The following is a 142,260-nucleotide window of genomic DNA, read 5'->3' as shown; positions in this document are numbered from 1 at the left end:
ATTGTGGCCCTTCAGATGTTGCTGAACTGCAAGTCCTATCAGCTCCAGCAAGCAGGGATGTTGGGAGTTTGGAAATATTGGATGGATTTGGAGGATAGGGGACATTGCACCCCATCCTCTGATGATGAGGCCTCCCAGAACCACACAGACTCCTCCTACCCTGGGTTTCTCCTTCCCTCTGCAGTTTTAAAGCAGGGAAAAGCAACCAGGCCCTCTTCCCTTTTCCACACCCCACACAAATGAGAGGTGACCCTGTTCTCTGTGCCTACCAGTGGGGAGGGGAGTGGTGGCAACCACAAATTGTGGCTAGTTAGCCGAGTCAAACTTTATAACCCTGGAACAAAAGTAAGCCTGTGGGATGTTAGATGGGTTTGGAGCATAGGATAGGATATTCTTCATTATTTATCCTTCCTCATGCTCACTTGTGTGAGTTTATCGTCTGGTTAGAAGAGTTTAAAATTACCATCCCTTTGTGGTATAAAATGTGGAAACTTCTGGGACAATGTTGCTTAACCTTAGTAATTATCCAGGGTGTTCTAGCTGACTGGACCTTCCCCCTTTTATCCCCATAAACGAAAGAATAACACAGAAGTCTGTCATGTAGGAATAATAATATTGTTTACTTTCATAATGTCTCAGACTCAATTCAGCAGTAAGCAGCAGTGAAATAAGACAGGCAGAATATATTTTTTCAATTACAAAATGAACGGTTGAGATAAAAAAAAAAGGAATCTGTTCAGGAAAGCACAGAGAAGCATCCTCTCTTTAGTTACATGGTGAAGGAAAAAAACAACCTGAACTTTTGGGAGGGAGTAAATAGTAAGGATTATTTTCCTTTTGTTACTTTCCCCCGCTTAGGAAAGCAGGGGATATGACTTCACAGAATGCCCTATCTCCATGTGTCTTAACCCTTTGTTTGTCTAGCAACACATGAATTTTTATTTTGACTGCAATGCTATTTACCACAGACTCCTCATACCTGCTCACAGTAAAATATGCTCCTGTTCTGGAAAGCAATGCCATGGGGTGGTGATGGCCACCATGAGCAGCAGAAGGGAGGGATGCAAGGTGATGCAAACATGGCCTGCAAACAGCCAGGACAGCCATGGAGTTTGTGCAGGTTCTGTTCTCAGAAACTGACAAGTTTACATAACCTTGTTTAAGAGTGAGCCTGAGCTATAGGTGCTGACAGCAGTAGGCATAGGGTTATCCCACTCTCTGCACTGACTTGGCATCCCTTGGTTTCCTTGGAGATGCTTTCAAAACCTCTCTTTCCAAACAATGGATTTTGTAGTTCTGAACTGCCTGATTCAGAGGCACCAGTGTGTTAGTTATCTGCCATTGTGCTGGACTTGGATTTCTAGATTTTGTTTTAAAAGGGAGGTCGGGCAGAGTTGACTCTTCCTGCAGTTCTCATTCTTTCATCATTCCCCCCCTTCCCTCGAGGATTGGGATGGGACAGAAATTTCTTAGCGGCTTGTCCCTCTAAGGAACTGAACTGTTGGACAAAGAGGAGAAACAAAAAGTCAGAATGCTGGTCTTTGCTTGGCAGCAATGGGCAAAGACACTGGGGGTGTTGTGCTTATTTGCATGTTCGTTCGGGGGGGGGGGGATATAGGTAGGAAATGTAGATTTCCTGGATGCCATGATCCAAGTTTGGGGCTAGTACTCTTTGGTGAGAGAACCCCAGCAGAGATTTTAAAAACATAAATTATGCAGCAAAGTAAAGGTTGTAGACCTTTAACATATGCCCTTGTGAGTTCCAAAACTTCTCTCTTTCCCTAGCTTCTCACACATTTGAAAAGCTAAAAATGGTTTACTTACACACTCTCTAAAGTCACATTCATGTGCTTTTCCATAAGGTCCAGGAGACTTGGCTTAGTTACTAAATGGTAAAAGCTCCTAAATTAATCAAGAGTGGCTTGTAAGAGCCATGCAGTCTAAGCTGCAACAACCAGCTCAGATCTCCTCACATGTTGAGCTTCCCCGATAGACAGTTTACTCTATGGTCTTAACCCCTTCATGCAATAATTAGACTTAATCATGTTATATGAGGTTGGTTATCTCACATTGCGCATGTGTGTGTGCGCGCACACCCACACCCACACACCATTGGCCACCACAAGACTTCATACATTCAGGAAGAGAGCAGCCACTCACTCACTCACATCCTTGCCATGATGGGTATCTGCTGCTGGGTGTCCTTTGTGGCATTCATGGAAGCAAGCCTCCTCTCCCCACCTAGGCCTGTGTGCCATTGTAGGTGGGATTCCTTAGAGAGAGAAAAATGGGAATGGACAGAAGAGAGCTGCACACAGCAAATTCCCAAATGATACTAGCACCTTCTTTACTGTCTCTGAGAGGAGCTGTCCAAGGTGACCAGAGTCTCTCGCTTCCCCTGGAAGCCCCAGCCCAATTTTGAGTAGAATGTGGAATTTCTCTCCTTATAAGAAAAATGTTGGTCTTGAAAATGGTTTTGTTTTTGTTTTGAATCAATATGCATCAAGCAATTCTCAGGGAAATCCTGGTGCTCTTCAGTTTCCCTTTTGTTGGGTCTTAAAATGTTCAGCTTGTCAAGTCTTGTGTGATATATTGTGGTGCAACTATTGAAAGTTTTCTTTGAAAATTTGAAAGGCCATTTTATTTTATTATTATTTTCTTTTTATACAAAATAGTATCAAGTCTTTAAAAAATCGTATCACTGTGAAAATCAGGACAAGGATGCTATTTTCTCCCCCCACCCCGTGTCAGTTTCCCCCCATTTTCCCCTGCTACTCAGAGTGGCCACAGAGCTTTGTGCAGCCCTGTCAAGCCTTGGCTTAACACCAGCCAAGGGCTCGTACTGGAGCATCAAAGCTGGGTAATTCTATAATCAGCATACATTTACCCAACTGCAGAGTAGCCATAATAACCACGTCCTGTCCCACAGGACAAGCACAAAGAAAGGCCTTCATTTTGCATAATTTACTGGTGTGACAGTAACTAGACTCGCCCTCTCCTTGCTACACTTATCTTTTCTTCCATGGCACTTTCCTTTCGGGTTCACATTGTCCTGCCAGAACTGCATGCTTGAACTGTGTTTTTAAAGAGACTCTAATCTTGAACCCACACCTCTCGATGTGCTGAACTTAATCAGATGTAGAGAGCAAAAAGGAATGTCAAGGAAGAGCATCTTGAAGCAGCAGGTTTAGCTGAGTTAAAAGAGCCTTAAAGTAGTTGTCCTTGGGAATGGCATAAATTCATAACTGATTTATTTTCAAAAGTGCACAGCTGATGCAGGCAGGGTGTGCGCCTGCCCAAGGCAATGACTGAGTAGGACAAAAGCTTGAGAGACCTCACCTGGACCTCTCATGGGAAGTTTTGGGTCTTAAAATATCTGGAAATAATGTTTGCCACAAACTCAGACTGGTGGCTTGCAGATAGATCAGCGTCTCCTTCATCCTGTGCAGAAAGCTCCATAGATGAAAGGTGTTCTCTACACCTGCAGTGGATTAGGATGCACAGGTGTTAATCAGAGACACACTGGCACATTCTTTCAAGTGGTGGGAGTCCTGCTTCTCATCCACACTGCAATCATTATTTTCACCCTGAAATGTGCATCCACAATCTGGCACAAAATAGAATGGATTAGAATTTAGGACTGGTGCCAGCATACTTATTCTCCCTCTCTCTCTGATTGTAGAATGATTCATTTGGAGGGAGGCACATAGGATATGCATTCTATTTTAATATACCATCTAGATCAGGGTGGTCCAAAATGTGGCCATTGAGGGCTTTTTTTGGTGGCCCTCAGCAACATTTGACCCCTTCCCCCTCAGCCCTCCCACTGTCTTCCCAAAGTCAGGTAAGCGAGGTGAGGTCCTGGGCTTTGGGAAGGAGGCATGAAGGCTCTGACAGAGTCCTCCTCCTTTCTTCCAGAGCCTACTTAGCAATTTCCCAGTTTTGGGAAGAATAGAGCGCCATGCCTCCTCCCTAAAGCCCAGCACCTAAATTAGCCAGTTTTGGGAAGGCTTGTGGGTGTGCGTGTCAAATTTTGACTTCATTCCCCCCTGCCACACAAGGAGATGTGTGGCCTGCAGGTTCTGTGTTGAAGTATTTTTCATACCAGTTGGTATGAAAAGTTGGACCGCCCTGATCTAGATGGATATTGCTCCCCATCCCCAAAGGAGGCTACTGGCTTCCAACTAAGTCCCGGTGAAAAGTCTATTTCATGAAAATACCGGGGAAATAGAGAACCAGTCCTTGGGGGAAAGTCTTCCTCTGTAGAAATGGGCTGTCCAGCCCAGCAAGGCTGGTTTGCATATACAAAACCCAATAAATATCATCCCATAAAAGCAACCCACCTTCAGAAACCTCATGGGAACAAAGAAACTGTAATGCAAAATGTAATCTCTGGGGAGAAGGCATTACATAAAGGAGTCTTAGATCACCGGCAACTTGCCTGGAGGGTTGACAAGCAACAGGTTCTGCTTGGATGCAGATGGACATCCTTGTGATCTGTTCTAAGGCAGGATATGTGAATTCCTGAGCCTCTTCACTCTCTTAGCCATGTTACTGCCACCTACAGATCTGACTGCCATCCATTTCCTTTGATGTCTGCTTAATGTATCACCCTTCTAAATTATTGCGCAAACATATGAGATAAACAACCAAAGGCATTCAGGAAATCTCATTAGGCATCACAGTGCATAAGCTGAAATGGCAAATGTGATCCTCAGGTTGGAGTTTTGCTTTACTTCAGAGGCCCAGTGAGTCAGCTGCTCAGCATCCAGTGTGGAGCTTAAAGTGTGGCGGGGGGACGGACGAAAAGCCCCAGTCTCTTCTGTCCCTTTGATACATCATCCCAGGGTACATTTTTGGGGCAGCTCCTGAGAGTGACAAGGAGAGGTTGGAGTCACTGAGAATGCTAAGCCTGAGGTGCCCCCTAAAGCCTTGCATATCTTCTTTTGTAACAGCAGTTCCTGGATTGTGCTTTGCTTTGGGGGGGGGGGGAGAGGACAGCTACTCAGATGATCCAGTTGGGTAGGATTGGCAAATGCTCTTTGGGGTTCTGGCTTTTTGAGAGCGATCCAGCAAAGACAGCAGCTCAGGCATCTGCTGCCTGGCCTGGCTTTCTTGGAGCAGTTTCTTTGCCTATCATGAAAGAGAGAGAAGTGGGAAGAGATGGAATGCTCCAGCCTGACTTCCATTTCTGCAGAGAGATTACTTCAGTAATCCACTTGACTTCCCTATGTTTGCTGCCCAATCAGTTCTCTGGCTGATGAAGGTGATCAGGCTATCTTTGTAAGAAGCATAAGAGGGAATGGAATGGAATGGAATGGAATGACAGGGAGGGGTATGATTGATGATATGGTCAGAAAAACAAGAAGACTTAGAAGAGCAGAGAGGGAGATGAGGATGACATAGAGTGAAGAAAGACAAAAAGGAAGCTGAGGTAACACCACAACACTTGGGTCATTCCAACATAAAGCAAGCCAAGCCTGAGGAGGAGCCATGGGTTGGTGTGCAGAGTGAGGAGGAGGTTCTCTGCTTCCTGCTACTTAACCTATTCCTGATCCACAAGAGGACCTCTCCTCTTATTCCTTATTCCTGTTATGAAGCTGTCAAGTCATTAAGAGAACTCTGGTTTACTCACATGAAGATGGGGTGTATATGTAAGAGGCCCATGAAAGAGAGCTCTGAGTGTAGAACGTGCCATAAATTTCAAGCCACTTCTTCATAAAAACAGCTAAAATTGAAGTTAAAGAGAGGGAGGGAGGACAGCTTATTTATAAGATGGCAAGAATTAGAAGTGAGGCTCTATTGTGATGTGGAAGCAACAGAAGGGCAGAGCGGTGATGAAGGGGCAAGGGGCAAGAAAGAGGGCCAGGAATAGACTGTAGATCAAATGAAAAAGACAAAAAACAAGGGAGTCTAAAGAAAGGCATATGTAAATGTTGGAATCCTGGCAGCTAAGACTCAAGTTTGAGGCAAGTACTCTTTGGTGAGAGAACTCCAGCAGAGATTTAGCATTTCAAAACATGCAGCAAAGAAAACCATGGAAATATAGGCTGTAAAACCTTTTAAATGTGCTAATCCTGTGAACCCCCAAATCCTCCCCTTTTAAAAGTTTCAAAAGTCAGTTTTATGTGCTTTTCCATACAGCAGTCAGGAAAAGATGCACAGGCAGTAAAACATTGCATGGGCAGACTGATCTGAAGCAAAAGAGGCTGGTAAATGACATGTTCTGGAGCAACCAGCTCAGACCTGGCAGTTTGCGGCCAGATTTCGCAGACAAGGATTGCTGGGGGAGACTGAAGAGAGTGAGCTTGTGTCTTCTGGAGCCTGAGGGGGTTTGTGGTTGATTGCTCTGTGGGGACACAGGATCTGACTGGGAGGAGTTACAGCTGAGAGAAAGCCAGGCTGTGGGAGGAATTAGCAACCAGCAGCAGTCAAACTTAGCTCAGTGCAGATCCTGGGAGCTTGTGACCAGAGCTTGCGACCAGACCTCGCAAACAGGTCTGATATTCTCATGAGGTAAAATGTGTGTTGAACAAGGTAACTGTTAGGTGGATTTATAGCTGTTGACTAAATGAACCCAAAGAGTACTCATTAATGGTTCCTTGGCATCCTGGAAAAATGGGACAAGTGGGGTGCTGCAGGGTTCTGTCCTGGGCCCGTTGATGTTCAATGTCTTTATAAACAAATGGTATGAAGGAGTTGAGGGGATGCTCATCAAATTCGCAAATGACACCAAACTGGGAGGGGTAGCTATTGCCATAGAAGACAGAATCAGAAATCAAAATGACCTTAACAGATTGGAGAACTGGGTGCAAGCTAACAAAATGAATTTCAATAGGGATAATTGTAAGGTTATGCACTTAGGCAGGAAGAACCAGATGCACAGATATAGGATGGGGGACATCTGGCTTACTAGCAGTACATGTGAAAAAGATCTAGGGGTCTTGGTGGACCACAAGCTTAACATGAGTCAACAGTGTGATGCAGCAGCAAATAAAGCTGATGTAATACTAGGCTGCATCAACACAAGTATAGTGTCCAGATCAAGGAAAATAATAGTATCACTCTATTTTGCCTTAGTCAAACTACACTTGGAATACTGTGTCCAATTCTGGGCACCACAATTTAAGAAGGATGTTGACAAGCTGGAACGTGTGCAGTGGAGAGCAACCAAGATGATCTGGAAACTAAGCCTTATGAGGAGTGCTTGAAGGAGTTGGGTATGTTTAGCCTGGAAAAGAGGAGACTGAGAGGAGCTATGATAGCCATCTTCAAATATCTTAAGGGCTGTCACATGGAGGAGGTGGCATACTTAGCTTGAATGGCCACCTGTCATGGGTGCTTTAGCTGAGATTCCTGCATTGCAGGGGGTTGGACTAGATGAGCCTTGGGGTCCCTTCCAACTCTAAGATTATATGATTCTATGACCTCTAGAACTGAATTCCAGAGAGAGAGAGAGAGAGAGAGAGAGAGAGAGAGAGAGAGAGAGAGAGAGAGAGAGAGAGAGCGCAACAGACTTGGTTAACTATTTCTTCGCAGGGTGAATGAAAATGTCATTGGTTAAGCCTGGCAGGACAGCTCACTCTATGGTTTTAACCCCTTCATGCACTAATTTGACTGGTTATATGAAGCTGGTTAGCCTACAGTAAAGAGTAGTCCACCTTCCAAAGCAAGTAAATTGTTGCTGGGGGCGTCAGTCATAGCACCAGGCCACCTATACCCACTCAGCATAAAGACAAATAGTCCATGTTGAGGTGGCCTTTCTAGTGGCTGCTGCCTCTAAGGTAACAAAGATGTCTTAATTTTTGCCTCTGGCCTGGGGTGCTGGCAACAGCAGCAGCAACATTCATGAAAGCTTATACACCCGCTCTGTGAATGTGAAGCTAAATGGTGACAGGTGGTGTTCTGGAAGGAGGCCATGACTTGGTATGATATTGATAACTGCAAGGTATAAATATTTAATGTTTGACCTTGTTATTTCTCAGGCAGCCAAATGCTACCAGCTGGCTTGGGGGTGGTGCAGGCAGGGGGAAAGAAAGTGCTTTGTCTTTGTGGCTGGGGAAATGTCAGGCTTTTTGGAATGCTTTCCCTGTGTGTTTGTGTAGTAAATCTGAAATTAGAATGGAGCAATGAGAGCACAGGGCCCTACTTTTGGCAGCAGGAAAAGCAGAGGAGAAAAGAACCATATTTGCAGTCATGGTTCAATAGCGGTTTGCTTCCTGGGCCGATGAAATGGTGGGGTAGAGTTGGGTGGGGCAGCTGGCTCCCCGTCAAGAAAATCTGGTGGCTGGGAGGGTCACCCTTTCCACTGATGCTGCCCTTTTACAAGTACCAGGCACAAGCCCTCTGGTAGTCCTAGCTAGGAACACAACCATGACTTTAAAAAACAACAAACCAACGCACAGCAGAAATCCTAGCAGGTGAAAATTGCTGCCTAAGTATTCTACACTTCACATCTAAGAAGGGTAGGAAGTGGTTGTCTGGTCATAAAAAGGGTAGTCTCCCATTCCTCAAGCCTTCAAAATCTTACCTGGGCTGGTGGTTCAGAAACTTCAGCTGGTGCAGAATTCAGCAGTCAGGTTGCTCACTGGGGCAAGGCAGTTTGAGCATATAACGCCCATTCTGGCCCGACTGCACTGGCTGCCAATTAGTTTCCAGGCTCAATTCAAAGTTCTGGTTTTGACCTGTAAGGCCTTAAATGGCTCAGGACCACAATGCCTCCAGGACTGCCTCTCCCCATATGAACCAACACAGACCCTGTGACCATCATCTGAGGTCCTTCTTTGTGTGCCCCCTCCACAAGGTATCCAGAGGGCAGTAAGATGAGAGAGGGCCTTCTCTGCAGTGGCTCCCCGTTTGGGGAATGCTCTCCCCAGGGAGGCTTGCCTGGCATCCTCATTGCCTATCATTAGACACAGGGTAAACAAATGTTTCTCTAGAACTAGCTCTTCAGCTGATTTAACAACTTATGGCCTTTTAAATGTGTTAGTCAGAGGGGAGTTATTGATTTGGTTTGGTTTCAATTCCATTTCTGTATTTTGTGTTCTTCTCTTGTATTTTTATGTTGTGAACCACCCTATGATTGTTGGATGAAGGGTGGTATACAGACTTAGCAAACTCATCCCATAAAGTGCTACATTACAAGAAAATTCTGGAAACCAGTCTGATTTCTGAATTATTCTTACCCCAGCCTGTGTTCATCCCATACTTGTGGCATCCTCTGATTCAGGTGCAAGTGTGGTGAGTCCGTGGGGCAGTTCATAAAGATCATGTCTCATGGGGGGAAGCAGTGGGCTGGGCTAGACAACCTTCTTCAAATGTAGCCTTGTTTCTGTGTTCCTTTCTTTCTCTGATCAGAAGCTTTTCATGCTAGGATTCTCAGAGGATCTGCGTCTCACACCCCAAAATCCATGTCAAGTTTCTTCTCATCATGGGCTGAGGTTCATATCCTTCCTCTTTGGTTGTGTGCAGGGCCATCTTACCCATAGGCACTAGAGGTGCGGGGCACCCAGGCGCTGGGCTCTCAGGGGTGCCAGGCTGAGAGTCTGGGGCCCAAGAGTTGAGTCCAGGGAAGAGCTCATCCGCCGGGCTCTCAGGAGTGCCAGGCCGAGAGTCCAGGGCCCGAGAGTTGTGTCCAGGGAAGAGCCTGCCCGTCAGTCAGAGCACCACAGTGGGTTCTTCTTCTGTGGGCGGCTCTGCACTGCAAGTTTGGGGGTGACCAAGCCAGCGAGACGCTGAGGCGGCCAGCTGGCTCTGCCCTCCTGCGCGCCTGGTACTGGGCAACCCGGGGGAGGCACTGGGCGGATCTTTGCACCCCGGTGCCACATACGCTTAAGACAGCCCTGGTTGTGTGCTATGGAACACCCACCCACAGGAGGCAGGGATGGCCACCAACTTGGATGGCTGTAAAAGAGGATAAGAAGAATTCATGGAGGATGAGGCTATTAGTGGTTACTAGCTGTGCTCTGCCTTTCCAGTCTGAGGCAGTAATCCTTCTTACTACCAGTTGCTGGAAACTTCAGGAGGGGAGAGTTGTGTTGCAATCAGGCAGGGGCATTGTATTTCACCCCTTGCCATTACCTGGGAAGCAGAGGAGCTTCCCACTCAACCACCGTCAGAGAAGCAGCACTAGCAGCAGCAAAATTTCTGGTGAGTTCTTGCAATCATATTGTAGAGTTAGAAGGACCCATGAGTGTCATCAAGCCCAACTCCCTACAATACAGGAATCTTTTGCCCAACATGGGGCTCAAACCCACAACCCTGAGATTAAAAGTCTCAGCTATCCCAGAGTTGTTGCAAGATCTCACAATATTTTGGTGAGATCTTGCCAGAAACCAGTGTCGCTACCAGTGCTGCTTCTCCACTGGTGGGAGGGACACCATTTATTCAGCTTCTGCTGCCCAAAGTGGCTGCTTCACCCATACCTCATGGGCTGGCTGGCTCTGTGCTCGTGTCCTGCTTGCAGATTTCCTATTGGCTGCTCATTGTGAGAACAGGATGCTGGACTAGATGGGGTCCCCTTTGGCCTGTTCCAACAGGCTTACTTTATGTTTTTATATTCTAATCATCCTTGGAAGGCTCCCCTTGCAACATTCAGCTTCCTCCCTTTTATCATGTTCTGCTCCCATGATTCTGACCCGGCCAGCAATTTATGGAGCCCATAAAACTGATGGTGGGATGTATGCCTGGATGGAGCAGGCTCTGTTATTCTTCCTAGGGAGCATTTGATCTTCAGAACCCTGCCACCTTGAAATCAGTATTCTCCCTCAATAAGAATCTGCTTTTGGACCTGTCTTTGTCACTCTTTCCACCTCTTCTTAGGTTTTCTCTCACACTAATAATAATAATAATAATAATAATAATAATAATAATAATGGAAAATTTCAGTGCACTGACTGTGGGTTATATCTAGCATAACTCCTTCTTAGTGAAGGTGCATTCAAATCAATGGACTTTATTTAGCTATTCCCATCTACAGAGTAGTGGGTCTACTCTGAGTAGGAGTTAGTTGGATTCTCGCAGTGTACTAGATTCTCACAGGTAGTCCTACCTTTTTTCTTTTATATGGAAGACAGGTGGTGTAACCTTGGACAATGCCAGCTTAAAAATAAAATAAATCCCTAAGTGAGCATGGAAGGTTACAAATTCAAAGTGCAGAGTCTGATCTTGTGAAAACCAGTTTTTAAAAAGAATATGTTAAGCGTCAGAAACAGATCAGGCCTTGGAGGTTGTGCTCAACCAAGGCTCTTACCTGAGCTAGCCAGTGGCAACTTACTCCTCGTCCTCACACTCTGTGACTCAAATTTTTCAAGAAAAGGGGGCAGAATCCAAGGGAGCGAGAAGGTATTGCAGGAGTGGACATTAGTAATATGGCACCTTGAGCAAGGACAAAATCCTCCCTCCCCATTTCTTATTTTCACAATAATTCCTTTTGGCGCAGTTGCTTTTTTATGGATCTTCTCAGTAGGTCCCTATATAAATATAGGCATTATTATTATTATTATTATTATTATTATTATTATTATTATTATTATTATCATCCTCAGCTCGGCACCATATGCAGGGGAAACTGCCTGCACTGGCCTAAATCTGGCGCTGAGATCTTGGCATGCTGAATGCAACCCATGGGCCTTAAGCAACCCCCACCCCACCCTTGTATCCAGTGTAGTACAGTGGTACCTCGGTTTATGAACACAATTTGTTCCAGAAGTCTGTTCATAAACTGAAGCGTTCATAAACTGAAGCGAACTTTCCCATTGAAAGTAATGGAAAGTGAATTAATCCGTTCCAGACGGTCCGCGGAGTAAGCGTTCATAAACTGAAGCAAACTTTCCCATTGAAAGTAATAGAAAGTGGATTAATCCGTTCCAGACGGGTCCGCGGAGTACTCAACCTGAAGCGTACTTAACCCGAAGCATGGGTGTAATTGGTTCTGGAAGTCTGTTCATAAACTGAAGCGTTCATAAACTGAAGCAAACTTTCCCATTGAAAGTAATGAAAAATGAATTAATCCGTTCCAGATGGGTCCGCGGCGTTCATAAACCGAAAATTAATAAACCGAGGTGTTCATAAACCGAGGTTCCACTGTATACTGGTGTTGGCAGTCCTTTAGCACAGCCTTCAGAGGAGGAATTATTGGGGAAAGAGGGGCCACCATTGCAGGCTCATCAGAGGCAATGCACAGTGCAGCCCTTTGCCAGCTGGTGAGCTGCTGTTCTGAAGGTGCCCAGCAAGGGAAACACCAAGGCAATCCATATCAACATGGCAGCCAGGACATCCTGGAGGTCCCGATGCAACTCTGCCTTATGTTGCACCTGCTCCCTTCTGGCCTCCTCTTGTTTCCTCTCTCATCTTATGGGACTGTCTTTCCTCAGCTAAGAGAGAGAAACGAGCCAGCAGCAGTTGAATGCATGACAATCCTCTGACAACTCCTCAGACCGCATCTGTAAATAATTTGTGACTAGGAAAAAAAAAGATATATTTCCTTTATTTTGTTGTATTTTCTTTACTGAACTGGCTGTTAGCTGCCATCTTAAGGGATGTACTCATGAAAACTGTGATTTCTTTCTCTCCTGTCTGAGATTGGTGTTCTGAGCACTTTTGGTGCCCACATTTAAATGCCTGTTTGTATTTATGAATTGTATTTTTCAGCATTTGCTGTTGACTTGTACAGTTGGTTTTAACTGGCAGGATTTGCAGTCTTGCATCCCCCCTCCCCACCAGCTACTAGCTTTTTCAATAAGTTAAAGCAATTAAAATGTAAAAAATAAAAATAAAAAGACTACTGCTGCTAATGATGACAACCCAATGGAATGCTTGAGGTGAATCAGAAAAGGTGGATGAAGATCTTTCCAACTGGAGCCTTCTTCTCCTCACCCTCTGCTCTCCAAAGAACACGTGACTTCAAAGGATCGTGCAGCCCCTCCTTTGCCCAAAAACATCACTCTGGCACTCACTCCACACACACTCAAAACCCAACTGAAGCAAACAAATAAAATTCATATTTTAACAGAAAACCGGCCTGTTGCTTTCTTTCTTGGACTGTACAGTACAGAATTTAAGAGTGAGTTCGCCTGGTAAGGAAGAGGGGTTGGACAAGGCAGCCAGAGCTGGAAGGACCTAATCCTTAGCAGGAAATAAATGTTGCCATTCCCAGCGGGCAGTAGCCCCCCAAAGAAATGAAAGCCAGCTGAAACCCTTGTGGTATTTTCTCCAGCCATTGTGGCATTGAGAAGTGGAAGCAGCATTTTAAAACGAGCATAGCTTACCTCTCTGGCTGGTTGTGGGAAGGGTGGGGGCCCATTTACTTGGCAAGGATAAAGGGCCATGCTCAATCCCCAATGGCAACGGGGGGGATGGGAACACCCCCAGCTCCATATTGAGAACAGCTCAGTGGTGTCTCCTGCATGAATGTGTTGATGTTCAGGTCTCTACTTGGATTCCTGCTTCTTATCTGCCCATAACATTTCTTGGGTGTTTGGCATGAGGAATGAGCTCCATCAGGGCCTCTAAGGAGCCAGCGCCAGGGACAAGTCCCCCTGTGACTCAGTTTCAAGGTGGAACAGAGGAAGCTGCCTCAGTCAGACCACAGGTCCATCTAGCTCAGTACTGTCTACACCAGTGTTTCCCAAACTTGGGTCTGCAGCTGTTTTTGGACTGTAACTCCCATTATCCCTAGCTAGCAGGACCAGTGATCAGGGATGATGGGAATTGTAGTCCAAGAAAACACACATGGAGACCCAAATTTGGTAAACACTGGTCTACAATTACCAGTAGTGGCTCTCCAGGGTTTCAGGCAGGGTTTCTCTCACCCCTGCCAGGAGATTCTAGGAGGTGAGTTTCTTCATGTAAAGCAGGTGCTCTGTCACCTGAGCCATGGCACCATTCCTTTCCATGGAGATTACATGCAGACAAATTCAATTAGTCTCTGCTCACTGCTGGAGGTGTCAGGTCACAGCTAAGATTCTGGGGCACAGAAGTCATACCTGATCCCCATTTTTTAGAACATTAAGTACAGCTTTTCCTAGAAGAGTCTCCGGTCTTAAAGGAAAAACGCAGACGTACCTCATTAGACAGCGATCAGAAGTAAAAAGAAATATATGGTTTGGGGGGGAGAGATTTCCCCACCTTCAATTTCTTGCTTATTGATGTCATTGAAACTTTTAAAGAGATCTTATAATTGGGAAAGTTCCATAGCTCAGCGGTAGATCGTATGGTATCTCTAGGTAGAATTGAGGAAGATTCTTGTCCCTGCAGAGATGGTGCTGTTCAGTGTAAAATAGACAATACTTGATGGATCAATGGTCTGGCTGAATACAAGTCAGCTTCCTATATTTCCTAAGCATTAAAACAAATATGGTTTTTTTTGGGGAACAGCACTTTGGAGAAATTACTTGCTCCTTCTTTTGTATCCAGTTAAATAAATTTGGGAGTATGTAGTTAGTACATACAGAAGGACAATTCTCTTATAAACCACACACACACACACACACACACACACACACACACACGTCTGTCTAGGACAGCAGAGCTGCATGGAGGATAAAGCCATCTGTGGCCACTAGTCATGATGGCTATGCTCTACTTTTGCAATTGGCAGTAGTCATGCTTCTGAATACCAGTTGCTGGAAACCAAAGGAGAAGAGTGTTGCTCTTGTGCTCAGGTCCTGCTTGCTGGTTTCCCATTGGGACATCTGGTTGGTCACTGTGAATACAGGGTGCTGGGACTAGATGGGCACCCTTTGACCTGACCCAGGAGGCTCTTTTTATGGAGAATGGGCATTATCTCTGTTTGTTTAACCTGCAATTAGCCACCTGAACGTGACTTTTGACACAACTAAATTGGCACATCAGCAAGTGGTTCAAGCTGGTGGATCCATGCAGAAGATAGTGTTGTATCACCTTTCAGTAGCTTTTATAGCAAGGTAGTAGCTACGGGCTGAATTGCTGAGCAGATGGGGGAAAATCATGGGTCTTTACCAAACTACAAACCCAAGCTGCCTCCACCCAGCCCTGATGTTGCTTGGGTGATGGGCTCAATGCTGTCCCATTTATCCTGGCAGCTGGTTGGGTTGTGCACAAGACCAAAATGCCTGGCATTTACTCTATTGTCATGTGTTGCTTTATATAACCAACCAACTAGGTTAACACAAAACTTTTAACATCATTAAAAATGAGATAAAAATCAATGACTTTTCCTATAAGGCACCAGACATATTTTTATGTTGCAGATCACACACAGCTTCCTGTCCTTTACCTTATACTTTGGAACTCATCACCTTCAGATGTCATCCTTGCCAAGAGTATAAATGAATCAGTTCACAAAAGGCAAGAGTGGGCGCCTGAGGTTATTCATTAATGAGAGTGGCAGGTGCAATGCATGAAAACTAACCAGGCAGTCGTGCCTATGAAATGAAACACTTGAATTCACACACATGCAGTTTTAAATTTTCTGAAAATGCAAATTTTGGAAGACAAGGCCAGCTTATTCAGTCTCAGCAGTGAAATTCAGGTGAGTGAGACCCAGATTTGGGGGTTGAAGCCCAACAGAGTGCCTAACATTTTGCAAATGCAGTCATTGTGAGGCAGTTAAATCACCCACCCACATTCCACTCCAGGAACTTCTTCCAGCTAGCAAGGAGGTCCCAGAAGCAATGAGCCCCAACCAGCCCCAACCAGAGTTCAGTTCATGTATGAAGTTAGTAGAAATAGGGCAAGTGATGGGTCACAACACACTGTTTTGTGTGTGTTGTGTAGATCTTCTGTTAAGTGAGGCCTACATGGTGCTGGATCCATTTTCATATAAACTTTAGGGGTAATGTTACTGACAGCCTTTCTGATGTTGTGAGGTTAAGCATATTTCTACGTTTGCTTGATTATTGCCTTGCTCCATCTTCCTGACCTGCCACTTTCATCCACTCTATTCATGGCTGCTCTGTGGGGACAAAGCCTGCTCTTTGGTTAAGCTGAAGCCACTTGGTGATGTCATTTAAACATTGTTTGATCTGACTTGGTTTGTTGCCATGGTAACTTCCTTGGCAGGAAGGTGAAGCAGGAAGAGCACAGGTCAATGTCTGAAAGGACGCCACCCTTTCACCCTTCCGCAATGAGTAGAATTTCAAGAGCCTCTTCGCTGTTTCTGGTGGAGGAAAATGCTTCCTTTTATCGGGAGGAACAGATTGGAAGTGGGATCTGATTTTTGTGCTCAAGGGATCCAGAAAGCACTTCACAGTACTGCAAATGGAGTGAAGTGGGCACTTGCTGTGTGGACTCCTCAGCCCACATGAACAGCAGCCCCAAACAATAGTGTGCTTCAAATACCCTGACATCCGGAACAAAACAACTCTCTAGCTGGCAACTTAACTAAAGAGCTTTTTGTCATTTTTCATTCCTGAATGTTAATTTAAAGATGGTACAGCATGTCCTCTTTGTTATTCATTTTGAATATTTACACCCCAACACTGAAGCCAAGGTGGTGTTTACAATGCATAGTGTGATAAAATAGGCAAAATCTGAAAACCAAAATGGGCAAATATTTGGTGCAACTCTAGTGATGGCAATTCAACAAAAAGGGGAAATTACTGAAGAACCTTGTTCAGGAAATACCTAAAGAACATTCACTTGGGGATTAAGTAGAGAGTGGAGGAGGCAAGCCCCACAAAGCCAGTGTGAAATTACAGCACACCTTAGCCCTTGAAGAGGAAGTTTTCCCCCCACAAGAGGGGTAAATTTGTCACTTCTACTTCTTTTAGGTGTTAAGAGAGTTTCCTTTCAGGAATTCAGACTTCAGATTGCAAAGAGCTCATGCCCCAGGTAGTGGTTAAGACACCCACCCACACCCCTTTGAGGAGTTGAAGGATGACTGATGGCATGACAGCCTCCTGGAGTGTCAGCCCAGAAGCAGAGACAGTGTTATATTTAGAAGGGACGAGGGGATGGGCAAGGGAAGGATGCCTCTTGAAAGGGGATGTTGGGGGGGGGGAGCAAACAGCACTGTAGCTGTTGTTTTGACTAGGAAGCTGCAGGGAAGATGAGAAGGAATTCTGGAAAATGTGGAAGTTCCCTCTCTGTGTGTGTGTTCCCATGCCCTCCATCCCACAAGCCGGGTTATTGGAGACAAACTTCTGAACAGCAGCCAACTTTATGAGCTTGTTCCTATTCCAGGGGCAGGGCAGAATAGGAATTGCCTGCCAGGCCCCTCTCTCTCCTTAAATACCAGCACTCCAGAGGCCTGGCTCAACAGTGGAACAAATTGATCACCTCGGTGTGGCACCAGTACTTTGCTAATTGCAAGGCTGTGATGAACCCCTCTGTGTATTGGCCAGGCCAAGTCAGGAGGCTCCGATAAATGTGCTGCTTGCATCCCACAACATCCCTTCCCCCTTGGAGCAGAGAGTGGCATCCTTCCAGTCTCACAGGCACCTGGAGAGACATGCAAGGTGGAGAGCAAGCCATTTGCTCAGAGAGGGAGACCCAGAACGTTTAAGAGCATAAAAAGAGGCTGCTGGAGTAGGTCAATAGTTCCGTCCTGTTCTCACAGTGGCCTACCAGATGCTTCTTCTAGGAAACCCTCAAGCTGGATTAAAGCACGAGAGCACTCTTCCCTCCAGTGGCTTCCAGCAACTGCTGCCTCCAACTATGATTTCATGACCAGGTGAGGATTTTGTGGGATAACCAGCCTCATATAACCAACATGCTTAAGTCTAATTAATTTATGAAGGGGTTAATGTCATAGAGTGTCCTGCCAGCTTAGCTAAGTTACTCCCCCTCATCTTGGGAGGAAGATAATCAAGCCTATTGTTCTCCTTCATTCAACCTGAGAAGCTGAGTGTGAAAAGAGGTCTGAGCTGGCTGCTCCAAGCTCCAAGCCATTCTGGTATTTATATAACAATAATTTAGAAACCTTCACCACTGTACCTAAGGTAAGTTGAACTGCCTGTGTTTTCTGACTGACGTATGGAAAAACACATGAAACTGATCTCTGAAGAACTTGTAAGTAAACCATTTTTCACTTACCCAACATGGCCTTTTTCTATGCTAGGGGAAGATGGAAGTTTTTGGAACTCACAAGGGCATATTTTAAAAGTCTAACAACCTATATTTCAATGCTTTACTTTGCTGCATGTTTTGTGACTTTAAACATCTGCGGGAGCTCTGACCAAAGAGTACTTGCTCCAAACCTGGATCTTGCCATCCAGGGAGTTCTACTTTTTATACCTATCATATTTTTTCCTAGTCAGCCAACATATTTGAGCCTGGCATTTCTCACCCTACAAGCTGAGGGATGTTGCACACAAAGGCTGAGTGTGAAAAGTCTGGAGGGGAGTGAAAAGCGGGGATGCCAGACTCAAGGAGTCTCCACCACCACAAGCAAGTGGCTCCCCATAGCTTTGACATATTTACTAATCTCACTCATCTATACTTCTCCTCCTGTGCTGGAAATGGCAAATTCCTTTGAAACAGTCCCAGGGTCAGGACTTCGTCACCAAAAGCCCTTCCCTTGGAGAATTAGTCCCCTCCCCACACTCTTGGCTGCCTTCTTTGGACTAGTGGGGACCTGATGGTCCAGTTGGCTTGCTCCAATCAGCTGGGCTGCCAGCACACCCCCTCCCTGACCTCAAGGGCTCTCATCCTTCAGTGACAGCAAACCACTCCTTCATGAATGAAGTTGCCCGTTCCCCCTCCCCAGCCCCTTGACAAGCTAAGGAGGGAAGGCAGAGCACCACTGAGGAGTAGGAGCACCTCCGAAAGAGCTTCCTTTAGCACATGTTGTTTTTAGTAAAAGCAGTTCTCTGCCCTCTTCCCCATTCTGCTTGCACCCAATCCCTTGTTTTTTCCCTGGGGGTAAGGGGGGGGGCCCTCCCCCTGCTTCCCACAGGTTGGCAGTTCCATAGTAGGAGGGTGTGTGCATTTGTGGGTGGGGGGTATGGATTAGAAGTGAGTAACAACGTTGGGAAGCCAATGGAAATGCCACTTATATTTAGCATCTAGAGGAAGTTTCTGCATCAGATTATGACACCGTTAAGTAGGTCAGAGCAAAGACACACAGTCGCGGAGGCAGCACTAGAGTCCCCTTCAAAGACGCCCGTCCCTCACTTGCTATTCCTGTCACTTCCCGCCTCCTGAAAGCCCTGTTCCTTTTGTCGGCCTCAGAGTCCCTCCAGCCCAGAGCTTCCCACAACACTCCTTGGCCCTCAAGGGCTTCATTAGAGACACCCCAGTTTCTCTCCTTTCCCCAGGGCCTGGAAGCAGGCACCTCCACTATTATTATTACTATTAATTATTACTATTAATCACCATTACCATTCTCTTCTGAGGGAGATGTGCAGTAGTGGTGGGGTGGGGAAGACAAAGGGGAATGGCCATAGCTTAGAGGTAGAGGATCTGTCTTGCAAGCAAAAGATCCCAGCTTCAATCCCTGGCTTGACAAGATCCCCCTGCCAGATATCCCCAACAGCTTCTGCCAGTCAATGTAGACAATGCTGAGTTAGATAGAGCAATGATCAGACTCAGTATAAGGCAACTTCCTATGATCCATTCATCTTCAGGTTTCAAGTAGAAATGCTGGACAGGTAGGGGACCTTCCCTGCAAAGGAGGAGGAGGTGGCAGCTGCTGGCAGGAGGACCACAACAGCCTCCTTTTCTACAAAATGATTTGGCAGGTGCTGCTTCAGCTTGGGGAAGCACGACACAGAACTCGCCCACCCTGGAGCTGGAAAGGGATGTGCTGCAGGCAAAACAGGGTGCCAGGAACCTGCTGGTTGCATGTCTGAGTGAGCAATGGACGAATTCCAGAGCTGAAGCAGACGACTGGTGAGCTGAAGGTGGCAGCATCAGCCTCTTGACAGCTGCAGGAGGGAGGGACACTGGCGGGTATCTCCTGTGAAGATGGCAGAAGAACAACTTACTGCACATGGGTTTATGTGCTCCCCCTTCCCAAATTTGTGGGAGCCTTTCATGAGGTCAGATGGATTGAGGAAGGGGGGCTCTAGAGATTTATAGGCCACTGTCCAGAGAGTCACATTAGAGTGACACCATTATGCAGGCAACTAAAATGTCAGAAAAAGACATGGCAAAGAAAGCAAAAGTGAGTTTGTGGGGGTAATCTGGCAAGTGCTGATTCAGCTTGGGGAAGCACAACAGTTGCAATGAGCTCTATGCCTATTGATGAAGCTGTCTCTGTCTGAATCTAATATGGACCGAGGGAGTCTTGAGGACTTGAAAGCTGGCACACAGTCTTGTGACAGGTTGGTTGCTCACATAAAAGTATTGCCGTAGTGCAGAATTATTAAATTTTATTTGTAGGACAACACACGTGCCTCTTGCTTTCTGTTCAAAGGCAGTTGCATGCCATGTGCTGTTAAGAGCATCTGACTATGAGAACATAAGCACAGCCTGCTAGAACAAGATGAAGGGGCCCATCTAATCTAGCATCCTGTTCTCACAGTGGCAAACCAGATGCCCTCCAAGGAAGCCTGTTAGCAGGACATGAGTGTGAAAGCAAACTGGTATTCAAAGGTATACTGCTTCTGACAGTGGAAGCAGAGCATAGCTATCAAGGCTGGTAGCCATTGGTACGGTACTCTCCTCCTCCATGTATTTGTGTAACTTCTTTTAAAGCCAAGTTGGTGGCATCACTGCCTCCTAGAGGAGTGAGTTCTGTACTTTCACTCTGCACTGCATGAAGAAGTGATGTATTTTATCTGTCCTGAATCTTCCAACATTGAGCTTCACTGGATGCCCATGAGTTCTAGTGTTGGAGGAGGGGGGAACTGTTGTGGCTGCCTTGAGAAGGCGGCCAGCGACTTGAGGCAGAGATATGTGCTGTGTTGTGGATGTGTGGGGGTTATTTGCTTGCATAGCTCCCAGCCCAGCAAAAGAACCAGGAAGTGGAAGCTCGATTATCTCAGTTGCTGGATCTGAGGCAGCCTTGCTGGTTTTTGCACCAGCCCACACACAGCTATGTCATTAAACAGGTTTGCAAAGGTGCAGTAACAGACACACACTTCAGGCTACTTCTGCCAGCTGACACCAGACTCCACACCTCTAAAGATGCATTCTTTAGATATTTGTTTTCTCCCCCCCCTTCTTGTCCATTGCTGAAAATTTCAATAAACAAACTTTTTGTTAAAAGAAAATATGCTGCTTCTTTTCTCATCTCTCTTTGGCAATTCTGCTACCCATGTTCCAACTGACTGGCGCCCTCCATGCTGCAATTCTGGGAGTTTGGAGCATCATTCGCTCAGCAGGTTACACCAAGGTCCAAAGGGCTGGCTGCTATTTCGCTTTGCATAACTGATAGAGCGTCATTACCACAGCCGTCATGTCTGTGTAAAAAGTGCCCTAATACTCCAGCTTCCCTTATTCCAGTCTGCCGTCAATTGCAAAGAATTGGGGGGGGGGCTGTCAGTTTCCAGCCCATTTCCTTGGAAAGTCCACAAAGTGTGTGTCAGGTTGTGGAAGAATCAGAGGGTTCTTGACATAATGCCTGCCTCTACAAGTCTCTGGGCAGGCCAGGATCCATGAGTCTGGGGGAAGCAGGCAGGCTCAAGTGGCAGCTATCACCACTAGGCAGGTCAGGAATCAGAGTCCATTTGCAAACACAGAAGGCAGGCCCACTCAGCTGTGCTGCAAAGTCTTCCACTTGTCAGATACTGTTAATTTTCCCAATGGTTCCCTTCTTGAAGCTGTCACTGCTATGAAAGAAGTGGGAGGAAGGAGAAGGGGCATGGGCACCACCTGGTCAGGGCTGCATTTGTTAAAGGAATTGTGAGTCCAGAAAGCTTGGGGCAATATCACTAGAGCTGAAGCCACACAATAACACCAAGCTCCTTCCCTGTTGCACAGACAGGCTCAGCATTGCTTCCTTTGGACTCAGGACAGCCCTTCTACTGCATGGGAAAAGAGAAGAATTGTGGTGGAGGTGGCAGCAAACTCTTCCCCATGCCAAGCAATATTGCAGAGGATGCCATCCTGCACCAATGCCAAGGGGAATTGCTGTGGAACAGTCTCCCCATGAGTCATGTTCTGCAATGCCAAAGTTCTATACTAACTGTTCCAGGAAGGCAGGAAGAGTAATTCCCTTCAGTGAGCAAGAGCGGGAGCCTTTTTAGACTAACCTTCAGGTGTAGGAACTGTGAGATGGGCTTTAGTAGGTAGGAGAGGATATATTATTTACAATTTATTCCTCCAGTCTCCCATGTTTGAGGGTTTATACAAAGTTTTAAAATCCCATCCATGGCAGCAAAAATAGAAGCTTTGGGAAATTAGCTTGCAAAGCCTTCTGTTTTGAGCAATTGCAGCTTAGGAATTAAGCTGGTTTCGCCTTGGTTTCCCCACATAAAAAAGAATCAGGCAACGACGTGTAAAGTAAGCTTTAAAAAATATTGTTTACTTACTTAACAGTCTTGCATTGGTTCACAGCAAAGGTAGCAGTAAAACTATGCAGGTAAAATACTTATATTTACAGATTTACAGAATAACCACTATCAGGATTGTGCCTGAGCTAGATCAAGCATAGCCATGTGTGCATTCCTTGCTGGTTGAAGGAGAGAGAGAGAGAGAGAGAGAGAGAGAGAGAGAGAGAGAGAGGAGAAGAGTTTATATCTCTTGTTTCTTCCTGCCATTGGAAACGGGGGAATGACACCACACAGAGCTCTTTTTCCACCAATTACATTCCTATGGTCTGCCTACCTAGACTTACTCATCAACAAGAATACACATTTGTTGAATTTGACTGTAGTCTTCCACAGCACATACATGCATGTCCAGCTTACAGGCTTCTCTTTGGGGTTTCTGGTTGACCAGTGTAAGAAGATGCTCAACAAATCCTTTGTACAGTGTAAGAAGATGCTTAGTGCAAATCCTTTGTACTAATCCAGATGCATGGCTCTTCTTATGTTTTTAACTTCTCTGTGCTATCAAAGAGCAGCCCACTTACAAGGTTGCCAAGATGGGCTAGGTGCTCCGGGGATGTTGTCCAGAACTTAGACTGAACTTAGAGGAAGCGCTGTTTTGTCAGGGTTCATGCTAGGTGGTGGCTGAGCATTGGCCAAATTGATACCTCAACAAGGTAGGGCCTTTTCCTCCACACTCCACACAGAGCTCCACACTGAGAGCATCTATCCCTGACCAACCCTGTCCAGGCACTAGTGGACCTAGTAACAGAAGAGATTCAGAGTAGAGTCAACTCGTATGACACTAGCGTGAGAACTGGAGCTGAGACAATGATGCTTTTGACACAGAAGTGTGTTTCAAGTGAAATAATTATCATTACATAATAATGCATTATCTATAGCTTGCCGTCCTGTTAAATATAAAGTAGTGAGCCATAGAGGCCCCATTTGCCTGTTCTGAGGGGGACCCTGTTTGCCTGCTCCTGAGAGGGTTCTCTGCAAGGTTCTCCTTTACGTCCCTTTCATTCTCATTGTTTCTGCTTTTCATATTGCTGGGGCTTCCTGAGGCCTCCTTCCTTCCTCTCCTTGGAAGGGTTTTCCTCTTTGTGGTGCATCTCCCCTTCATCTCTTCTAAGCATCTCAGGCTGTGGGATATCAACCCTCATATAACTAACATGCCTGAGTCTAATTAGTGCATGAAGGGGTTAACACTACAGAGAAAGCTGTTCTGCCAGGTTTAGCTAGGTCACTTCCATCACCTTGGGAGGAAGGTAATCAAGCCTATTGTTCCCCTTCAGTCTACAACAAAAGCTCAACATGTGATGAGGTGTTGAGATGGTTGCTGCAGCTCAGACTGCATGGCTCTTACAAGCCGTTGTTTTGTTCCTATACAATAATTTAGGAACTTTCACCACTGTTAACTAAGCCAAGCTTTACTGCCTGTTTAATGTTTCTGGAGAGTTTGTAAGTAAATTGTTTTTAACTTACCATGCATGTGGTCCTTTTACTATGCTAGGGGAAGAGGGAAACTTTGATAGGAACTCACAAGGGCATATTTTAAAGATCTAACAGCATATATTTTTCACACTTGATCTTGCTGGATATTTTGTGATTTTAAATATCTGCAGGAGCTCTGACCAAAGAGTACTTGCTCCAAACTTGTTTTTTGCCATCCAGAGAGTTCTCTGTTATATGTTGAGTTTTTCTTTGCCATAAACAGATTTATCCTGGGTCTAACAGTGACAAACAAGATTAGGAAACAGTAGAGAAGACACCCAAGTGACACAGCAATTTGCAGTTGTTTGTGTGTCAAAAAGAGAGTGTGTATGTGTGATCATTTGTGCAAGGAGGTACACCACTACCGTGTTTCTCATATTATAAGACATGTCTTATATTTATTTTTTCCTCAAAAAAACACACTATGGCTTATTTTCAAGGGATGTCTTATTTTTTTCTTCCTCCTCCTGCCACAGCCAGCATTGCTGCTGTGCCTATCACTATGTCTTATTTTCGGGGTATGGCTTATATTTCTTGAATGCTTAAAAATCCTGCTATGGCTTATTTTATGGGTATGTCTTAAAATATGAGAAACAGGGTATTTGCATTCTGAGCATTAGGGTATGTGGGATTTTGGTGTAAACCACAATTTGCAGTACTAGCATTCCTATGTTTCAAAACCAAACTGAAATTCAGCAGAGAAGGAAGGACACACGCACACGCACACACACACACACACACACACACACACACAGAGAGAGAGAGAGAGAGAGAGAGAGAGAGAGAGAGAGAGAGAGAGAAATTAGCAAATCTGCACCACAAATAATAGGGTGTTGGCCCTAGTAATAACTCCTAGATATGCTGGGAAGAAACACTCAAACACCAATTTCTCAGCCACACCACAGGGAATTTCAAAGCCACCAGAGGATACATTTATTGACAACAGTGAAGGGAATGAGTTTTTAGGTGGAGCTCCATGTATGCTTTTGTTTAATCTCGCATGATGTCATCTGTTTCCTTATCTCTTTTCCACTTTGCCTGCTCTACTGGGAAATGGTTTTCTACACTGGGAGCAGGCCCTCTTGAAGAACAGAGGTGCTCAGATATATGGGAGAGTGTAGAGAGAGTAGGAGGGAAGCTACTTCTTCCTTCCCCTTTCCATCTCTTCTGAATTTCCATCTTGTCACAACTGCTCAACCTGCACTTCTAAAACACTTTTTGTTCCCTCTGTCAGCCCATGGAGCAAAACCAAGCTCCTGGAAGCCAAATGAATCCTTCCTGCTTCATCCATGCAGCATCACTGGCTCTAATGATGCTGGAAGCAGAGACCAGCTGGAGGGCTGATCAATGATGTGCAAGACAGGACAGAGCATCTGCTCTGTGCTGGTTCTTCCCAGCTGGCTTGTCTGGTGTGGGACAACTGCCCTTGAAGAGGGACCATAGGACAGGAGAGATGCTTACATCATTGAGCATATTGCTCCACCCAGAGTCATCATCACCTCAGTGCGGCTGGGCTTCTCAAAGGCCCACAGGCCAGGTTACCCTTCAGTGAGTAGGGGCAGCAGTGCCACAACATGCCTTCCAATGATCACACAACAGAACTGGGCTGTAGGCTGGCACCCTTTGGAATAAATAGGGCAGAAAGCTGAGAGACCAAACAAGCCAAAGTCACTGACCAGCAAAGCCAATCAATCCTGGTTTCCCACTCTCCTCCTTCTCCTCCTCCTCCCCCTCTTTCCTGCCAAATTCTACAAGGGGCAACAGTGAGCTTAAGGAAGCTGACAGGCAGCACTATCTCCTGCACTGGCTGGAAGTAAGAAAGCAGGCAGGTGAAGGCTGGCTAATACCAGGTGGTGACTGGTGCCCCAATAGATCTGCCTCCACTGGGGTTACATTTGCCAAAAGACAAACAATGCAGAACCCTAATTTCACATGTTCATTGCCCAGTAAGAATGAGCCCATTGAGGAGAAGCACTGAGGGCAAGTTTGAGGGAGGGCACAGAGAGCAGGGGGCAATGGTTGAAAAAGTTCATTTTGTTTGGGGCTTAGATCCTTGAGCTCCTCAAATAGAAGACTGTGACCTAAACACAGAAAAGACAGTCCTTAACAACAAACCACTTGGCCAGGAAGGAATGGGAGATTCAACCTTCCTGCACCAAGGACTGGAACTATTAGTGTGAATCTGTGCAGCATGACTGTCAACTGCCACTTGTACTGCAAAACTCAGCAGCGCAACAACTGTCCACATGAGGCCATTGCCAGGCCACCATGAGCTGCCTTCTCAAACTTCTTATCTCTGCTGTGGCCCCAGTCTACCTCTTGAGGAAAAGGCCTGCGTTTTCCTCCCTCTCTCATAACACTAGAACTCATGGGCATCCAATGCAAATGAATTTGGGAAGACTGGGGATGGATGAAAGGAAGTACTTCTTCGTGCAGCACATAAGCTATGAAATTCTCTCCCATGAGAGGCAGTGATGGCCACCAAATCTGATGGATTTAAAACAGTATTGGAAAATTTTATGTAGTGGCTCTTCTCTGCCTCCATGAACTGTTGTTGGAAAGCACAAGTCTCTGCTTCTTTGAGGAAGACCTTCTTGTAAAAGATGAGTTGTACCTTACAGCAGTTGGCAAGAATGTGCTTGCTAAGAGTCTTGTGAACCTGATCAGGAGAGCTTTAAACTAAATCCTAAGGGGGAGGGAGGCAACACTACAGATGACAGGAGAACACCTGGTACTGGGGCTAGTAGCTTCATTGATGCACAGGAAACTGAGGTGGTACTCCAGAAACTTGCTAAATGGCAGGGAACTACAAGAAGGAAGCAGGTGGAGAGAATGACTCATGGTATCACTGTCTCCACACAAATGCAGAGTATGGGAAACAAGGAAGACAAATCAGAGTTTTTAATGCAGGATGGCAAATATGACCTAGTAGGCATTACTGAAACCTGGTGGGGTGAAACTAAGGAATAGAATGTAGAAATGCAGGTGTATTAGAGGGAATAGACTAAACAGGAAGGGAGGAGTAGTAGTAGCATTCTGCTTGTAAAGTGACCCCATGACCTGGAGCGCAGAAGGCATATTGAGAGTATATGGGTAAAAATTGTAGGAGAAGGAAACAACGGTGACCTTACAGTGGGTGTTTGCCATTGATCGCCAAGCCAGACTTGGGTAACGCCTTCCTAGAGCTGATTACCAAAGGTTCAAAAAGGAGAGATATACAGTAGTTGCAATGGGAGACTTTAACTACCTAGACATCTGTTGAGACTCAAATTCTGCCATGAATGTAAGGTCCAACAAATTCCTCCATAGCCTCACTGAAATTTCATTTCCCAGAAGGTGGAAGAAGCAACAAAGAGATCATCTGTCTTGGACCTGGTCCTCACCAAAAGAGAAGAACTGATCACCAAAATGGAAGTACTAAAAAAAAACTTGGGAGGAAGTCATTGTTTTCTCCTGGGTTTCACTATATAGAGGCGAAAGAAAGCTGAGTGTAGTCAGGCATGCACTCTGGGCTTTAAGAAGGCTGGTTTCCAAAAGCTGAAGGAACTACCAGGTGAAATCCCATGTCAGAAATACTCAAAAGAGAAGGGAGTCCAAGATGGATGGGAGTTTCTTAGAGGTGAAATACTGAAGGCACAAATGCAGACAATTCTAACAAGAAAGATAAGTGGGAGGCATCTAAAGAAAATGGTGGGGCTGCATAAGGAGCTTAGATATGAGCTGAGATTTAAGAAGGGCATGTATAATAAATTGAAGAAAGAGGAAATCACAAAGGGAGAGTATGCACGAATAGCCAACAGCTGCAGGGTGAATGTCACTCAGGCCAAAGCTCAGAATGAGCTCAGGCTTGCAAGACAGGTTAAAAAGAATAAAAAAAGGTTTCTTCAGCTATGTTTGAAGCAAGAGGAAGAACAAGCAAGTAGTACATCCTCTGTGTGGAGAAGGTAGAAAAATGCTATTGGGTGGCACAGAGAATGCAGAGCTGCTGAACACATACTTTGCCTCTGTCTACATCCAAAAGGAAAGCAGTGCCCAACCTAGTGATAACAGAATAAACAATGCCAGGAAGTAGCTGCAGCCAAAGATAGGAAAAGAGGTGGTAAGGGAACACCTAGTTACTTTAAATGAATTCAAATCTCCAGGGTCTGATGAGCTGAAGCCAAGGAGCTTGTGGATGTAATCTTGGAGCTTTTGTCTATAATCCTTGAGAATTCTTGGAGAACAGGTGAAGTCCCTGCAAACTGGAGGTGGGCAAATGTTGTCTCCATCTTCAATGGGGTGGGGAGAGAAGACCCATATAACTACTGTCCAGTGAGCTTGACAATGATAACAGGAAAGGTCCTAATTAAACAGATAATTAAACAATCAATCTGTGAGCACATACAAAAGGATGCTGTGATTACGAAGACCCAGCATGAGTTGCTCAAAAACAAGTCATGCCAGGCAAATCTCTTTCTTTTTGATAGAGTTACAAGCTTGGAAGATCTGGGGAATTCTGTGAATGTAGTGTATCTAGATATTCTTGTAGAAAAGTTGGTAAAATGTCGGCTGGACGAGGTAACTGTTAGGTGGATTTGTAGCTGGTTGAGAAAACAAGCTTGCACCATCTTCCTTTGGACAGTGCTTTATATATATTTGAAAATGGCTATCGTATCTCCTCTCAGAAGAAGCCCACAATCACAAGAGTGCTCTGCTCTTACTCTGCAGTTCCCAACAACTCATAGCTGCCAAGTTTTCCCTTTTCTCACGAGGAAGCCTATTAAGCATAAGGGGAAATCCCTTTTAAAAAGGGATAACTTGGCAGCTATGCAACAACTACTGTAGTGGGGGGGGGGAGCATTATTGCCTCTGACTGTGGAAACAAAGTATAACCATCATGGCTGGTAGCCACTTGTGGTATGATATTCCTCAAAGTAGTTAGAAATTTGTGAGAACCTCATGACTTGACAGTAGCCCAACCAATTGCAAGAAGAGTGCCTGAAGGAATTTTGATGGAGTTCAAAGAGTTCCATGTGCCCCAGACGGCAAGCTGAGACCAACTAGGAACCAGTCTTTAGTGTTGCAGCTCCAGTTATGTGGAATAAGCATGTGCAGGCCATGATGCTCAGGGGCACTTTAGGGCTTGTGCAGCAATGTTCTCCTGACCAACCACTTACAATGCTTGGTGACCCCAGCCCTGCTTTTTTCCTTTACTTACTGCATTTCTATCCCAAGATAGCCTACATGGCTTTCCCCCCCTTAATTTAATCCCCACAACAACTCTGTGAGGCAGGTTAGGCTGAGATGTAGTAACTAGCCTTCAAGGTCATCTGGTAAAGTTAATGGTCGAGTGGGGATTTCAACCCTGGTCTCTCAGGTTCTACTCTTCATTTAATCCCCCACAGCAACCCTGTGGTTTAGGTTTGGCTGTGAAGGAGAGACTGCCCTAAGGTAAGCCTCATGGCCCAGTGGGAGTGCCCTTTCCTTATGGGAGCCAGAGTGGTGTAGTGGTTAAGAGCGGTGGACTTGTAATCTGGTGAACCGGGTTCGCTTCCCTGCTCCTCCACATGCAGCTGCTGGGTGACCTTGGGCTAGTCTGTTACGGAAATTATGGGGGGAGGGGCATATCTTTGAAGCTGAAGGGACCCCAGCAGGTAATAGCTGGGTGATTTGAGAGATCGCTGGACAAATGCTTCCCTCCGGAATTGCCAGGTGAAAGACTATGTAAACCAGGACCTCATTGTTCTTCTCCTGGGGAGGTGCTCAAGAAGTTCCTCCTGGCACTTATCACATTTTTTCCATACAAGTCACACTTCTCTGAAGTCTCTCAGCCTCACTCACCTCACAGAGTGTTTGTTGCGGGAGAGGAAGGGAAAGGAGATTGTTAGCTGCTTTGAGACTCCTTAAGAGAAGTGAAAGGTAGGATATCAAGTCTTCTTCTTCTTCTTCTTCTTCTTCTTCTTCTTCTTCTTCTTCTTCTTCTTCTTCTTCTTCTTCTTCTTCTTCTTCTTCTTCTTCTTCTTCTTCTTCTTCTTCTTCTTCTTCTTCTTCTTCTTCTTCCCTTTCCATTTAAAGAGTTTCCTATGCAATTAGCATTTTTGAGGGTGCTAAAGCAAGGGCCCAGCAAGAAGCCGGTCACTGGTCTGATGCCTCAAGTGAGTTGCCTGGACAGCAGTGGAGGCGGCAAATGGGCTCGTAAATAAGTTTATATTCCCTCCTACAAACCTGGTAGGGGTTTTGAGTTCTTCAGGGGTCCTGTCTCATGGTCCTGTCATTCTCACAGGTCCACTGAATGGGAGAGGCCTTCTCAGTGGTAGCTGCTCACAGGCAAATTTGGAATTCCCTATCTAGAGAAGTTAGACTGGCTCCCTCCTTGCTCTCCTTCTAATAGCAGGTGAAGACCTTCCAGCATTTCCCGCGCAGCCCCTTCTAGCTTCCTTCCCCCGGGAGTAGCCCTCGGGCATATCGAGGGACACTGCCTTTGGGGGCCTGGGGACGCTGCTCTTCGCAAATGTCGCCGGCTCCTTCCTCCACCCAAGACCAGCAGATGGGGCGTTAGGACCCAGTAGGATGGGAGCATCTCTCCTGCACGCCCGCCAGCCCGGCCCGGTTGCGTCTCACGCACACACTTCGCTTGCTGGGCCAAAACAGCGGAGGGCGGCCAGGCGGCGCGATGCTAAACTTTTACCCTTCTCTCCCGAAGGATAAGGGGGAGCCAGGAGTCGGTAGCCCAAGCAAGAGAGCGAGGAGAGGGCTGGGCTGAGAGGCGGTGGACGCGTCGATCTCGCCCGACGGGCGGCAGTGCCTTGTCGCGCTTCGGCGGAGGGTTGACACGACTCCCCTACTCTCGCGCCGTCCGGGCTTGGGGTTCGGATCGGATTGAGCTCGGCTGTGCTCGTTGCTGCCAGCACGTCCAGGCACCCTCCTGGGGGAATGCCGGCCCCTTCGCTGCCGCCGCCGCCACTTCTCCACCGATTCCTTCTTCCTTGCTCGCTGGTAGCGGCGGCGGCAGCCACAAGTGTTTGCGCTCCCGGAGCCCAGATCGTGTAGTCCCGCGTCCCGTCTCCGCAGAGGCCGTCCCCACGGCGGACCAGGAGGACGGGTTTCCTGCCGACGCCGACGCCTTTCTCGTCCGGTGGTCCGGCTGCCTGCCTGCCTCCCCGTAGGTGGAGGAGCACCTCCGGGCGCCTGCGGCAGGGCTCGGGCAGCGCCCTCCTGAGGATGTGCGCTGGGAAAGTTCTCCTGATGTGCCTGGTCCTCGGTCCAGTCTCCCGAACGAGGTGAGCAAGCGCCCTGCCTACGGCTCCAGCATGCCCCAAACCCTCTCTGGGACCTACGACCACGGACACGTCGCCACCGCCGTCGCGCTCTGGCATACCCCCACCCCAACAACTTGTTTGAGAATGCTACACTTGTTCCTTGCATGCTGACTGAGGAGCGCGGGAGATCTCTGGGGACCTTTTAGTCTGAGCGCAGGCACTCCCAGTCGTGTCCAGCGGAGAACGGTGGAAAGGGAACTGCCTGCTTGGCCTCACCCCTTCCGCCTGTAAAATGGGGATGTGTGTGTGGAGGGGGGATTCCAGGCTCTTTGCAAGCGTTTGGTGGAGCACATCAGGTCCCCTGGCTGGGAGGCTTCTTTGACCTTCTTTAAGCCTCGTTAGGATGGTTCAACCAAGAGGGAGAGAGAGGGAGCTGCTGGGATAGATTTGGAAGGTGGGATAAGATATACAGTATTATTTATTAACTATCTTTCCTTTCATTCACTTGAGTGAGATTCACATCTAGTTTAGCAGAGTTAAAAATATACCATCCTTCACAGCCTTGACAAGGAAACTAGGAACTAAGCTGTGTAGCTTTCTATAGTTATCCAGGATGGCTTGGGCAGACTGGATCTCCTTTATTTATTCCTCTAAATAAAATAACAACACAGGAGTCTGTAATGTAAGAACATAAAAATATTGTTTTCTTACATAGTTGCAGACTCGAATCAAGTAGAAAACAGCAGTGAAATAAGTCAGGCAAAGTACACTCCTAGATTACAAAATACATGATTTTAGGAGCACACAGAGCCTGCATCCTATCCCTACAGCTGCATGATGAGAAAGAGGGTGTTCTCTGAGCAGGAAGGAGGTAATAAGAATTATATTCCTACTGTTACCTTTCCTGCCCCTCCAAGCAGAGGGTGTGACCTCACGGAGTGACCTCTAGGAATTTACAGAGGATGCCTTGTGTCTTCAGCCTTTGTTCATCCAGCAAACAAGGAATTGTACATTTTGACTGGAGCATCATTTCTCCACAACCCCCTTCTCAGGCATATATAACAATTTCATGCACATTTTATTAACCACCCTGAGTCCCATCTTGACTTGAAGATTCTGGAAACTGTCTCTCAGTAGAGGTTTGGTGAGAAGATCAGCGGTTATTTATTTTGTCTGGCAATAAGCCAGTTCTACAAGTACATCTTCAATTGCCTCACGCACAAGGTGATAAATTTCCCCAATATGCTTGGTTCTTGAGTGAAAATTCTCACTCCATGACAGCTTCAGACAACTCTGGTTGTCCTCTGTCAGTCAAAAGGTCTTCTCCTGCACTAACCTAAAGTCTTTGGTCAGTTAATCGAGCCAGGCTAACTCTCTGCACACCTCTGTAGCAGGCAGCTGCATGTTCAGACCGTGGAAGACAAACCTACACCATTCTGTTTACAACTGCCCGAAGAAATGGGAGCCTTTGCAAACATAAGAAAAAATAAACACCTGTGGATTTAAACTCTTTAGTATCCCCAGCCTAGTCAATGTCCATTTAACCCAGGAGTTCAGGGTGACTGTCAGCTGGCAACTTAAGTTTATAGTTCAGTGGGTGCTCCTAGTTTTCTGCTCAGAATTCCCACTGTGTTGCCAATATTTGGCCTAGTGATGGTGGTCAGGTACAAAAGTTTTCCTTTTGCTGACCTGTAGTGATTCTTGTCAGACAATATTGTTATAAGAATTTTGAGGTCATATCTATATATATATAATAATTGTTCATAAAACATGTACATGAATGTACAGTACAGGCACATGTCTGAAGCAGCACAGGAAGACAGGCCTTTCTGACACCATTTTGACTCTCTCTCTCTGACCAGGTGTTCCTCTGCAAGGAAGAAGAAGGGAGGGGGGAACCTTCTCATTGTCTCAGGAATTAAAGTGATAACCCTGGCATCCTGATACCTGAGTGCCAGACAAAAGGGTGTGATTAACTTGGCTGGGAAACAGGGAAATGTAAATATCTCTCAATTTTGTTGATTAGGTTTTGGGGGCAGGGGGCAGGGTCCAGACTGCTCAGATTACTGCCACCAGACCTCCCCGTTCATGATGTACCTATGATGAATCTAGGGAGAGCGGTCTTGGGCTACACCCCTTCTGTGACATATGGATGATGCTTCTGGGGGGTGGGCTGAAACCAATTTCAAATTTCTTTTTAAGGGCAAGACATCTTTGTTTGGGGCCCTTCCTTGTTCTCCTGCGTGAGAGGAAGGACCCTGTTGCAACAGCGAAATAAAAGTGCCTTGCTTCGTACGTCCTGGTTTGGTCTCTGTTATTTGGTGGGCAGGAGACGCTTAAATTCGTCTGTTTGCCTGGATCCTTGGGCTCTCCCCGGGTCAGGATCCATTTCTCTGGGTTCATAGGAACCAGCTTAAATTTTACTTCAATTGTCTTGCGTGTTCTTGGCTCTTTAAAAAGTCAGTGTTCATAGGTGTTGCAACTGGGTGTGCTTCTTGCACCTCCAGATTGTCAAGCAGGTCAGTGACATTCTGCTTTTGACTTAGAATAAATTATTAATCTTCTTCTCTATTTGAAAACCTAAATAGTAGTGAGCTTCTTCCTAATTTTTTAACCTCTACATCCTTGCTTATATGCTTTACAACTTGTGTGTAGTCCTGGTCATTTTCAGTTGCAATAAAAAGATCATCGGCAAATGCCAAAACATAATGTCCATAATGTCCAAAATAGTCCATTTATGCATTTAGTGTACAAATATTTTTCTGTGTAGCCTTGTTTGTACTGTACTCTAGTTGTATGAGCATGCTATGTAACTTTTTATTCCATGCTCTAGAAGCTTGCTTGAGGCCATAGATCCCCTTCTGAAGTTTACACACTATATGTGCTTCATTTGGTTAGATAAAAACTTTGGGTTACTTCATGTAAATCTCGTCGTCTGAGATTTTGCCGTGCAAAAATGCTGCTTTAATGTCTATGTGTCTCACTTCCATTTCCTTAGAAGCTACTATCTTAAAAGCATTCTAATGGTAGTGTATTTTACAACAGGAACAAATGTTCCATCATAGTCTTCTTCGTATTTCTGAGAGGAGCCACAGGTTACCAACCTCACTTTATAGCACTGAATTGTCTGCACCCTGCTTTACCTTGATCACCCACTTACTTCCAATCCCCTTCTTCTGAGGAGGAAGCTTGGTGAGAGACCAGATTTTGTTCTGGTGCAGTGCATCTATTTTTTCCTGTGCAGGATCCCTCCAGAGGCAAGCTTCAGTGTCTAGTATCCCTTCTATCTCTTCCCTGGTGAAAAGGTTCTAAGGGTTGCACCAACCTCACAATGTAGGACAGTCTTAGTGGCAGAACACCTCTGCTTGATCTGGCTGAGTGTCTGACCTCTGGTTCTGGAATTGCCTCAGTTTCCTTATCACTTTCTTCAAATTCAGGCATCTCCTCCATCAGACTGTTCCTCATCACCTCTGCTGCTACTGCTGGTAGTCTAGTCCACTGTGTCTTCTTCCTGTTCACCTCCTGTACAAGGGTGCTGTTACAGCAGACTGCAGATCTGGACTGTTATATTAGTTGTGGGAAGTGTTTCATCCTCTGGTTGCTCAGAGAAATTTACAACAGTTTCTCTTTTGTCAGCTTTGCTGTGCTCATCAAAATAAACTGCATGTCTTGAGCTGACATTTCCTGTCTTTAAGCCCATAATTCTGTAGCATTCTCCCCCAGAAGCGTAACTAAGCAGAATTCGTTTTTTCTGTTCTGGAGTCCAGCTTGTGCCTATTCTCTTTGAATCTGTAGCTATGGACAATGCTGCCAAAAACATGTATGTGTAACAAGTTGGGTGTGAAAGTTCAAAAGATGTGTATGTAGTTCCCTTAGTTGGTAGTCTATTTTGGAGATATTCCACAGTGTCTGCTACATCTTGCCACTTCCACACTATATCTTTCTCTCTGCAGCTGCACTCTGTTGTGGGGTGGAGGGAACACTCCTCTTCCAGAAGGCATTTGAACCATACTCTTTGCCATTGAGGGTTTTCTGAAACAATACACTGAAACCTTTTCTGCCCAAAGTGGACACATTCATCATGTTGCAGTTCAGTTCTGGAACATACAGGACTCATTGCAAGGGGGTTGTCTTTCACTTCATTTGCCACTTAGTATGCCTGAACCTATAGACTCATAGAATTGTAGCGTTGGAAGGGATCCAGAGCATTATCTAGCCCAACCCCCTGCAATGCAGGAATCTCAACTAAAACATCCAGGAGTCCAAATGGCCATCCAATCTCTGTGTAGAAACCTTCAAGGAAGAAGAGCCCACTGCCTTTCAAGGGAGTTTGTTGTACTATCTTAACAGCTCTTACTGTTAGAAATCTCTTCCTGGTGTTTAGTCAGAATCTCCTTTCTTGTAAGTCATTGGTTCAGCTGGTACCCTCCAGAGCAGGGGAAAACAAGCTTGCTCTATCTTCCATGTGGCAGCCCTTTGGATTTTTGAAGATGGCAATCATATCTCATACCAATCTCTTATTTTCTAAGCTAAACATGGCCAACTCCTGTTAACTGTTTAATATATATTGGAACGGAAAATAAATATATAATGTGCCTGCATTATACTGTGAAACATGACTGTATTTTTCCATTGAAGCTGAAGAGAGCCTAACTGGTTAATCATTAAGTGGGACTGTATCTTTGTGGCCCAGTCACAAGATGTTTAACTCTCATGAAAAAGAATTGTGTTACAGGTCTACGCATGTGCTAATCTGTAGACATGCATCTTAGATGGGGGTGCTCTTTTGTTTATCAAGCTACAGAAGAGAACGGATGTGTTGATTCTGTTTCCAGTAAACAGCCTCAGGATAATGGAGGCTGGAATGGAGAAGAGTCAGAGCTTTGATTTTTAACTCAGCATGAAAGATATTTGTGATGTAAGACATTACGCCTTATGATGGGAACAGTATAAGAAATCATGCATCTAACTGAATGTAACTTTTAGTGTTATGTTTTGAGTTAAAGTTCTGTAAGTAAAGCTTCTGAACCATATTTTTGAAAGGTTGGTCCCAGGTGCAGTTATCCAGTGATGGGGGACAGACAGGTGTAGAAAAACTCTCCTCTGGATGATGTTCTAACAGGTTCTGGGACAGAGCCCTCTGATGAGGCCCAGCTCAATCTACATCCTGGATATCTGCTGCCATTTTTTTGGCAGTTGTCTCTAAATCCTGAATAGACCCATTAGTGCTCCCTTTTAGTAGGTTTGTGCAGCCGCAACCCCCAAGTCAAGGGGAGGCATTTGCCAAGGGCCAGGTCCTAACCCCCACCCCCCCACCCCTGCACAGAGCCCACTGCCAGTCCCTGGAGCCCTCAGCTGTCACACTCCTCCTCCTATTCCTTTTTTACCTTAAAACAACACCAACACCTGGTTTTGATTTTGAAACTAAACCAAAAGCTGAGCTTTCAACTTGGACTGAAAGGTATCTTAAGCCTTTAGTTTACATCAGATCATCAGATGATTAATTAATTAATTTCTTTTACAGATCACTTCCTATGAAACACCTTGAAGCAATTTAGCAATGAAAACACATATAAAACAATTTCATATATATATATATATATATATATATATATATATATATATATATGGATTTCAAATCCAACACAGAAACGGTCTGGGATAATTAATTTGTTAGTTATGTCAGGTGATTAATTGACTAGTTTGAAGAAATCCTCCCCCAAATTTCAGTGCATACACTATTTAGAAGACAGCGTGACTATGATGGATATTCTACCAGGAGGAAGGGGAGACCCAGTCCTTGCTTAGAAAATCATTTGAAACTGGAGCTGAGGTGTATATTGTTGTGTTGGCAACAATGCTATCAGCAGATCAACCACCCTCTCACAGGACTTCTTTGAAAATGTGATGGGAAATCCACAGCAGGTTTTAAGTGAGGAAACAGTTTATCCATGCAAATTACTACATGCTGTTAGAGGGCACTTTGAGAGGAGAGTGAAGATGGTAAACTGAGACCTTTGATCACTTCCTTGCTGCCAAGCCTCCTTGTCACAAATAATGCCCTTCTCCTACATCCCTCTTATGCCAGAATGCCGGCAGGAGGCCAGTGATTGATCCCTCTCATGAACAGATGGAGCTGCCTTCAGTCCATCCTAGGCTTCCCACACGTCAGGAAAATTCTTGACGTGTCCTGGGTTTGGGGTGTAAAAATGGGCATCAGGGGGAAAATTTGCCAAAGCAGCAAAACGTCAGGGGAAACCCAGATGTATGGCAACATGGGAAAAGCAGTGGAAATAGTTCCAAAACCTTAAAATTACAATGGGGGGGAAGCGGAGCTCAATAATTTGGGTTTGTTCCCAAAAAATGCTCAACAGTTTTGGGGTCTGTCAATTTTGCAGGTGTCAGGAATTTTACTTTTTGAAATATGGTAACTCTTGTCCATCCAGCCAAACACTCTTTGGTCTGACAGGCTGCAGGCTGTGAGATCCATGGAATTGTGACCTCCTTCATGCAAAGCATGTCAATAAACTATGGTCCTCTTCCTTTGCAAACATACCAAGGAGCAACCAAACTATGGCAGGCTAGAGATGGCTTCAGAATCAGCTGTCACATGGGGGTGGTGGTTTGGGGGAAACCCCATGTCAAAATCAGGCCAATGAAAGAGGATCCTATCCAACTTTTATATTCTTCTTTTTCCTTGCCCTGCAAAAGCAATTTTGTGAGTGGTGCCCAAAACGATACCCTCTCAGAATTCCATATGTGCGAGCAGGCCCCAAAGTTGGAGGGGCCCTTGCACGGGAATATAAGCATAACCCTTCTGAGTCAGCCAAGGTATTCTGCCACAATTGGTGTTCAGTAGCAGGCTGTTCTGCTACATGGGGGGGGGGGGTTTGGTGGCTGCCCTGATAATTGAAGTTAGGATGTTCACCTCTCAGTTTTAAAATCATCTGTATGACAGGCCATCCCAATATCTCAGCAATGGACCGTGTCTGTGAATTATGAATATGTTTTCCTTCCATCTGCTCTCTGCTGACAACCATTTCAAGGGTAGAGGCCAAGATTTGTTGCTCTAGTAGCAAGGAAGAGTCTTGTAACACCTTAAAACTAACAAATCTTATCCCACAAACTTGTGTCTAAACCTCAAAAGCTTCTGTCACAATGGCTCTACTCTGCCTCCACAGTCGGAGGCTATAGATGTTTCAGATTACCAGCTGCTAGAAGCTACAGGAGGGGAAAGTCACTGTTGTACTTGGGTCCTACTGGTGGGTTTCCCATTACGGGCATCTTACAGTCATACCTCCATTTAAGTACGCCTTGATTTGAGTATTTTCAGTTTAAGTACTCCACGGACATGTCTGGAACGGATTAATCCACTTTCCATTACTTTCAATGGGAAAGTTCGCTTCAGGTTAAGTACGCTTCAGGCTAAGTACGGACTTCCGGAACCAATTACACGCATACCTCGGGTTAAGTACGCTTCAGGTTGAGTACTCCGCGGACCCGTCTGGAACAGATTAATCCACTTTCCATTACTTTCAATGGGAAAGTTCGCTTCAGGTTAAGTACGCTTCAGGTTAAGTACTCCATGGACCATCTGGAACAGATTAATCCACTTTCCATTACTTTCAATGGGAAAGTTCACTTCAGGTTAAGTATGCTTCAGGTTAAGTACAAACTTCCAGAACCAATTGTGTTTGTAAACCGAGGTACCACTGTATTGGTTCTTCTTACTGGCAACAAGTTTCATCAGAGGTCCTCAAGTGATTACTGCTTTGAGAGAATCTCCTCCACTCCTCACAGTTTTATCAATCAACTATCAGGTCACCTTGTCCTCTGCCACCATTTCCCCAAGCTAATACCCCCTTTCCAATCCCAACTCTACTGTATGCCTTCCCGCATACAGGGGCAGATGAAGGGAGGTGGTGCGGGCAGCCCACCCCAGGTGTCATCACTGAGGGGGGTGACATTCGGCACGCTGCCTGCCCGCGACTCCCAAGCCTACCCCAAGCAATTGGGGGAAGGGGCAGAGCTGCGCAGCCTTGCTGGCAGCCTTCCCACCTTGTCTTGACACCCCTTGCAAATGAAAGGTGACCCTGTTCTCTGTACCTACCAGGGGGAAAGAGACTGGTGGCAACCACAAATTATGGGTGGCTGAACAAAAGTAAGCCTTTGGGATGTTGGATGGATTTGGAGTGTAGGGTGGGATGTTCTTATTTATCCCTCCTCTTACTTGTGTGAGCTTAATATCTAGTAAGCAGAGTTTAAAATTGCCATTTCTTTGCATTATAAAATGTGGAAACTCCTGAGACAAAGGGTTGCTTAACCTTATTAGTAATTATCCAGGATGCTTTGGCAGATTGTATCTTCCCTTTTTTACCCATCTAGACAAAATAAACACAGAGAAGTCTGTAGTGCAAGAATAATTTTTTTGTTTACTTACATAAAGCTTCAGATTTGATTGAGCAGTAAGCAGCAGTAAGAAACAAGACAGGCAGAATCTACTTGAACATTACAAAATACTGTATATGGTTGACTATAAGGATTCTTCTTCTTTTGGTTACCTTTCCCTGTGAAGATAAGCAGGGGATGTGACCTCACAGAGCGCCCTCTCTACGAATATACAGGGGAGCCCCATGTGCCTTTGCATATCAACACATAAAATTTTATTTTGGCCTAACCATTTCCCACATGGACTGCCAATCAGAGTTGATGAGCTTACACAGCTCCTCAGAAGTGTCTGTCCCAGAAAAGCAGCACCATTCAGAACTGGAGACTAATCTCTGAATCTGCCAATCTGGTGCGTTTTTGTTGCCCCGTTCTGAGCTGTCTACAGTAGCTGAGCTCTGGGTGCTCTTTCTTTAACCAAGTGTGCTTGGCCTCTGCTGACATGGCTTGATTTTGGGATAATGTCAAGCATCACCCAAGGAGGGAATGTCAAAACCCATCTTTCTCTTCTGAATCTGATAATTAATATGGCTGACACATCCCTGGCCAGGAAGCAAAGCTGTCCCATAGCTTGCCTGCCCCTCACAGCCCATCATGCACACCCACCATAAAATGTGTGTGTGTGTGTGTGTGTGCGTGTGTGCACGCACACATGTGCGCACGCTCTCTCTCTCTCTCTCTCTCTCTCACACACACACACACACATGCAGGATGATAGTGCGTCTCTCCCACCTGAGCTGCCTTTCCGTGAATTGCCTGGTCAAGAGAGGTGCCTGTTTTGACAAGCAGGTTTTACAGTATGTCAGGCATGAATACCTTTTCCTCTTGATTCTGTCTGAGCAAGACAAGAGCTGGGCTGTACCTTTCACAAGTTGCCAGATTGAATTGCTGTGTCTTGACACAACATCTCCTCCAGCCTGCTCAGCTCTTGATTGCAAAATGTTTGCTGCGTGTGACATTTCCATTAACAGGCAGAAGGCATGTCCCCTGCACCTCCCTAATTGCTTGGTGCCTGCAGGAGTCTTGCCATCACTTATTACACCTGGGAGATGGAAGAGCTTCCCCTGCTTATTACTGGGAAGTGGAAGCTGGGAGGGGAGATTGTAAACTTCTCACTAAAATTGAATCAATAAGCAGGCAGAGGAAGGGGCATCTGGAGGCACACGTCTTTAAATCCAGTGCCTTATTGTATTATGGTGTGTGTGTGTGTGTGCGCGCGCGTGTGTGCTGGGGCACATCACAGCGGCCAAGTTACCCAGTGGCACAAATTGAAATGATCTCTCAGTTTTCCTGCCTGGGATTCAAAAGAGCATAAGAACATAAGATGAGCCCTGATGTATCAGGCCATCTAGTCCAGCATCCTGTTCTTGCAGTGGCCAAGCAGATGCTCAAAATGGAAGCCCACAAGTAGGACCTGAGCAAAAGAGCACACTCCCTTCCTGTGGTTTCCAGCAGCTGCCGTTCAAAAGCATTACTGCCTGTAGAGGAAGAACATAGTTATTGTGGCAAGTAGCCATGGATAGCTTTCTCCATGAATTTGTCTAATCCTCTTTTAAGAACATCCAAGTTGGTGGCCATGACTATCTCCTGTGGAAGGGAGTTCCATAGTTTAACTGTGCTGCATAAAAAGACTTCATGTTATCTGTCCTGAATCTTCCAACATTCAGCTTCATTTGACGCCCACAAATTCTAGTGTTTCTGAGGGGGGGGGGGTAGTTTTCTCTGTCCACTTTCTCCATGCCATGCATAATTTTATAAACTTCTATCACGTTGCCTCTCACTTGCCTTTTCTCTAAATTAAAAAGCCCCAAATGCTGCAACCTTTTCACATAGGGGAGTTGCTCCATCTAATTGATCATTTTGGTTGCCCTTTTCTGAAACTTTTCCAGCTCTTCAATCTCCTTTTTGAGATGAGGTAGCCAGAACTGTACAGATTTAGTGTAGCAGAGCACCTGCCACTCAAGCCTGCAGTTCTTTACAGCCCTGGCTCTTTGAAGCGTTCACTTTTGTCAGGAGTTATCTCTGCATGAGCATGTCATGTGTGGGGAATACTGCAGTCAAACATAACTATGCATGAGTGCTAGTTAGTGCGATAAGGGGTTAAAACCATAGAGTTGGATTCCTAGACTCAGCTAGGTCACAAATGCTTTCTCTAATGGGTGAGGAAGTGGAGCATTCACTTCCTCTTACCACCCTTTTCTCCATGTATCCTATGAGGCAGGACATGTCTAAGCTTCACTCCAAGCTTAGACCATGTGTTTGAAACTACCAGTATCTTTCTGTACTCCCCCCCCCCCAAGTATTCTGCCTGTGTTCTTCTTGCTGCTGTTTGGATAAACGCATTAATCTGACCTTTTGAACAAGCTACTCTCTTTCTACCTCTCTTGCAATGAAAAGACCACGCACTGTTAAGCAAAGCATTTTAAATGTACTTAACAGTGTGTGGTCTGTTCATTGCAGAAGAGATAGAAAGAGGGGAGCTCTTTATGCTGCCAAACAGGATAAGGGGTCTAACAACCTATTTTCCCACGTTATACTGCTGCTAAACTTTTGTGAGTTTGAACTCTGGTACTGGGTGCTCTCTCTTACTACCGTGTTTCCCCCTTTTTAAGTCGTAGCCATAATATAAGACATAGCAGGATTTCTAAGCAGTTGCGCGATATAAGCCATAACCCGAAAATAAGACATAGTGATAGACCCTTCCCCCCTCCCGCCAGCCAACTCTCCCCCATAAAAATCTCTCCCCATTTTACTGTCGCTCCAAAGACACGTATTTCTTTTAAAAGCTTGTAAAAATGCACCGTAGAGCCGTTCCTGCAGCCTCGTGATTCCCCCTCCTGTTTCTGTAAGCATTTTTTAAAATACCTGTAAAAGGATTCCAAAATATTTTTTTTTAGCTAGGCTGTGTGAGCTCTGCTTGCTTGGTGAAGAGGAGAAAAGTGGCATTTGCGGTGGGGAGAAGATGAAAGCACGAGGGAAAAAAGAGGGGCGATTGAAGACGCTGCCTTCCCCTTTAGGGAGAGACTCTGTGTGCGCGTCTCTCTCCCCCCCCCCGCCTCTCTCTCTCTCTCTCTCACACACACAGCCCACCTCTCGCTTCCCCCCACCTTTCCCCCTTTTAATAGCCTTTTAAAAAGTGAGGATTCTTTTTTCTTTCCATTGCTTGTCTGTAGAGCTTCCCCTTTAAGGATTTGTACCGGTACCGGGATCGCTGCCGGTGGCGCAGTCCTTGCCTTGGGGATTAAGGACTTTCCCCTTCTCGCTGTTTAGGAGCTGCTAAACACTGCCCTACACCCTACACAAAAGTTAACATTTTGTGGGTAAGAGAAACACGGACGGGTTGTTAGGACCAGCAGATTATCTCACCCCGCTTTCTGCTGGCTCAATTGCTACTTAATTGCTACCATTTACCATCTTAATTGCTGCTCAGCTGGCTTCTTTGTTTTGTACAGTATCTCAGCCGGTAGCCTCTTTGCTATCAGTGCTACAAAGTGCTACATTGTTGGAACTTTCGCTCTTAAGTCTTGGGCAGTTGGCTGGCTGGTAGAGATCCTTATTTGCTTTAGTATAGGCTACTGCTACGACTGCATCACACAGATAGATTCCATTATACTGTACTGGTTTAAATTTAAGAAGCTCCAGTGTAGCAGATTGCTATTAAGTGAGTCCCCACCTGGGAGGGGAGAGAGAGAGAGCAGCCCTTCGGAGGAGCTCCTTTCCTCCCTCACGAACATCCCAGGGCCGGGGAGAGAGGGCTGGGCCAGCGATGCACACACCTCCCTTCCCTCAGACTCCCTCTCATGGAGCTTGGTGGTGGCTGTTGCCCATCATTTTCTTTCAGTCAAGAGTCCTGCCCCGCAGGGAGACAGGGAGCAAGAGGGGCACTGCTCCTGATGTAATAAAAATACCGGTAAGACATTCCCTGAAAATAAGCCACCCAGTGTTTTTTTGAGGAAAAAAAGTGATAAGACGGTGTCTTAAAATGTGGGAAAGACGGTAGAAAGTGAGTTTAGCCCCACATGTTGAATCCAGGCACCCAGCCGATTCTTTTGTTATTTACCCCACACACATGGGTCCCAGGAATTTGTATATTTATTTCCCCACAAGTTAGACTCTGCTTCAGTGACTTGAACAGCAATTATTCAAATGAGCCCTATGATTCCTTACCCTGAGACTAAGACTAAGCATGGGGAACTGTAGCAGTTACACACTGCTTCTTGCTTTACCCCCTGCTGGTCATTTTCACCCTTACTGCTCCTGCTTTCCCCTGTGCTGAATTTTGATTGTACAGTATGCTCCTTGGGGCACGGAGTTCTCCTCTTGTGCTATGTAAAGTACCAGGATAGTCCTATATTGATTTGTACTGCAGGAGAAGAAGCTGCAGTGCTATAGCACATCACCTTGTATTGAGGTTCACGTATGGCTGTTGTGTTATATAAGTCCTCTCCAAAATGTTGTGATGGTGTTGGTGGGCGGGGGGCAACAAAGCACACAGAAGTGTCCCCTGCTGTACCCATCTGCCCCTGAGTAGCTCCTTTGACTGCCAGCAACTCTCCAGGGTCTCAGATATGCTTTTCCCATTGCCTGCTCCTCCATGGATTTCCTGTTTCCCTTGCAGGGCAGAGAGCACAGAGGAATATGACTACGATTACCTCAGCAACACCAACAAAACCTGGGTCCTGACCCCCAAAGCCCAGGAGACAGATGCCACACAGATCCTCAACTCCCTCCTCCAGAACTATGACAACAAGCTGCGCCCTGATATCAGCAGTAAGTCTTCCTCCTCCCAAGGGAGACCTCAGCTGGAAGGCACCCTTGACTGAGGGGTGCAGGTTGCAAAGAATGGGGGAGTACATGGAACATGACTGATTGCTGGCATTGATGTTTTGTACACTGAGCACCAGGTTCCCAAGTCCAGCAGCACTGGGGTGTAGAGGCAGAGGGCAAAAGTGGTAGAGGGTGGGCGATGAGAGCAAAAGGGGTGCATTCTCAGTCTCAGTCTACCACTTGCTTACTTACAGCCAGTCTGGGTGGGCAGGCGGGTGTACACTGGGTGCCAGCTTAATCTGGCCACTTTTACGTTTGAGGAAAAGCAGCCGTAGAGGGGGCCCAGGCCAGTTTTCTACTGGAAAATTTTCCCTACACAACTGCTAGATAGGGGACAATTTTCAGCAGAAAAACTAGTACATGCTCCTGATCCAGATCGAAAACACTTTCTGAATCAGAGCTCCACACCTGCTGCTTCTGCTTCTTTTTTTATTGTGGCTACTTAAAAAAAATGTTAGCCACAAGTTGCATTAGTTTGCTCCTTAGGCTGCCCTTCCAAGAGAGCCCAGAAACTAGAGAGTTCTCTGGGATCAGCAGAGCAGCAGAGCAGATTGTATTCTGCATTGGGGTCTTAAATGTTTCTGGGTTCAATTTGAGGCACTGGCTTCGGCTGCTTAAGCTGCAAGGAACTGCCCACTTCCAAAGGAACCTTCTCAAGAACTTCTCTTAAGGGTGCTTTGCTCTGGGTCAGGGGCAGCCCGAGGTGTTTTGGCACCAGCAGCAAACTGTCCCACTGTTGACCTCATGATGGGCAGCTGTTAGGCTCTGCAAGGGCTTCCCCTCAAGGAGCAGTCCTTGCAAAGCTTGCCACCCCACCGGCAAGGTGGGGAGATTCAAGAAGAGCTTTTCCTTAAAGAGAAGTTTTTGCTTAATCTCCTCCTTTCCTGCTCAGCAGTGAGGTTTTGTAAGAGCTTCTTAAGGAAAGCCTCACCCAGGAGTGGCATGAAACAGGAAGTGTGTTGCGCTTCAGCAGCAGAGAACTTCCCGCTTGTGCTCAGGGTGGGTGCATGCATGGGCATGCAGAGGGTGCACCAGGGGGCAGGGCCATGGGCAGGGCATGCTACCAGAGTGAGCCTTGCCCACTGCTGCAAAGCAGGGTGCACTTATGGTGCCCCACAAGCCCAGTGTCACTTTGCAAGACTCACAAAAACGTGCTGTGATCAGGTGTGCACCCTGGGCCCTGCGAACACAGCACTGCTTTTACGAGTGTTGCTGGCCTCACAGGGAGGGCGCCATGACTTGTTATGTCATTCTCATGGTGCCCTCCAGCTGGAGAGTGCTGAGTACACCAACAGCTCACAATGGGGCAGGGCACGTGATGCATCCCTCCAACTATGCCTGGGGTGACAGACCCCTCAGACCCCCCACACTACGCCACTGTTGCACTGCCTGCCCTATCGCCTCTACTATGAGATGTTGGAGGAAATTTGTGCCAGTGCTACTTCTCCAGTGGCAGCAGAAGCAGGTGGGGCAGGTGGGGTGCCCATGAAAGTACCACCTTGGGATCTTTTGCCATCTGAGGTGGTTGCAAGACAGAGCTGTTCCGCCTGGCCTTTGGGTTGGACTTAGTCTGAGCCCTGTGTTTTCCTCCCTCATGGCTTGGATTTATAGACTACTTAAAATGAGGCTGCATTTTAAATTTTAATGTTGTATTTTAATCTGTCTTTTAATTAATTGCTCTTTATGTTTTATTGTAATTTTATGGGTGTGAGCCACCCTGAGCCCGGTTTTGACTGGGGAGGGTGGGGTATAAATAAAAATTTATTATTATTATTATTATTATTATTATTAGGCCAACCTTGCTCTGGGCACAGGTATAGCAGGTGTGGACTCTTTGACTGTGGGTGGCACCCAAATTATGGAACAGCCTCCCAACCTGAGAGATGCCCCAGGCCCCTTCATGGCTCACTTTTAAGTAGGCACAGAAAACTGATTTGTGTTCCTGGGCATTTGTTTTTTTTAAAGTTTTAATTATTGTGTTTCTATTACTGCTGTTAAGTTTGCTGTCTGCACATTTTCACTGCATTTTATTGGATTGCATTGTTGTATTGTTTTCAGAGCCACTTTTGGGTGCACTTTTGGGAACACATAAATCACTGAGCTCACCTATCCTTGTGGCTGCCCTTGGCATATACCCATGGCTGACCTGTCCTCTCTTTTGTGGTCTCTTTTACAGTCAAGCCCACCTTCATTGATGTGGACATCTACGTAAACAGCATTGGGCCTGTCTCTGTGATCCACATGGTGAGTGTTGAACCCTTTGGGAGAACAGTGGAAACTGGAAGAAATTTGGAGTGGGGGGATATGTGTATAAGAGGGTTGGGGAGGGGAAAGGAGAGAAGGAGCATCACTGGAAAGAAAGTGACTTGTGGGCATCCAGTGGAGCTCAATGTTAGAAGATTCAGGATAGATTAAAAAAATAAAATCCTACATACAGTGCATTGTTCAACTATGGAACTTGCTTCCACAGGAGGCAATGATTGCAACCAACTTGCATGGCTTTAACAGAATTTCCTCCAAATTAATGGAGGAGGTGAAGAATATCAGTGGCTCCTATCCAAAATGGTATGCTGTGCCTCCATGGTTGGAGGCTGTGATGCTTCAGAATCCTAGTTTCTGGAAACCACAGAAGGGAAGGGTGCTCTTGTGCTTGAATCCTCCTTGAGGGTTTCCCACTGAGACATCTAGTGGGCCACTGTGATAACAGGATGCTTGGTTAGGTGGGACACTGGCCTGATCCAGCAGGGCTATTCTTATGTTGTTATCTTCTTATCTCACCTGTATACTCACCAGAGAATATGCACACGGAGACTACCCCCAACCCACCCACCGCCAAGATGTTAGGGACTTAGTGCTGCCAGAATTACTAGCTGCAAAGTCCCTCTGAAGCCCATGCCCTGTCCTCTTTCTTACATGGTCGGCTGAGACTACGAATCTTCCAGCCCCATAGAACCATTCCTCCCCCTGCACCCTTGGCCTTATCGTTGCTCAGCCTTCCACTGAAGCAGGCTGAGCTAATCCCTTTTTCATTGCCAATTGCTTATTCAAAGGGGTGAAGAGACCCTTTCCCTGTTAAACCACTGAACATGTGTTTTCAGTAAGCCATCAGCATTTCCTCGGCAAATAATAAGAACCTTTTTAAAGCTATAATGCCGAGCTTCTTTGCTGAAGCTGCTGCCATGCATACTAAGAAAGGAGAGGTAGGGCGCTCTGCTAGGGGAGCAGCTTTCATTTGTGAAAAGCTTGCTCACAGGAAGGAACGAAGGCTGCAAAAACTCTGCCTTTGAACTAACAAATTTTAAGAGGCTCTTTTTATATTCTGTAAAGTGCTGTAAGGCTTCAGGACCAAAGACAGCACTCTATTCTTAAGACAGCAGAAAAATGTAAATATTAAATTCTTTCATGACAAATTTGATAACCACGAGGAGGAGGAAGAGTAGAAGCTCCGGCTGGCTGCTGCTGCTGAGGGTAATGCTATACCTAGATAAGCACAAGAGCCCTCCTGTGGTTTCCAGCAACTGGTTTGCAGAAGCTTTCCTTCCTCTGACTATGGAAGCAGAACATAGTCATTATGCCTAGTAGGCATCAATAGCCCTCTCCTCCACAAATTTGACCAGTTGTCTTTAAATGACATCCAGGTTGGTGGCCATCACTGCCACTTGAGGGGACAAGTTCCAAAATTTAACTAAAATGTCCTTCCTTTTATCTGTTCTGAATCCCAACACTCAGCTTCGTAGGATGTCCATGAGCTCCAGGAGAGAGGGAGAAAAACTTTTCTGTATACACTTTCTTTATACCATGCATAATTTTTTAAACAATCACGCCACCTTTTCATTGCCTTTTCTTTAAACTAAAAAGCCCCAAACGCTGCAATCTTCCCTCACGGGGGGGGGGGGTCATTCCATCATCTTACTGGACCATTTTGCTTGCCCTTTTCTGAATGTTTTCCAAGTCCTTTTGGAGGTGAGGTGACCAGAACTTCACACACTATAATAAATGGGGTTGCACCATAGATTTCAATAATGGCATTATGATACTGGCACTTTTATATTCAATCCTTTTCTAATGACCCCTAGACCAGAGAAGGGGAAGGGACACTACAGCCCATCTTCTTCTTGTGGGATGGGTTTGGTAGGTAGGAGAGAATATATTAATTACAATTATCCTTCCAGCCCCCCATAATGTGTGAGAGACTTAAACATTTAGAATATTTGGTTTAGCATTTGCACTTAGAAGCTGAGTGGGGCAGATCTTTAGATTACCACCGCTTGACAGAAAACTACGGCAGAAGCTTAGGAAAGGTTGAAACACCTCGTTATATTTAGCAAGCTGACTCCCCTTCTATAATTACCACGATTGGTGTGTGTGTGTTTTAAAAAATCAAATCACAGACTGTAAAGTAAGTTAAAAATAGAGTTTACTTACTTAAAGTATTGCACACATTTCCAGCAAACAACAGCAACAAAAGCAATGCAGGTAAAAATACTTGTAGGTTACAAAATACATAGCTGACTTCTAAAATGGAATCTGCACTCAGTGAGAGCATAGACATTTATCCATCTCCATTTAAGACATGGTACAGAAAAACAAAGAGAGAGTATGCAACAGAAAGGATAAGGGATTATATCTCTCATTTCTTCCTGCCACTGGAAACAGGGGGAATGACATCCCATAGACCTCTCTGTCCACCAATTGCATTCCTGTTGTCTGAGTCTGCCTGCCTAGAAATTTTCGTTCTGTGGTCATTAGCCCCTAGACTTACTAATTACAAGAATATGTATTGTTAGATTTTGACTGCAAATCTCCTACACTTCTTGCCTGTTGGAGGGCAGAACCCCAGCTCAGCTGCAGCCCTCCCCAACTTTGAGTGGAAGTGTGCTAAACTACTGTGAATAGGGGAAGGTCAGTGAGCAGGTGGCCCAGCAGTGGTGGTGACACTCAAATCCCATAATTATGCCTCCAGCTTCTTCCTATCAAAAGTCTTGTCTTCTTAACTACAGACAGGTTGTGTTATCTTGAGCAGAACTTGGCTGATGTCATGCTCAAGTTCTCTCCTGGTCCCTTAGGTGAGGACTTTTAGTCATATGAGCTGAGCATATGCATCTAGGTCATTGTGATCTTCTGCTAATAGTGTCAGGCTGCACCTGCTTGGGAGGTGGTGTTGCCACAGGAGGTGCTACAGGAGTGTACCTGGCCTCACTGCATGTGGTCTGGGGGGGGGGTTGTAAAAAAGGTCCATGGGGAGGAGCCGGTAGAGGGTGCCCTGACCTTCCTGGAAAGGCGCTCTGTCCCCTTACAGGCCCACCCCAATGGGCGGTTGAGGAACAGAGGCCAAAAGAGGAAAGTTCATCAAGGGTAAGCCACATTTGACCCCAAGGCTAAGACTTGATGCCTGTTGACTCTTTGCACCTGGGTTACTTAAAGGTCACTTTAACTGCAATGTGCATTAGAACTGGTGGAAAAAGCCTGTTGATGAGCAATTCTGCATTATGTGTTGTTGTTGTTTAGTCGTGTCCGACTCTTCGTGAACCCATGGACCATAGCACGCCAGGCACTCCTGTCTTGCACTGCCTCCCGCAGTTTGGTCAAACTCATGTTCGTAGCTTCGAGAACACTGTCCAACCATCTTGTCCTCTGTCGTCCCCTTCTCCTTGTGCCCTCCATCTTTCCCAACATCAGGGTCTTTTCCAAGGATTCTTCTCTTCTCATGAGGTGGCCAAAGTATTGGAGCCTCAGCTTCACGATCTGTCCTTCCAGGGAGCACTCAGGGCTGATTTCCTTAAGAATGGATAGGTTTGATCTTCTAGCAGTCCATGGGACTCTCAAGAGTCTCCTCCAGCACCATAATTCAAAAGCATCAATTCTTCGGCGATCAGCCTTCTTTATGGTCCAGCTCTCACTTCCATACATCACTACTGGGAAAACCATAGCTTTAACTATACGGACCTTTGTCGGCAAGGTGATGTCTCTGCTTTTTAAGATGCTGTCTAGGTTTGTCATTGCTTTTCTCCCAAGAAGCAGGCGTCTTTTAATTTCGTGAATCTGTTTATTTAATTTATATCTAGCCCTTCTTCTCAAATTCCCCCAGTAGGTTGCGGGCAGGGGCCCTAGGATAGTTTGATTGTTCAGCCTTTCTCAGAGAGCCTGTGGCAGATGTTTCTTCCAAGCCATATAGCAGCCATTACTGGGGCAGGAGCAGGGTCTGATCAGGTAAAAGAAAGAGAATAGGAAGAGCAGCTGACATGTTTGCCCTGCAACCTTTCTGAAGAAAAGGGAGGCAAGTGAGGGCAACAGATGAGCCATTTGGGGGGGGGGATCTCATCTGAGCCAGGCCAGGCTCCAAAATAATTCCGATTCTCCACCAGAAAAATGTCGTTTTGCTTCCATGTCACCAACCAGTTGGTCTAGTGCAGGCACTATTTCTTGACACTGAACTCCGATGACATTGTTCTGAGCTTCTCTTCCTGTTGCTGTTTTCTACACCTGATCTGTAGAGGCACTTTCCTCACTTAAGGAATGCAGTCATAATACCAGCCTAGCCAGTGTGTACTGGTGCAGTTCCACTGAGGCTTGGCAGGGTTACTGTGCCTTTAAGTGAAAGTTTCCTTTTTGAGCAGCTATTTAGTTGCTTCTGGTTCTCTCACCTTCCCGAGTGACCAATAATTATGGTTTCGCCAGTCTGTCAGTATTTTGAGGGAAGGATTCAAGGGCACACCATAACTTTTTTGATTGGCATGTTACAGTCGATTAAAGCACTCTTGTCACCATAGCACAACAAATCTACTTTTAAAAAAATCATTTTTTACAGTTTGGAAAATTATGGGGAAATCGTGGGGTGAACAACTCATTGACAGGAATATGTGTAAACCCACCACAAGCAAATCAGGATGAATTTAGGATGATTGTTCATCATTACCAACCTGTAATGAAATCAGAATGAATAGCCAATAAAACTGGATATAGTCTAACTACCACATAAACTTTGCTCAAGCAAATCAGGATGAAGGCTGAATTGGCAGGCCATCTGGTGGAATCCTTGGTCAGTTCCTGATCCTTAGGAGCAAGAAAGGAGAATTTAATTGCTGGTTTCTTCTTTGAAACAAGAGCAATTGCAAATAAAATAACAGGAAGTTGTTCTAGCTGGAGTGAGGAAACCAGTAATTATCTGAAAGCCAAAACTGACTAATTAACTTTCAGCCCAGGAATCACATGGCTAGAAAGGAACAGGAACTAACTAGGTACATTAAAGGGAAGGAGCAAAGAGGAAACTGCTTATCAAAGGGACAGTGAAACAGGACCATAGCAGAATGGGACTTAAGCCCCACAGAAGCATATAAGATCTTACCCATAGAGACAGGCCGTGCTGAGTTTGATGGAGCAAATAGCACTATATCTATGTGTGAATTTGCATTTTAATTCCACTTCCAGCTGAAAGTACTAGCGCAGTACTTCAGCAGCATTCAAGAGCTGTGTGGGCAGCCACATCAAAGCCAAACAAAGGCTGCTCCAGTCACTATGTTTCCAGGGGGTTAAATTCTGATTTATTGCACAGAGCCCCCTTCCATAAAAGTGAGAGTGGAACATACATGGGAGGACAGTTTTGATTGTTTATGGGGAGGGGAGCAGAAAAGAAGCTGCCCCTGAACCAAATCAGCAACATATCCTGCCTGTGTGTTTTGACTGGGTTTTGTTTAGTAATGTGTTTTAGATTTCTTGAGTGCATCTGGACAGGCTTGGGCATCCAGTTGAATTAAATGACAAAACACATGAAATATTCACTAAACTATTGGGATGTTGCCTATGTCTTTAACTTGTGTCCCAGTGAAGCTTACAAGTTGCAAGGAGGTGGCCTTTGTTCTGGGCTGTGTTGCTTCATTGCTTCCATTCTCTCTGTGTGTGTCCTCTACCTGCAGGAAATATTCCCAGCATGTCCTTGAACTGAACTCTCAGAGCTCATAGCAGGGGAAGGGAATCCTGAGCTATATGCTCTAGACTGCACTTCCAGAAGCCCCCTACCTTGCAAAATCTAAGGCGATTCTCTTGCTCTCCAACTGCCCTTGTGGGGCAGTCCTGTGCATCAGCCTCCAGTTCCTCAGATGACCAAGAAATTTGCTTTTTGGAAAAGTGCCTTGCGACTGAGCCAGAAACAGCAATGACACCTCATCTCTGATCCTGTATAGTCTGTGCCAGCCTCAAGGTTCTTGGCAGGAGCACTTGGGTTCTGGTCCCTCCATACAGATGTATTCTTCTGTCATGAGGTAGACTGTCATGTGACATTTAGCAACTATGAGGACCTTTTACCCATCCCAGCATGAGACTGAGAGGATTTGTTTAGCAACTGCCCACCAGCCCACTAGAAGGAACCCAACCCAACCAGGCAAGGTTTATCTTCCTCATTTGCTCTAGAGGGCAGCAAATCTGCAGCACCACCATGGGTCAATCAAGTAAATGAATAAAAATACTTACTGGTAACTAACTGACCGATTGTGTTGCAAAGAACTCAGTTCTGCCTCCACCAAGATAAAGCCTGCCCCCCCCCCATGCCCATGAGCACCACTTCGGGGTATGGGAGGTGAGGAACAGTGGGATAGAATAGGACTTTCAGCCATTTGGTTCTCCTTCACAGGAAGGTCAAAAGTTTGCACAAGGGTGGTAAGAACAGGAGGGTCAATAGTTCGATAGAAAGGGTTTTACTTTTACAAAGGAGAGCAAAGTGCTCAGCCCAGGATGGAACCTGGCAATTAAGGAGGATGGTACTCTCCTTTTGGTTGATTGAAAGATTGTCAGGGGAAGGGAGCGAAAATGTTGTATGTCAAACTAGAAAATAGGGTGTTTACAAAGACAGTCAATGGAACGGAACAAAAGAAGTAAAGCAATGTGGGACAGCTGCATTGCTGTTGAAGAAAGAAGCCAGGAAAAGGTTGAAAAGAGACCCAGAAGCCAAAATGGGGTGTTTTGCCTTGGTTGGAGAACTACTCCGGTCCAGGTCTAGTTTTATCTCTGTTTATTTGTACTAGGGCTGGCCTACCCATGAGGCAAGCTGAAGCAACTACTGTACCTCAGGCAGCAGAAACCCCCAAGTGGGTACCGCCACATGTCACCTGCTCCCCCCCACCCTCATTTCCAGGGATGTGGTGCTGGCATGGTCACCAATTTCCGGCAGGATTTTGTGAGATCTTGCAGAAATCTCATGAGATCTCCCCGGAACCTGCTGACGCTGCTGCCACTTCATACCGCCATCCCACCACCTAGGTAATGGGTGCTTCAGGGGGGGAGGCAGTGTGTGGTGCAAGGGTGGCAATATGTTTTGCTCCTGTGGTGAACTTCTCAAACTGTAACATTAGGTTTCTCTTTTTAAAAGCATCTTGTCCAAAACAGTTGCCCAGGCACACTGAGTTGCCCCCCCCAACATTGCAAGGGCTCATCGCGCGTATATGATGTTGCACATGTGCCTCTCCTCCCCCCCCCAACCCAGCCAGGCCAACTTGGCCTGCCACCTGCCACCTCCTGACCTCCAGCTGCCTTACCTTCACTGCATCCCTGGCAGAAGACATGCCAGCACGAAGATGCTTTCAACTGGTGCGGCCCTTGGGGAGCTTGCCAGAGCACACAGGACACGCCAGGGCGAAGATGCTTCCCGCTGGCATGTCCTTTGAGAATAACAGTGGAATGGGGGGGGGAACTAGGGCCCTCCTTGAAAATATTGGGGGGTCCTGCCCCCCACAACTCTGCATAGATGGCACCAATTTGTTGCCTTATTCAAACCTTCTAGCACTTCAGAAGGAGTGGGAGCTGGTTTGACTGGCTTCCTTCTTGCCTAACCCTAACCTGTCCCTTCTACAGCCCCCCTTTTTTGATGTCACAGGGACAGACTTGCCCTCCCTCTGCTGGCTTACACTGCTAGTGAGCTGCTACTGCTAGTGAGCTGCTGCACCTTTCAAGGCTGTCTGCATAGGTTTTCCCCTGTATTTTGGAACATCTCTCAGTCCGGATAATGCAGATTTAGGACCACCATGTCACCCTACCTGTACACTACAACTAATGTGTGCTTCAGAGGACCTGCTACCAGTAAGACCAATAGTTTAATATGTAGGAGAGATGGGGTCTTCTTGAGAGGAGCCCAACAGTTATGGAGCCCTCTTCTGAATGGCTTGCCCTTGGCCCCTTCAGTGCAAAGGACCTTGGAAACTCATCTCTTCATTGCTTCCTTTCCTTAAGGGTGTTATTCTGAGCAAGTAATTGTATAGCCAATGGAACCTTTTATCCTTCCTTTATGTGCATCACTTTGTGAGAGTCTGGTCCTGAAAAGCCACTTATCATAGAATTGTAGAGTTGGAAAGGACCCCCAAGAGTCATCTAGTCCAACCCCCTGCAATACAAATGCTAAGAATGATATCCACCAAATGTCACCCTTCAGGATGAAGAGCTGCAGGTCTCAGTTTCAGGCAGGCTGTGGATGTTCTTTTGTGCCTCTCACAGGAATACACCATTGACATATTCTTCGCCCAGACTTGGTACGACCGGCGCCTTCGCTTCAACAGCACCCTCAAAGCCCTCACCCTCAACACCAATATGGTGAGCCGGATTTGGATCCCAGACACCTTTTTCAGGAACTCTAAGAGGGCTGACTCCCACTGGATCACCACCCCCAACCAGCTGCTCCGGATCTGGAATGATGGGAAAGTCCTCTATACGCTCAGGTAAACCCCTGGCTCCCAGGCAGTCATTCAACAGGGATGAAAGAGTCAGGGGAGAGAAGGGCAGAAAAAATAAGCAAATTCAGAAAGGATTGGGGAGGGGTCACACCACAAGTGGTTTTGTGGTTGTCTCTCCCTGGCTTTCACCTACAAAGAGACCATCCAACTGGCCTCTTCATGCAGAATGGATCCAATTCCATTTGCTTTCAGACTGGATCACAGAGGGAAGGAGACATCCAGCCTTAGAATGAAATAAATGGAACATGAAAGGGACTAGATGTGGGTTTGGTGGCCTCAGGTAGCTGCTGACGCACCCTTTGGGGGGGATGCTAAAATGCTCCAGAGAAGCTCCAGAAGTATTGATGTTCATACAAGGTTAGTTGTGCTTCTGCAGCAGCTATCAAACCAGTATTCCCCATCCCCTTCTCCTCTCCAGGTTGACCATTGAAGCTGAATGCCTCCTCCAGCTGCAGAACTTCCCAATGGATACCCACTCCTGCCCTCTGGTCTTCTCCAGCTGTGAGTACCGGTTGCATAGATGTCATGACAGGGTCATGGGACTGAAGGGTAGGGCAAAAAGATGCTAAACCTGCCCCACAAAAGAGGCTGTGCATGGATCTAGAACACTCCAAATATTGTTGTTGCAGAGCTTGCATGCCACCTCCAATCTCTGCTGAGCAGTGCTCAATAATCCAGGGCATTCCATGTGCTCATCCAGGGTTGGGTTTCCATTGAGAATCAAGACACACTGGAGGCTGTTGTGTCTAAGAAATGGGGGTCCCAGAAGACCACAAGCTTAACATGAGTCAACAGTGTGATACAGCAGCAAAAAAAGTCAATGTTATTCTAGGCAACATCAACAGAAGTCTAGTGTCCAGGTCAAGGGACATGACAGCACCACTCTATTCTGCCTAGGTTAGACCACACCTGGAATACTGTGTCCAGTTCTGGGTGCCATAATTTAAGAAGGATGTTGACAAGCTAGAATGTATGCTGAGGAGGGTGACCAAGATGATCAAGGGTCTGGAAACCAAGCCTTATGTGGAGTGGTTAAGGGAGCTGTGTATATTTAGCTTGGATAAGAGGAGACAGAGAGAAGATATGATAGCCATCTTCAAATATTTAAAGAGCTGCTACATGGAAGATGAAATAAGGTTGTTTTCTCCTACTCAGGAGGGTAGGACCCAAACCAATGCATTCAAGTTACAAGAAAGGATTTTCCAATTAACCATCAGGAAGAACTTTCTGACAGCAAGAACGGACTCCCTTGGGAGGTGGTGAACTCTCCTTCCTTGGAGGTTTTAAGCAGAGGTTTTAAGCAGAGGTTAGATGACCATCTGTCATGGATGCTTTAGTTGAGATTCCTGCATTGCAGGGGGCAGGACTAGATGACCCTTGCGGTCCCTTCCAACTCTACCATTCTATGATTAGGTTGCGCCTTTTGGCCTGACCCAGCAGGCTCTTCTTATGTTCTTCTTCAGATCCCTGTAAATTCTGTGTGGGCGCAATCCTCACAGCAGCCTCCCTCCCTCGCAGTGGCTCACGGAGTCCTTTTCTTTGTAGATTGAGGCAATGACAGCTTGCTCTCTCTCTTCTCTGTCTCTCTCACAGAGGCCATAATGTGCTTCCAAACATACAAAGCCCCTTTCAGCCCATAGACTCAGATTCTGATTTAGTGGTTCTGAGTATGGATGGGAGCCAAAGAGGATGCCATCATGCTGCCCATTCCTTCCCTCCCTCCCTGCCTTTTCAATGGGACAGTCTCCTTCCAAACCCCCTCCCGCTCCTGCTCCCCACCTTCAGCCTGTTCATTTGTTTGCTTTCTGGCTGGTGCTGCTGCTGTTTCCTGGACTTCACCAGCCCTTCAGCCTGCCACCGCCTGTCATGTCACTGCCACAGATCCTGTGCACAGCCTCCTCCCTCTCCCTGTTGCCCACCCACGTGGCTCTGAGCAGTCCCTCCCAGCCTGTCCCCATCTCCTCTGCATCTTAGCTAATTAACAGTACACGCCACGCATGCCTGGCAATTAATTATAAACATAGTTTAGCTATGCTACGAGGTATCTCCCACCGCCCCGGGAGGATTTATCATATATAGGCATCAAGATCGCTGCTTCGAAACAGTTTTGACGTTTCAATTTGCAGAGAAAACCAGGATGCTAGAGACAGCTGCAGCTGGCAGCTCGCTGGAGTCCCCATTTCTGCTCTGCCTGCCTCCTCTGCCACATCCTCACTTCCTAAACACAGGGAGATGCAGGGAGTACCGGGAAGGGGGGAGGGGAGGGTTTCACATGCAGAAACTCTACAGATGGGCCCCAGTGGTGGCCCTCTGCAAACCCCACCTCATAGCTTCTCATGTGGCCCTGATGCGTGACTGGAACCTTATAGAAACTCATTTCCACTCCGATAGTGAGACTGCTGGGGGAGGGGATGTTCTTTCTGCCTGTGGAGGGACTCAGAAATTGAGAGTCTTCCCTAAATACATCTGTGCTCCTGCTGTGTGGAAGCTCCATTCCCCTTCAGATTTAGACCCGTGTGTGAGGGGGGAGGGATCGGTCAGGGAGTCACCTGCAAAAGATGAGCAGTAAGAAAACTGTGTCTGAATCAATCCCCAAATCAGCCTTCACCCAGGAATTACAAGTGGAGTGGTGATGGATGCTGTTTTATAAGAACCTGCGCTGTCAAGTCCCCTGAGGCCATCCAGAATAAGACTAGTGGCCTGTTCAGGTTAGAGGGCATAGAGGGCACACATGGGTCACAACACATTTCCAAAAATGTGCTAGAATTAGCACAGAAATAGATTGGCTTGCAAAGTCTTTGCTCTGTCACAGCCAGCAGGGTGTCAGCTTAGACTAGCACTACTGGAAAGTTTTGCATGGCCACTGCTGATCAAACAGGGTCCCAAGTCCCAGCTGCTGTCGTGTCCTTTCATTCCAAGCCAAAGGGTCAGCTAAACACCTGTCTCTGGCCAGTGATGTTCCAGAAAGGGCAAACACGGCTTCAAAGCCATCTCTCTCTCTCTCCTTCTCCCTCCCTCCCACCTTCTCTTCCTTGAGAGAAAGACCACAACACGCCAACATTCCTCTTTCCGAGCAGCCCTTGCATCTCTGTCATATTTCTGGTAGTAAACAAGTATAAAATCCCAGCAGCATAAGACCTGTTTGGATCTTACCAGGTGCTGAGAGGATGATGGGGAAGGCCTCCTGGTCAGAGGATATATGGCAGGCACCCCCAAACTACGGCCCCCCAGATGTTTTGGCCTACAACTCCCATCATCCCTAGCTAACAGGACCAGTGGTCAGGGAAGATGGGAATTGTAGTCCAAAACATCTGGAGAGCTGCAGTTTGGGGAGGCCTGATATATGGGCTCGACCCTTTGCATCTCTTGCTTGCCTGACAAGTGTGAACAGGTCATGAGTCCCTTCAAGCTGAGGGGGGTAGGGTGTCATGGCTGAGGGGCAGATTGCATGTCTTGCCCACAGGCTGTGTCCCAGTTGAGGGACCTTGGGTAGCAGCATGGCTGGTAGTTATTATTCTCCAGCAGTCGGAGGAGACAAAGCTGAGCCAGGCACCCAAAGCATTTGCAGCCTGAGGGAAGGGGCTTGTGCCCCAGTCCCTGGGCAGAGGGAGGGCTGTAGTTCCATTAAAAATTAAAAAAAGGACAACACTGATTGAGGAAATAAATCAAAGTGCTCTGCAGGATCCTGCCCGTTTCAAATGTGGGGAGCTAACAGCCACTGTGTCGTCCTGCTGCTTTATCTCCAAGCCCTTTTGGGATTGGCAGCTTCCATCCTCCTCAACCACAACCATTGTTGTTCCTGGGGGGCTTCGAGAGGTTGCTAGTGGTTGGATAGGAAGCTAAGGAGACATGAAAAGATGGTCCCACACTCACACATGACGGTGCCACATGCTTAGCTTGAACCCTGGTCTTCCAGGTCCTAGTCCAATACCCTAACCAGTACGCCACCACTTATGCTGCCTCCTCAGAAGCAAAGGTGAAAATAAGGTGCCTGGGCTAGTTAGGGGCATGGGCGCCTCCCCATACCACTCTCCAAATGCCCCGGTGGGGGCACCCTGAGGAGGAGCAACTGGGACATTTTTCAAGGATATCTGCCCAGGGAGGAATGGTAAAGAGGAAACCACCACCCAAAGCAGCAGTGGGAGAGGTGTGTGCATGTGTGCATGCTTGGCTCTGTGGTTCAGCACCTGCTTGGCATGCAGAAGGTCCTGGGTTCAATCCCTGGCAGCATCACCACTGAGGAACACCTGGGATGCCATGAGCTGCTGAGGGGAGCCTCTCTCTGTGCTTGGTGGACAAACAGCCTGAATCAGAACATAAGGCACTTTCTTACATTTGTATACTGCATTTCCCTCATCAAGGGTGGGGGCTCCCAGGTGGTCTCCCAGGTGGTCTCCCATACAAAACATTGACCAGGCTACTTGCAGGCTGCATAAGGCAGAATCTTAGGATCCCCATGGTCCCAATTTCCTCAGTCAATGTCCACAAACTTTATTTATCATAAGTTCAACAGGGAAGTTTATTATTTTTTAAAAGGCTCACTTAGCCACCCTAAGAGAAATACAGTGGTGCCTCGCAAGATGAATTTAATTCGTTTTGCGAAAAATTCGTCTAGCAAATCCCATAGGAATGCATTGGAATTTTTATTTTATTTTATTTTTGCCCATAGGAACGCATTAATTGAATTTCAATGCGTTCCTATGGGAAACCGCGATTTGCTAGACGAATTTTTCACAAAATGAATTCGTCTTGCGAGGCAACCTCCGATCGCAAAACCCATTCGTCTAGCGAAAAATTCGTCTAGCAGGGCATTCGTCTAGCGAGGTAGCACTGTACAAGATAAAACATTACCCAGCAAAGTGATTTATTTATTTTTATTATCTTATCAATATTTATCTTATTTATTTACCTATCTCATAAAACCTATATACCATGTGAATTGAAAGAAAAACCTCAACGTAGTTTACAAAAAGAATAAAACAATTATCCAAAAAAAAAACACAACAGTTGAAAACAGCCGTTTAAATGTTCAGATAATAATTAAAATATGTAATAAGCTAAAAATAGATTAAAATGTATGTAAACATGTGTAGGCTTTTCTAAAAAAAAACATTTCTAACAGGTGCTTAAAAGGGTATAGGGAAGGCAACTGCTTGGTGTCAATAGGCAGGGAGTTCCAAAGTGTGGGTTCTGCCACACTAAAAAATTGATTCTTCCCAAATGCAGAATGGGTATTGTGTGGCACCTGTACCATGGCCAGTTCTACAGATCAAAGTGGGTTGAGTTGTATAAAAATGTATATAAATATTGAATTAATGCAGCAATAATTTAAGATGTGGGGCTGAACAGTTTGCTAAGTTACTATTTAGCAAATGGATGCACACAGTCAAAATCATTAAAAAAATTGTACAGAGGTATAATGAAAGATTTGTAATCAGTCTAATAACAATATAAAATATTATGAAATTATTAGCAGTCAAAAAGCACGGGGGGCCCAATGAAAGGACGTCTGAGAGTAACAGCCATACTTTTAAGAGAGGCAGTCTGATCACATTCAGGACCACAAACAGCTTCTGACAAAGGCTGAGTCTTTGAGCTATTTTTAATTTGGCAAAATCTACACTGCCAACATGGGCTGCCACGCGTCTGGATTTCTCTGAACATTTCAACAATTCTCACCAGGTCACTGTTTACAAGGGCCGAATACCAACTGTGTCCGGGAAATTCCAGACATATGACAACCTTTGATCTACCTAATTTGCCTCTTGTTAGGAAGGGAGGTTGCCAGCTCCCACCAGGCAACTCATGGCCTCCTGACCCCCTCTGTTGCCCTGAAAATAATGTGAAGCAAAAAAGGAAACAATCTATCTCAGTATTGTCTACACTGACTAGTAGCAATGGTACTCCAGGGTTTCAAGAAAGGAGTCCTTTGCAACCCTACCTGGAGATGCTGCTGTGGATTGAACCTGGGACCTTCTGCATGAAAGAGAGGTGTTCTACCAGTGAGCTACATGGATGCTTCCCTGGTGAGGAGATGCAATCAGGAACCTTCCACAGATGGGCAGGTTGGTTAAAGAGAGTCCTTGCACATCTTCCTTGGATAGCAGTTCTTCTGAGCCAGCCCAGTGGGCACTTCACATATCTCCTGGGGGACAGAATGCAAAGCCCCTTTGATTAAGTTGCCCCAACAGGAGGGAGGAGCTGTGAGGTGGTTTGCAAGAGAATCCACCTTACATGGGCCTTGACCTTCCTGCCTGTGTCTGCTCTGCTCCTTCCAGATGGCTACCCACGAGAGGAGATCATCTACCGCTGGAGAAAGTACTCTATTGAAGTCTCTGACCAGCGAACTTGGAGGCTCTACCAGTTTGACTTCACAGGTCTGAGGAACACATCTGAGGTGCTCAGGACAGGTGCTGGTAAGACATTTGTCCCACAGGAGTTAGGCACATTGTAGGAGGTGGCTTTTTCACATGAAAAACAAGTGAATAGTTTGGAGACAGGAGGGCTGGGAGGGCAGGAGAAGGCGGGAGTGGAGGGTGTAGAGGCAGCCTCTCTCTGTGCCCCCCCCAGTTCTCTGACTGAGAGCCCCACAGAAGCTGTAGCTGCTTCCTTTTCTTTCCCCTGCTCCCAAAAGCAGGCACCAGGCTGTCCTTAGGGCACCACCACACCTTCCTTCAGAGCTTCCCCTCCACTCAGGCACAGGACCTCTTTGGGTTCTCTGGAGTTCTGTTTAATACGTCCAGTGCCCTGGAAGCCCCCTTGCAGTTCCTGAGCACATTACTGAGCACATTCAAAACTCCTACAAGCGAAATTGGAAAAGGAAATATTTATGCTAAAATCATGCATTGATTAATCCATACTCTTAATCCATTTATGATTGGCAGACTGCAAATGGGGATTTTTATTGCTTGGAGAAAGAAGGTTTTAATTGGAGCCATTCTCTCTGGCAGGCCTAAAAGAGAAGCGTTCCTTCTTCCTGGAAGATGGCTGCCTTAATCATGCATTTTCCCAGCTAGTTGAATTTGGTTGCTGGAGGCTGACCTCCGTGACTGAAAATTTTAAGAATGTCTCCAGTGTTGTCCAATATGTTGTAATATTTGGCTAAAAGAAACCAAGGTTATTCAGTTAATAAACTGAATTTTTTTTCTCCAAGGGGCAATTATCCACCTGGCCTTCCTTTCACAAAGCAATCAAGTACCCCTCCTCATATATGCACATATATGGCACATTGTAAGCACACATAGATCATCACACAGACCAGACTGTAGGGGGGGGGCAGGACTGAACTCTGGTCTTCCTCCTGGTCTCTTATTCTGGACCCTCATGTCAGCCACACCCAGAGTTCTCACAGACATGTTTCCTACAAAGTGGTGAGCAAAAGGATTTAGGAGCCAAGGAGGAAAATGGAGCAGGTGCAGCTCCAGTGGTGAAGGTAGTTCCAGACATTGTTGAGCATTGCTGCAGAAGCACAGCCTCCCCCTTGGGAAGGGACTATGTCTGGCAGAACACCTGCTTGGCATGCAGAAGATCCCAGTTTCAGTCTCATGCTTGGCATCTCCAGGTAGTGCTAAGAAACATTCACTGCCTGAAATCCTGAGGGGCCATTGCTGCCAGTAAGCATAGATCAGGCATGGGCAAACTTGGCCCTCCAGATGTTTTGGGACTACAACTCCCACCATCCCTAGCTAACAGGACCAGTGGGTCAGAGATGATGGGAATTGTAGCCCCAAAACATATTGAGGGCCAAGTTTGCCCATGCCTGGCATAGACAATACTAAGCTGGATGGACCAAGGGTCAGATTAGGTATTGGGCCATTTCCTGTGTTACGTCAACTGAAAATACAATTATCAGACCATGTGTGGTGTCTTTAGATGGCCTCTCAAGCCGGAAGCCGTGACTTCTGCAGCAGCCCAGCATAAAATCAAGGCATGCAGAGGTGGCAATGTGATTTGCAGAGTGGCCTGTTCTTCTGACCTGCCCGCCTCTCTGTGGCCTTCTCTAGGGGAGTACATAGTCATGACCGTCTCCTTTGACCTGAGCAGGCGGATGGGGTACTTTGCCATCCAGACCTACATCCCTTGTATCCTGACGGTGGTCCTTTCCTGGGTCTCCTTCTGGATCAAGAGAGACTCTACACCAGCCAGAACATCTCTGGGTAAGGAAGGCATTGCCCTCAGCTCTGGTTAACGCCTGCAGCACCAAAGTACAGTGGTTATCCCATCTCGGTGGGATGACTAAACCAGGCAGCATGGAGTGATGGAGCAAGAAGGGTAGTTCACTCAAAACTGAGAGGGAGGAAATTAAGCAAGCTGGAGGGAAGCTGAGGGAATTAGAGTGACTCTTGTGAGGAGGGGAAGACCCTTGCAGGGGAGGGCTGTGGCCCAAAGGCAAAGAGGTCCAACACCACTGGTGTTGTTGGCAGTTGTCTGTCTCAAGAGACAATGAATCATAGAATCATAGAGTTGGAAGAGACTGCAAGGGCCATCCAGTCCAACCCCCTGCCAAGCAGGAAACACCATCAAAGCATTCTTGACGTATGCCTGTCAAGCCTCTGCTTAAAGACCTCCAAAGAAGGAGACTCCACCACACTCCTTGGTAGCAAATTCACTGCCTAACAGCTCTTACTGTCAGGAAGTTCTTCCTAATGTTTAGGTGGAATCTTCTTTCTTGTAGTTTGAACCCATTGCTCCGTGTCCGCTTCTCTGGAGCAGCAGAAAACAACCTTCCTCCCTCCTCTATATGACATCCTTTTATATATTTGAACATGGCTATCATATCACCCCTTAACCTTCTCTTCTCCAGGCTAAACATACCCAGCTCCCTAAGCCGTTCCTCATAAGGCATCGTTTCCAGGCCTTTGACCATTTTGGTTGCCCTCTTCTGGACACGTTCCAGCTTGTCAGTATCCTTCTTGAACTGTGGTGCCCAGAACTGGACACAGTACTCCAGGTGAGGTCTGACCAGAGCAGAATACAGTGGAATATATCGTTAGGGGTGAAACTGCTGTGTTAGCAGCACCTCACCGGTGGTCCAAAGGAAAGGAAAGCTATATGTTTGGCACCAACTCAGCCACAGGAGTTGCCTGAAGGAGGCATACAAGGCGCAATACAACTGCCTTAGGGAATCCACTCCTGATTTGTGTATGTTTTACTCCTTAGCCTTTTCTTCTTCCAAATATGACCCACAAGGTAGCAGGTATGGATTGTTCATCAGGGTTTACTCTTGAAGCCTTTCTCATGAATGAGTATAGCTGCAAGGCAGTGGAGGTATAGAATCAAAGTTTTCCTTTTCTTAGATGGGCTACCTTCCCAGGTTGATGAGCCCCATCTGCTCCTCACTTCTACAGCATGTGCAGAAACTGCCTTCTTCAACTGCCAGTTGAAACCATTTTCCATGGTGTGCCCATTGTCACATTCTGACAGCTTCTAGGAGCCACAGTTGAGAGCTGAGTGCAGGGTGGGAACCAAAGGTGGACAAATGTCCCCAAAAGGAGCATAACTACCCCTCTCCTAAAACCCCACACATTCCATAAACTCAAGTGTAAATATGTATAATTAAACCATATTTCTTAAAGAGACTTCAACCTCCACTGTGTCTTGATTCTCAACAGAAACACATCTCTGGGTGAGCACCTGGAACCCCCTGGGATCTCATGCAGTGCTTGGCAGAGATTGGGGTTGCGTGCAACCTTTGCAACAATAATAATCTACTTGGTGATTGCGGGTGATGTTCCAGTTCCATGCACACCCTCTTTTGTGGGGCAGGTTTAGGGTACTTGGGGATCTTCTTGACCCAGCCCCAGGTCCTGTCATGGCATCTATGCAACTGGTAGTCACAGCTGGAGAAGACTAGGGGACAAGTTCTGGAGCTGGAGGTGAGGGATCTTTGAACAAAGGCAGAGCTCGTGGCTCCAGGCAGGCTATTTTTCCTACCAGAGAGTTGGTTCTTCCCCTGCCTCTGCACCCTTGTCTCTCTGCACTCCCTCCTGCCCTGCAACATGCCAAATTATTGTTCTGTGCATGATAGGATCTCTGGACGCCCCCTCCTTTGCCCACCAGGGGGGGAAATGCCAAGTTTCTTGTTCCTTGGGAGGAACAAACCCATCTCCACCGACAATTTCAACCATGGCCTAAAGCAGCTCCTTGTCTCAATCTCATTAGAATTCTCTGCATCCTGAGTCTTGTTTGGCTTTTAAGACAATTAAGGATGCTTTTCAAACATGGTATTTTAATGGCAAATATTTTGGGTGGGTGGGTGGGGGTGGGGGCCTAAATTAAACATAATCTAAAATGGGTGTGGATGGTGGGGGGGGAAGAGAATTAGGAAGAATATATATTTGATTTTATTAGTAGTAGCATTGAAAAACAAATCCATGAGGATTTCATACACCTCCACAGCAACTGTGCTGACCCCCCTTCCAGCCCCGTCCCCAGAAGCCTGTGAAGCCAAGCCCCAATGCCCACGGTCTCCCATGGCTCACTCACTCCACTTTGTGGCCATAGGCATGTTAGATCAGGCATCCCCAAACTTCAGCCCTCCAGATGTTTTGGACTACAATTCCCATCATCCCTGACCATTGGTCCTCTTAGCTAGGGATCATGGGAGTTGTAGGCCAAAACATCTGGAGGGCCGCAGTTTGGGGGTGCCTGTGTTAGATATAGTGCCAAAGGAAGATCTCTGATCTGACCCTTGTGTAGAAATAATTTTTCTTCAGCTCAAGAAATATTTTTTAAAGCTTTACTTGCAGAGCATGGTATTAAATATTACAAAGTAACAAAAAGATACATTGCAAAAAAAAACAAGCACTGAGTTTCATTCTTACAAACCTTGATCACGCTAATCCTAGGGTGAGGTTTTAAACGCCTTTACTAAAATGCAGTAAAGGTGGCAGGGACGCAGGTGGCGCTGTGGGTTAAACCACAGAGCCTAGGGCTTGCTGATCAGAAGGTCGGCGGTTTGAATCCCTGCGACGGGGTGAGCTCCCGTTGCTCAGTCCCAGCTCCTCCCAACCTAGCAGTTTGAAAGCACGTCAAAGTGCAAGTAGATAAATAGGGACCACTACAGCAGGAAGGTAAACGGCGTTTCCGTGTGCTGCTCTGGTTCGCCAGAAGCGGCTTTGTCATGCTGGCCACATGACCTGGAAGCTGTACGCCGGCTCCCTCGGCCAATAATGTGAGATGAGCGCGCAACCCCAGAGTCAGTCACGACTGGACCTAATGGTCAGGGGTCCCATTACCTTTACCTTTACTAAAATGTAGCTTTCTGCTAAAGTCAACATACTGTGTTTCTATTCTTTCCTGCATGCTGGTAGCAGCCTACCTGCATCTTTGTGTTGCAGTGGCCTCATTTACATATATACAGGTGGCAACCATTTTGGGGGGGTGTTCTGTTCCTGGCCCCCACGCACGTTGGTGGAGTGCTTATAAGCATTACACCCTGTTCCTCTCCCGTTCTGCCCTCTTGCAGGTCCAAAAGGCAATTGCGCATCAGTTGGATGTGCCTAAAATGGCCACCACTTGTACACATACAGGGAAGTACTCAAATTACAGCTTGTCTGTTGAGTGGCAAACCTAATACAGTGGAACCTCATGTTACATGCCGTCCTCCTTACGAATGCTTCAGGTAACCCAGAAGTAGATGCCCCTTGTTGCGAACTTTTTCCTGGGATGTGAGCAGAAGTTGCGCGCCAGTGCCGCGGCAGCAGCAGGAGGCCCCATTAGTGAAAGCGCGCCTTAGGTTAAGAATGGTTTTGGGTTAAGAACAGACCTCCAGAACAAATTAAGTTTGTAAATGGAGGTACCACTGTATTCCTGATCTAGTCACAAGGCTTAGTCACTAGGTAGCCCACCACACCAAGTGGAAAAATTACTAGCTATATGCCTAGAGCTTCTTTTACAACAACTTGAATACAATGCAATTAAATACAACATTTTATATGCAATTAAACTTATACCTTCAACAAGGCGTCCAGCAACTTCACCCAGGTGTTCTCCTATTCCCAGGAATCACCACCGTGCTCACCATGACTACCTTGAGCACCATCTCCCGCAAGCACCTGCCCCGGGTCTCGTACATCACTGCCATGGACCTCTTTGTCTCAGTGTGCTTCATCTTCGTCTTTGCAGCCCTCATGGAGTATGCCACCCTCAACTACCTGGCAGGAAACAAGAAGCCAACACAGCATAGCAGCAGGAAGCCCAGACTGGTGAGATGGATGGTGAGGTGACACTGCCTGGCAGAGCTTGGTGCCTCACCCAGGGTCCCTCCAAAGGATCCAGGCAAGGGAAGGTGCCAGCAGAGGGAGGACTCTGATGAGGGACCCCTCCAGGGTGGCATTTTGCTGCAGCCGGTATGTTTTCTGCAACATGCTCTTGATGCAATAAATAGCACATAATGGTGGATTTATTCTGCCTTATCAGTAGCTCTGTGGTACTACCCTGATGCTACCACGTTATTGCTGTCCAGAGGGAAAAGCCAGAGAAAAATAAACCAGAGCATTTTGTAGTATAACAGAGTTATGAGGTTTCAAGCAGCAAATTAAGGGAGATGTGATGACTGGAAGTGAAGCATTGTGACTGCCCTGAAGCTTTTTGCAGCTGCAAATAGTATTCTATTGTGCTCTTGATGTTTTTGGGGTGTGCAACCACCCCAATGGCATCAACAGCACAAAGTCATCAGGAATTTGCATTAAAAATGATGTGGGGTGAGGTGGGGGGCTCCTCACTCCAGATGATCCTTTGGGGACTGCAAATCTTGTCCCAGAAAGCAGTTGGGCTAATTGGGTGGGGAGGGCATCAAGCTGGTCTGTTCCCCCTCTGAAAGTTGTGCCAGAGGGATAGAGAAAAGGACATCCCTGAGCTGTGCCTGCTGGCACCTTCCAAGCCAGCACTTGATTGCCAGTTCTAGAAGGTTGAGCAGGAGGGGGGGAGCCCCTGTGCCCCTTCTCTGCTTCTCTCATTTGCTCCTTCTCCTTCTCCAGGCAGCCAGTCATGCCCACCTGGTGATGCCCTCCTACACTGCCATCAACATCAACAGCCTGGTGCACTGGCCCCCTGAAGTCGAGGGCAACAGTGAAGAGGTGGAGAGCGAAGACCTGGAGCCCCCCTGCTTGGAAGGGAAGGAGTGTCAGAGGTTCTTCTGCTGCATTGAGGACTGTCAGAAGGGCACCTGGCGGGAGGGCAGAATCCGCATCCACATTTCCCGTCTGGACTCCTACTCCCGGGTTTTCTTCCCCACAGCCTTCCTGCTGTTCAACATTGTGTACTGGATTGCTTATCTCTATCTCTGAGTTGTCTCCATTAAAAGGTCTGCACAAAAGGAGGACTTTGAAGTTCGCCTCTCCTTTCCTCCTCACTTGCCAAAGCTAGGATTGCAGGGTGCAGCTGCCAGCCAAGAGGAGGGACTGCCCCCCCTCCAGTCTGAAGAAAGAGTTGCTGCCCCTGGAGACTGTAAGGCTTCCCTCTTGACCCATGTTGGCTAGGACAAATAGGGGTTTGGGGTTGCTGCAGTGGCCAGGGAGGCTTTCTATGTAGACCTGACACATTTAAAATGCTTTTGTCTGTAATATTCAGTTGAGAAAAAGCATTGGTGTCCCCTCACTCACCCTACTGCATATCCTCTGAATTCCATCACCACTCCCCCCCCTGTAGTTTATTACAATGGCTGTTCTCTGTCTCCATGGCCAGAGGCTGAACAGCTCTAAATTCCAGTTGCTGAAAATCACAAAGGCGAGAGGGCTCTGGTGCTCAGGTCCTGCTGGCAAGCTCCTTCCCTTTTGAGAAATCTGGCTGGCTACTGTGAGAAGAGGATACTACCCTAAGGTGGGCCATTGGCTTGATCCCCTAGGGATCATCTTATGTGTGGGATGTTTAAAAGGTTGTCAAACCAACAATTCATGTTTTGCTAGAGAGGCACATAATAGGAGCTGAAGCTCACAGAGTTTTCCTGTAATCTTGCTAGAGAGAACTCTGTGAGAGATGCTCCCACTGTGCCCTGACAGGGGGAGGGTGTAGCTGTATATATTCTCCTGCCTGCCTTGGCAGACTCTCCTTATTCTCTGTCATCTCTTTCTGCTGTGTCAGCAATGTGAGAACATCTGCCAAGTCTGAGCCATTTTAAGCTAGACACCATTTTAAGCTAGACTTAAGTATGTCTTTGTAACTGAATTACCATTTAAAGCCTGCCTGAACAAAGCTGCTGTATCTGTTACACTTCAACAAGTATTCTCAGTGAGTAAATGTTATTTTTACCTTTTACAAGACTGTTTGTGTGATTATTGTTTTAAGAGGGAGTAAAGGGGGAAACTCCAGGAAAATCCAGTCTGCCTTAAAGCATCCTGGATTAGTTGAATGAAAAGGCTAAAATTAGCCTAAGAGACCATTTTAAGCTGCAATGGGATAACACTGCTGAACTCACAAACATGAGGGAGGAGGGATAATATCTAATAAATATATCATCTCCTAGCATCTATTCACATCCCAATATTATGTTCTTGTTTATTGTTGTTGATTAGTCGTTTAGTCATGTCCAACTCTTCATGACCCCATGGACCAGAGCAGGGCCGTCTTAAGCATATGTAGCGCCCCGGCGCCATGGTGTGAAAATCCCTCCGGCGGCCCCCCCCCCGTCTCCCAGTGCTTGTTGTGTGGCTGCCGCAGGCGCCGCAGCGCGGCGCCCACCTGGCGGCCCGGCGCCCAGCGCCACCCAGCCTTGCCGTAGGGCCGGCCCTGGACCAGAGCACGCCAGGCACTCCTGTCTTCCACTGCCTCCCGCATATGTTCTTATAGGTAGCTGGAAATGTAACGTGCTGGATGCAAGCAGCCAGCTTTCCCATCAAAGTTGGTGCTTTCAGCAACAGCCATTTCACACAAATCTGCTAAACAGAATGAGGGGAGGTGGTGGGAGGGGACCTTTCTACTTCATCCCCCACTCCCCTTGCAGGTCAAATAAATGGACATGGGGCAGTCAATGCAGCCCTCACCAGAACTGGAAAATGCATGGCTCAGTGAAAAGCACAGAGCATCTCCCTGAAGAACAGGATCCTGAACTGGTGTAAGCCACAGGGAAGGCAGTTGCCCCTGCTGTCAGCCTCACAATCTGTTTCCATTTGCTCAAAGCCTCATCCCATTAATATTTACTCATGATGTAAATTGCAAATAAATGTTTTAAAGAGAACATACTTTACGAGTGAGTGCTACATTAAAGGGCTGTCTCTGGGAGCGATCATGTGGGATGTGGAAAAGACGCTGACAGGGATAGCCAGGCCCTCTTCTCAGAGAGAAAATCCAGGCAGACTGGGAGATGGGCTCTGACATTGTGGAATATGATCCGAATAATGATGTGTCATGTTCAATTCAGTCACAAAACGAGCCTCACAGGGACTCTGGGGAAGCGGGAGGGTGAACCTCCCTACCCTGCAGCAAGCCCAACAATTGGAGAAGGAGCTCCTGGTGGTGAGACCAAGCCAGGATTCAGCTGCAAGGCAGGAGCTACTTGGCCTGTGTGGCTGCATCGAGGACTAGCAGGATGGGGGGGGGGAGACACCTGTCCTTGGCCTCTAGCTTTGGGAAGGGAGGATTGGTCAATGGCCCTGCGTGGGGGTTTCCCCTCTCCTGCCACATACATAGTGCTGCCCCCTGGACAGGTACTGTTGGCTCTGAGGTTACCCGCAGGCACCTGCTGCCCATGTAGGCCAAGCCAGGATCTCCTGGCCTGGGGAGGGTGGGTTTTGGTGCAAACTGCCTCCCTCTCAATCTCTCTTTGCAAACAAACCCAGGCTTCATGTGCAAAGAATTGATTCACAGGCCTGTTGCCATGTGGATGGTTGACATAAAGAGCACGGTGACAGATAGGTGTTGCCATAGCAGGTATTAGGGAAGAGGGAGGTGGAACCCCCCCCCGGGCTTTCCTAACATATGACAGAAAGCTACCTCCATGCAGGTCAGAACAGTTTTTTCACTGAGCCCAATATTGCCTGTTGTGGTCACAGGGGAGGCTAAACCCATCAGTGGTGGTGCTTGAGCTATGAAGTTGTTGCTAGGGAATGTTTCTGTGTCACAGGTGGGCTGAAGGTGGGCAGCACTGCGTTGATGCTGCTTTTCACAGCACCTCTGAGTTGGAAGGATTCCCAGAGGTCATTTAGTTCAGTTCCCACAGTGTGTAGCTCAGCAGGCCTCTGCTTGAAGATGGATTAAGGAAGGCCCTCCCTCCAGCAAAGGTAAAAGGTAAAGGACCCCTTGGATGGCTTAGTCCAGCCAAAGGTGATTATCCGATGCGGCACTCATCTCACTTTTCAGCCCTCTTTCTGGTGGAAGCACATTCTCTCTCACACACCTGCCTGTAAACATTTGTCCATGCTCAGTATTCATGGGGAAATGGCCATGGTTAGGGTTGGAGGACAGCAGCAAGTTGTTTTTTTTGTAACTTGTACCTGTCTTCCCACATGCACAAACATGCACCCAACCACAATATTTCAATAAGGGCTTATCCATACTTCCTCTCACCCCACTGCTTTCTCCCGAGGAAAATGGCTCTTTAGCACTCAGTTAGAACAAATGGATTGTCTCTGTATTGACCTTTGCTCTGATTTAGCACTAAAGAGTGGGGTTCCCCCAGCAAAGCAGTGGGGCAAGGGGGAAACCACTCAGACTCATGCCTAGAAAGCACAGAAACTGCTCAGACCCATGATTTCTAGGGATAGGACAAGGGGAATGAGCCTGAAGATGGTTCCATCAGCTTTTTAATCTTTTAGCAGGTTGAACACAAAATCCCTGCTAAAGTGCTGAGCAGCAGGTCTTGCATGCCTTCGAAAGGGCCTACAAGAACTCCCTGGCATGGGCCTGAGAATGTCTGTGCTTTGAGGTGTGTGTGTGTGTGTGTGTGAGAGAGAGAGAGAGAGAGAGAGAGAGCTGTTGAAGCACAGAATGAGAAGGCCAAAATGAATCCAAAATGGGGGAGGGTAATGCAAGGGGAAGCAACCAAAGTAAACTGAATAACTAAAGGGAAATGTGATGCAAACATGAAGTGATGTGAGCAGAATAAGCATTTGTGCTTTATTTCAAGGTGGGGCTGCTGGGAGGACCCTCAATGTTCCCAGTAGAATAAAATGCAGCTCAATGTGTAGAGTGGGAGGGTAGGGGGAAGAGACTTTGAGGCAGAATATAAGGGAGAGGAAATCATGTCAAATTGTGTCTGTCTTTTTATCCTCAGATAATTAAATTTAGGAATATTCTGAACTAGCTGTGGTTGATACACAAGGTGACCTAAATTAGGGGTTGGTTCAGTTGCTGCCAGCACCTTCGTGAAAACTCAGCTGGAGATGTTCTTTGCAATGTCTTTGTTGCCTTTAAGGAAAAGAGAACATCATTAGCATGAGGTGTGAATGTTGGGGGCTCACAGACCAGGCAGCTCTGCAATGTTGGGAAACCTGGGGTGGGGGGTGTCCCATTCCTGCTATTCTGGGATCCTCCTGATGCGCCACAAGAGAGGATGCATGGGTTTGATCTGACAGGAAATCAACTGGGGAAGGAGGTGAGCCAATGTAAATTAATGATTGTCAATAAGAACAAATACAGAGCCCTCTGCTCGATCAGGCCAATGGCTCAACTGGTCCTGCTCTCACAATGACCAACCAGTTCCCCATAATAGGAAACCAGCAAGCGGGACCTAGGCACAAGAGCGAGCCCTCTCCCCTCCTGCAGGTTCCAGCAACTGATATTCAGTAGCACTGCTGCCTCTGAATGTGGAGGCAAAGCATTGCCTGCATGGCTAGTAGCCATTGATAAACCTCTCCTGATAGATCAAATCCTCTTTTGAAGCCATCATTGCCTCCTGTGTTAATGGGCTCCATAGTCATGCATGAAGAATGACTGTCTTTTGTCTGTCCTGAACCTTCCATCCTTCAGCGTCATGTGGAGCCACTTGCTTTGTGTGTGTGACTCAGGGCTCATCCACATTTCCACTTGCCCTGCAACCATAGCTGCCAAGTTTTCGCTTTTCTCACGAGGAAGCCTATTCAGCATAAGGGAAAATCCCTGTAAAAAAGGGATAACTTGGCAGCTATGTCTGCAACCTGCCCCTGGGAAGACCTACTGTTTACCTCTGAATTGAAACAAATGTTAATTGGGTTTTCTCCAGATTGACTTTTGCTTCAATTTAGTGTGGTTTTTCAGGGGGGGGGGAGGCAGAGAAGAGGAAAAACCACTCAAGCCCATGCTTTCTAGGCAGAAAAAAGCAGAAGTATGTACAAGCTCTCAGTGTGGCTCTAGGGCTACTCCAAGTAATTTGTGACATTGAAATGTCTGTGTAAAACGGTAAAGGTAAAGGACCCCAGGATGGTTAAGTCCAGTCAAAGGCAACTATGGGGTGTGGTGTTCATCTCACTTCAGACCAAGGGCGCTGGTATTTGTCCACAGACAGCTTTCCGGGTCATGTGGCCAGCATGACTAAACCGCTTCTGGCACAATGGAACACCATGACAGAAACACAATTTTCCTTACCTACCTATTTATCTACTTGCGCAGGTATGCTTTCGAACCTGCTAGGTTGGCAGGAGCAGGGACAGAGCAATGGGAGCTCACACCATCGTGCAGATTTGAACTGCTGACCTTCTGATCAGCAAGCCCAAGAGGCTCAGTGGTTTAGACCACAGCACCACCCGCTACTGTATTTATATCAACAAGAATGCACAGACTTTGATGAGACTTCTGGGAGAGAGGAATGGTGATTCACTTGTCTCTCTGTTAGCTCCTGCTGACAGAAGATAATTAGATGGTGATTGGTCATAGTCAGACATATAGTCTAGCTATCAAATCACTCTGGAGATAAGGGAGATCTGGAAGTTAACCCCAGAACACCTGGATCAAAGCCATTTTTCTGCTGTCTGCTCCTCACGTCTTAGGAGAAGTCAGGACGAGCTGGCAAGCTGAGGAGTTGTCATCGTACCCAAACGCCATGTATAGGTAAGGAAAAACGGTGCCCTTTCTTTGAAAAACATCTATGGGATATGAAAAGTGTAATGAGACACACACACCCCATCTCCTGGGGGAAATTGACAGTTTGTAAATCTGTAAATACCACCTTCTTCCATTGAGAAAAACAGAAAGGAAACTAAATAAAAAAATTCCTTCAGTAGCACCTTAAAGACCAACTAAGTTTATATTTTGGTATGAGCTTTCGTGTGCATGCACACTTCTTCAGAAAGGAAACTGATTGTTATAGTGCCTAAAACAGAGTGAAAAGCCTGATTTATGGTTGACAAGAAAGATTTAACAGACAGGAGGAACCCCTGTATATGAAAAATCTTTAATCCTTTTTCTGTTGCCTGCCACTATAGAACTGGAAAAAACAACAACTGCAATTACAGTGGCCATCATTAGCCATAGGAAAGAAATATGCTTTGAGATAAGACACAGTTGCAGCTGTGGTTTTAATGCAGAAATATTAAGGTAGTTTCTAATAATATCCAGAACATGAAAGTATCCAGTATGGTAAAGATACTTTTGGATCTCCCAGAGACTGTTGGTATTGTTCAATAGCTGATGACTGAACAATTAAAAATGATCAGATCAATGTTTGATGAAGAAATTGAACCAGAGAGATATGATATGGGAAATGGAAATGGAAATAGGATACACTCAGAGGCTCTAGACCAAACTGATGAAAGTTGACAGGTGATGGTGCTAAAATAGAAATGACTTCCGGACAAGGACTTGGAGGAAAAGGAGAATATAAAGTCACAAATGGAATATTAATTGGATGAGGTACTGATGGAGTTGAGAGGGAAGAAAGCTTGGGGAAAACTTCAGTCTTGGCTTTTCTTCAGTTCTAACAAAGTATTCTGCATATGATCTAGGACAAATTCAGAGAATGATATTATTAAGGTTATGGTACTTTGTCTGGGAAAAAATGGAAAAACGAAAATGGAAGGTCCTAGAGAAGGTCAGGATACTATCGTAAACCCAACAAAAGATGGAAATTCAACAGGAAATGGAATTGAACATTGAACTGGACATGAACTAGTGGATATACTGTATAATGATGAAAAAATATGGAATATTAGTTTAATGTGTGATCAAAGTGGTGAGACTTTAAGATGGATATGGATGGAAGAATTTATTATCATTCAATATGGAGTAATGGTGGTGGGAATTAATGGAGGGAAAGTTACAAGGGGGGAAAAGTTAACATTTATCAATAATAACAGGGAACCTTTCTTGGAGTTTTCATGAGAAAAAGAAATAAATGATTCTGAGACACATTGACTTAAAAAAAAATATTGTTTAACAGAAAGTGGAGAAGATGGATGTTAGCATGGACTGAATGTTTTAAATAATTATATTTTCTTTTTTATGTAATTGGTAGTTGGGAAATTGGAAGTTTTCTTATTCTATTTTCCCCCCTTTTATCTTTTTTATTTTATTATTCTTCCTTCCTTCCTTCCTTCCTTCCTTCCTTCCCTCTTTCTTTCTTTCTTTCTTTCTTTCTTTCTTTCTTTCTTTCTTTCTTTCTTTCTTGTCCAAAGTTAAGGGCCTTTAGTAAGTCCAGAGATTGTATGCTCATGAGTGTGGTTGATGGTTGATGCACTATCCTGGATGAGAGACAGGAAAGGGTTGGTCTCCCAGGCCCAGGGCCAGAGGCTGGGAGAAGAAAGGAAAAGTTCCAGGTGACAGCTGGGAGGAGCTACTGTTCTCTTTGGTGATAAGAGCCAAGAATTACTTTTAAGAGAGGACTCTGCATTTTACTTATTCAATGTGTATTTTTTCTAGTTGTAATTTCCCTGTATTATGGGAAAATCTTAAAATAAAATTCAAAACAGACAAAACAAAAAACAAGGAGATTCCGACTAAATATCAGGAAGAACTTTCTGACAGCAAGAGCTGCGTGACAGTGGAACAAACTCCCTTGGTGGACTCTCCTTCATTGGAAGGTTTTAAGCAGAGGTTGGATGGCCATCTGTCATGCATACTTTAGTGGAGATTCCTGCATTGCAGGGGGCTGGACCAGATGACCCTCAGGATGCCTTCCAACTCTACAGTTCTATGATTCTATGGAAAAAAGAATGAAGATGATTCAGACATAAATGATGAATAAAAGATGATGCTGTGAGTGCCCTGTCCCAACTCTGAACTTTGGCAATTGCTTGTGCCATATCCAGACCTTGTTTTCTGCGCAGGAAGACACGTGTGGCAGTTGCTGCTCTGTCCCTTCCTCCTCCCCAATTTGTCTGGGGGGCTTGCGTGTTTAATTCACAAAAGCCAAATCAAAGCTCTGTTGGAGGCTTTGAAGTTGTTGTGAAACGGACGCAGCCCAGTCTGAACTGGCTCTGTTGGTGCCAGATCAGAGCCCTTCACACTGATTTATTCATAAGTCTGTTTGATGGCGCTGTCAACATTGTGGTGCCAAAGAATATCAGAGGCCCAGATTAGTTTTACCCTCACAGCAGCTCTGGGAAATTAGCCGCAGTTGTACCACACAGTGGTGTATTGAGGGCTAGACCTTGGGGCCAACGCTTGCAGTCCACAACCCCAGATGGTCCCCATACCGCCCCCCACCCCACCCCAACAGAGCATTGGAGGATAGTGGGAAACAGGACCTGTATCAGCACCCACCCAATGTGGGCATTCTGGGGCCCGCTGGGGCTTCCTTATTATAGATGCTGGTCAGTCATTGCTACAGATGACGAATGGACCAATGGATTAGATAGAATCTTTTTTCTCCAACAAAACAGTGTCATGCTCTTATTTAACTGCATTTACAATGTAAAACTGCACATGTTCAGAGTATTCCTTCATTTTTCTTGAGGGCTGGCAAACATTTTTGCCTATATTTTGCTCTAACAAATCAGGAATGTGTAAGTGGTTGTAACAAGTGGAATGGCATGCAGGGAGAGGGGGGGGTAAATGTTAATTGTGTGCTTTGCAGCTGGAATAATAATAATATAGGAGATAATTCAAAGGAGAGAGGGCTGTGAGTCCATGGAATCCAGGGTCTACAATTTCCTGGGTATACTGCTGTCCTCACCCCAAGGAAACTAGAAATTATGCGGGGGGGGGGAAGGCTTGTTGGCCAAGGCCGCTGTGGACACCCAACTTCTTCTGAATGCCACTGAGTGTGTTATCTAAATCTGGATGTGATTTGGGGACACCAGGCACCTGATGAGTGCCAAGTGGGGCAGAATAATTGCACCCCTTCTGTCTTCTTCCATAGGCTGGATCTGCTGATGCTTCTTCCAAATGCATTTACCTTCTCCTCTTTCTGCAGCATCACCTTTCCTGAGCACGAAGTGTGATGCTGATGCTTCAAAAAAGCAAGATGGTTCTGATCAGCTAAGCGGATTTCAGGACCTCTGTTTTTGTTAAAAGCACTTTCCAGAACCCCCCACCCTGTCACTCATCAGTCTGAAGCCTCTGGGACCGATTCCCTGCTCAGAAAGAATGAGCTCCAAGACTTGGGCTCATCCACACTTAGCTTTTCCCCCATGCTATTGGCATAGGTCTGTGCTTTAAAGCTCTGTGTCTGAGTCCTCCCTGCCCCCCGCCCCCTCCCCCGGGTCACATTCCCCTGGAAAACCTGCTCTTTAATGCTGAATTGTAACAAACAGCAATTCAGGTTTTCCTTGGAGTGCCATTTCCTCTGATTCAGTGGTAATTAGTGGGTTTTCGCAGGGAAAGCTACAGAAGAAGAAGAAGAAGAAGAAGAAGGAGGAGGAGGAGGAGGAGGAGGAGGAGGAGGAGGAGGAGGAGGAGGAGGAGAAGGAGAAGGAGAAGGAGAAGGAGAAGGAGAAGGAGAAGGAGAAGGAGAAGGAGAAGGAGAAGGAGAAGAATTGCTCAGACACAGATTGTACAAACAGGGCACAAAAGGAAGTCTGGATGAACCCTTTGAAACAGGTGGCCAAGTATCAATCCTTCCAGGCATTCTTGGCCATCTTGACATGTAACTCTACCTCTTGAGCAGCCTTGAGAAGAACAACTGGGCAGCAGAAGTGATCGACTCCAGACAGATCTATCACTCTACTCCAAGGCTACCTTCTGAGTAAGTAATAAGGTCTTGGTAGAGAGGAATCACTTGCAAGACTTTGTGAAAACTGGTGATCAGGTTCCATCCCTACTGCAAGACTGCCACCGCCACCAACCATCTGTGCATTACACCCATGGCTACTAGCTGTGATGATGACTATGCTCTACCTCCATGGTTGCAAGCATTAATACTTATGTACACCAGCTTCTGGAAACTGCAAGAGGGGAGAGTATTGTTGTTGTGCTCTGGTCTTGTTTGTGGGCATCTGGATGTCCACTACAAGAACATCATGCTGGACCAGATGAGCCCTGTTGGGCCTGATCCAGCAGGACTCTTCCTATATTCTTATCTGCTTAGGGCTGGACATTATACCACTGGGGCTGGAAGCCTGGAACAGGCCTAGAATTACATTTTTTAAAGTCCTTTGTCTTACACACAAACATGCACACTGCCCCCCACAAAAAATATGTGGCTAATGGATCAAGGCCCAGGAGCTACGGTCTGCTGCAGGCTTGCTGGTATCTCTCTGGCACAGTTGGCAGCCACCTCCTCACTGTTTTTCCAAAGGCGAAGAAAGATCTCAGCAGCATACCAGGATATGGTGAAAGAGGTTGGAGGGGGGAGGAAAAGGAAAGGGGAGTGAGATGAGGCTAACGTTTGTGGACAGCTGGCCTAGAAATTGCTGAAGGCTCATGGGGAAGAAGGGAGAGAGGAAGCAAATGCCAGAAAGCAAGAGGAGCAGAGCCCAAGAGGAGGATTTTCCTTGCTGCAGCTGGCAGCCCCCTTTCCTTATGCCGCCTTTATCAGACCTGGTACCAGGTGGTTGCAAAGGGGCACATGACCTGTCCCTTGTCCTTGCTGAGTGTTGGGCAGGTTTGGGCATTAGCAGAATCCTCACCCTGCAGAAGGAAAATGCAGCCTAGCATGTAGAGGGACGCCCCAGAGTCTGTGTCACTCTGAGCACTCCAGCTCAATGATTTGGCCTCTAGGGACCATTCAATGAATATTTTATCAGAACCACTTAGAGGTCTTTCTCAATAAAATAGGATATAAATCTTGCCAAATAAATATCATAAAATAAATAAATCTGCAGGGCACTAACCTTAGTGGGCCACAGAGAGCAGAGGATTCATGAATAGGGAGCTGAGAAAGTTGAGGAGGCACCTCATGAAATTAGAATAATAGAATTGCAGAGTTAGAAGGAATTCCAAGGATCATCTAGTCCAACCCCTTTACTGCAGGATTTATCTCCATCCATCCCATTGGTGAAAGTGCAGGAATGTTTTGGATTATAGAATCATTCAGCTGCCCTTTGTCATCCCTCCTCCACTTACGGTTACAGTCTAAGTGGGGGCAGTATTTCAGGAGAGAGGACCCTCTCTGTGCCCTTCACCATCTAATTTTAATTGCTGGAATAAAGCTGTTATATTAACTTTAACTGGTCTAAGCCCACTGTGTAAGAAATAAAACTGAAGCACTAGCCCCCAGGTCCTAGTGAGAAAAACAGAAGATGTTGGGGAGAATACATGAGAGAGGAGGTGTGTGTGTGTGTGTTTCATTTGCATCTGAATAGACAAAATCTCATTGCTACCAAGTAGTGATTTATTACATCAGCAATATGTTCTACACATGAATAATTAATTGCCGTCTGTGATGATGGTTTTATTGTCCAGACAGCTTTTCCTGGCTTGCTTCTGGGTGTGAAGCAGAGACTCTGCGCTGCATCCTGCTCTTACACTGGAACTGATTATTGCCCAACCACCAGCACTCCAAGGGAGTAAGGCCTCCTTTCACTGCTTACCGCCCCCTTCTTCCTAGGCTCATTGAACATGCCAATGCCTTATGTGGGAGGAGGAGAAGTGTTTTGCAAACCACCTCTATGATGTCCACATGCTGGAAGCAAAGTCATGTCTGCTGTTCAGATCCTGCCTGTGCATCTTGCTTCCAATCCACACCATCCCATGGCCCATCACTAAACCCCTTGCAGCACCTGCATTAGAGGAGACTGAGAGAAAACTTGACAACTATTTTCACATATTGGAAGGACTGCCACATGGAAAATTGAGCAAGCTTTTCTCCCTCGAACCAACAGAATCAAGTTACAAGTGGAACAGACTCCCTCAGAAGGTAGTGAACTCTCCTTCCTTGGAGGTTGTTAAGCAGAAGTTGTATAGCCATCTGCCATAGCTGCTTTAGCTGAGATTCCAGGATTGTAGCGGGTTGGACTAGATGACCCTTGATGTTCCTTCCAGCTCTACAATTCTACCTCAGCATGAGTTGGGTTGTGGTGGTAGTTGGGATGGTAGAAGGGGCATCCTTTGTCCAGCAGGAAAGCATCACTGGGCTTGGTCCTAAATTGCAACAGGTGCCCACAAGGGTTGCAGCAGATAAATCACAGTGTGGTGGTGACATTTGCTAACCATTCTGTGGCCTTCCTCCTGTGGTTCTGGATCTGGAGAAAATAAAGGAGGGAGAGCAAACTGCATCCCAGTGGAAGCAGACATGGAAAACCAAAGGCAGCTCTGGTATATGGTGCAAGGAACGCAAAAGATGCCTCTTCAGGACAATCCCATGGCTGATCTGCTACTTGATGCAAGACTTGGCCAGTCTGTGGTGTGACAGAAGCAGTTCTTACACATACCCTCTCAATGGTGATGACTGCATCTTCTGCTGTTTTGCCTTCCCTGTTAAAATGGCCCCATGACAGTGTGACTGCCAGAACCTTCCAGGATCAGTGCAGAGGTTGCTAAAGCTGGACTTGTTGTTTTAAATTCTTATCACAATTGCAGTGACTGCAAGGAGGAACAATCTCATTATTTAAATACAGTACATACTTGAAGTTGTGGGATTTGGGGGTTCAAACTCTGAATTCTAAGTTTGCTCAGCCTCGAGCCCTCCCTTGAATCCAAAAGTTTGTTTAGTCCAAGGGGCCCTCCAAGCTGGTGTTTTGTTGCAGTGGGTGTGTCTCTGCCATATGCTCTTTACACAATAATAGTGCATTAGTTGTGGATTTATTCTGCCTTATCAGTTGCTGTGCAATGCTTCCCTAATGCTGCCACATTATTGCTCTTCAGAGGGGCTATTTTTTATTATTTAAACAGCTGAACTTTTATTTTATCCAAAAACAAAGAATAAAAGCATTGCTCTGTTTGATGAGTGGGGAGGGGCTTGGAAGGAGATGTGGTCTTGTTTAGAGGGGGCAGAGTAGAATGGGGACCTGGATTAGAGGGGTGGGGCAGTGCCATGTCTCTCTCCACACTGGAGGGTTGAGGAAGGGAGTGGGTGGTGGGAAAGGGGCACCATGGATTTTGCAGCTCGCTCCATCTCACTCTAGCTCTCACTGCACCACTTGCTTATTGGCGCTGCTGCCAGAGTCCTGGGGCTTCATCACTTTGGGGAGCTCTGGCGCGATCTGGAGAAGGGATCAATGTGCAGGGGCTCAAAGGCATCTGCATGGGTTCCGAAGGCCAACCAACTTGAAATATACTCGGAGTCAAGAGTGAATTTCATGCTCTTTATTCAGCTCATAGTCATCAAGGAGAAGAAGAATGCCCTTTTCCCAAAACCATCTGCTTATATACATTATTTACACAATGGGCTTTGCGTGATTGGCTACTTCAGGGCTACACCTGTGGGCCAATCAGTTTGTAGATTCACTTCTGCCAGCCGCCTGATTGGCTGCTCCTGCAGGCCAATCAGGTTGCGGATTCACTTCCACCTGGAGTTGGATTGGGTGGCTCCTGCGGACCAATCAGACTGCTGATTCTGGATCCTATTGTTCTATGATTCAGCTCAGTACATAACACAATTGTTGCTGGGGTCTGAGGTCATGCTGTCTGGCTGGTGAAGCCACAGTCTTTGAGGGTTTTGCTGTTATCCAACAGCTGGTCATCCTGGTATAGCCTTTGTTCTTCTGGGGGGTTCTCTCAAGAATCCCCTCAACAATTCTTTTCAGCTCATACACCATACTGGACTCCTTGGCATCTGTGAAGATGGTAGTCTTGTGACGTTGGATCATTACCGTAGAAAGACATCCATCTCTGCAGCTGCAACCTCAGCCCAGACCTCCCAGAGAGGTCCCAGAGAACAGTAGCAGAGCCCCAGTATCCCAACTTGCACCCAGAGGGGCTATAGTTAAAGAACAGCAAGGGAAAAACAAACCAGAATATTTGAGGTATAAAAACATTACAGAATTTCAGCAAGAAGATAGGGAATACTGTACTTTGCAGGCACAAACAATATTGAACGTGGGATAGAGTGAAACCACCCTCATAGTTCAAATCATTATGAATGTGTAAAAAAAGGGGGAGGTGTCTGAAGGGCTTAAAAAACAAAACAACTTTGTTGCCATTATTAACAACCTCTGCAGTAGCAGGGTATTACATAATACCGCATACAAAGCAAACAAACAATAAACAATGAGAGAAAGGAATAGTGACGCACCAATATAAATTCAGACACCCGCATTTACCATGTGGCATGGATGGTGAATGTTGAGCATCCAAACCATAGAAAATAGAATTCCAGCCAAGGGCGTACCCACCATGCGGGCTGTGCCCCTCCCTAGAAGCAGGGCTGGTGGGCAGAGGCGGAGCACAGCCCGGCGGAGCGCGAGTTCGCCATTCCCGCCGCACTGCGCCGCACCCTCCCTCCAGCTCCCCGTCGCGCCCTCTGGCAAGGCCAAGCGCGGCGGGGAACCAGAGAGCGCGGCGCGGCGGGCGGGAACGCTGAACTCGCGCTCCGCTGGGCTGGGCTCCGCCTCCGCCCACCAGCCCTGCTTCTAGGGAGGGGCACAGCCCGGCGGAGCGCGAGTTCGCTGTTCCCGCCCACTTTGTGGCCCCTCCCCTTCCGTGCCTTGGCCCCTCCCCTTGCCCCCCCCCTAGTTTTGATCCTGGGTACGCCCATGATTCCAGCAGGTGACATAAAAGTGTTCTGGAGCCTCCATCCCTCTGGAAATGGGCAGGGCTTTCTTTGAGCATTAGCACTGGAGTCAGGTAGATAATATAACACAGAAGAGTGAGAAGCAGGAAAAGATACCACTTGCTGTTGGATAGAGCAGTGGTTTTCAGTCAATGGGGTGCCTTGAATGATAGTCAGGGGTGCCACAGGAAACACTGGCCTCTGTCCCTCTTTCTTTCCTTCATTCCCTCCCTCCTCTGATGCCCTCTCAGGTCTCTGCTTCCCAAAGGCTTGCACAGCTACAAGCTCTGTTTTTTTTTTTAAATACATTTTATTCCAATTTTCCGAATTCAACAAATTAACAAAACCAATCTTTTATACAAAATCTTATATTCACATCTTTTACCTTGCTCCGCCGAGCTATGACTTCCCCCCCTCCCTTCATGCGGGTTTCTTGTTAATTCCTTTTTTTGCAGTTCCTTTTTTAACATATTGGTCAATTCGTAAGGTTTATTTTAATCCTGCGAGAGTTTTTAATGATCTACAGTTTTTCTCCATATAGTCCACATATTTACTCCAGTCCTTTTGAAACCTTGTCTCCCCCTGGTCACGAATCTTGCATGTCAATCTAGCAAGTTCAGCATAGTCCATCATTTTTATCTGCCACTCCACAATTGTAGGTAATTCCTGTAATTTCCATTTTTGGGCTAACAAAGTCCTAGCCGCGGTTGTTGCATACATAAACAGTGTTTGATCTTCTTTTCTAATCTCTCCTCCTATTATTCCTAACAAAAATGCTTCTGGTTTTTTTGGAAAGGTATATCTAAACATCTTTTTCAATTCATTATATAAACTTTCCCAAAATCTTTTAACTTTTTCGCATGTCCACCACATATGATAAAATTCACCATCTTTCTCTTTACATTTCCAGCAACTTTTATCACTCATTCTATACATTTTAGCTAACTTAACTGGAGTTAAATACCATCTGTACATCATCTTATATACATTTTCTTTCAAGGCAGTACATGCTGTAAATCTTAAAGTTTGATTCCATAGTTTCAACCACGCATCATATTCAATATTATGCCCCAAATCTTTTGCCCATTTAATCATCACTTCTTTTGTCAACTCATCTTTTGTATACCACTCCAACAACAGATCATACATCTTTGCCAAAAGCTTTGTTTTGCCTTCGCACAGCTACAAGCTCTGAAGGGAAATGGTCCTCCAGCAGCGGCATAGCTAGCTGCTCAGGTGCTCAGTGCGGTGCGCATGTCCTGCAGCCGGGGGTGGGGCAAGCCGCCCATGGAGGTGGGGTGTGTTACGTAGAGCCCCTCCTCTGTCTCCCCCTCAGCTGTAGGGTGGCTGAGGGAGAGGTGGTGGGCAGACGCAAGCCCCCCACTGCCATTTCAGGCAGTGCGGAGCCTGCAGGCGGCCAAGCCACCACATCACTCCCAGGAGAGATGCGTGGCTCAGGCACACTGCAGGCCCCACGGTAAGTGCCAGCCCCTGCGGTGTGGTGCCCAGTTCCAGCTGCTAAACTAGACTGAACTAAAAAGTTTTGTGAGCCCAATTTTATTATTATTTTTTAAACTCATATTTTTGTCATTTTGTCACACCCCTCAGTGATGCCTTGGCCATCTAGCACATGCTATGGGGTTCCACAGGACATTATTCTTTCCTTAGTGCTTATTTAATATCTGTATGAAGCCATTTATATAGTGGACAGCAGGAGTTTTGGTGCAAGGTGTTGCCAGTATGCTGATGACACTTGGCTCTACTTCATAATTCCAAAGTTTTGGATCAGTGTCTCGATGCGGTGGTGGACTGGAGGAGGACCAACAAAATGTGCTTTAATCCTGGGAAGATGGAGGCTTCCTTGGGTAGGTGGTTCCCTTGTTTGGGGTATAAGCAAGTAACCTGTTCTGGATGGGGTTGCACTCCCTCCGGAGGAGCACATGCAATGTTTGTGGGTTCTTTTGTATACATTTTTGTCACTAATGGCCCCAGTATCCCCTGTGGCTAGGAGAGCCTTTCATCAGCTTCATCATCACACACCCACACACCAGTCATGGCTCAACCTGATTCCTCTACCACAGGATGACTCCAGCACATCTGACAGTATCACCCTCTCCTCCCCTTCCTCCGAAAAGAGGCTGTATTACAGTCTGTATTTCCCAGAGAGCATTGACCACTATAACAAACTGGGTGACATCAGTGACTGACATATTATTCTGCCAATAGTGAACTCTCCCTCCAGGATGCTGTCTTGGGATTAATGAGGGGCTGCAGCTTCCACTCATGCTTTTACCAAAGCTATAATTAATCCCTTTGGCAAGGCCTTAAGCAGTGCATTAAAGAAACACACATCTGATTATTTTATTTTTTTAAGGCAGTCAAAATGGGAGCAAATCTCATCATGAGTGAGTGGGAGGGATGGTGACATTTATCCAGCCACTGAGCCTGAGGAGCATTTGGATAAATGCATGCTCCATGCACTACTGGGAGAATCCTTTGCTGCCTTCTCTCGTGGAATCAGGAGTCATTTGGCATCTGAATCTTGAGTCCCTGAATGCAGAATTTGACAAAGGCACCTGAAGCTGCTGCTGCTGCCCTCCCTACTTGCACGCCAGGCAGAACCTGTGATGCCATGTCTGAGATGTGCACTGCTTTGGCACAGAGGGGTTGTTTTCCTTGAATTCTCCTCCCACCCCACCTTCCCTGCCATACAGACAATAAGATCCATTCCCTTCCAGCATGGAGAGTTTGGGCTGCAACTGGAAATGAGAGCAAACAATTGCTCCACAAAATAGTTTTCATACATTTGGAAAAAGCATCCTTCCAAACTTCCCAAGTCATAATATGTTTAAATTAACATGCATGACCATTGCTTCGAAATATGCCAATCTCTCTTGCTTACTTCCCCAATTTAGTGCAATTAATTAACAGCTCTCATCAGCTCAAAGGATTCTAGGGTCATGCACATGGTCAGGAGTCACACAAATGAGGTCAAATTGGACAACTAGTAGCCTCACGTCAGCCTGTTCTGGAGGAGATTGCTAAGCAAGCAAATAAGCCACCTTTTAAGCGTCTTGCTAGGTGTTCAGTTGTTTATAAGCACAGAGAAAGAATCAGTGGACAGAGAGAGACAGAGAGAGTGTGTGTGTCCACCCAGCTAAGCAATTGGCATCTGGGGACGTTGAACCAGAAACCCCAGGGAAGCTTTGGTAACCAATTACTTGTCCCCAGCATTGAGAAACCCAAGGTATACTGCCACTAAATATGGAGCGTTCAGTCCTGTTTATTATCCATAGTAGGCAGCAATAGAGCTATCCTTCATGAATTTCTATAAACTTGTTTACAACTACATGTGCTATTATGAGCCCAACACTTCATTCCATGAGTTAATGTTCAAAAAGGATTCCAGAGCACAGCCACTGTTTTTTCTTGCCAGAGCACTAGACCACAATAATAGCCCTGCTAAATCAGACCAGTGGCCCATCTTGTCTAAGCTCCCATTCTCACAGTGACCCATCAGGTGTGTCTATTGGGAAGCCCACAAGCAGGATCTGAGCCCAAAAGCACACTACAACCATGTGTGCTTATGTGTAAGGAAATAATTTCTGCTTCCTGCAGGGCTCCCCATAGGCCAATGGGAGAACCAAGCACTCCCATCTCACTTCCCCCAGCCTTGCCATAGCCTCTCGATGTCCCCCCCTCCTTTTGTGTTTCATTGGGCATCCCATTCCACAACTACTATCAGGGTCAGAATGGCCTCCTCTCCGCTGTTCTCAACCATGTTCATCCCTGTTACATTAAATAATTCAGACCGTCACAAATCCCGTGGCATGAAGAAGGCGATTAGGAATTAATAGGCACAGGCTAGAGCTGCAGAGCCTGGTCTTTTTAAAATAAATGAGTTTAGATAGAGCACATGAGAGGGATACATCTAAAATTCAGCATGACTTATTGATGTCTATGCTGGATTCCCCCGTGCTATCCCTCTCCACTTCCTCTGCCTCCCTATCAAAAACTCCCTCCAAGCATACACAAACAGCCACATTGACTGCTGCAACCTCTGCTGCAACCACTCAGATCTATATGTAACCTGATACTGAGGGCAGGTGGGCTACAGGAAGGGGGACATTTTCTATTAAAGGGTCCTGAGCCCTGTTGAGACTGCTGAGAGCTCCAGGAATGCAAATTAATAACCATAGCCAGGGCTGTTGCTCAGGCAAGCAAGACACGCTCCATCCAAATCAGTGCATGTTGAGTCAAAATAGGAAGAGAAGAAGAGCCTGCTGGATCAGTCAAATGGTCCACCTACTCCAGCATCCTGTTGTCACAGCTGCCAGCCAGATGCTTCTTGTGTTAAACCTGCAAGTAGGATATGAGCACAAGAGCAACTCTCCCCTCCTGTGGCTTCAAGCAACTGGTATTCAGAAACATCGCCATGGAGGCAGAGCGTAGCCTTTGACAGCCCTGTCTCCTTCATGAACTTATCTAATTCCTTTCATAGGGGTTGTAGAATCTACACCCAGGCGGCTCATGAATTGCTAAAGAGCATGAATATATCAATATTGGGCTTCAGGGCTGGCTGTTAGAGGAATGGTTTTTGGAGAGGACTCAGCCTCTTCTTCGGAAGGCTAAGCTCTCTCTCACTCCCCCTCCTCTCTTTTAATCCTTTGATATTTTTCATGTCAGAAGGAACTGAAATTGTGTTCCAGTGATACAAAGATGGGCTCTGGATGTTTCACATAGTGGGGTGGGTTTTCAAACTGGGTGTGTGTGTGAGAGAGAGATTATTTGGGGAAATCCAAGTCAGGATTCCAGAATCCATGTCATGTAGTTATGTTATCAGCATAGGAGCCAACTCCTAGGGCCCATGGAGTTGGCTCCTATGCTGATATTATATTTGAGGGGGCCAGGCCACCCAAAGATGACGAGCATTCCCATTCAAATGGTGTGTGCACTGTGTCATGTGGTAGATTATGTGGGGTGGGGTTTATTTGGGCCCCCACAAATAAGATCTTGAGAGATACAACTGGAAAATCAACCTTGGAGGGAAGAGTAGAGGTCATTGTATGGCCTTGAGAATACCAGGAGAGTTCTGTAACTGGATCAGACTGATGGGGACCCATCCAGTCCTGTGAATCATAGCATAAGTATAAAGATTGACATAACTTAAATATGACATGGGAGTTCCATCACAAACCTTGCTTGATACCAGCCCCATCTCAAAACATGTCCTGAAGGCATTCAGGGAAACATCCTTAGTTTCTCACACCTTGCATAAAAGTCAACACACTTAAATCTAGTTGCCAAGTACACACAACTCAACTCTTGAATGGGGGTCATTAAAATAATGATAAGGCAGAGAGCAGACAAAATATAACCAGTTCAGTCACAGCCCACTAGAATGATTTTCATCCAAACACTTAATTTGCAAGTGAGGTGAGAAGCCAGAAGGAAATACTGGGATAAATTCAAATTCACAATAAAACTAGCTGCTCATGTCAAGGCCACACACCCCTCTATTGATGAGCCTTGTCCAAAAGGATATAAGGACCCTAAAATTTGTAGTCAGGGGTTCTCCTAGCTCCAATGGGGACCTTCATTCAGCGCTCACAAGGAATAAGCACACTTAAGGCTTTACATACTTTTCCCCTTTCCATTTCTCCAAAATTGTCAGACACTTCTGTAGGCTTTTGCAAATAGGCAGGGGTCCTTCCACTCTCTGGATGGAGATGTGTATGCATGGCAGGATATGCATGGCGATTTTGGGGAAGAGCTCGCCTTATTCAATCTCTCTGCCCATCTGCCAAGAAATGTGGCCCTCTCTCTCTTGCATTGCTTTGGCAGCAAATTAGATCCTTTCCCTCCCTCCCTCCTTTGTCTGGTTCCCTTTCTGATTGGACCTACCTAGAAGGTACTTAAGCATTCTTCCATGCATTTCTGTCGAAACAAATGCATGAGCCACTGCCAACTTCTCTTGAATGCACCAGAGGGATTTATTACAATGAGAGGGTTAAAAATAATAATAATAGACAATATATTGCTTTCCCACCCCTCCCCGCAAAGCAAGCACCAGAGAAATGGCACTGGCTCAGCCTCTTTGATACCAAGCTGGAGCCTCAATCTTAGCTTTATGATTCTTTCTCATCACATTAGGGGCATATCAAAGCCGCCGCCCCCACCCCGTGTCAAGGAATGTTCATTGACAGGCTTCCCCAGATGCACATAATCCACCCTGATTTTTGAACAAAAGCAAAGCCACTCTCTGGAGCTGTGCACAATGCCTGATATATGGATTGATATTCAGGAGCTCAGTCCAATATTCAGATCAGCTGTGGCAGTTTCTCCCCAGAGGGCGGAAGAATTGTGTTTCCTTCATATCTTTCTCTCCAGCCCACATAACGCTCCTTTCTGTAGCAAAGGAGATGGCATCTTAAAGGATTCTTGGAAGCAAAGATCAAATTAGAGAGCCTTTCACAAATTTGCCACACGTGTATGACTCTGAATCAAGTTGTCCAACTACCAAGGCACAACCTGCCCCCCCCCCCTTTAGGGAAAGGGTGAATGAAGGCACAGTGGCTGTGCTCTGGCTCCACAGATAGAAGTAGCTGAATACCAGCTACTGGATGTAATGCTGGTTTCCTAGCCAGTGTGAGAAGGGGATGCTGATTAGATGGGCCCCTGGCCTGAACCAGAAGGCTCTTCCTATGTTCATATCTTGCTATACCAGCCTGCCCCCCCTCTCTCTCTCCAAGGAGGGGAGCTGTATTGCTGTTGTTTTATAATCTTCATTTTTGTTTGAAAAATATGACAAAAATAGAAGTATACAAAATGTGTAACATGTTTTTATTCCATCCCCCTACCCCCAAGCACCAGTGATGTTCATTTGCTGGATTCTGGATAGCTGTGATGCTTGAGCAATGCTGCCAATTCATATCTCATCAGAGAGAGTTGTGAGATGCTGATGGGTCCCGCCTTCTCCTGCCTCTTCCTGTGGGAGCCACCATCCTTGTGCTCCTGGCATTTCCTCCAGGAGTTTCCTCCAGGAGAAGTATGGGCAGCTGCCACCTACTCAACAAGCTCTATTTCATCATCTACTGCCTCCAGCTTTACTATTTTACTCTCCTGTTCCTACAATCGGTTATCAATATTGTTCTCCAATGGTTCTGTGTCTTGTTTCTTTGGTCCATTTTCACTCACCATTTTATTCATCTCAGCTCTAATATCTTTTAGTTGTTCATCCAATAATTGCTGTAAGATGCCAACATTCAATGGGATGTCTAATAATATTTTCACTATACTGAATGTTCTTGGTTTTATTAACAACTCAATCTCCACTTTAGGGTCTTCACAATATTTACAACACACTTAAAAAAGGTGGCTTATTTGCTTAGCGGTCTCCTCCAGAACAGGCTGAGGTGAGGGTACTAGTTGTCCAATTTGACCTCATTTGTGTGGCTCCTGACCATATGCATGGCCCCAGAATCCTTTGAGCAATATTTACCTTAAGAGCTTCAGTCTCCCATCTCCAGCTTAAGGTCTTCACAGTGGTCCTCATCAAACCGCATTCTTTTCCCATAGTGATGAAGAGAAATTAGTTTCACTTTGAAGACACCACTTTCATTGAGGAAATGGAAAGTTTAAAATAAACCTCTTAGCTGATTATAAACTTTCTTGGTCACGAACAATTAAAACATGCTTTTTGTTTTGCAAAGGTCTTTTAATGATAGTCTCTTCTTAAATCAGCAGTTAGTTCATACTCCAGATGTAAATTTTATCCAGCAGACAGATCATCTCAATTGTGATTTATAACAATCTCAAAAGTAATTAAGAAAGAGAGGCTTTGCTGACCTTATGCCCTAAGGGCTGTTATGTATTTGGGCAAGAGGAAGGTTCCATTACTCTAAGTGATGCCAGTGTGGTGTAGTGGTTAAGAGCGGTAGACTCATAATCTGGTGAACCGGGTTCGTGTCTCCGCTCCTCCACCTGCAGCTGCTGGGTGACCTTGGGCTAGTCACACTTCTTTGAAGTCTCTCAGCCCCACTCACCTCACAGAGTGTTTGTTGTGGGGGAGGAGGGGAAAGGAGAATGTTAGCCACTTTGAGACTCCTTCGGGTAGTGATAAAGCGGGATATCAAATCCAAACTCTTCCAAACTCTTCTAAGTCACTCACCCCCATCAGGCTCCCTGAAGCTTCTCTGTCTCCCAGCATGAAAAGCCACTTTTTCAAAGCATCAGAGGTTGATCCCATGTTCCCTCTGTATTCCCAGAGTGAATCTGATAAACAAGATTTATGAAATGACTATCATTTATCACCATGTAATTATCTCTGTTGATGAACTATCGACAGGAGATATCTAGTCTGGCATCTTCCTCCTCAGAAGTTCATCATGAACAATTTCCTAATAGGTAAGTTTGTTGAAATATATTGGCTGCCCAGTAAGTGACAACGTGGGAGCCCTTTTATCAGCATCAATGCATGTATTGGGTGTTTGGAAATCAACCCATTGGAGGCTGAGCCAAACCTGGACAAACAATTGATCAGTGTCTTGTATATTGGCTGGTTTAGGAAAGTTAAACAATACAATGCAGTCAACAAACCAATAGAGTCAGCAGACTGCATGGAAGAGGCCAGGTTATTGCTTTCCAAATGTGGCTTAGAACTAATAAAATCTGAAATCTTAATTTGTTGTTTTTTTAAAAGAGATGGTGAATTCAGTTCTACATCACTGCTTAGGAGCACAAACTATCCTAATAAAACACTAAAAGAAATTTAAATGCAACCCTGCGAGGGGAAAAAAAGGTCTCATTGGGAGTAAGGAAAGCTGCCTGGCTGTGGGAGTGGGAAGCCTTCTCCTTCCTCCAATTTTTGCCCCACCAAAACAGCCAAATGACCATATAATTTCACAACTGCATCAGCCAGAACACAAACAAATAAAACAAACAAGCAAATAATGAGCTAGCATTTAATTAATTAAATATAAGTAGAATAAAATAGCCAAATGTCTTTCCCATTTTCCCTATCCCTCAAGATGTCTGGGTCCAGCTCAGAAGTAGCAGGAATGACTTGCAATATTTAAGAAGAATTATTGTTTTATAGAGTGATAAACAGTGTCTCTGCTGCTGAGCAAAGACCCTTAAAAAGTGGAGCTTTGCACAATATTTTGGGCTGGCGTTTCCTTGACAATTCCCTGCCTTCCCAAACATGCTTCCTCTCTAATGCTGTCTAATGCTCTTTTGCAGTTGCATGTTATGAATAAGCAGTTGAACCAGCTGCACAGATTAGGTGGTTTTAGATTAATGAGATCAGATCAGATTAGATTTTTTTTTAAAGGAGAGATTAGATGGAATCGATAAAACTAGATTTGGGGAAAGAGATAATAAGCATGAATCAAGAGAGATTAGGCCCCTTGAAAAGGAGACTCAGTGCCCAGTCACTGCAGAGAAAGTGTGTACATGTGTGCGTGGGCAGGGAGAGAGACCCCTTTTCAGGTCTATTTGTTTGGCTTTGCTTGGGGGAAAGCCACAATTATCACTGGTGCTGCTTTATTACTTATGCAGCAGAATCACAGGGATAGATATGGCTAACACCTTTGTGTCCTCCTCATTTTTCATGCTGTCTCTCTTCCTCTACTCTGCTTGGGAGTTAAAAATACGGGCAGCCAATGGTAAAATTTCTTCCCTGGGCTTCCCTGGGTAGCCTGGCTTTGCTGCCAATACTCTCTTTACATCAGGAGTGCTTTGATCCTTAAAGAAACCTCTTAGGAGAGGCAAATGATCTGCATATTCTGTATCTATTCCTTCTTAATGCATTCAAAATTCTATCATAGTATTCCAATGGATGCCCTTCTGGATCCTGTACTACTTACTCCCTGTACTTTAGTCCAATTCATAGTTGCTTCCCCATTCTTCTTATTCCTGCACTCAATTATTTTTTTAACATTTTTATTCCCCACTGGCTCTTGGGGGAATTTGAGTCCCACTATTTGATGTATGTAATCCACAGTTCCTAAGATTTGAGTGACATAAGTAGGTCTTTTAGTATTATCAACCAGGTCTATTTTGCTCATTACTGCCTTCACATGCACTAGCAACTCTCACTACTCAGACTCCCTGAAAAGGGTTCTTAATAGGACTTGGATATGTGCTCTGTTGCATGTTGGTCTAGGCATGTTGACTGTCCAGTTAGCCAGATCCATAGAGGAGAATGGTCTGTACCGTTTGTACAATTTGTACAATTGATCCCTTAGGATCAACTGGAGAGAAGGTTTAAACCCATGGTATGTGATGGCCAGGTCACTAAACAGAGAGTCTGTAAAGTTTTCTTGAATAATCCAACCCCCCAACACACACACACACACACACACACACACACACACACACCATGTCTCCCCAGTGGGATAAATTACATTCTATGGGGCTAGGAATTCCTTTTAACTTCTGGTCTGGGTAATCCTTGCTATGCACACATGCCAATTTTGTCCCACTGGCAGTCACTGCTCTTTGCATTCTGCCTACTATTAGAATACCATCAAAATCTTGGAGAGTCAGTGGCAGTCTCTCTTCTACATGTCCCTGGGATCCAACCCCATTTGCCTCTGTTGCCTGCTGGGCAAAACTCCTCTCATACAGCCCTTTATTTATTTTATTCTGCGCTGGCATCCTTAAGACCTTTAACTGCCAGGCAGATGACCCAGTAATTCCAGAGGCAATGCCTCAATGTGTGAGGAGTTCTGAGCTGCTCCCTCCAGCTGCATGGCTTTAACCAGCCTCTTTTGTTTCAGACAGGAAAGGAATCTGAAACTAGCATTTTGCCTAAATGAATAGTTTAGACCTTACCATTTTGTAACCAGGCATATTTTACTGCCTATGCAACTTTTTCTGACTGCTGTATGGAAAAAGCACATGAATCTGACATTTGGAGTTTCTTTTAAGTAAACCATTTTATAACTTACCAGACATGTGGCCTGTTTTGTTAGGAAAGTGGGATACTTTACAATTCACTGGAAAGGCACATTCTAAAGGCTTTACAGCCTATATTTCTATGCCTTTTTGCTGCATGTTTTGCAATGTTAAATCCTTGCTGGGGTTCTTTTACCAAAGAGTAAGGTAAAGGTACCCCTGACTGTTAGGTCCAGTCGTGACCGACTCCGGGGTTGCGGCGCTCATCTTGCGTTATTGGCCGAGGGAGCCTGCGTGCAACTTCCAGGTCATGTGGCCAGCATGACAAAGCCACTTCTGGCAAACCAGAGCAGCACACGGAAACGCTGTTTACCTTCCCGCTGTAGCGGTACCTATTTATCTCCTTGTACTTTGACGTGCTTTTGAACTGCTAGGTTGGCAGGAGCTGGGACCGAGCAATGGGAGCTCACCCTGTCGCTGGGATTCAGGCCACCACCCTTCTGATCGGCAAGCCCTAGGATCTGTGGTTTAACCAACAACGGCACCCGCATCCCTCACCAAAGAGTACTTGCCCCCAAATTTGGATTTTGGCTTCTAGGATTCCAACACTCCTTATGCTCCATTGGAGGACAAGGTCAGCAGTGGCTACAAGGTAAAAGGCTATGGGCCACCTCCAGCCTCTGGGGAGCAGAGTGGAGAGTGTGGCTGTTGCACCTGGTTGGCCATTGAAACAGGTGCAACAGCACACTGGCACCACACACCATCCATCCTTGTCTGGGAACTAGGACCAGCCCAGTGAGGCAGACTGCACCAGAACCCACAACCCCGTGACCCTGGTAAGTGAGACAAGTGGGGGTAGCCCACTCCACCTCTGGTGGGGAGGCCATTGGCAGGGCAGCACCTTTGAATTTTACCTTAGGTGGTGAAATGGGATAGGTCACCCCGGTACAAACACTGGGAGAAGAATTTCTCTTCTTTTCTCCCCACCAAAACCAAACAGAGCAACAGAATGACTCAGTGCTGCAAAGTGTGAGAAGAAAACAGCTGTATTCCTGGCAGACTATTTGTTTCTTTTTGGGAGGGGGCAGGAAACTCCCTGATCTAGCCATGTAGAAGAAGAGCCTTGCAAAGTGTTGTGCCTAAGAAGTGTCCTCCTTATAAAAAGTAGGATAGTACTGCCCCCAGAGAAGACCAGAGAGTGGGATGTCCTTTTCAGGAACCCAGACGTCTCCCACCTTCAATTCCTCTGCACCCCCCTCCTTCCCGCACCCTCAATCACAGGCTGTTAAAGGAAATAAGCCTGAGGTCTCCTATGCTTCATTTTTCCTTTCATTGGAAAATGTGTTATTACAAAAAGGCACCATCCCTTATAAATCTCATTGGAAGAAATTCTTGTTTGTAATATATATATTTAAAACTAATCAATATTGGCTCTGGGCAGTGCAAGACCCAAAAGTGGTGGTTTGAATTAAAGAGAAGAAAAGAAAGAGCCATAATGATTAATGGGTACACAGGGCGTGGTAAAAAGAGCAATTAACAAGTCTGAATTATGTATAGCTTGGCTTGGGTTGCAGGGGCCCTGCCCCTCCTCCTTCACACTTCAAAAGTGCCTTCCTAGCATTTTCTTTTTCATCCGACCTTTTCACTAAAGTCTCCTTTATGCTGATGGGAATTCAGCTAAAGGAGCAAAAGGGACAGGAGTGATGAAAGGACCATGATCCCTCTTCAAAGGCAAGATCAGCCCACTCAACACGGTGGCATGAACTGACTGCAGAGGACAGGGAAGGCTCCCTAACAGCCCCTGATCCAGGAAAACATGAATCAAAATCTCTTTATTGATCTCAGACTGAGCAACTCATGATTCTCTGAGAGGCTAAGCTAGGATTTGAACCTGGAGCTTTCATCACCAAGATCTCTCCTCTTCAGGGAGGGGAGACTTTGCGGGCGGGACCCGCTCTACACGCCAAGCAGGGGGGCGTGTTTGGCCCCCTGCTTCACCTATACCTGCTGCCCCGCTCAGGCCTCTGGCTGGCCAATAGGGCCGGCCTGTGGGCAGGGTTTACCTGCCTTAAAACAGCGCGGCAGCATCTGAATCCCCCCTTCTGCTGCTGCATTCAGACAATGGTTGCCGTGGCCTTCTTTTAAATGACATTCAACTATCTAGCTCTGGGCTGTTAGTGCATATTCGGAGTTCAAAAACAGATCAGTGTGGCAAGGGTGCCTGGTTAAAATTAGCAGCATCCAAGCATCAAGGTCCCTGTCCCATAAAGGACACTAGGCGTTATTTGTATTGGAGACCTGCTGGCTCCAGCCCACTAATCATTCACGAGGACGGTTCCCGGCTGATGAGGCACCAATTCATGCGTGTCCTACATATGGCAATTGATGCATACGGGTTTCCAGCAAAAGAATATGCTGCCCACTCTTTCAGGATATGGGGCTGCAACCTCTGCGGCGCATTTAGGCCTCCCTACAGACAGGATCAAGGAATTGGGCTGTTGGAAGTCGAACGCCTATAAGGGGTACATACGTAAGAATCTATAGCTTGCATCCACTTACCTCTCTTTCTCCTACCTTCGTTCCGCAGCTTCACCTTCAGTTCAAATTTGGATTTGTGGGCACAGCATTGTGCACTGGGCACGAGTGCGGGCTTGTGATCGTGGCCTTGGCAACAACCTGGGTTTGCCAGCGGATGTGTGTGTTTCCTGGATTTCTAGGCGTGGTATGCGTTGGGAGGAGCTGATGCCTGCTGTGTTGGCTCAAGCTGCCACTTGCGGTCCCCCTAATATCCTCATTATCCAGCTGGGGGGAAATGATCTTGCCTACAGGAAGAGCGTGGAATTATTGCTAAATATAAAAAAGGACTTTGATGGACTTGCCTGGGACAACTTTGTTTTGGTCCACACTGCTCAAGAGGAGAGTGTGGCGCGAATGCTATAACCCTGTGGCTTTGGAGAAATCCAGGAAACTCTTCAATCGTGTGGTGGCATGCAAACTGCGCAACATGGATGGCCATGTTATTGAGCACCCTGGAATTCGGTTCAGTGAGGTGGCTCTCTTTCGCGATGATGGCGTGCATCTTTCCAATCAAGGAAACGACATCTGGCTAGCTGATATCACAAGAAGCATTAGGGCTTGGTTACAGCGGTGAGGGTATTGGCAGCGAGCCTTTTGGCTCGGGTGGCAGTGGGCATTGGAATATGGAGTTGTCTGGTGTATTTGAGGACTGGTTGTGGCCATCATCCAACCCTCCTCTTATAGGGGTATCCCCTTAAGGGATCCCACGGTCGTGGATCCTGTCCGATGCCCTGCTGGGGGCTAGGGCCATGGCACGACCCCTGGTGACAACAGGGGGAGCTTTCAGTTGTATTTGCATCAACAGGCTCCTCCCTTGGGGTGTTAACCTTATATGACCCCCGCGGAGTGGGGTGGAGTCATGTTTGCTAGATTGTCCAATGCCTAAGCCAATACCTCTCACTTGCTCTAACCAATAAAGTTGTGGCCTTATTTTACCCATTAACTCAAATTCCATGTGTCACTGTGTCTTCATTTCTCGCGGGGGGCAGGTCCTCAAACCGCAACTACAGTTCTGGCTCAGCAGCTGATCCACATGTGCCATCTCATCCCTACAAACACTACCACCCCTGGATAACTGCCAGAATGGAGATTCTGCGTGCATCCAACAGCATTAGCAACTCTGAATTGTCAGGAGAGGAAGGGAGAATTTCCCTCACTCGATCTATTTTGGATTTGTTAGACCCCAGCTAGAGCCCTTGCCCACTTCTGGGCACCATAATTTAAGATGGATATTGACAAGCTGAAACACATGCAAAGGAAAGTGACCAAGATAATAAAGGCTCTGGAAACCAAGCCTTATGCAGAATGGTTGAGGGAGTTGGGTATGTTTAGCCTAAAACAGAGGAGACTGAGAGGAGCCAGGAAAGCCAAATATCTAAAGGGCTGTCAGATTCAGAGGGGTACCCAGGTTCCCTTGCACCCTTGGCAAGGACCAGAAACTCAAAATGTTTGCCTTTCATAACCACTGTTGTATTAGGATTTCTAAGGCTTTGCCAGTACCCGGTTCATCCACTTGGCTCCTGAACCTGCCTCTGTCCATAGCTGCTTCAAGGCAAAATTAAGGTTAGGCAGATCACGAAGGTAGAAAGCATAAAAGGCAAGATGACCAGTAGATGCACAAGACAAAGGAGGCGCAGCATCTGCAGCCCATGTAAAATCTTTTAAGGGATAGTCACCAGCTCCAGGCTAGGATCTAGCAACCCTTTTGAAAGGGCAGGAAAATAAAACACTTGCTTATTTCAGAAATTGTTCAAATTACGCTGGAGAGAGGAGCAAGCTTTTGAGCTGTCATACACATCAATATTTAAGAGGCAAAGCTTTTCCTGACATGAAAAAGATAACTCTTGTGAAAAGTGTCACCTCCTAAAGATTGTGTGTGTGTGTGTGTGTTCAGCTATTGCTAAAAACACAGTAATAGGTCCAGTAAAAAGTGACAAGTACCAAGAGTACAGAGGTGGGGAGCAGAAAAGGCAGTGATAACATTGAAACAGATGATTGTGTGGATTTGCAAAGAGCAGAAAACCTCCTTTCATAACATTTTGCACTCTGCCTGTGCCGTCGGGGTAGGGTCTGCTCTGCTCTGCTCCACCTCCCCACCTCCTCCTCCATCAGTCCATCTCTTAACTTGTCTTCCTGCCTTCCTGTGCTTGCTGTTTTCCCTTCTGCCTCCAACCTTCCTCCCTTCCTTTTTTTCTTCCTCCTGTAACTCTTGCCTGCTCTCTCATCTTTTTTTCCTTCCAAGCCCTGCTGGGTGCTCAGCTCACACGTCTAATAGTGCAGTCAGCTGAATGGGGGAGGTCCCCACAGGGTTGCTGCAATGTCTCATACCCGTGACCTTATTCCTCCACTGAAGTCCCCGGAGGAGCCTGCATGCCTTGCCCAGCCTACCAGAGCAGGGGAGTGGCAGCCCATGTAGTATGCAAATGTGTGGGCGTGTGTGCTTCTAATCATTCCAAACCAGAGGGGAGGGGTGCATCCTTGGTGGGGGCCAATCTGACCAACCCTTAGGCACGCCCCTGGTCATATGCAAGATGGAGCAAGCTTGTTTTCTCCTGCTCCAGAGGGTAGGATCCGAACCAATGGATTCAACTTACACACACACACACACACACACACACACACACACACTGACGGAACAGCTGGAAGAACTTTCTAACAGTAAGAACTGTTCAATAGTAGAACAGACACCCTTGGGAGATGGTGGACTCTCCTTCCTTGGAGGTTTTCAAGCAGAGGTTGGGTGGCTATCTTTCAGGGATACTTTAGCTGAGATTCCTTCATTACAGGCAGTTGGACTTACTAGATGACACTCAGGGTCCCTCCCAAATCTACAATTATTTTATTGTATGCTATGACACCCCCACCCCCAGTGCAGCAGTCACAGGTAGCAGGGCCTCCCCCTGGAACTTCTCCTACTTCTGGGCCAGCTCAACAAATGGCCCTTTATAGGCTTCTTGCAAGAGCACCCCTGGTGGGGTGGAATTGTGGGCAAGAGCCACAGCTTAGTGGTCAAAGCACCTGCTTTGCATGCTGAAGGTCCCAAGCTCAACCCCTCAGCAGCATTGTCAGGCGACACTGGGAAAGGGCCCCTGTCTGAAATCCTGGAACCCTACATTCTCACCCTCACACATTTTTGGGAGTCTCAAGCTTGGGTGCTGTTCTTGCTGAAGTCTAGCTGATTACTGTACTCTTTGGCTCTGGGAAGAGCCTTTCCCATGATGGTTAGGCTGATATTCCTTCCTTCTTTCCCTTCAGAGGGAGGCCTCCATCTCATATCTGAGCATCCATAACTCTTTGATTTGGCTGCAGAGCTTGAAACATGGATTAATTAGAAGGAACCCCAAACCAACCACTAATGGCTTCATTTAAACCCCCCAAACAGCACTTAGAGTTCAGAAGCAGGGAAGCCAAATTGGCAGCAGTAAAGGTTGTTGTGTCAGATGCTATCCACAACCTTCTGTCTGATTTCCCTTGGCTTTGGTGGATTGGAATCAGAATCGCATTACTTTGGAGTAAATGCTAGTGTCAGGGGAGGAGGGAGGGTGGTGTTTGGGGCTGGTGTGTCCAGGAACAAATGGATAATTTGAGCATGTGTTCAAGTTCCTGGCTTGCTTCTCCATGTGACAAATCATGAGTATTTCCTTGCACCTGGATTTCAGCTTTTGCAGGATAGATTTATGAGGATAGCAAATAGTATTTTCCCACACTAATGAAAGGCATGCAGATATATGCAGAGACCTAGCAGTGAAGTATATGAGTGGGGCTAGGGCAGCAGGTGTCCTTTTGGAAATAAACTGCCCCAAGGATTTTACCTGTTGTTTGTTGTTTAGTCGTTTAGTCGTGTCCGACTCTTCGTGACCCCATGGACCATAGCACGCCAGGCACTCCTGTCTTGCACTGCCTCCCGTAGTTTGGTCAAACTCATGTTCGTAGCTTCGAGAACACTGTCCAACCATCTTGTCCTCTGTCGTCCCCTTCTCCTAGTGCCCTCAATCTTTCCCAACATCAGGGTCTTTTCCAAGGATTCTTCTCTTCTCATGAGGTGGCCAAAGTATTGGAGCCTCAGCTTCACGATCTGTCCTTCCAGGGAGCACTCAGGGCTGATTTCCTTAAGAATTGATAGGTTTGATCTTCTAGCAGTCCATGGGACTCTCAAGAGTCTCCTCCAGCACCATAATTCAAAAGCATCAATTCTTCGGCGATCAGCCTTCTTTATGGTCCAGCTCTCACTTCCATACATCACTACTGGGAAAACCATAGCTTTAACTATACGGACCTTTGTCGGCAAGGTGATGTCTCTGCTTTTTAAGATGCTGTCTAGGTTTGTCATTGCTTTTCTCCCAAGAAGCATGCGTCTTTTAATTTCGTGACTGCTGTCACCATCTGCAGTGATCAAGGAGCCCAAGAAAGTAAAATCTCTCACTGCCTCCATTTCTTCCCCTTCTATTTGCCAGGAGGTGATGGGACCAGTGGCCATGATCTTGGTTTTTTTGATGTTGAGCTTCAGACCATATTTTGCGCTCTCCTCTTTCACCCTCATTAAAAGGTTCTTTAATTCCTCCTCACTTTCTGCCATCAAGGTTGTGTCATCTGCATATCTGAGGTTGTTGATATTTCTTCCGGCAATCTTAATTCCTGCTTGGGATTCATCTAGTCCAGCCTTTCGCATGATGAATTCTGCATATAAGTTAAATAAGCAGGGAGACAATATACAACCTTGTCGTACTCCTTTCCCAATTTTGAACCAATCAGTTGCTAGGATTTTACCTAGCATTGTCCAAAGAAGCCAATTTCCAACAGTGAAAATACTGCTGGGGTGGGAAAGCTACTCCCTGAAGGAAACAGTTTTTTCATCTGAGAAGACTGCCTGGGAGGTACCTCGAAGGATGCTTTGAGGCCTCTTCCTCCTGCTTCAGACCTCAAGGCTTGGGTGAAATTTGCCACTGAGCTCTCCAGCTGCTGCAGTTGGCTGCATGGTTTCCTCCAATCTTGCCCTCGTCACAGGATTCTTGAGGCTGAAGCCAGTACCAGGAAGACCCTCAAGGGATGCCAGATGCTCCTCCAGCTTCTCCCAGGGACTGAGCTTCCCCCAAGCAATGCTGAGTCTCCCTATTGAGGTCCTCTACATTAGCACAAATGTCTGTTTATTTGCCACTGAAATGCTAGCCTTAATTTCATTAGGGCATTTGGGAACCTCTGAATTCCAAGCACCATAAGAAACCAGGCAGGCTGCTTTGAATTCTGTCAAGTAATGGTTTAAAGGTTTAGAATTTTCCCAAGTAGGTTAATAGAGTGGGCTGGGTAGGCTTTTCAAGGAGCAGGCATGCATACGCTGTCACTGTCACCCTCATCATCAGCTCTTCCGTGTTTCCCTGGGATTGTATCTCTGCAGATGAGCCCTGCAGCCGCTGTCCAGAGTGCTGAAACAGCTCTCACTCTTGAGGGTTCTCTGTTATAAAAAAACAAACAAGCAAAACATTGTGTACACAGATTGCCCTTAAGCAGAATCTGTGGTCTTGCATTCCACCCCACACAAACTGACTTGTTGTGGTCTCAGCAGCAGCAAAGTGCATCATGGATCCTGGATTTTTCACACAGAAAATGAGTCAAATGCCCAGCTTGCCTCAAGCAGTAAGCAGTAATGACAAAGCAAGTGGCAGGCAACCATGTGGTCATGTGTGACAGGGGCCCTTTGCAACCCTTATTTTACTCCATAGCTGTCTACACCCACTGCCCTTCCCCCAAAGGGGTTCCAGTCACACATGACCTCCAAAACTATCCTCACCCTTCTTGCCATCAGCTCTGTGTGTATTAACAGGGTATTAATTCAGGGTCATTTGCAGATGACACAAAAATGGGAGGGGTAGCTAATGCCACAGAAGACAGAATCAAGATTCAAGATGACCTTAATAGATTTGAGAACTGGGCCCAAAGTAACACAAAGTAACACAATTTCAATAGGGACAAATGTTGGCAGGAATAACCAGCTGCACAAATATAGGAAGGGGGGCAACTGGCTTGACAGTAGGGCATGTGAATAGGATCTAGGGGTCTTAGCAGACCACAATCTGAATTTCAGCCATGCAGCCATGCAGCCTCAGTGAGGGAACCTGTTGTGGGGGTGTTGAGTTGGACCCCATCAGAATTCTGCACCCACGGTCACAGTGCCCCTTGCACAAACACCCCATGCTACACCACTGTGGGATCAGAAGGGTTAGGGGGAAGGAGACAAAGGATCCCAGTGGAACAGGACCCTGCCATGAGCAAGAAGGGAGCCACTGTCACACCATCCCTTCCTCACATGAAACATAAGATACAAAATGACAAAAGATGAGTTTTAGCAACCATATTTATAACTAATGAGTAGCCTCAGCAGGGAAACTCTTTATAAAAAGTATTAATGTGTGTGACATCTTGAAATGAGCCCTCCTTCCCTGGGATAGGTTCAGGAACAGTTGGGGGGCAATGCAATAGGCACTTCAGAAGCCTGAGGGTCTGTGAAATTCATGCTGACCCACAAGTCATTTGCATGCAGACTCCCTCCCAAAGGAAAATGAATGCAACAGCACATGGATTGGATGAGCAGACCAGCTCACCAGGCCTTCCGGCACAACAGGGTTTGATTTCCAAAGAGAAGATTTGCTTCTGGCTCCAGGGGAAAAGCTGGGCCTCTCTGCTCTGGGTTTCCGCTTGAGAGATGCTCCCACATTCAGTGTGTCTCCATTCCAAGCAGGCTGAGCCAGGCAGGACTGCAATTCATTCCACTGTACACAGCACCCCCTTGTGGCTCACCATTTGCAGTTGGGAAGCCAGAGGTTTGTGGGATCTGGAAAAGAATGTATTGCTGCTGCTGCTGCTGCTGCTGCTGCTGCTGCTGCTGCTGCTGCTGCTGCTGCTGCTGCTGCTGCTGCTGCTGCTATGTAACATTGCTAGACACACACACACACTGCAAGGAGAGCTGCAGGGCAATTTGTTTGTTAAGTAAATAAGCTCATGGAACATTAGCTTGAGCAGACCCAAAGCCCCAGGGTAAAAGAGTCACAGTCTGCGTAGTCCAACCAGAGCAGCCAGGAAACCGGGGGGGGGGGGGAGAGAGAGCAGGGAGGCACCTATGCAACCCATCTGCTAAACCCACTGGCTGCTCACATCTGAGTTCTTTATTTTGAAGATGTGTAACGTGCCCCACAGGACGCCTGTCAGTTGTGGCTTCCTTGGCTCAGATGTGTAGAGTCCACATCAAGTCATGTGCCTGCCAGACACACACTGGAAGCATTGTGGGCTTTTTGAGTGGTGGGTCCTGCTTCCATACCCAGCAGCTCCACCCCAAATTCTTGTGAGCTTCTGTTTCATTACAGAAATGGATCTGGAGGAATTCATGGTTCGAAGCAGGATCTGAGCAAACCCAGTCAAAACTTGATAGAAGCCCTTTGGCTAAGCATACTCCTCCTCCACAACTAACCTTGAGGAAAGTGGCCCATTTTCTTTTGGTGCATAAAAATGGAAATTGACAAGAGGGTTCCAAAACTGAAATCTGAGTTTTGGGCAAGTAAACAGCCTTTGGGTCCAAAGTTCCTTGTTCTGTGTAAACTGGCTCAGTCATGAACTGAGGCAAGAGAGGAATGGACAAGGGAGAGAGCTGCAGGGGTGGTGGTGTTTCCCTGAGAATGGCAGAGCTATTGTGCATTACCCAAGGGATATTGGTGGGTTAAACCAGAAAGAGGGGTAGGGCCTCAACCAAGTTTGTCCTGATGTTCAGCTGGCCATTTCTACTCAGCACACATGGGACAGCCACTTCAGCTTAATCCTTCATGTGAAATGCAAGGAGATTTTCCTCTCCAGCATTTCTGGGATAGGTTCCAGGGTCAGAATTTGTGTTGGGCTCAACCACATTCCCTGGACAATTGTGGGGTCCTAAAGTCGATGCAGTCGATGCTCTAAAGTCGATGCAGAAGGAGCAGTACGTCTTCAAGAACTGAGGGGGAAACTCAGCCAGGAGGGACCTTAAAAGCCTCAAAGAGCAGAAAGGGAACGAGACTGAATGAGACAGCACTGCCCGCTTGAGCAGCCAGGCAGCAGAACCAGGGCTAAAGAGCTTGTGTGGGATGGCAGGATTGCAGGCATACAAGCAATCTTCAAGTAACACATTTCCAAAATCTTATAATCCTCACTGAAGCAGGTGGGTTCAGGCCCTAGCAAACACCAACAGCCCACACACCAAAGTGCACACATCCCCTTCCTTTGCCCTCTATGCAGACTTAGGGAGCATGGTCAGCTCACAGGGAGAGGCTTTCTCTGAATGTGCTCCACGAACAGGAAGGACTTGGACCGGCTTAGAGAATTTCACAAAAGTAGTTGTCAAAATAAGATTGTGAGCAGGTAATGTGGTCCACTGTAGTGGGTTACTTGATGGGAATGTTCCAAATAAGCACCTGCCAGAGGCAGTGCTATTTGGCCCATTTGGGGGAGAGGGTGGGAGGAGGAACATGCAACTTGAGGAAAGAAATGGAGGGTATCTGACCTTCTCAAAGCAGTTCAAGAGAGACTTAAAGGGACCCTGGTGATAGTCACCAGGAACATACAGCTGGGAATGGGCTACAGAGAGAGAAAGTTTCAGCTAGGGAGCAGTAGTTTGGTGGAGACAGGGTTACTGCAAGGCAGTCTGGGTGGGCATCAGATGCAAGGAAATGCTGCTGCCTCAAATCCAGATGGCAGCACAGTAGGTTAAGGTTTGGCTTTCCCCTCTTCTGTGGATGGGCTAATGGAATCATCAGAGAAGAAGTCATCCTGCTGGTCTTGCTTCACTTTGGTCTCCAGGGAGGTGACACGCTGCTTGAGCTTCATCTGGGCAGCATCATACTCAGCCAGGAGGCGGGAGAACCGGGCATTCAGCATGTCCAAGCTGGCCTCCAGCCTGCTCAGCTTTTGCCCCACATCCATACTTTCCATGCCCTCTGCTGCAGTTTCTTCATCTAACAGACCTTCTTTGGTGAGGATCTCTCGTCCACGCTCCTCCAGGACTTTCTTGGCATCTGGATACTCTGTCACTGCTTCCATGAGGTCCTCCTTAGACAGGCAGAAGAGATCGGAATAGCCAATGCTCCGGATATTTGCCGTCCTCCGGTTCCCCATTTTGCTTCCTTTGATGTTGAGGATGCTGATCTCCCCAAAGCAGCAGCCTGATGTGAGCATAGCATACTGTGTCACGCCATCATCTGCCACAACAGCCAGCTTCCCTTCCTTGATGATATACATCTCCTTGCCAATGTCCCCCTTCCGGCAAATATAGTCTCCAGGGCTGAATACCTGGGGGCGGAGCTTGAGCACCAGCTCCACCAGAAGCCCAGCCTCACAGTCCTGGAAGATCCTCACTTTCTTCAGCGTCTCCAGGTGAACGTTGATGGCTATCTCTGCCCGCAGCTTGTCAGGCAGGTTCTTCAGGACCTCCCACTCCTCCACAGTTTTCTTATTGGTCCAGAGGTAGTCAAACCACTTGATCACCTTGGCCTCCATGTCCTTGCTCACTTTGCGGAACTGCATGTAATGCTTGACTGCATCAATCTTGGCCTGAAACTCTGCCCTGGTGGCGTTCATGTTGGAGATCATGGAGCCCACATTTCCCACAATGGTAGCAAAGATGAGGACACCAATCAGGAAGTCAAAGATGACGAAGAGATACTCTTCATCACGTACAGGCGGAGGGGTCTCCCCGATGGTAGTCAAAGTCAGTGTGGACCAATAGAGGCAGTAGATGTACTCCCTTGTCAAATAACCAAACTCTGGGTCTGAGATGTTGGGATACACCCAGGTGTCCTCTCCAAAGCCAATGGCCTTAGAGATAGCATAGTAAATGCAGGCATTCCAGTGGATGATGACCAAGATGTACATCACCAGGTTGCAGATTCGGAAGATGTTTGGGTAGCTGGTCCGTGTCTCTGTCCGGTCAAAGAACTCAAACATGCGGGGGAAATGCAGCAGCCGGTTGAAGCGCAACTCGGGGCGGTTTAAGCCGACGGCAAAGTAGGCAAAGTCAGTGGGCAAAACAGAGAGGACATCCAGCTTGAACTGCATGGTGGCAATGTACTTATCACGCAGCTTCTTGAGGTCCTTGACGAGTAATCCCTGCTCCAGGAAACCTGCCAGGGAAACACAGTGTGAGGCATTAAAACACAGCAAAATCTTTGCCTAGTGCTGTCACTGCAGATATGGTGATGTGTTTATTTCCATCCAATCTGTTCATTCCACATGCCTTGGATTTCACCCATCTCCAGCCTCGTAATCCAACTAGAGCCAGGTAGTAGAAGCATTGTGGAGAGCGGGAAGGACTTACAGCACACAGGATTCCAAGCAAAACAGGCCTCCCATCCTTGGAGTGGTGAGCTTGTAGGGTGGGTGGTGATTGTTGAAAAGATGTCCCAGCCCCAGATAGTGGGAGAGCACTCCTCCCACCCACCCAGCAGCATTCAGATCATTCATTAGCTCAAGATGATATCAAGACAGAGGCTTTTGCCAGACCTGAATATTGTTGCCCAGGTGGGTAATTTTAGGGAAATTATGCAGCAGTGAAGGCTGATAAATCTTTCATTGGGGAACTCTATTTTTCAGAACTGCTGTTAATAAGATTTGCTTTATTGGGGCCATTTTCTGTCTCACAAGGGCTGGAGGTGGAATCCTTAACCAACATAGTGAGAGGAAGGCTGAGACAGGCTCCTCCCCACACAGCACCCTCACCTGTGTGAAAGCGGATGACAATGTCTGTGATGTAGATGCTATCTGCGAGGTAGTCTAGAACTAGCCACCAGATCCAGTACTTCCTTTGAAGGTCGTTGAAACAGGCCCTGTGGTGAGGAGGGTGAGAGAGACAATTAGAAGGCAGCAGCCCTCTGGTGGCGCAGGCAGCTGATTGGTAAGCAAGGAGGCCAAGCTGCACCACTATCTGGACAGGGGTAGCCTAACTTCTGTTGTCTATGCTCTGGTAACCTCTAGGTTAGATTATTGCAACATGCTATTTGTGGGGCTGCCTCTGAAGACAGTTCAGAAACTTCAGCTAAGTGCAGAATTCAGCAGCCAGGTTACTCACTGGGGCAAGATGGTTTGGACATATTACCCTGCTCCTGGCTCAACTGCACTGGCTGCCAATTCATTTCCAGGCTCAATTCAAAATGCCTCACATGTGTTTCCCTAGCAGGTTTCCTGGAGCAGGGACTATGCATCAAGGACCTCAAGAAGCCCTTCTTCATGTGCCTCCTCCACAAGGTTTCTAGAGGGCAGTAACATGACAGCAGGCCTTTTCGGTGGTGGCACCCCGCTTGTGGAATGATCTCCCCAGGAAAGCTCACGTGGTGCCTTCATGACATATCTTTAAGCACCAGGCAAAAATGTTTCTCTATAACGAGGCCTTTGACTTATTAAGCATTCTATGACATTTTAAATATGTTTGGGGGTGTATTCATGTTCTCATTTTGTATTTTTTTATGTTGGGAACCATCCTGCGATCTTCCAATGAAGGATGGTATACTAATTTAATAAATGAATAAAATAATACTAATAAATAATTCAATGTGCTGGAAGTGTCATAAGCGACCTCCCAGAGTTTCAGCAGTGAGTTAACCCTGTAACTACTGAAACTCCAGCAAATTAAGGCTTGTTAAATCCATTCCTCCTAGGAAGAGAAGTTCTGGGGGAGAGGATCAGGAGAGAAACGGCAGGGGGGAGAGGAGGCACAAGGACTCACATCATGCTCTGCAGATCGGTGCAGATAGGAGCTCTGGGTGGAATCTGCACCCCCCCTTCTCTTGTGCCCCCAACAACAACAACATGGGTTCCAAGGACTCACCGTGCGACCAACGTGCACCAGTTATACAGGACTGGCACTGCAATGACCATAAGCCATCGATAATACCAGTCCCCTGCGGGATTCAACACAAAGACTTTCCATTTCTTCCTGCAGATAGAAGCAAAACATTTCAGTGGCCACAATGAGTCTTCAATGGCTCTGGCCTAGAGGGGAGATGGTGGTGGAGAAAGCCTGCAATCTTCAAATCCCTGGTCTAAATTGCAGCTAAGGCATGAATTCACACTGGGGGGGGGCTGATTTGGAGTACATGAAACTGATATGGTTAAGTGAGCGCACAGAGACCTCCTTTACCCAGACAGATGACCGGTGGCCACAGCACAGTGACTGAGAAGTAAACACCCCAGGCCCACCCCCTTCCTTCCATCCAAATGTCCAATCAGCCTTCCTGTTGCTGAAGTGTCTCATACCTTCCAAGCTGCCCAGCGAGAACATGAGAAGAACCCTGAAGCATGCTGATCAGGCTAAAGAGGGCCCATCTAGTTCAGCATACTGTTCTCTACAGTGGCCAACAAGATGCCCCAAAGGAACGCCCCCCCCTCAAGAGCTGCCTGCTCTCCATTCCAGGTGTTCTGAGGTCTCCATTCAGTACCTCAGATTGTTACAGAGGTGTCCAACCCCATCTTGGGCCTTATGGGAGGGGAAAGGGGTGGGCTGGCTCAAAGGACATTAGATGGGAGAAGGCAGGAGGTCCAGGCTGCTAGAATTACTAGAGCAAACCCAACCTCCCGGTCCCCTGAATGGTCTTGCTGGCATCCCTTGAAGGCTGTCAAAGTATGGCAAAAAAAATTCAGGCAATTTTTATTTCTAAATTGTAGAATGGGAAGAAAAGGAATGCTCCGTTCCTCTCCTCAGACTTGTCCACAGTGACCAACAACCTCAGCACTTGCACAACATCCTTACACAATGGCCTGGACACTCTTGTCTGCTCCTGTTTTGCAAAAGCCTCACTGGGCCACAACAGCCCAGAACCATTGCTGCTCTCTTTCACTCTCCAGCAGCCTGCCCTTCCCTCTTTGCTCAAATTACCATGCCTAATGGCAAGGTCCAGCCTTACCAATGAGGCCTGCCCCTTAATTATGGTGGAGGAGGAAAAAAGAAAAGGAAGAGAAAAAGGGGAAAGAAGCAGGAGGGGGAGATGAGGAAGAAGTAGAAGAGGAGGAGAAGGATGAAAAGAAAGGAAAAAGAGGAGGAGGAGGAGGAGGAGGAGGAGGAGGAGGAGGAGGAGGAGGAGGAGGAGGAGGAGGAGGTGGAGGAGGAGGAGGAGAGGAAGGAGAAGGAGAAGGAGAAGGAGAAGGAGAAGGAGAAGGAGGAGGAGGAGGAGGAGGAGGAGGAGGAGGAGGAGGAGGAGGAGGAGGAGGAGAAGAAGAAGAAGAAGAAGAAGAAGAAGAAGAAGAAGAAGAAGAAGAAGAAGAAGAAGAAGAAGAAGAAGAAGAAGAAGAGAGTGAAGAAGAGGAGGAGGAGGAAGAAGAGGAAGATGTAGGAGGAGGGGAGAAAGAAGAAAGAGGAGGAGGAAGATGAAGAAGGAGATACGGGGGGAGAGAAGAAGAGGGAAGGTGGTGGCCTATGATTTCCTCTCCTTGCCCATGCAGAGCCTCCCACAGCAGCTCCAGCCAGCCAGGAAGGAGTCTCACTTTGTCTTTCTGTCATGGGTATCAAACCCATCACCCCTTGCTGCAGCTACTGCCAAAGTCTTGACATCTGGCCCTCGAAATCGTTCCAGGAAGGAGTCTGTCCGCTCCTCTTCTTCTTTCAAGCTTTTATTGATCCAGCCCCGGATAACCATCACCAGGCGGGCTATCCTAGAAAGGGAAGAGAGAAGGGAAAGGGTCAAGCTTAGCAAATGGGGGAGGGGGGAGAGGACACCCATACATTTCCAGTGGAGCAGTGGGGTGGAGTCTCCCCTCACATTCACCCTGGGCAGGAGAAGTGTACAAGTTCTCTCTCTCCCCCCCACCCTCTGAGCTGCAGTTACACAGCCCCACTCTGCCCATTGCTTCCCCCTAAGTGCCTAATCTAGGTGCTAAAGCATCTCACTCCTTCCAAGCTGCCAGGAGGGAACAAAAGAGCCCTGTAGCTGGATCAGGCCAATGGCCCATCTAGTCCAGCATCTTCTTCCCACAGTGGCCAGCCAAATGCCCGTTATGGGAAATCTGCAAGCAGGATTCAAACACAAGAGCACTCCCCTCTCCTGTGGTCTCCAGCAACTGGGATTCAGGTGCATTTTTGCCTTTAACAGTGCAACTGGAGTATAGCCATCCTGGCTAGTCGCCATTGATAGCCCTCTCCTCCTCCATGAATCTGTCCAATCCACTTTTAGAGCCATCCAAGTCAGTGGCCAGCACTGTCATCAGTTTTCCTGGGAATCAGCAAAAGAGGAAGACAAAGTCCTCGGGGCTTGTGAGGGTTATCCTCTTCCCCATCTTGTTCAATCAAGTACTTCTTAGGAGGGGAAACAGCTAGTAGGGCCTCCCCTGAAACTCCTGCCCCGTTCGAGGCCATCTCCACAAATAGCCCTTATGGGCTTTCAAGAGCACCCATAGCAGGGTGGAATTGTGGGCAAGGGCCATAGCTCAGTGGCCAGAACACCTGCTTTTCATGCAGAAGGCCCCAGTTTCAACCCCCAGCAGCATCACGAGGTGGGGCTGGGAAAGGACCCCTGCCTGAAACAGTGCATAGACAGGATTGGATCATACTAATCCTGCTCTGCCTAAGTATACAACAGTCTCTTATGCTCCTAAGTCTTGCAACACCAGCTCAGCTATGGGTAATGAATCAAAATAATAAAATCATAGAATTTTAGAATTGGAAGGGATCCCCAGGGACCACCTAGTTCAACCCCCTGCAATGCAGGAGTCACAGCTACAAGAATCCCTGGCAGATGGCCTTCTGACCTCTGTTTAAAACCTCCAATGAATGGAGAGTCCACCGTCATCTAAGGGAGTCCGTCCCACTGTTGAATGGCTCTTACCCTCAGAAAGTTCTTCATAGAGTTGAGTCGGAATCTCCTTTCTTGTAACATCCCCATCTAGAGCGGAGCAGCTCATGGAGACTATTCTTTGGTTTTGCCAATGGGCACAATTTCAGCGCAACCTCCACACCCATCCAGGCTGACACCCCCCCCCTCCACTTCCAAAGACTGCTCCTCCACAGAGTGATGGGCTCCTGTTGCATTTTCCATCTCCACTGCAAAGGCCACCACAAAGCCCGAAGAGGAGACCCTTTCTCTTGGCTGTGGTTCATCAACCCCACAAGAAGCCCCATAAGGAGTACCTGGAGAGGCCCCCTGTCTTCTTGGATTTCTCATCCACATTATCCAAGGCGGCAACACGCTGCAGTTCTGAGGACGTGTCATCATTGACTGACGGCACTCTGTAGAGAGACCAGGTAGGAAGGATGAGCCTTAGCTGCCAAGCAGAGGTGGGAATGGAGCGGAACACCCTCCCCTCATAAGGGGGTCTGCCCCTCTCCATGCCACTGCCTCCTCCTCAAGCTCCCTTCCCACATCAAAGCAAGAACTCCACATCAATCCAAGTTGATTGACATGGGAGTTGTTATGACTCTCATATTGGCTAGAGAATTGCCCCCCCCCCACACACACACACATTAGGGGAGTTGATTCATGACTGTGCTCAACATAGGCAGGAAAGCAAACTGGAGGACTTTGGGAGCAACAGCCTACTTCAGTGATGGCGAACCTATGACACGCGTGTCAGAGGTGACACACAGAGCCCTCACTGCTGGCACGTGCCCCATTGGCCCATTCACACTGTTGTTGTGTGTTGTGGGTCCCCCCAAACACATTTGTTCTCCCACTCCTCCTCACGCTACAGCTTGTCTCCACCCGGATCCTTTGTTGTTGTTGTTTGTTGATGGTAGCCAGAGATTGGTTTTTTAACCCCTTCTGTGCTGTTTTTTCTGGCGCTTTGGCAGACTATGATTGGGTGTAACAGCGTCCGTTTTTAACCCGTTCTGTGCTGGTTTTTTTGGCGCTTTGGCAGACTATGTCGGTGCTGCGTGTTAGTTCCAGTGAATGTATTATTCGTCATTTATTTCTGTTCTATTTCCCCCCAAAAAAGCATAGCAGCTTTGAGGCATCCCCCCAAAAAATTCAAAGCAACTTTTGCACCCCCAAAAAAACCTCCAAAACTTTGGTCAGCAGCTCCCCCCAAAAAGATCAACAACTCTGGGCACTTTGTGATAAATAAGGGGTTTTTGGTTTATTAAATACAGTTATATATTACAATTATACATTTTTGTTGTTTAAACTATAAATATCGCGAAATTATGGTTTTTTTCTCGAAGTGACACACCACCCGAGTTATGCTCGGTTTTTTGGCGAATTTTGACACACCAAGCTCAAAAGGTTGCCCATCGCTGGCCTACTTCCTGCCTTGACCACAAGGTGGAGTCTTATCCCTGAGATCCTATCCCTGCTGGCTGCAAGGAGAACCTAGGGGAGACAAAAATCAGATCTTCTCTCGCCTGTCCCAGCCACCCTTATTCCAGAGCACACCATGCTGAGATGCAGAGAAGTCAAGCATTTGCTTGAGAAATGGGGGTGGGATCTGAAAGGGCTGCTTCACAAAGGCCCAGCTGTGGAGGGTCCCAATACATTTTCAGAATCATAGATTCATAGAAATGTAGAGTTGGAAGCCACTCTGAGGGTCATCTAGTCCAACCCCATGCAGTGCAGGCGTCAGACCTCTTGGCTCATATGGGGATTGAACCCACAACGTTGGCATCATTAGCACCATGCTCTAAAAGTGTGTTTCCTATTGGAACTCAGAGTTGTGAATTCACCCATGGAGGAAACTTTTCCCGGGCCTCCAGTCTCACCAGGAAGGACCATTTGCTCTCATCCCTGAACTCCTTCCCAAGTGACCCCGAAAGGCTTCCCCTCCTCCTTTAGCCACAGTTATGCTAGGCAACATTCCCCTTTCAGGGGGATGGACAACCTGATTCACTTGCCCCAGGCCTTGGAGGGCTAAAACAGCTGGGGTCCCTGCCAAGGGCCTGGCAGACTTACACAATTAAGCCAAGAACAAGAACCCTGCCCTGGGCCTCAGACAAGCTCTATATGGCTATGCAGCAACCAATTATTGAAGAGCATGTTTTGGGTGCCTTTCTCTTACACACACACCAACACTGGGTATCCAGCAGAGCCGTCTTACCCATTAGGTTTAGTGGCACCCTGCACCATGGCACCCGCCCATCAGGAGCGCCCAGCAGTGGGAGCATAGCTGTCAACCATAGCTGCCAAGCTATCCCTTTTTTAAAGGGATTTTCCCTTATGCTGAATAGGCTTCCTCGCAAGAAAAGGGAAAATTTGGCAGCTATGCTGTCAACCCTCCCTTTTTTGCGGGAAACTCCCTTATTCCAAGCCACCGCTGTCAACTTTCCCTTTTTTTGTTGGAAATTCCCTTATTCCAGAGCCGTTTCCCGCTGCTATCCTGGATTGTTAGATATACCATAGACCAGGCATCCCCAAACTTGGGCCCTCCAGATGTTTTGGACTACAATTCCCATCTCCCCCAACCACTGGTCCTGTTAGCTAGGGATCGTGGGAATTGTAGGCCAAAACATCTGGAGGGCTGCAGTTTGGGGATGCCTGCCGTAGACTGTCCCCGGGACAAGTGAGGCTGCTGATCCCTTATTTTCAAATCCAAAAGTTGACAGCTATGGGAGTCCAGGACCGACTAGGAACAGCTGTGAGGCGAGGGCATGCTGGGGGGGGTGGTTCTTCCTACGGCCAGCCGCGCTCTCTCGTTTCCAAGGAGGCAGATGCAGTGCACAAAGCTATGAGGTGCCCTTCTCCCTCCTGCCCGCCCTGCGGCAGTAGCGGGACTCCTGAGGAAGCCCGCGCGGCAAGCAAGCCTCGAGCTGCCCAGCGCAGGGGGAGGGGCGCCGAGAATGTCGCCCCCTGCCCCTTCTGCTCCACGGCGCTGGATATGATTAAGACAACCCTGGTATCCAGTGACAAGCTGGCTCTTGGGCCAGGAACCCCCTGCAGCAGACCTCAAGGCCACCTGCTGTGACAGTTACCTGCTGTGGTTGCTGAGCTCCTTTCTCTCTGGATCCCCATTGGAAGTAGTTTTCATGGGTTCCTGTGGCTGGTGGTTGGCAGGGGAAGCCTTTAGACCGTTGGTTTTCTCCATCATTCTCCATGCACAGAAGGCAGCAGCGGCAGGAGGGAGAGGAACCTGTGCCAGAAAACACAGACAAGAACGAATACCCAGGAAAGATCCTGGGAACAAGACCTCTTCATGTTGCTTTCTTCCAACAAGTTGTGGGGAATAGATGCTGCCCCAGTGCAAACAGAGACCACTAGGGAGCTCCTCCTCGGCTTAAGGTGGGGCTTGCCAGCTGGCCTAGAGAGCTCACTCATCCCCTCCCACCATCCAAGTACATTTTCCTAGCCCATAAAAGCCCCACTGATTTTGGTGCCAGCTGCTAAATTAAAACAAATAAGAACATAGACACAGCATGGAAGGGGCCTGAGAGGTTGTAACATCATTTGGTGAGGGACAGGGGCACTAACCCCCTCTTCAGCTGATCTGTACAGGGAAGCACCATGGCTCAAGGGTAGAGCATCTGCTTTCTTTGCAGAAGGTCACAGGTTCAACCCCCCCCCCCCACATAGCAGCATTTCCAGGTAGGCCTGGGGATGTCAGCTGGAAAGTATACTACCGATCAGGGAAAATGCCACTAGACTTAAGAGGAGCCCAGCATACTTAATATTTAATGAGCACTGTATCAGTTGAGAGAACAGTGCATTCCAAGGCAAGTTTTCCCCAACTCCAGAGGAAGTTTTTAGATCACATTGTAGTCAGCTTTTTAATGTTTTGCTGCCATTTTCCCATGCTTTTGTAATTTTACCCATTAGTTTGCTGGAATTTTATAGGATTTTGATGCTTATGTTCCCTGTTTTGGTATGTTCAGTTTAGAGATTGCTTATTGCTGCAGTGACTGTGTAGCCAGAATTTTTGTTTTTTTTGGGGGGGGGGACAGAACCATTGTGATTGGTCAGGTAGTTAAGTATTTCTATTGTTTTACTTGATTTAGGGGAGGGCAGCTGCTCCTCCCTGCCTGCCCCTTGGCTAGGCCCATGGTTGGAGGAAAGACACCAACCACATATGTACCACCAGGCACTGTTCCCTCCAACTCACAGAGACAAAAGGCCCCTCTGCTTAGTCTTCCTGCCATGATTTGCTTTCTGGCTCTGCTCAGGAGCTCCCAGGGTCCCCATCAGATGGGCGACCTTTATCTTGGAAGAGTGAATTCTCCCAAGCCAGGCACAGGTTCCCTCTGGAACCCGGAAATTTGGCAAATGCCCACCTGCCATCTTTAGTGATCTGTGGCCCCCTCAGCTTCTTTCCAATCACCGAGGGGATGAAGATCAGGTGTCAGCCAACAGCCTTCAAGGACTGATTAGCTGTCCCAAATAGGCCGACTGCTTGAGGTGGCCAATCCCCATTTTCAGTTTCTCAACAGCATGACAGAGATGTGATTCATCTGCTTCTCAATTACAATAAAGAGAAATGAAAGCTTCATTTTAAAATGTCAGTTTTTGCCACTGTTTCCAGACTCTGCTAATGTGAACTGAGTACATGCATAAATGCTTGAAACTTTCATTTGAATTCTATAGTGTACAAGGGAATTCTGCTTCATGCTCTATTTCTCCACTCTTTAAACTCTCTGTCCCCTGCCTTCCACACCCGCTTTGTCTCCCATGTGGTCCCTCCATGTTATTATTCAAGGCTTCTCCCAGAGGCTTTCATCTTTGTCACTGTTGCCAAGGCAACCACATCAGCATAAGCCCTTCCCTAACAACAGGTGTGAGGTGCTCTCCTAGCCATTCTCAATAGGTCCACAGTAGTACCGTAATGAGAACCCTGGCAGATGGGTGGGGGGTGGGAGGCACTGGGGAAGAGTGTTGTTCATTCTAGACTTTACAATGGGTGAGAAGAGAGAGATGGAAATGGCAAATATCTGTTGACAAAGGAAACCACTATAACTGTGGGGGGGGGGCGCTTCTGGTAGACTTTTGCATGGCAGGTATTAACTGTTGCTATAGCATACTTAAAGTGCCAAATTTTTTGCAACTGATTAATCCTCCCTTGTTAACTCTGGTTGTCAATTACTGTGCTTATTTCAGCAAATGTAAACAATCAAATCCCATGGTAGGCTAATGGTAATACATGCACAGTGCCTAACTTGTGGTTTACTTTGCACCAAAAACTCAAATTGTTACTTGAGTGATGGGTCTTGGATTGGGGGTGGGATACCACCAGTTATAACCACATAACGTTTCTGAGCACAGTTCAAAGTGTTGGTGCTGACCTTTAAAGCCCTAAATGGCCTCGGTCCAGTATACCTGAAGGAGCGTCTCCACCCCCATCGTTCTGCCTGGACACTGAAGTCCAGTACCGAGGGCCTTCTGGCAGTTCCCTCATTGCGAGAAGCCAAGTTGCAGGGAACCAGGCAGAGGGCCTTCTCGGTGGTGGCGCCTGCCCTGTGGAACGCCCTCCCATCAGATGTCAAAGAAAAAAACAGCTACCAGATTTTTAGAAGACATCTGAAGGCAGCCCTGTTTAGGGAGGCTTTTTATGTTTAATAGATTATTTTATTTCATTTTTCTGTTGTAAGCCGCCCAGAGTGGCTAGGGAAACCCAGCCAGATGGGCAGGGTATAAATAATATATTATTATTATTACTATTACTATTACTATTATTATTATTATTATTATTATTATTATTATTATTACGGTACTACTACTACAGTGGTACCTCTACTTATGAATTTAATGTGTTCCAAATGCACATTCGTAAGTCGAAAAAAATTGTAAGTCGAATCCCATAGAATTGCAGTAGGAGAAAAAATTCGTAAGTAGAAGCAACCCTATCTACAAATTCGTAAGTAGAAAAAATCTAAACCGCATCCAAGATGGCGGACGGAGCTCCATTCGTAAGTAGAAACATTCGTAACTAGAGTTATTCGTAAGTAGAGGTACCACTGCATTATTATTATTATTATTATTATTATTATTATTATTATTATTAGGGTTCACAGCAGCAGTAGCTTAAGAGAGGGCAACTGGGCCAGTTGAAGCCCAGCGACCATAGTCACTAAACTCCATTCAGCTCTCAGGCCCACCTCAACGTCACAGCTGTCTGGATACCACCCTGACTAGGATACCACCAAGCCTTTCCCTCCTCCTTCCCTCAGGCCTTTTGGTGCCCTTTTGTCAGATTGATTTCATGGGTGCATTAGGAACCCCCAATTGTTATGCCTATATAGATCCCAAGACTTGGGCTCCCAGCATGAGCAAAAGGGTGTTCCGATCTCTTCACTTACCCAAGTCGGTTCATAATGTAACAGACAGTAGTGTTGAGTTGGGTACGGAGAGGGGGACAAATGCAAAGCACCCCTCAGCTTTCGAAGGGCAGATCTCCAAGCCTCTCACTTCATCTGTTGCTCAGGTTGCACTTCCTGCGTGCTTTACCAAAACACTGGGGGGAGGGCAGGGTTTGGTGGTACTGGATGAATCTCAATTGAGCTAGTCCTGCCTTTTGGGGAGGTGGGAGTAGCTCCAGACAACAAGCAGGGATTGAAGCTGAAGCGGGGGAAGGAAGAGGGTCACAGAGAGTGTCCCCTGCCCCATACACACACACATACACAAGATCAGCTCTGGTTATGTGACATACTAGAAGTCCTCATCACCTTCTCCCTTGTGCCTTCTAGACAGAGGTAGTCCTGTAAAGTAGGGGTTCTCAGCAAGGAGCCAGGAAGGAGGCCCACACTCGACAACAGGAGGCACAAGGCAACGTGTGTGTGAGTGAGAGATGCCCTCTACACACCCTACTAGGATGTCACTCAACACCTGCACTCAGGACATTCCGGGGCAGTTGGAAGAGTCTGTTGCGGAAGCAGGAAGAAGTCAGTTGGAAGCCGAAGAGAGAAGGAAAGAGGCTTGTCAGCTGGTGACTGTCGCCCGGTTAACTACTAACTAACAAAACCTTGCCAGCATTATTGAGTAGACATTATTGACTGGTTGGTTGTTATTTATTTCCAGATTATTGGATCCCCTCTCTCTATGTCTCTTTGCCATGTGTAACAGAAAACTGTTTCCTGGCATGTGCAGAAGATGAAAGGCCCCATGGAAACACACACATGCACACTGACTGCATTTGTTTGTACAGAAACTGTCCAACAGCCAGCTAGGAATGGAATTAATACCTCTCCCCCACCCCATGACAAGGTGGCTCTAAAAGGTGGCCCTCGTGGGAGGAAACAGGAAGCATCAAGAAAGGCATGACAAAACTCATAGCTACTGCAAAGCACCCCAGTGCAAAGAGGAGGACACACTAACACCACACCCCCGTCTAGGGCAGGAAGGGTTTGGTCACCCCCTCTCCCCAAGCACACTTTTACTCACTAGTCAGGGGTCCTGCACACGGTTCTGTCTCAGGGCCAAACCCAGCATGAGAACAGGGCAAGGCAGCAGGACTGGCAGCTGGATTCTATGAGCATTGGTGGGAGCGCAGAGCAACCCCACTCTCTGGGCCTCGGTTTTCTTTTGCAACCCTTCGGCGTAAGTGGTGAGTGTCACTCTAGCTCTGTTCCTTCAGGAGGTTGCTGGGATCATCCAGGAGTCATCCCAAGGAGTTTGGAGGGTCTTCTTCAGCAGGCTGGGATGGCAGAAAATAAGCTGATGCCAACATGGTCTGTGGCATGAAGGAGCAGACACACACACACACACACACACACACACACACCACATAGAGCTTGCTGGCCATAGCAGCACAGGGGCCTAACCAACTAAACTGCAAGCCAAAGCATACATCTAGGAGCCAGTTTACCTGCACTTCTTGCTGCAGCGCACATGCCTCCAACTCTGAGCAAAGGTGTGCTCCACAACCCTTTATGCCTAAGGGATGAAAGAGGCTCTTCCTCGCCTCTTGCCTCAGCCGGTTAACCCTTCCTCTGACTTCAGTTCAGCAAGGCAGCCAGTCCCAAAGGAAGGATCCCTTTTACACTACAGCTGTTCCAGAACCCACACTGCTGCCTCCCTACGGAGCTTATTTGATAAGGGCTGGGTAGTTTAGTGAACTGGACCAATGCTCCAAAAGATGGACCTATTATTCAGCTAGCAAAAGTGCAGCCCCTCTTCTTTCAGAATGGGAGCGTGAGCCAGAAATGCAGGAACGTGCTCAAGGATTGAAGGCAGGTGCTGGGGGGGGGGCGCAAATCATCTGTTTTGCAGTGGCAGTTTCCAAAATCCTTTGATAGCTAATGTCGTCAGGTTACGTTTAGGGCTGTCATTTGACTAAATAAATCTTAGGAGGGATTCCCTTGTTTGAGTTTCTGTTTGATTAATTGATCAGTTAGTCAACCCTGAAGCCAAAAGCATTCATTTGTTTTTTCCTAGATGATGGGTCTATGTGTGGCAGAAGGCATCACCTGGTAAGAAACATCCTCTCTGGCACACACATGCCCCTCTTAAGAATCATAGAGTTGGAAGAGATCATGAGGCACCTCTAGTCCAACCCCCTGCAATGCAGGAATCTTTTGTCCCATTTTGGGCTCGAACCCATGAACTAGGAATTAATAGTCTCATGCTATACCAAGCTATCCTTTGAGTAAAATTATCACTGCAAACCATCTGTAATTGTTGCAAATAGGCATGTGTTTGTATATATCCATATACAGTGGTACCTCGGTTTACAAACACAATTTGTTCCGGAAGTCTGTACTTAACCTGAAGCGTACTTAACCTGAAGTGCACTTTCCCATTGAAAGTAATGGAAAGTGGATTAATCTGTTCCAGACGGGTCCGCGGAGTACTCAACCTGAAGCGTACTTAACCTAAGGTATGAGTGTAATTGGTTCCGGAAGTCCGTACTTAACCTGAAGCGAACTTTCCCATTGAAAGTAATGGAAAGTGGATTAATCCATTCCAGACAGGTCCGCGGAGTACTTAAACTGAAAATACTCAAACCGAGGCATACTTAAACTAAGGTATGACTGTAAAAAGGTAAAGGGACCCCTGACTGTTAGGTTCACTCGCAGACAGTTCTGGGGTTGTGATGCTCATCTCGCTTTACTGACCGAGGGAGCCAGTGTACAGCTTCCGTGCCATGTAGCCAGCATGACTAAGCTGCTTCTTGTGAACCAGAGCAGCGCACAGAAATGCCGTTTACCTTCCCAGTGGAGCGCTACCTATTTATCTACTTGCACTTCATGCTTTTGAACTGCTAGGTTGGCAGGAGCAGGGACCGAGCAACGGGAGCTCACCCCGTGGTTTAGACCACAGCGCCACTCACGTCCCATATATCCATATATATGTGTATAAATACACACATGCATACCATATTTGTATCTCCCTTTTCCTCAAAGAAGCTCAAGGGGGAGCACGTGGCTTCCCACTCCCTATTTTATCTTCCTAACAACCCTGTGAGGTAGGTTTGGCTAAGAGATTGTGCTTCACAGATATTGCTCCTTTCTTGGACGCAGGTGCAGCTGAAGGCAGCCCAGTTGCTTCCAGGGAAAGAAAGCCCACAGCCCACTGTGATATTTGCTTTACTCTGGTGGTCTGGAACTGAACCTGCAGTTATGTGGTAGACTCAGAGCCCAGTTCCAAGGCTGCTGGAGGAAGACCCCTACACCCACCTCCATCTTCCTCCTCCCCCCAGGGCTTGCTGTTTGCTGCAAAGGAGCTCCTCAATCTGTGCGGCAGATGGCAGAGGAATCCTAGGCTGGAGCAGCAGTAGCTGCCCTCTGGTTGCCACTCCTTTGAAGTGTGCCTCTGGCCTCCTGGTGCTCTTCTGTTGCAAAACATACTCCCGAACACACAACAACCCTCCTCTCCTGGGGAAAGATGAAAGTGAGTGGCAGTGGCAGCTCAGGCAAAATGCCAGCTGAAGGAAGGGCAGCATGAGAATGTTAAACATGCTTGTTGCTTCTCAGATTGGCTAAATAAACAGAGGGGATTACAGAGGGCAAACTGAGGCATGCACCAGCCAGCTCACTCAGGGAGGACAAGTATGCTGTTTCAGGGCATGACGAGCAGCTCACCTTTAGGCCTTCCCTTGCACCCCCACTTCTGTTCAGAAATGTGCAGGTGGCTGCCAGCCTACCTACCTAAAAGGAGCATGGTCTCTTCTCCCTCCTCCCCCCCCCAGCTTCTGTGCTTCTTTTCCCCATAGAGACCCAGCCCGGCTTCCCTTTGGCCGGATTGTTCCCAGCAGAATCACAGGAAGTGGGGGCGCAACACCCCCAGTCCTGAAAAGGTGCTGTTCTCACTTTGCCTGATGTTAGCGACAGTCAGAGACTTACTGGAGAGTCCACCCTACCCCTTCAAGCAACCACCTTGCGGTACTCATGTCTTCTCTGAAATGCGCATCCTTTGGCAACAAATAAACACACCACCCCAAGGGTTAGTGAGGTGGGCTCTGTCAGTCCAGGGGGCAGAGCAAAGGGCCAAAATGCTCTTCATGGTGGAAGGGGCCAGAGAGGCAGAAACAACAAACGGACAATCATCACCCAACCCAGGGATGCAAGAAGTGGGGTCTACCATGTATAGGTTAAGGAGAAAGCCCTTGTGCTTTTTTGCCTTGTTCACCAGTGACCAGGAGTTAGGGATGAGCATTGAGGTGGCCACATTCACTGATGGTGCCAGTTTGCTCAGGGTGGGAGAAGTTGCAAAAGCATCTTTCCAAGCTGGGTGAACAGGGAGATGAGGAGAGCCTGCTGACTCAGACAATGGTCTGTCTAGGCCAGCACCCTGTTCTCACAGTGGCCAAACAGATGTCTGTGGAAAACCAGGGAGAAGCACATGAGCACAAGAGCCTTCTTCCCTCCTGTGGTTTCCAGCAACTGGGGTTCAGTGTAAAAAGACCAGAGTCACAATGCCTGGCCCAAATCCTGCCTGTATCTCTTCCCTCCCATTTCCTCATGCCAAGATACCATTGTTCCACATATGGACAGGCCATGTCTGAAGCACTACCACCAACACTCTAGTTAAATCTGCCTGACTGGAACTCAAGATAAAGCCCTTCCAATTCACACCTATTCCCTTTCCAAGGCAAAGCAATGATAACCACACACACCCCACCACTGACTGCTAAAAGTTTCCCCTGTGTGTATGACCTGCCTCTCTCTCCCTCTGGATGGGATTCCACCCCCCAACCCCCCAAGATATAAGGGATGTTGCATTTATGGAGGATTCAATTTCATCAGACCATCTTGAAGAGCCAGTGGACTTTTGCAGCTTGCATTTCTCTCAGGTTATTTCCTGCTCTGTTAATTATTTTGGCCACTGTCTCACTCTAAACTTTGAATCATTTTGCAAGGTTGCAGAGGTGCCCAATTTCCTTGCCAAGCATGCCCTGCTGTACTTTGTGGACAGCTGGGAGGCTAAGGCATTTGTCTCTCCCTCTGATGCCAATGACTGTGGGCACAATAGGAGCCCAGAGAAGAAACAGACCTTCTTCCGACCCCACCCCTCCTTTTCATCACACACACACAGAGAGAGAGAGAGAGAGACAGAGACAGAAGCGCTTTACCATAAATTTTATTAGAATTTTAGGACACTCAAACTGTTAGATGCAGGCCCCCTGGCCAGGAAACCATCAGAGCACTAAGGAGAACTTGGCTTGCCCTGAAGGACCCTGAGAAGCCTTGGAGAAACCCTGGAGTTGTGACCTTCCCGGGGGCTGTTTGGCTCAGTCCTACCACTGTACTTCTAGCAGAAGCTGGCCACAAATACTGCCCACTGCTTTAAATCTATTTTACTATAGGGACTGAGGTCCTGAGAGCTTCCAGTGATCTCTTCCTATCCTTCCTGTTCCCATCAATCCTCCTGCAGGTGAGAACCTGACCCTGACCCTTCACTTCACCAACCCTGCCTTGATGGTGACTAGCATTAAGAAGCACACCAACCCACACCCCGAAGCCATCGTCTTAAGGCAACTCAACATCCCTTGTATGGGTGACAATCCCAACATCATAACTGCAGCTAGAGCTGCCTTGGACCCCCTCCCTAAAGGAATTATATCACATCAGGCCTGGACAAATCACACATATGAAGCCGTATTCAAAAGAAAGGTGAGTCCCGACTACGGAGTAGCTGCCCTCTGGAGGGCCCCCAGCCCTGCCCAATTTCTCCTCCTTCTGCACACACAAGGCACATTCCCCTCCAGCCTATTTCCCTTTTGGCTGCAACCCAAAACAAGGAAACCCCAGGACACCTAGGCAAGTGCTCAGTGAAAACTAACAAGCACAAGGTCGACTGCTGGCAGCGAGTTCTTGCTGCTTGGAGCAGGGTGGCTTCCTCATCTTTTGTTCCAAAGCCACATGTTGAGAAGGCAGGAAGAGGCCAGCACAGAGTAGAACAGCAGCTCCTTCTGGTGCCAGCCCACACGCTGCTTCTCCAGGCGCTGAAGCCGCCCTGAGATCTTCATCAGCTGCAGCCCAGAGAAGAAAAGAGCAACAGGGAGGAGGTCAGCCTCGGGTTGCTATGCGAAACAGAGGTCACTGAGGGAAAAGCCTTGCTGGGGAAGGACGCAGTAAGAGGGAAAAGCCTCACCAGAGGGAAGGGCAGCAACGCTCAAAGCCCATCCACCGGAACAAGAGGGCAAGCACAATCCCATGCAGGGGGACAAGACAAATATGTCACTTTCTGTGCGTCCCCTCCCCTCCCCCTGCTCCACTACCTGCTGATGGGCCAGATTGCTGATGGGGGCACAAGGCCGAGAACATGCAATAGCATTGTTAAAACGCCTGCATTGGCTGCCCACCTACAACTGAACCAGGCTCAAGTTCCTGTGTGCCTGAACCCTTCCATCCTAGCCTATCATCTGCAGGAGCGTCACTGGTCATTCTCTGAGTTGGTGAGGCTCTTTTGGCAACAGAGAAAACTGAGCTGCTACTGTCTTTGGCCCAGTCCTGTGGAACACCCTGCCACTTTTAAATGCCTGCTGAAAATGTCTCTATTCTGTCAAGCTTATGCAGGCAGTTAAGAAGACATCATCCCACAGCATCTGATTTCTGAGTCTAAGTCTAATATAGTGTCATGTATAATCGCTGTAAACGGCCCTGGTATTTATTTTTTAAATAAAATATAAATATTTTCATAAATAAATAATCACCTGCTTCCTCATTGCCAGAACCTCTGTGGTGCCAAAGTCCTCCGGGGAGCTCTCTGAGGCCACACTTCTCTCCAGGGAACTAAAAGGTGGGAGGAGAAAACATGAGCTTCAGAGAAAATATGAGGAGAGCTGCATAAGAGGTTTTGAAGGGGTGAGAGAGACATGATGAGTCCCCAAAGCTAGGCCAGCCCAAGACATTTTGTTCAGGTGGGATGTCACCACCCCGTGCCATACTGTATGTACAGAAGATGCACAAGCTGGAGTTGAATTCAGCTTAAACATTGCTGAAGTGACAGGCTCCACCGCCACACCTGAGCGCAGCAGGAGAAGCCAAGGAGGTGCAAAGCAGGTCACACAGGCAGCACACTTAGCTCTCCCCTCCGACACCTCCCTGTTTCCTCTCCCTCTGCCTACTCATGAGAAGAGCCCTGCTGGGTCAAGTCAAAGGGGACCCACCTAGTCCAGCCTCCTCTCAGTGGCCAACCAGATGCCCCGATGGGAAAGCAGGAGCGAGCCCAAGAGCCCTCCTGCAGTTTGCAGCAGCTGGCATCCGGAAGCACCGCTGCCTCCAACAGTGGAGGCCGGGACATCAAATAGAGGAGGCTGTGACATCAAATAGATATCTCCTCTGGTTAAATCTCTCCATGAGTTTTGAAGCCTCCCCCCGTAACATAGGATGGTTCTCTGGATCGATTCCTTCCTTCCTTCCTTCCTTCCTTCCTTCCTTCCTTCCTTCCTTCCTTCCTTCCTTCCTTTCTCAGGGCCTTTCCCAACTCTCTCAGTATGCATTTGGAGAGGGTGACAATGCAAGTCAGTCCAGGCCAACAAGAAGCAGCACCATTGCTGGCATCCAGATTGCCCATGGCTGCTGCCTACAACCTGCCTTCTGAGCTCAGTGCTTCATTCTGCTTAGGGCACAAGGTTGTCAAGGCCAGAATGAGAAGGCAGAACAACCACTCTCTGGTTTCCTCAGGCTTCCTTCCTTCCCCTCCTGTACCTGCACAAGTGTGCCAGTGGCAGACCTTGGGGTCTCAAATTTCAGGTGACCTGTGCAACACCAGAATTTGGCGCCCCTTACTGCCTCTCACCTTCCATCCTACATTATAGTTGTGGTGCCCCTGTGGCCCCCACCCCAAGCTCTGCAACCAGTATGACTGAACCAGTTGGTTATATAGTTACTCATCTCCTTGACATCTGATGGGAGGGTGCTCCACAGGGTGGGTGCCACTACTAAGGAGGTCCTATGCATGTAAGTAATAAAAATTATTTATTACTATTTATTTATCTTGCCTAAGCCCCCACCTTCTCCCCGAGGACCTAGGTTTTTAACGTTTGGTGTTTTTTTAGTGTTTTTGTATTTTGCTGGAAGCTGCCCAGAGTGGCTAGGGCAACCCAGTCATATGGATGGCATATAAATAACAACATTATAAAACCGATTGTGTGGGCACAGAGATAACCCACAGGTAGCCCGTCAGGTAGGGGGACCTCTTTAAGAAACAAGGGACAAGATCCACCTATCCATCCATTGTACAAATAGTGTGCAAGAAGCTCCTGAATTTATCACCAAAAGCCTTTCTGAACTGCCCAAGTGATTCATCTTCATGATTTCAACTGGGGTTCACTCATGAGGTCAGGTCCAAGAAGCCAGAGGGGGGACATTTCCAGGCCTGAAGGGGCAAAACTCCATGACCCTCTTTCTGGCCCTCCCCACAGGGAGCTGCAGCATACACATGGGTTGCAGCCTGCCCACTCACCTTTTGGTGTAGTTTTGGGGTCCTACCTTGGGTCTGAAGGCAAAGTTCTACCCACAAAACTCTTACAATCCCCAGGACAATGGTCTCTTCCTCACCACCTCCAATAATGGCACTGGAGCTGGCCATGCAGATGTGGAACCCAGGAAAACAGAGCATAGACTGGGCTGTGAGCATGGACATGCCACTAGGGCAAGAAAGAGAAGCCCAGCCAGCTGGAAGCACCCACTGCCAACCAGAGGCGCAGCTGCTGCACCATACAACACTCCTGCTTCGCACACATCCCAGCCAGCTGCATGCTGCCCTGAGCAAAGCCAGAGAGAATCACCTGCATTGGGCTTGGCCAGGCTTGCAAAACATCTGGAACATCTGGTGCCCCAGGAACCACAGCACTTGAAGGACATTCTGCAGGGAGTAGATCCTGCCCTCCAAAGGGAACAGAGGAAGCTGGGGGGTGGAGGAGGCAGGGGGTGGTACACTTGGCTTCTGCCTGCAGGGGCACAGGGAGACAACCAGGGTGGTCACTTCCTCTGGCACAAGAAGGGAACTTCCTGGCCTCCAGAGCAGCCACAACCTGCACCTCGGTCAGAAAAGGCTCTGCTGGCACCGGCTTTGCTTTGGCACAGCTACCCCAGAAGATGCCACCACCTCCACTGAACATGCCAGCAGCCCTTGGCATGTGTCTGGGGAGAGAGGCAGGCTCCCACCTGGCAGCCTGGGAGGATGGGATGAGCAAGGGAGGGAGGCTGCCAATGCCCCTAAAGCCCAACACCCCATCCCTGCCTGCCCCATAAGGGCAGCAGGACACTCAAGAAGGACCTGAGCAAATCCACTCCGCAGCTTTGCCTTACCAGTCTTGCCTCTGGTCAAGAGTTCCCAAGCCCAGATGAGGATTCTTCGCCAGCGCCCTCTCCTTTCTGGCCCTGCTTTGATGTGCCTGGGTGAGGGGGGAAGAGGCAAAGCTCCAGCTGAGGGGCTAAAGGCAGGACCCCCTTTCTCCAAAAATGGTTGCCCTTAGGCAACGCAGACCACAGGCAGTCACTCCAGATGCACTTGGAGCCGAGTAGGACAGAACAGCCTGCCAGGGCACACTATTCCCTAGTGCTGCCACAAAAGGCAACACCGCTGGTCACCGTCCCTAAGGAATGCCACCAGGTCCCGGGGGGGGGGCATGACACATCCACCATGTCACACCAGCCGGCACTGCCAAAGGGTCTGTGCAGCATACACACAATATTTATAAATCCACACACTAGGGTCTACCACCGCTGCTTACTCCACTTTGCAACCCCCACCTACCCCTTTGCTCCTAACCAATCCCCTCTCCCTTTACGTCTCACCCACCCCCTCTCCTGTCTCCCCACAGCTTTCCCTGAGCTCCTTTTAAAGGAGGGGGAAGCGGCTCCACAGAGCACCTTGCTAAATCTACGCATGAAGTGCCTTTCTCCCCACCCCCCATTAAAACCTGTTCCAGGTGCCCCCCGTTAAAAAGCTTATCTGGACCTGCCTGTTGTTCCTCACACTGCAGTTGCACGAAGGGAGATTCTCTCCTCAGAGACCCACCTATGCAGGGGTTGGGAACCCCCACCCCATGGGCCAATCTTGGCCTTACAGGGTTTCAAATATGGCCCAGGTGGACATTCCCCATGAGTCATGCCCACCTGCCTTGACATCATATATGAAGGAAGTGAGGGGCAGAGAGAGATGTGGCTGTCAAGCAACAATTGAGAGTGGGAGAGCTGATGGGCTGAGGAGCCAAAGTCTGCTGGCTGGCTGCACGTGGTTCTTTGAAGTCCCAACTATGACTTGGAAGCACCTGGTGCCATTGTGACTTTGGGTGGTTGACAGGTGGTCCATGAGACTATATCCTGACAACTCCGCCCCATGGCTCCTTCCTGCAAAGCCACAAGATCCAATCTCCCAAATCTGTGGCTATTGCCTCAACCTGTCCCGAGCACAGTACCAGCCGTTTGGGTCTTGGGGATCCAGGTCCAGAGATGAAGGTGAGGAAGGGGTGCTCTCCGTAAATGGCTGGATGGATGGCTGGCTCCAGCAGGGGCTCCTCAAGAGGCGGGGGCTGGTGCGACAGCTGGCTTAGGAAGTAAGGCTGGAAAGCAGCATTCGTTGTCATATCTACAGAGGAAGAAAGAGATGAGAGAGGGATGGGGAAGGACTTCCATCAGCCCTGCAAGGCAGCTGGTGGCAAGCTGTCCACATAGCCCCACAGATGGAATGTCACTCTGCACAATCTCCCTGCAGGGACCAAAAAGGACTTTAATCAGAGTCTGTTGCTCCATACACTTGAGGTTTTCTTGGCAGATGCGGGAATACAGGCAGGCATTTTGATGCTGATGGGATTTTGTGGGTTGTGCTGTGAAAAGCTTGCCTCTGTAGGCAGCATGATTCCCACAATCACCCCCTTGTCTGCATGGACCCAGGGACATCTTCGCCTTCGAGCTTCAACACCAAGTGCTTTTGCCTTCAGAACTCACCCTACACCGGGGTGTGTGTGTGTGTGTTTTCAGCCCAGGGGGCATGTTCCCTTCCAGGAGTGGGTTGGCCACCCCACTCTCCATTCAGGCAAGCAAGAAGACTTGTCATCTCAGTTCAAAGGCACCTTCCAACCAGGAGGGATGCCAGAGAAGGGCAGGCAGGAGTTGTGGCCTGGGGAGGGGTGTGGCCTGCAGAGACAGTCCCCTAAGGGCCAGGTAAAGCTTTGGTACATTCAGTTCCCAGAGTCTGGGGTTTCCTACCCCTGCTCTATACAATACCCCAGTGCACAGATGCTACACAGAAGGGTTCTATCTCATCCACCATCTCACTCCCTAGTGTACAACAGGCACTTCTCCCTACCTGCCAACAGGATCCTGTCAGGGATGTGCATCTGGTAGGATGGGGGGCAGTCCTTCGGGGTCACCCCCTGTAGGTCTCCTGCACTGGGGTCCTCTGCCACCTTCAGCCGGCTGGGGACTTGCATCCTTTTGTTTATAGCTTCGGTGAAGCCCAGGTCGCAGGAAGTCTTCTCCAGCTGCATGCTCCAAATGGGCCACATCTGTTCTCTCTTCCTTAGCCCCAGGGGTCAAGGCATTGGGAGGGGGGCAGTTACACTTATGGTGCACAACACCTCCTTCCTGCTCAAAAATTAAAAGGGGAAACCGAGATTGATCCCTTCAGAAGGACTGGGTGTTCCTATGCATTGGGCAGGGAATCTCACTGACCACATTCCTCTTACTCCTGCAGGCAAAGAAAACCTATTCAGCAACTACCGTTAAGTGCTCTCAAAGAGATGCTCTCCAGTCTTCACATATGCCTAGGGGGGGGGGGGGTATGCTCCTCTCCCCAAAATGGATGTTTGACATGGATGTGAACCCACAGATGGCATATTCTGCCCATGGCTATCGTGGTTCTTGCAGAGAAGAGAGAGAGAAAATGGAGGGGGAAGGAAGTTGCATATGCTCCTTCTATGGTCTGAGTCTCTGCCTCTCTGCAATACAGCTCTGTGGTTGCATACCTCTAAACTTACTAGCTAGCAGCATGCCTTTTTGGGTTTGACCACAACCTTCCACAAGCAACGCACACCCATGACATTGGAGCTGGAGCTCTGAATTTATTGCACTTAGAACCCACCTTTCCTCCAAGGAGCTCAAGGTGACATATATAGTTCCACTCCTCTGCCCCCTTCCATTTTATCCTCACAACAACCTTGTAAGGCGGGTCACTGGTCCCAACGTCACCCAATGAAGTTCATAAAGCCAAGTGAAGATTTGAACCCTGGTCTCTTCCACGTCCTAGACCAAACACTCTAACCGTTACATCACCATTGGCCTTCATCTATCAAGCTTCACATGGTTTGGGCCCAGCCTTTGCACAGACGTCTTGGGCTCCAACTTCCATCAGCCAACTTCCATCAGCCAGACAACAGCAGTCGCTGGACACTAGGTTGTCCCTGATCTTTAAGAAAATCAGGAAAGCCCTGTGGCTGGATCAGGCTGAAGGGACACACACACCCAAATTTAGCTCAGCATGCTGTTTTTACAGTGGCCAGTCAGAGGCTGCTGATTTCATTATGGCCCCTTCTCTCAAAGGCTGGAGCAGATGACCAGCGCATCCGCCTCCCCCACCCCACCCTTGCTCACCTTGATCTCTTGGACCCTTTGCTCAGGGTGCTTTGGATGATCAGGCCTGAGGTTTTAGGGAGGTTTTTTTTCCCTTGCAGGAACTTCACTAGAAGCTTTGTTTATGCACCGCTTTTAATAGTGCAAACCACCACAAGGCTTGACATGTTAAACAGAGTAAGCTTCAGGGTCAGTTGTGCAGACTGGCAGAAATACTCGTCCAAAATACATTTGCTTGGTAAATAAAAATAAAGACATTTTAAACCCACAGCTTTGTTCTTTTTATGGGTGCACTGAGAAGGAAGGAGCTCTGAGGCTTTTTCCATCAGAGAGGATGAAAGGAGAGACGAAAATTCAGGTCAGAAGCCTCCACCAGCCTCATAAAAGCTGCTGTCTCCTCTGGAGCCCCTGTGGGGCCACAGCATCACCACCAATGAGCCCCCCACCCAAGGGCTCGTGCAGCACCCACTTCTCCTAACCTAGCCTCAGCATGAATGATGCTCATTCATTCAACCTGAAACCCCTTGAAGGCTTCCGCTGAGGATATTAGCAGCTCAGGCTGGGCTGCCCTTCTGGGCCCTGAGCTCAACGCTTGAGCAAGCTCCCCCTGAATTGTCTACCCTTGTCATATGCAGGGAGCCCAGAAAGAGAAACTCCCCTACAAAAGGGAGCAAGAAATAAGATGAATAATACAGCCCAAGGCTTTTGTACAGTTGCAAAAGGAAGCAAGCAAGTACATAAGGAAAGAGCTCTTCTGGCGCCCTCTAGTGGGATGATGGGAGATTGCCACAGGTGGGAGATAACTGTGAATAAGCAGGGTGGGGGGCCAGAGGCAGATTTAGGAGATTCCAGCTGGTTCAGTGCCCCTGGGGGCGCTGCAACAATGATGTACAATGGAGATCCCAAGGTCTGCCATTTTGGGGTGGTGGTAGGCTAGTCAAATTAATAGTGGATAAAGCTGCCTGCGAACCGCCCTGGGGGACTGCAGGAGAGGGCTGCAAATGTGAATCAGGCTTTCCGCAGACTGAGTTTTGCTACAGTCCAGTGGTTTCCCCAGGAAAAGCAGTGGGGCAAACAGAAAACTGCTTGGACCCGTGCTTTCTAGGCACTAGACAAGTGGAAGTGTGAATAAACATTAATAATACTACATCCCCCAACAAAGGTCTATTGGTGTTTGTTTTTAATGTATTTTGCTTTTAGTTTGCAATACATTTTTGAGACAGTGGCATATAAATATTCTTTATAAATAAATAAGAATCCAACAACCAGGCTCTTGTGCTGTTTAACAACAGCAATAAGGTTTGACAGTAATAAAGAAAGTATGAAAATCACCTGGCTCGTCTGGTGAGGGCTACCAACCCACAGGCCTCTATTATACCTCTATTCATCTCAGTGAGGGCAAATGCAGAACAGGGGTGGGCTTGTCCCTTCCTGCATCAAGGGCACAGCCTCTTCCAAGCCTCCTCCCTTGGGTCACCTTACTGGCAGAGAAAAGCTGGTTAAACCTGTGGCAAAGGGCTGGCTTGGAGCAACAGGCAGTCTCTCTCTGCCCTCAAGAGTTCACAATACAGCTCTTTGCCAAGGCAGAAGGGAGCCTAGGTACCAATCAACCCAACAAGGTGAGGCAGGCAAGAAAAGCAATTTCTCCAATGTCTGCCAAAAACAAGAGGACCTAAGAAGAGCCTGGGTATAAGTGGATCAGGCCAAAGGGATCCCGGCTAGTCCAGCCTCCTGTTCATACGGTGGCCAACCTGACGCCCCAATGGGAAGGCTCCTACAAACAGGACCTGAGTGCAACAGCAGCACTCTCCCTACCTGTGGCTTCTAGCAACCGGCTTTCAGAAGCATCCCTACCTCTGACCATGGTTCAAGAAGAGGATGCCCTTTTGAGGACCCTCAAACTCCTACGGCTGCTGGCCCATGTGGCTTCTCCAGGAGATGTGTAATCTCTACAGACTAGCCCCCCTGAGCCACACCCAACTACAGGCTGGTGGAGAAAAGCAGCAAAGGCTGGATCCCCCAGGGGAGGGGAGAGCAGGGAGGGATTGCTGCTGGCACAAATCTAAGTGGGCCCCACCGGCTGGGATGCAGAGCCCGTATGTTCCGCTTTAGAGAGATGGGATCACAATGAGCTATAACAGAACACAATTTGTTTCAGTCTCCAAAAACTGCTTCTGAATCTCAGTTGCTAGAAACCACGGAGAGAAAAGAGTGCTCTTGTGCTCAAATTCTGCTTGTGGATTTCCCATAATGGGCATCTGGTTGGCCCCTATGAGAACAGGATGCTGTGCCACTGATCCAACAGGGTTCTTCTGATGCTCTTATGGAACCTCCAGGTCCAGAGTAAGTCTATCTAGATTGCTGTTCATAGGGGCCTTGGGCCACTGAGAGAATAGGATCCTGGACTAGAGATGGGTCCCTTTTTGCCTGATCCCACAGATGCTCTCCTAATGTTCTTCTGTTGCTTTTTTTTTCCTAATCAAAGTTCCTCTGTCCTGAGAAAGACTTCTGGACTTGGCTGTTTCCTTGCCAGCAGGGGAAAGAGGCTTTGCCTATGTGCTGAAACAACTTCGCAGCACAAAAAGCCAGGAAAGCTTTTACAAAAAGAGGGGGAGAAAGATGCAGAGATGACTAAATCCACCACCACCACCACCTTCAACCAGAATGAACCTGAGACGTGATGAGGAACACGCAGGAAGCCCATCCAGGTGCGCCCGCGTTCTTAGCGCTCGAGGTAACTAAAAGGAACTTCCGTAGCTAGCAGCAGTCTACCGGAAGCAGTAGGGAAGGCCCACTGGCTATCATCGAAGACTAGCCCCACCCCCACCCCTATCCCGGGTTTGAACCAGAGGAGACCTTCAGAAGTTTTGTTCGACAACGCTCGGCCGCTCCAGGGGAGTTCGCAAAGCTAAGGGTTCCTCGCTAGCAACGCCTCGGCAGCGAGCGGCGGCACTCTGCACATGCTCAGAGGCGCCTCCCATCTCAACAGAGCGCAAGAGCCGATGCCGGAGGAGCTTGGCCTGCTTGCTGCTTCCCTCCATTCTCTTTTTTCTTTCTTTATCTTTTTCCCTTTTTCTTATCGGGGTATTTTTTTTACGCACCTGCTGCTGCTGCTGCTGCTGCTGTGCTGCTACCGCGGCCAAGCATCCGTCGCCCGTGACGTCGCCCCGCGCTGCGATTGGCTGGGCGCTAACCCGCGCCCCCTGCTCTAGCAGGCTGGCCTGGGCCGGCCGAGCCCGAAATAGCCATGCCCGGGCCGGGTGGGTCACTGCAGGCCAAGCGAGCCGCGCGCTCAGAGCCAAGCAACACAAACAGGCAGTCCACAGGCGAGGCTTCTCTCCCCGCTGCTGGGGGAGCTGCTTCACCTGTTGATTTCTGCCTGCCGAGCCACAATAGGCTCCGCCCTCCACGAAGCAGGGCGAAGCCGAGCAGCCGTGGGATATTGAAAGCTGGCAGAGAATTGCCATTCACGTGCATCTGTTCTCTAATAGCCCTTGTTACGCTAAAAGGAGCCACGAGGGAGCTCCTCGTGCTAAGATCCGCTGCTGCTTCGGGCAGGAGCAGAGAAGCATTCTAGCTATGCTATACTGTCGCAATATTGTCTCTCGAATATTCACTGGCATGGAACGCAAATCAAGCCCTGGGCAGGATACCGGTTTGTGTGTGTTCCTAGGAAGTTGCCCCAATCCAAGGCCACAGGGTGGGGGCTCTAGCTGCCTCAGCAAAGCGCCTGCTCTCCCACTGAGCCGAGGCCCCTTGCAATTCGGCTCTTCTCCGTACGTTTGCCTGCGAATACGAGGAGTGTTGGGAAGTCACCCGGTCGCCTCTTCTTCCACATCCACCATCAGTGTTGAGGGTATAATGAACTGCCCCCCTAAATAAAGCCAATACAAATCTGAGGTTCTGCTCCCCCCCCCACAAAAATCCTGGATACGCCCACGTTGCAAAGGTGGGGGCTTTATTCAGATGGTTAGCAGAGTGTAACCCCTGATACCAACCAGGTCTAAGTGAACACAATATATTTCTATCCCTTAGATATAGGTAAACGGACCCCTGACCCCTGACCATTAGGTCCAGTCGTGACCAACTCTGGGGTTGCAGCGCTCATCTCACGTTATTGGCCGAGGGAGCCGGAGTACAGCTTCCAGGTCATGTGGCCAGCATGACAAAGCCGCTTCTGGCGAACCAGAGCAGCGCACGGAAACGTCGTTTACCTTCCCGCCGGAGCAGTACCTATTTATCTACTTCAGGCATCCCCAAACTGCGGCCCTCCAGATGTTTTGGCCTACAACTCTCATGAATGATCCCTAGCTAATAGGACCAGTGGTCAGGGATGATGGGAATTGTAGTCCAAAAGATCTGGAGGGCCGAAGTTTGGTGGTGCTTGATCTACTTGCACTTTGATGTGCTTTCGAACTGCTAGGTTGGCAGGAGCAGGGACCAAGCAATGGGAAGCTCACCCCCTGGCAGGGATTCGAACCGCCAACCTTCTGATTGGCAAGCCCTAGGCTTTGTGGTTTAACCCACAGCACCACATACGTCTCATCCCTTAGATATACAGAAAAGTAAAAACTTTACCCTCAAAATGGTCTATGGATCATAGCCACCAGAATGTGCCAAATGCTCGCACATTAAGTACCCAACAACAAAAGAGTCCAAAGGAACAATAGGCTGAAACCTTGACAGGGCCGTCTCAAGCCGGTCGGGCGCCCGGGCGCCCGGGCGCAGAGATCGCTCCGGCGCCCCCGCCCTGGTGGGCGGGCACAGTGCATAGCATGGCTTCTGCACGGCTTTGCCGCACAGCGCCCTCCTGCCGGCCACGTGCCACCGAGACTACCCCTAGAGCCGGGCCTGAACCTTGAAATCCAAAAGATAAAAGAGGGCTGCAAAAGGTGCATTTCAAGAAACCTACATTTCAGGAAACCTGCCCTGCATTTGGTACATGTGAAAGGCAGGCAGAGCGGCCATTTTTTTTTTAAACCCACTTAGCTAATGGTGCACACACCCAGGCTTCTGTTGCAATATAGGTAGCTCACAACTTGCATACATTCAGCTTTACATGCTTGGCAAATAAATAAATAAATGGAAAGTGGGTGGGTGCCTGGGGGTAAAAGACTGGGAATCCTAACTGCCATTGAATCCAATGTGTTTTGACTATGCACCATTTTGGCTTTGCATTATACCATATTCCGAGAACATCACCCCAGCATGAGCTGAGAGTTGACTGTTTTGTATAGCCAAAACTTGGTACATTCTGTTGGCTGTCAGCTTTTCCATAAAGATTTAAAATTTTATATATACCTATGTGATAGAAATTTCTTATGTTCATTTATGCTTTTATTTGCGGCACATTCAATATTCATATTGATTTGTAACTATTTTATTCCTTATTTTAATTCCTATATTTGCATTTTATTCTACAGAATTCAAATTGTGACACAATAAAGTTCAATTAATAAGAAACAAAAGGAGCCATAACAGTAGAATTAAGAGGATGGTGACATCACTGTCTAAAATGGCAAAATAATCTGCTAACTCCAACCCTCCAGCTATTTTCAGTTATTATAAGCTTCTAAAAACTAAAGGATACCTGGAAAGGACTGGACTCTGAACAGGTATGCCCATCTCACCCCAAATAGCTAAAGAAAAATCATTCAGAAGCTATTTTAGCTCTAAAAATAACAGTGGAAGATCAGACATAAGTGAGGAAGAAGCAAGATCAATGGCTCCAAAAATGTGTCTCAATAAAGAAGACTTTGAACCTTTCCAGGACCTCTTAAAACAATTTCAAAAAGATTCATCAGCGGAATGGAATGCAGCCTTCAAAGACTTCAGAGATGAAATCAAAATGGAACTGAAATACTTACCTACAAAATTTACTTAATTGTCTGCTTCAGCTAATGAGGTTTCGGAACTAGAATCATAGAATCATAGAGTTGGAAGAGACCACAAGGGCCATCCAGTCCAACCCCCTGCCAAGCAAGAAACACCATCAAAGCATTCTTGACATATGCCTGTCAAGCCTCTGCTTAAAGACCTCCAAAGAAGGAGACTCCACCACACTCCTTGGCAGTAAATTCCACTGCCGAACAGCTCTTACTGTCAGGAAGTTCTTCCTAATGTTTAGGTGGAATCTTCTTTCTTGAAGTTTGAATCCATTGCTCCGTGTCCGCTTCTCTGGAGCAGCAGAAAACAATCTTTCTCCCTCCTCCATATGACATCCTTTCATATATTTGAACATGGCTATTATATCACCCCTTAACCTTCTCTTCTCCAGGCTAAACATACCCAGCTCCCTAAGTCGTTCCTCATAAGGCAGGCATCCCCAAACTGCGGCCCTCCAGATGTTTTGGCCTACAACTCCCATGATCCCTAGCTAACGGGACCAGAGGTCAGGGATGATGGGAAATGTAGTCCAAAAATCTGGAGGGCCGAAGTTTGGGGATGCCTGTCATAAGGCATCGTTTCCAGGCCTTTGACCATTTTGGTTGTCCTCTTCTGGACACGTTCCAGCTTGTCAGTATCCTTCTTGAACTGTGGTGCCCAGAACTGGACACAGTACTCCAGGTGAGGTCTGACCAGAGCAGAATACAGTGGTACTATTACCGGTACTTCCCTAGATCTACATGCTATACTCCTATTGATGCAGCCCAGAATTGCATTGGCTTTTTTAGCTGCTGCATCACACTGCTGACTCATGTCAAGTTTGTGGTCTACCAGGACTCCTAGATCCTTTTAACATGTACTGCTCTCAAGCCAGGTGTCACCCATCCTGTATTTGTGCCTTTCAATTTTTTTTATTTTTTATTTTTTTGCCCAAGTGTAGTACCTTACATTTCTCCTTGTTAAAATTCATCTTGTTTGCTTTGGCCCAGTTGTCTAATCTGTTAAGGTCATTTTGAAGTGTGATCCTGTCCTCTGGGGTATTAGCCACCCCTCCCAATTTGGTGTTGTCTGCAAACTTGCTCAGGATGCCCTCAAGCCCATCATCCAAGTCATTAATAAAGATGTTGAATAAGACTGGGCCCAAGACAGAACCCTGTGGCACCCCACTAGTCACCACACTCCAGGATGAGGAGGAGCCATTGATGAGCACCCTTTGGGTTCAGTCAGTAAGCCAGTTACAAATCCACTGAATGGTAGCATTGTCTAACCCGCATTTTACCAGCTTCTTTACAAGAATATCATGGGGCACCTTGTCAAAGTTTAAATCAATATTTAATAGTATAATTATTTAAGGCTGTACATGTACCTAAGATTGTGTATGGATGTAAAATAATAATAATAATAATAATCATAATCATAATCATAATCATAATCATAATAAAGCAGGGGGAAGACACTGATCAAGCAGGATTTGTTAAAAATAGACATAATTCAGACTCTATATGCAAAATGCAAAATGCAGTGTATTATGGAAAATCCTCAAGGTAATAACCTCTCTAGGCACCCACTAAGCTTTCAGCAAAGTTCATTGGAAATGTTTCTTTCAATTATTATCTAAAATGAACTTTGGAAAAATTATACTAATTTAAAAACAAGTTTTAAATTTGGTGTTGTGTATTAAAGTAATAGCATAGCCAAGTATTATTGTAATATAGAGTTTATTGTATTGTATTACAGAGTTTATTTGAATGTACAAGTTCCAGCGGGAACGTCTATCATTTGCTGGTATAGGGTGCAGAATTTGGATCCTCTGCCGGATTGGTTTCCGCGGGAGGGAATCCGTGCCATTGGTTCCCGCCAAAATGTATCTTTTCCCTGCTAGTCCTCTGTTATTATATAAACCCCAGTTTTCCCCATTCCTGTGTTCTGGCTCTTACCTGTTCTTTGAAGTAAAGAGATGTTGTACCAGATCCTCACCTCCAGCTTCTTATCTGCACTGGGCTGAAATCACTGAATACTCACTACACAACACTTGGCTACAATATATTTCACATTTTGAAATCAACATCACAAAGTCACAGATGCAATTATTTATGGGAAGGGTAGTGTCAGTTTAAATGATGAAATTACCAACATAAATTGTTCTTGTTTCAAACTCTGCATATATGTATTTTAACAAAGACTCTAAAGAAATGGGGGGGAATGGGGGGGAAATGATTTTAAGTTTTATTCATGAGGGCAAGAAACCTAGACTGAGATTAACAGTATTCAGGGCTTTTTCCCCAGCTGGAACTCACTAGAAGTCCGTTCTGGCACCTCTCAGGTAGGCTCTGTTGCCATTATAAGAGATGAAGGGAGGAGTCATAGTGAGTTCCGGCACCTCTTTTTCTAGAAAAATAGCACTGACTGTATTATATCGACACCCCTAGATAATTATAATTCTGATAATTAGTTCTCATGGGAAACTTGCAGATTCTTGCTTCACATAATTAACTCAAGGCAGTGTCAATTTACTCTTGGCAGAAAGCCAAGGTCTGCCTGGCCTGGCAACAGCTCTCTGATAGGTTAATGACCAGCACTGAACTCTGTTATCTAGGAAAGCTAGCACAGGTGTTTCTTATTGGGTGTTAGGAGTAGGAGTGCTGTGTATATGGTTGGAGAGAGAGAAAGTAAGGATTTATTTTGCTTTGCTTTGTATGCAGAAACTGCTGGTTTTATTTTCTTTTAATAAATTCTGTAAATAGTTATTCTGTGTCTAACCGACTAGTCATTTCCACCTCAACTAGTTTCTGCGCTGTGCAGGAAAACTCTGCTATGTTTGGGCTAAAGCCACTAGAGCTATGCCTGACACTTTAAAATTCTAAGATCTAAAACTCTGCATATATGTATTTCAACAAAGACTCTAAAGCACGGGTGTCAAACACAAGGCCCGGGGGCCTAATCCGGCCCGCCAGACCTCGTCATGTGGCCCGCGTAGCCGCCGCAAACAATAGCTACTGACAGTAGTTCTGGAGCCTGCGATTGGCCGAGGGTCAAAACCAGGGGCGGGGCTGCAGGCGGAGGCCGGGGCGCTGGAGCCGCGCTGACGGCCTTGGCCAGGGAATTTCAATTTCGAATGAGGCTGAGGGAGGCGGTGGCACAGCGGCCAGATGGGGAAGTGAGATGCAGGAGGAGGAGGAGGAAGCCCGCCGAGGAGGTAGGAAAGCCCTACAGGCGCCGCCGGCAAAGTTGGTGCCGGGACGGAGCAGCGCTGGATTTTTTTTTGGCGGGCTTTGCTGTTGTCTCCGAGAGCGAGTGAGGTGGCACTGGGGAGCCGCCGCCCGCCGCTTCCCTTCCTCTCCTCGGCTGCATCCGGGAGGTGGGCGAGCGAGCGGGCGAAAGGGACGCGGAGTGAGCCTGAGGGGGAAGTAGGCGAAGCGCAACAGCCGCTCTCTTGATGGAGCCGGGTTTCTCTTCCCTCTTCCCCCGTTTTCTCCTCATAGACACTCGGGAGGGTGCCTGGCTTTTGCTCTGCCCCACACCCCCGAGCCGCCCTTTGGCTTCTCAGTTCCGGCGGAGCTGCTCCCCGGGGGGCGGCTGGGAGGGAGGCGGCGGCGACGGCACGGGTTCCTGCTCTTCCCGCTCTGCCGCCGCCTCCTCTAAGCCCCTCGTGATGTAGGGCTCCAGATGGAGTCGCCTCGAGGTTTGAGTAGGTGGGAGGGGAATTTTTTGGGGGGGGGAGGTTTTCAAGCCTCCTCTGCCTGCAGTCCTGGACGACAACAGCGCGGGTGGGGGGAAGAGCAGCTCTGAGGCGAAGATGCACGTCCGCTGGGGCTGCCGCCGCCTTCCTCCTCAGGAAATCCGCTGCCCTCCCTCAGCGCGAGGGGAAGGGACTCTGGCGCTGAGGAGGGAGGATGCAAAAGCAAAGCAGGGAGTTGGCGCTGCACCGCATGTTCCTGCCCCTCTCCAAAGCATGGGGTGGGTTGCAGCGTGTGGCATCCTGCCTAGCGGGGTTTGGGTGTGCGCAGGGCGGGAGAGGGAAGCCCTCTTTCCATCTGCAGGTTTTTAATCCCAGCAGTGGCTTTCTCCTTCCTGCCGAAGGTTTAGTTGAGCCCCCCCCGAAGCCATCGATCCCCACCTTTTGTTCAAATTTCCCTCATTTATATCCCCTCCCACACACGCGCCACAACACAGGAATGTGATCTGCGTGGGGGCGGGAATGAGCTTACATTATTACAAAAAACAGTAATAATTGAATGCAGTGACAATAATTTATGATAATAAAGAGTGGACACATAGTCCTACAGACACATCCGGCCCTTTGAGGGTAACCAAACTGCTGATGCGGCCCCCGATGAATTTGAGTTTGACACCCCTGCTCTAAAGAAATGGGGGGGGTAATGATTTTAAGTTTTATTCATCAGGGCAAGAAACCTAGACTGAGATTAACAGTATTCAGGGCTTTTTCCCCAGCTGGAACTTACTAGGCTCTGTTGCCATTATAAGAGATGAAGGGAGGAGTCATAGTGAGTTCCGGCACCTCTTTTTCTAGAAAAATAGCACCGACTGCATTATTTCAACACCCCTAGAGATGGGGTATGGGTCTACCACATTTGCAAAGATCATGATGCCGCCCATATACAACATGTTATTAGTATGATAAATAATGTAAAAGAGAAGATTTGGATAAAAATTGTATCATGCCATTGGAATCTGATAAACCTGTGCAACACAGAATACCTGGTCTTGATTCGTAACGAAACTATCTTAGAAATAATAACAACTCCATTTTTCAAAAGCAGAATTAAATGTCTTCTGGTGATTTGGGATATCAAAATTAACACCACTTATATCACAATTGATTCCCTTTGCATTGTACCCCTCTTTCTATACACCTGATAGAAAATTGATTTATATTAAACGGAAAGAAAAAGACATGTATAGATTGGTACACTTCTATGAAAATGTTATTTCTCTTACCGCAGGGCAAATTTTGGGAAGAATGGAGTGATGTAGTATGAATTGTCTATTAATCTATCAGGTGATATATTTTATCTCAGATTCTACAGTTAAATCTCAAGCAGTTAGACCATTGACAACATTTGAAAAACTGATTCTGAAAATGACTGTACTAAAATTGTCCATTTTATAAAAAATACTGACCTAGCTATTGGACAATGCTTGGCTATTAAACAAAGGACCTAGGTACAGGGCCGTAGTTAGGGGGTGGTGAGGTGGGCCCCCGCCAGGGGCACAGGCGAGGGAGGGGGCACGCAAAATCGTCTAAAAATATGTCCATAAATATGTCTATAAATAAAATTATTGATTATTGCCTCATAAGAAAAAGTTTTAAATAGAGGGTGAATTGAATGGGTGGAGGAAAGGGGTTGGAGGAGAGGCGGAAAGAAGAGCTAACTTGTCTTTGGCGCAATCTGGATGGTTCTGCCAGCAGTGCAAGATCACCTAGCTATGGCTCTGCCTAGGTATAGAAATTAAATAAACAAACTGGAACAACATAGCAACAACCCCACCCCCTTCAACATCAACCCGCATCAGAGAAAACTATTTCAATATAATATGTAGGTGGCATCTAACATCTCTAAGACTCACATGCCCTCCAAGATTTCTCTGATGAAAATAAGGATGTCCTATACAACAACAACAACAACAACAACACTATTTATAGCCACCCGTCTGACTGGGTTGCCACTCTGAGTGGCTACCAACATATATAACACATGATAAAACATTAAACATTAAAAAAAACTTTACAGGACTGCCTTCAGATGGCTCAGGAATCGGATAACTCCATACCCTCCAAGATTTCCCCGATGAAAATAGAGATATCCTAAGGAAAAGTAGGACATTCTGGGATCAAGTCAGAAACTGGCATGGCTTCTGTAAATCGGGGACATCCCTGGAAAATAGGGACACTTGGAGTTTCTGGACTCAGCTATATAGACCAGGCATAGGCAACCTTGGCTCTCCAGATGTTTTG

The 142,260-nt window shown here is 47.2% G+C and overlaps 3 protein-coding genes and 1 pseudogene across 8 annotated transcripts; 1 reads left to right on the top strand and 3 right to left on the bottom strand.

The window, feature by feature from the left end:
* The first annotated feature begins 30,493 nt into the window (after positions 1-30,493).
* Positions 30,494-69,375, top strand: LOC118083602 (gamma-aminobutyric acid receptor subunit gamma-4). Its single transcript, XM_088664710.1, has 9 exons — positions 30,494-31,150; positions 44,193-44,344; positions 46,578-46,645; positions 54,881-55,101; positions 55,535-55,617; positions 61,395-61,532; positions 63,120-63,272; positions 67,120-67,322; positions 68,097-69,375. Exons 1-9 carry the CDS (start codon positions 31,092-31,094, stop codon positions 68,403-68,405), a joined length of 1,386 nt encoding a protein of 461 aa, XP_088520836.1. The 5' UTR covers positions 30,494-31,091; the 3' UTR covers positions 68,406-69,375.
* Positions 69,376-81,470: 12,095 nt separating this feature from the next.
* Positions 81,471-82,171, bottom strand: LOC118084447 (elongin-B-like; annotated as a pseudogene).
* Positions 82,172-102,860: 20,689 nt separating this feature from the next.
* Positions 102,861-118,952, bottom strand: CNGA2 (cyclic nucleotide gated channel subunit alpha 2). Its single transcript, XM_035112388.3, has 7 exons — positions 118,819-118,952; positions 114,426-114,583; positions 111,654-111,752; positions 110,015-110,182; positions 108,363-108,470; positions 107,258-107,364; positions 102,861-106,662 (listed from the first exon to the last, which is right to left on the bottom strand). Exons 2-7 carry the CDS (start codon positions 114,539-114,541, stop codon positions 105,251-105,253), a joined length of 2,010 nt encoding a protein of 669 aa, XP_034968279.1. The 5' UTR covers positions 114,542-114,583; positions 118,819-118,952; the 3' UTR covers positions 102,861-105,250.
* A 3,987-nt stretch (positions 118,953-122,939) lies between these two features.
* LOC118084327 (mitochondrial fission factor) lies at positions 122,940-133,555 on the bottom strand. 6 transcript variants are annotated; one of them, XM_088664705.1, is made up of 7 exons: positions 133,499-133,555; positions 129,136-129,413; positions 128,246-128,415; positions 127,134-127,219; positions 126,611-126,772; positions 124,532-124,610; positions 122,940-123,847 (listed from the first exon to the last, which is right to left on the bottom strand). In XM_088664705.1, exons 2-7 carry the CDS (start codon positions 129,332-129,334, stop codon positions 123,716-123,718), a joined length of 828 nt encoding a protein of 275 aa, XP_088520831.1. In that variant the 5' UTR covers positions 129,335-129,413; positions 133,499-133,555; the 3' UTR covers positions 122,940-123,715. The 6 variants fall into 6 exon arrangements, with proteins under 6 accessions (XP_088520831.1, XP_088520832.1, XP_088520833.1 ...); XM_088664706.1 differs by lacking the exon at positions 133,499-133,555 and adding an exon at positions 133,068-133,150; XM_088664707.1 differs by lacking the exon at positions 133,499-133,555 and adding an exon at positions 131,730-131,902.
* Positions 133,556-142,260: the final 8,705 nt, after the last annotated feature.

Source organism: Zootoca vivipara, chromosome Z2 (assembly GCF_965207765.1).
Source record: "Zootoca vivipara chromosome Z2, rZooViv2.hap1.1, whole genome shotgun sequence".
Classification (NCBI taxonomy): Eukaryota; Metazoa; Chordata; class Lepidosauria; order Squamata; family Lacertidae; genus Zootoca; species Zootoca vivipara.
Note: the sequence above shows the minus strand (reverse complement) of the source record. Positions and strands in the feature narration are given on the sequence as shown.

What these genes read in the sequence shown, in the direction of transcription:
- LOC118083602 (XM_088664710.1), top strand. Translation starts at nt 31,092, where the DNA reads ATGTGCGCTGGGAAAGTTCTCCTGATGTGCCTGGTCCTCGGTCCAGTC. An exon ending in CTGTCTCTGTGATCCACATG is followed by an intron (nt 46,646 to 54,880) that starts GTGAGTGTTGAA and finishes TGCCTCTCACAG; the next exon opens with GAATACACCATTGACATATT. An exon ending in AAAGTCCTCTATACGCTCAG is followed by an intron (nt 55,102 to 55,534) that starts GTAAACCCCTGG and finishes TCTCCTCTCCAG; the next exon opens with GTTGACCATTGAAGCTGAAT.
- CNGA2 (XM_035112388.3), bottom strand. Translation starts at nt 114,541, where the DNA reads ATGATGGAGAAAACCAACGGTCTAAAGGCTTCCCCTGCCAACCACCAG. An exon ending in GAGCTCAGCAACCACAGCAG is followed by an intron (nt 111,753 to 114,425) that starts GTAACTGTCACA and finishes GTCTCTCTACAG; the next exon opens with AGTGCCGTCAGTCAATGATG. An exon ending in AAGACAGGGGGCCTCTCCAG is followed by an intron (nt 110,183 to 111,653) that starts GTACTCCTTATG and finishes TTCCCTTTCTAG; the next exon opens with GATAGCCCGCCTGGTGATGG.
- LOC118084327 (XM_088664705.1), bottom strand. Translation starts at nt 129,334, where the DNA reads ATGTGGCCCATTTGGAGCATGCAGCTGGAGAAGACTTCCTGCGACCTG. An exon ending in CCCCAAGACCCAAACGGCTG is followed by an intron (nt 127,220 to 128,245) that starts GTACTGTGCTCG and finishes CCCCTCACCCAG; the next exon opens with GCACATCAAAGCAGGGCCAG. An exon ending in CCTGGCCAAGCCCAATGCAG is followed by an intron (nt 124,611 to 126,610) that starts GTGATTCTCTCT and finishes CCCACCTTTTAG; the next exon opens with TTCCCTGGAGAGAAGTGTGG.